The following is a 121,161-nucleotide window of genomic DNA, read 5'->3' on the forward strand; positions in this document are numbered from 1 at the left end:
TAAAGCAGAATGCGTCCTTGGGCATACTGTTCCTTTTGCTTCCATGAAGTTGGCCAGGCGTGTGTGTGTGTGTGTGTGTGTGTGTGTGTGTGTGTGTGTGTGTTAGCATCTGCACGTGCATGCTTTTGCCTGTTCTAGTGTACCTGTGCATGCACAGGTGTGCACACCAGGAGGTCAGAAGACAATTTCCAGGAGTCAGTTTGCTCCTCCCCCTGTGACTTCTGGGGGTCAAACCCAGATCACCAGACTTGGGCTGCAGGTCCTTTACTTGCTGAACCACCTTGTCAGCCCCAAATAAATTTATATAAAAGGAAACTTACATTGCATGATGGACTATATACTTTATCCAAATGACTGCAGAACCTAGAAAGGCTGTGGCTACTGGCTGCCTAACATACTTTGATTATTGGCTTTTTTATATAAATGGAAATATAGATGCCTGTGTAAGTATAGTATGGATTTTTAGAAATATTAGCTGTGATTGTCAACTTTGGAAAAAGACTCTCAGTTTTTTTGTGCAGAGTTGGCATGGAACAGAAGTTGACAGCCACATTGGCCTAGAACCATGGACATTGTTTTAGGACCTTGTTCCTGGTTTGTACAAGGGTAAGACATTGTCCTCGACAGACGGTGGTGGCACATGCCTTTAATCCCAGCATTTGGATGGGATGCCAGCTTGGTCTACAAAGGGAGTCCTCGGACAGCCAGAACTGTTACAGAGACCTGTCTTGAAAAACAAAACAAGTCAATGAGACATTGCCCTAAATATCTGAAGTCTTATTCATAAGGGTTTGACGACAGAAATTAATGAAGGACTCTATATGAGAGAAAACTCTTTCAGCCCTATCAAGAGGAAATGTTTGTTCAAGGTATAAATGACAATAAACATAGTCCAGGACATGGCTCAGTTGTAGAGTGCTTGCCCAGATCGCAGGAAGTGTGGGTCCCATCAGACAAACCGGGTGTGGTGGCCCACACCTGGAATCCCAGCACTCAGGAGGATCAGAAATTCAAGGTCCTCCTTAGCTCCAGCGCAAGGTTGAAGCCGGCCTGTCTCAACAACAAAAGATCCATGAAGACCAGGAGCAGCCAGATGTGGTGTCCCACGCCGACCCGAGCACTCAGACTGTGGGGTCAGAGTCAGGAGTTCTGGGTTGTTTCACCTTTCCTGCCACTGTGAGGAAATACTGGACAAAATCAGCTTTTAAGGGAGGAAGGGTTTGCTCCGGCTCCCAGGTCAAGCATGCGGTCCCCCAAGGCAGGGACTGCAGAGCAGAGGAGTCTGCCGCAGCTGGTCACATGGCATTCACGTCCAGGAAGCAGGCAGTAATGAACGAATCAGTGCATATTGCTGCTTAGGTCCCTTTTTTATTCAGTCCAGTCTCCCAGCTCAGGGCATGGTGCCACCCACAGTGAGCAGGTCTTCCCTGCTCAGTTAACCGATTAACCTAATCAAGACAGCTTTTCCCAGGCATGCCCAGAGGCCCACCTCCCAGGTGACTCTACGTGTCATCAAGTTGACAATTGAGATTTTTCACAAAGGCCATCCTCAGCAAATCTGAGGTCAGTTTGGGCTACCTGAGACCCTGCCTCCAAACAAGACAAAGCAAGGATTCCATACAAGTACAGCCAGACATTTTGTCTTCTTAAGATGCTGAGTTTGAAGTCTCTTCTTGGTCTAGCAGAAAGCTAGTGAGTGTTAGCTGACCGGGATCTACCAAACACTGGGGAGGCTTTGCCCCCACAGGCCTGCAGAGCCATGAGACGCTGCAGGCAGCGAGACAGCTCTGTTCTTGGGGAGTCAGCGGCTCCGTGTCAGCCTCATTGAGACCCCACGCAGGCATGCACCACACTGCTCACCCGTGGCATGAACCAGCACCACCCGGTCCTCCCTGCATACCGACCAACTCTGTAACCATCACTAGAACTACCTTAGTCACTGTTGCTGTGAAGAGACACCGTGCCCCAGGCAATTATAAAAGAAAGCATTGAATGGAGGCTTGCTTGCAGTTTCAGAGGGTGAGTCCATGCCTGTCAAGGCAGGGAGCAGGGCAACAACGGAGTGATAATTGAGAGCTTACATATTATCTTCAGGCAGCAGAGAGGAGGGGAGAAAGAGAGAGGGGACGGACACACACACACACACAGACAGGGCTCTGCATGTGCTTTTGAAATCTCAAAGCCAACCCCCAGTGACACACCTTCCCCAACAAGGTCACACCTCCTAATCCTTCCTAAACACTTTCATCAACTAAGAACCAAACATTCAATTATATGAGTCTTTGGGGGTTTTGTTTGTTTGTTTTTTTCAAGACAGGGTTTCTCCATGTAGCTCTAGCTGTCCTGAAACTCGCTCTGTAGATCAGGCTAGCTTCAAACTCACAGAGATCGACCTGCCTCCGTCACCAAGTGCTGGGATTAAAGGCATGCACCACCATTGCCTGGCTCTTTGGGGGGGGGGGCATCTTATTCAAACCACAAGAACATAATTTTGGAACAGCTTTGCTCCCTGTTGGAGTCACCCCTCCCTCAGTCCTCTGACCCTGCCATCCCTAAATGACAGATTTGCCAAGTCTTGCCATTTTGTATAAATGGAACCATATGCTGGTGGTGGTGGTGGTGGTGGTGGTGGTGGTGGTGGTGGTGGTGGTGGCACACACCTTTAATCCTACCATTCGGGAGGCAGAAGCAGGCAAATCTCTGTGAGTTTGAGGCCAGCCTGGTCTACAGAGTGAGTTCTAGAACAGCCAGGGTTGCACAGAGAAATCTTGTCTCAAGAAACAAACAATCAAAGAAACCCAACAAATAAATGGAACCCTATAACATTTGGACTTCTCTGACTGCCTTCCCTGACTTAGTGAGATGTTTGTCAGGTCCACTCTGGAGGTCACCTACTGAATACCCTGTCCCGGGCCTCTGTTGAACCCTTTCACATCACAGTCCCAGTTCAGGGGCCCTGGCAGGCGTGGGGTGGGGGGTCAGGGTTCGGTCAGGTAGCCTGAGATGCTAGTGAGGGGCACACCCAGCTGTCCTTGGCCTGGTCAGGAAGTGGCTTGAGTTGCTGTTACTTGATCCTCCTGCCTGAGTCAGAACTCATGGCTGTTCCCACTCTGGCAGTGAGTCACCGGATGGGCATCTCCTGTGCACCTGTGTGCCAGTCTGGGGTCAGGGGCTGGGGTGGAGGGACAGAGGGATGTACCACCAGGGGCCAGCAGGGGACTGTCCCACTCACCCTGTCTCCATTGGCACGCAGAGTCCCCTGAGCACTTGCTAAGGGCCACTGCTGTGCCGAGCAGGGGTGGCCCTGTTGAGTTCCTTTAAGCAGCCTGCAGGAGAGGTGATCTTTCCCCGTGTGATTGTAGAGACATAAAGCAAGGAGTAGTGGAACATGTCTGTGACCTCCACCGGCGGCTGGAGAACCAGAAGTTCAAGGCTAACCTTGGCTCTATGGAGTTAAGCCACAAAGGAAAAGAAAATCACAGTACAGGGGCTGGAGAGATGGCTCAGTGGTTAAGAACTGATTGCTCTTGCAGAGGACCTGGGTTCAATTCCCAGTACCCACATGACAGCTCACAACTGTCCGTAACTCCAAGATCCGATACCCTCACACAGACATACATGCAGGCAGAATACCAATGCATATAAAATAAAAATAAATAAAATTTAAAAAAAGAATTGATTGTTTAAAAAAAAAGAAAATCACAGTACAAACAGGAAAGAAGAGAGAAAGGAAGAAAAGGAGAGAAAGAAAGGAAGGAAGACAGGCGGTGGTACACAACTTTAATTCCAGCACTTGGGAGGCAGAGGCAGGTGATCTCTGAGTTCGAGGCCAGCCTGGTCTACAGAGCGAGTTCCAGGACAGCAAGGGCGACACAGAGAAATCTTGTCTTGAAAAACCAAAAATAAATAAATAAATAACATAAAAAAAAAATAAGTAGAAATAGAAATGAAGGGAGGGAAGGAGCAAGGAAGGAAGGAAGGAAGGAAGGAAGGAAAGGAAGGAAGGAACGAAGGAAGGAAGGAAGGAAGGAAGGAAGGAAGGAAGGAAGGAAGGAAGGAAGGAAGGAAGGAAGGAAGGAAGGAAAAGCAAGTAAAGAAGCAAGCCAGGCCCAGGAAACCGACAGGGTGTATTGAGGCCTTGGGGCAGGGAATGCTGGGTGGAGCTGGGCTTTGAAAAGGACTTGAGTGCGCTCTGGACCAAGCAGGAGGCAGAGGCTGTGGGGCGCACAGAATGGTCATGGGCCTTCAGTTGGGAGCTGTCCCCGCGGGTACAGCCTCAGCTGCGTCGTTGTGTGTGACAAGGGAGTTGGGGTTCCTGGGGATAGCGAGAGGGTCACTCAGCACCCTGTTTTGGAGCCTTGTTCCGTAGCTGAAACCTTTTAGTGGATGAGCGACAGAACTCAGCCTACTTTAGCACAAGGGTGATGTACTAATCCGCGTAGTCCAGCACTCAGGTGAATCTGCTGCTTTCAGGAGTGGCTGGCTCCAGGGATTTATGAGTCAAAGCCTGCTTTATCCCTTTCCTTTGGCCATGGCTTCTGTTCTTAGGTGGCCACATCCTGATGTGGCAGAGGTGGCTACCAGCACCCCCAGGTCTTGTTCCAGCTGAGAGCGCAGGAATAGGGTCTCATTCTAATGACTTCAGTTAAGTGGAAAGTGGAAGCGGGGTTATCACTTACCAACCTGGTTTGTCTATTGCCGCGCGCGCCAGTTATCTGAATCAGCGGGGTAGGAGGGAGGGAAGAACTGCTCTGACTGGGTAGGATTGAGCCTGGTGTGTGCCCTTGGATGTGCAGGAGGGGTCGGTTTTACTTGAACCACATGATCTGAGAGTGGAGAAAGTGTGCTTCCCAATAGGGACTCAGGACCAGAAGTGGAGGGGATGGTGGACGGATGGACGGGGTCCAGGCAGTGGTGTCTTCATGGACAGCAGAGGGGCTGCCACCCTTCCTGCCCTATCACACGGGTTCATACGATCCTGAGCAGACAGCTTCCTTTCTCTGAGTCTCCGTTTCCCCATCAGAACAGAGACAGTTCAGAGCTCTCCTAGCTCTGAACATGGTAAGACAAGTTTACCATGCAGTCCAGCAGTCCAGCAGTCCAGCATCCCAGTGTGTCAGATCTGAGCTGGGGGCTGGGAACATGTGGCTTTTAGGGGACCATGGGGATGAGCCTAGGGCCCGCACCTGGCCTCCAGTTCCTGCCCGTCCCACAGGGTACAGCCTGTGATGAGGAAGGAGGTTTCTGAGGAGGGCTTCGCACATCCCTAGCATTCTTTAGCTATAATCGCCTCCAAATGGCATGATCTCATCCCTGAGCAAGGAAGGCTGGGGGGTGGGGTGGGGGTTGGACGAGCTGGCTGCCAGCAGCTGACACAGTTTGTGACTAAACCACCTCCCCCTGGGAGGCAGGGAGAGACGTCCACGGTTTCAAAGACAATGTAAAAGTTTGGGGGGAAATGTTGACGTAAAGGATAGAGGAGGTGCCTCCTTTTCCAGCTTTAGGGAAGCCCAGGGTGTCTCCCCAGGAGGTCCAAACCAGGTATGTCCTGACCAGTGCTTACAGTGGACTCAACCCAATGCAGGCTATTAACACCCCCAAACGTTGAGGTGGAAGCCTGGCCAGCCCCTCCAGCGTCCCGTCCCTCCCGGATCCCTGGGCTCATTTAAATGCCCATACATGAATTTGGAAACCTAGGCTTGCGGGAAGCCTGTCACCGCGCCATCTGCTAAGCGTTTGTCACGGCCACGTTACATAAGAGGAAAGACATTTTTTCAAGAATGCTGCTGCATTTAGTAATTGGATCGCCGGAGAGGAGCCAGGCCCGGGCATTTGGCACCACGATTCAAAGATGCCACAGGCTTCTCTCTGGGGTGTGGCCTCCCCAGATTCCAGGCAGTCTTGGCAGACACCTGAGTGGAGCCTGGGGCTGGGAAGCAGGCCCAGAGGCTTCAATTTGTCTCCATTTTCTCACTCTCCTGTTCTTTCCTAGGTACATCCCTGGTTGCTCTCTCCAGCATTGGCAATAACCAACTGACCTTGCTCCACTAGTCCCGATTTCCATGACCCGGACCACCGGCCTAGATGCTTTCTAAATGAGCAAGGGAAAACCGGGCCCTGGTTTCTCCAGCTAACAGTGAGGGTCATCCAGCTCCTGGAACACAAGGTTCCTCAGAGCGCTGCCTGAGGGTGATGGGAGGGACTGGAGGCCTGGCTCCCAGGCCTGTGGTGAGGAAGTGACAAGGCTTAGCTGTTTTTTGTTTTGTTTTGTTTTGTTTTCGGTTTTTCCAGACAGGATTTCTCTGTGTAGCTTTGCTCCTTTCCTGGATCTCGCTCTGTAGCCAAGTCTGGCCTCGAACTCACAGAGATCCGCCTGCCTCGGCCTCCCGAGTGCTGGGATTAAAGGTGTGCGCCACCACCGCCCGGCGGCTAGCTGTTTTATAAAGCCTGTGGGTACCAGGCTTACCTTCATTTTCCTCTCCCTTCTACCAGAAGAGACTCCAGTAAGAGCAGAGCTGGCTGTGTGCACAGGCCCGCCCTGTGTTTGCAAAGGCCCCAGCTCAGGGGGTCGAATGTCTCCCCTGTTGGACTGCCACAGAGCAAAATGACCCTAGGATAACCATTTTAACTAACTGATCAAACTCGTATTTATTTATTTATCTATTTATTTATTTGTTTTTGTGTGTGTGTGTGCAAAGTCTTGCTCTGTAGCCCAGGCTGGCCTGGAACTCACTGTAGCCTAGGCTGGTAATCCTCTCATGGCAATTCACCTGCTGGGATCATCCCGGGCTGGGTCACTATTTTAAAATCTGTTCATGGAAAAGGTGTGGCTTGTTCTGAAAAATCTAAACACCTTGCTCTGGCCAGTTTGCATTTTCACACAGCCCACAAGGAGGGACCCAGCCCACCGCTGTCCCCATTCCGGGGGCTCTGGGCCAAGTTTCTCTGCCATCAAAGCATCTCAGCTGGTGGCTGGGGCCAAAGGATGAATTCAGCTTGGCCAGGCAGTCATGTGACTCCAGACAAAGGCCCTTCTTCCTTTAAAATATTCTAAAATTACATTAAAAAATTTTTTTGTGTGTGTGTGAGACAGAGATAGTCAGACAGACAGACAGATACATACACACACACACACACACACACACACACACACATACACAGACACAGGAGAGAGAGAGAGAGAGAGAGAGAGAGAGAGAGAGAGAGAGAGAGAGAGAGAACGTGCATGTGTCATGGTACAAGTATGGCCAGAGAGCACCATTCAGAAGTTGTTGTTTTCTTCTGCCATGTGAGTCCTGGCGCCCAAACTCAGACTGTGAGGGTTGGCAGCAAGCCCCTTTACCTCCTGAGCCATCTTGTCAGCCCTTTAATAAGGCTCTTCCTGTTTCTGTCTTCCAAGCTCTCTCTTAGGGTCATGAGGTCACACTGGAGTCTGCTCTTGCTCTGCTTGTTCCTAGACTGTCTCTTGGCACAGCAGGTCAGACCCCAAGGCTGAGGTGAGGACGGCCACGCCAGAGGCAGGAAGCTGTGCCTGCCACAGGTGGCGGTGAGGTGTCTCCTGCCTGTCTCTGCTCTCTAGCCCTCTGTCTGTAGTGGCGGGATTCACACTGAGCGTTAAACGCGTCCTTCTGAAGGAGATACCTTCTGTCTAGGCCAAGTCATGCTGCCCCAGGGCCTTTGCATCTTGGCCTTCTCATTCTGATCCAGCTTGAATTGCTGAGGGGGAGGCCTCCCAGGAAGAGCGGCCCCAGCCTGCGTACAGTCTTCTCAGATGCCGTCGTCTTATTTTAGAGGGCTGGTCTATCCTGGCCACTGCTGTGCCTGCAGAATCTAGACCATTGCCTGGCACATGCTGAAGGGGAGGGACGGAAGGACGGACGGAAGGAGGGAGGGAGCTTTTTAAACTCCTATGGCCATTCTGTGAAGCAGGGATAGATACCTGGAGAAGGGAAGATCACCAGCCAGGACGGGGACAGGAAGGGGGGAAGGAAGGGACCCAGACTTTCTGTTTCTACACCTCCCATGCCCCTGTACCCCCACAGGTAGCAGCAGAGAGGACGAGAGAGCTGCCAGCCCACAGGCCACCCAGAAAGGGTCAACTTCAGAGGGTCACAAAATGAGCTAGGCAGGCAGGCAGGGAGCGAGACTGTTTACAGGGGCTGCTGGCCATCGCCATGACAACCGGCCAGCCCACAGCTTCCTGCGTCACCAAGGACGCAGATTTGCGGCAAGACTGGGACGTGAGGACAGTAGCCAGGAGGGGTGCTGGCAGAAGGGAGGGGACCCCAAACACCCATTGTGATGCAAGATGTTCTCATTTTTCAGAGTGGCCCTAGAGCTAGAAGGGCCTGGTGTTGCCACACGGTGTGTGTGTTTATGTGTGGGGGGTGGGGGAGCAGGTCTGTGTGAAGCCAGGGTGCTTGGGTGTCAGATTGGCTGCTCCTGTGCTCTGACATCTTGAGCAGGTGACTTAACCTCTCTGTGCCTTAGTTCCAGTCCCCATAAGGCAGGTATGGCCAGTAATGGCACCCTAGGGCTCATGCTGGGGACACCATGGCACTGGAATGTAGCTTGCATTGTGTCTCCTGTGTTTATTTTATTTTCATTTTTGGAGACAGAATTTCACTAAGCAACTCAGGCTGGTCTCAAATTCTCAACCCTCTGCCCTCAGCCTCTGGAGTGCTGATGTTACAAGTGTGTATCACCATGTTTGACTCTGTTCTTCAGATCTTTGTCTAGGGGGTGGGCATGCATGTGTGTGTGTGCATGTGGAAGTCGGAGGTCGAATCAAGTGTGTGTGTGCATGTGCGTGCATGTGTTTTATAATTAGGTTCATCTATTTTATGTGTACGAATGATTTTTGCCTATATGTATGTGTGCACCACATGCCTAGTGCCCACAGAGGCCAGAAGAGGGCATCGTCCCCTGAAACTGGAGTTACAGATGGTTGTGAGCCACCATGTGGGTGCTGGGAATCAAACCCAGGTCCTCTGTGAGAGCAGCCAGTGCTCTTAACCACAGAGCTGTTTCTCCGGGCAGAGCCTCTCACTGGGCTCACTGATGGCATTCGAGCTCCCTTGGGATCCTCTTGTCTGCTTCCCTAGCATTGGCCTTACATATGGCTTTCTTATGTGGGTGCTGGGGATCCAAACCTGGGTCTTCATGCTTGTGCAGCAGGTATTTCCTAGCTGAGACATCTCCTCCAGCCTTGTTCTTTACTTCTGGAGATGGACTGGCATTTGGCTTCAGGCTGTCTTTCTGCTAGGGGGAGTGAGCGCTCTCCCCCTATTTTCTCTCATTCTTTTAACAATTATCCACTGAACACAGACTGACATGGTCCCAGAGGCTGGCATACAGTGGGTAGAGCAGACAGAAACCCCTGCCCAGGAAGGAGACGTGAAAAGTATTATAGCATGTCGAACAGCACTATGTACCAGTGAAGAAGAGGGGTGGGGGTGGGCTGGGGGACGGCTATGCTTGTGAGTGCTGATGGGCGCTGAGACTTTAGACAGTGGTAGGGATGCAAGTGTGTGAGCGAAGGCTTCACCGAGCAAGTGGACGTTGAGTCCAGTTTGCGGGGGAAGGAGGAAGTTACTGGTTATTTGGGGCAAGAGGTTCCCACCTCCTTCCAGGTGGAGGGAACAGGAAGTGTGAAGGGCTGGAGGCAGGAATGTGAGCTTGAATCTGTTTTTTTTTTTTTTTTTTTTTTTTTAAGCAGAGACTCTCTACGTAGTCCAAGGCTGTCCTGGAACTAGCTATGTAGACCAGGCTGGCCTTGAACTCACAGAGATCCAGCTGTCTCTGCCTCCCGAATGCTGGGATTAAAGGCAAACAGTACCATACCCGGTTTAAAGATTTATCTTTTTTTTTTTTTTTTCTCGAGACAGGGTTTCTCTTCGTAGTTTTGGTGCTTGTCCTGGATCTCGCTCTGTAGACCAGGCTGGCCTCAAACTCAGAGATCCACCTGGTTCTGCCTCCTGAGTGCTGGGATTAAAGGCGTGAGCCACCACTGCCCGGCTATCTTATTTTTAATTGTATGTATGTATGTGTGTGCCTGAGTGTGGGTTTTTGCATGAGTGCAGTGCTCACAAAGACCAGAAGAGGGCGTCAGGTCCCTGGGAACTGTAGTTACAGGTGACAGTGACTTATTCAATGTGGATCCTTTACAAAATCAGTATATACTGTTAACTGTTGAACCATCTCTCAGCTGTTCTCTTTGTCTGCCTGTATGATGTCATACGGCACATGGTGGCTGTTGACACATGGGTAGTAAAATACATATGTCTGTACTTGTAACTTAGGGGTGTCATGCAGTTTGCGATGCAAGGGGACTTCCTGGATCCAGACAACAGTGGCCTGAGTGCATCTGCGATCAGACACTCTTGTGACCCCCACACCTATGTGTATTCAGGATCATTTGGATGTCACTGATGTGCAAATGCACATGCACATATATGGATATCATTATTTAAACTGTTGGGCATGGAGGATGTTGTCTAATCATTTGAGTGACAGAGGCAGGGGGATTAGGAATTCAAGGTCATTATTAACTACCTATTGAGTCTGAAGCCAGCCTGGGCAACTTGAGATCCTGTCACAAATCAACAAATAAAGCACAAACAATAAGCCGGGCAGCGGTGGCACATGCCTTTGATCCCAGCACTCGGGAGGCAGAGGCAGGCAGATCTCTGTGAGTTTGAGGCCAGCCTAATCTACATAGTGAGATTCAGGACAGGCACCAAAACTACACAGAGAAACCGTGTCTCAAACAAACAAAAAATAAAAAAAAAAAAATTTAAAATAAATTTTATATTAATTAACCCGTTTATTGCAGGCGAGGCAAGTCTCAAAGGGTAGCGCTTCTCTGGTTTTTCAGTCCCTCAGGCCTCTGATGGCCGACGTCACTGTGACAGCAGAAGTGATATTGTAGGTCCAGGCCCCACCAGGCAGTTTTCATGCAGGAACCATAACGCCAGATTCCAACAGCCCGCCTCTTCATCTCGGTCTTGCTACAGAAGGAGCAAGGTTACTTGGCGTGCTGGCTGTTCTCAATTTTCTTCACCACTTTCCAGAGGAAGGCACCATAGTGGGCCCCATATTTCCCAATGATTCTCATCTTGGTGCATTTAGCCATGTCACCAGAACCTATGCCCAAACCCAGAGAGTAAAATGAATTTTTTAAAGATGGGGTCTTTAAAGTATCCATTTGCGCCGGGCGTGGTGGCGCACGCCTTTAATCCCAGCACTCGGGAGGCAGAGGCAGGCGGATCTCTGTGAGTTCGAGGCCAGCCTGGTCTACCAAGTGAGTTCCAGGAAAGGCGCAAAGCTACACAAAGAAACCCTGTCTCGAAAAAACAAAAAAAAAAAAAAAAAAAAAAAAAAAAGTATCCATTTGTGTGTGTGTGTGTGTGTGTGTGTGTGTGTGTGTGTGTGTGTGCTTGTGTGCTTGTATGAGTTTATGTGCTCCACATGTATGCAGGTGCCCTCTCAAGCCAGCGAGCATCAGATGCCCTGGAACTGGAGTTACAAGCAGGTCATTATTAACTACCTATTGAGTCTGAAGCCAGCCTGGGCAACTTGAGATCCTGTCACAAATCAATGTGAGCCACTTGATGTGGGTGCTGAGAATCAGACCCTGGTCCTCTAGAAGAGCAATCAGTGTTTCAAACTGCTGATCCATCTCTCCAGCTCCTAAAGATGGGTCTTATGTAGCCCAGGCTGGCCTTGAACTTACTATGTAACTGAGGATGACTCTGAACTTCTTCTTCTTCTTCTTCTTCTTTTTTTTTTTTTTTTTAAGATTTATTTATTATGAGGACACCAGATCTCATTACAGGTGGCTATGAGCCACCATGTGGTTGCTGGGAATTGAACTCAGAACCTCTGGAAGAGCAGTCAGTGCTCTTAACCACTGGGCCATCTCTCCTGCCCCTGACTCTGAAATTCTGATTTTTCTGTTTGCACCTTCCCAGTGCTGGGATTCCAGGCGTGCAGGGGATACAAGCCAGAGCTTCATGCACACCAAGCATCACTCTGTGGGTGTGGGTATCTTGTGCCCGGAGGTTTTTGTGCTGGTACTGATGATTCCGGAAGCAGCATTGACATCAGTGATCTGGATTCCCTGGGTCTTTGGTGCATTTGTTGTATGAATCGGAGGCAGACACATCACTCTTGTCACTCTGGCTGAGTCCTGGGAGGGAGGCCTGGCTGCTTCCAGTGACTTAGCTCATCAGCATGTGACCAGAATCCAAACACGTCTGAGCACTCTTTGTTCCTTTAAGACAAGATTTAGCCCAGCAGTGTTGGCACACGCATTTAATCCCAGCGCTCCGGAGGCAGAGGCAGGCAGACCCTTGTGAGTTCAAGGCCAGCCTGGTCTATAAAACTAGTTCCAGTATAGCCAGGGATACACAGAGAAATTATGTCTCAAAAAACAAAACAAAACAAAAAACAACAACAACAAAGCACACACACACACACACACACACACACACACACACACACACACACACAAGACAAGACTTCGAGAAAGGTGTTGCTCCTGTGTAGAATCATCACACTTGGAAGTAGAGGCAGGAGAATCAAGATTCAAATCCAGCTACATCATAAGTTTGAGGTCTGCCTGGGCCACATGGGACCTTGCCTCAAAACAAAAACCAGAAATAGAAACCCAAACCAAACCCAAACATCCCAGAGCTGGACAGAGCACTTGCCAACACATATGAAGCCCTGAGTTCCAGCTCAGAGCAATAACGTGACAAGGGTCCAGGTTGGCCGCAGCCAGGACTTTGTCTGCCTCTTATTTCGTGTTTTCCTTATAGCCATTCCAGGGGGAGAGAGCTGCTGTTTCTATCAATGGTGTGTGTGTGTGTGTGTGTGTGTGTGTGTGTGTGTGTGTGTGTGTGTGTCTATGGTCTTGCTGTGTGACCTCAGCAGGTTCTCCTCCAATACAAGCCTCAGTTTCCCCACCTATAAATGATGGACATGGTGCTGCCTGCCCACAGGGTGAAATGAAGTGATGGATAGAAGTAAGGTTCTCCCTCGGCACAGGCCTGGTAAGGGGTGATGAATGTGAGGTGTTATCATGGCTCTGCTCTTGAGGGGCGGAGGGGGTCTGGGGCTCCCAGCAGCCCTTGGCAGCACCTTCATCCATCTTCCGGCAGACGCCAGGCCCTGGCGCTCCTGTCCAGGCAGCACTTAAGGAGTCGTCCCCAAGTTTCTCTTTTAATTTTCATTATGTAAATTCCACATTTCCTGGAATAGGGATCTTGACGGCCCGCACTCATTCGGAATTGAGTCAGCAAAGGCCCTCATTTATATTAATGGGGCCTAGAGTCTGACTCCAGGGGAGCCCAGACAAGGATGGATGGTGGCAATTGCCCTCCGAGCCACCCAGGCAGTACTCTCATGCTGGCAGGGGAGCAACCAACCGCCTCTGGCTTGAGGCTGCGACTCAGGATGAGGGACTCCTCGCTTGGCCTAGATTCCAGCCATTGCTGCTTACTGTTTGGACAGGGCTATAGGCAGTTCACCTTGTCTAGAGGTGGCATGATGGGTTCCCTGGCCTCTCCTATCTTCTACCCTCAGCCTTTCCCTCATCCATCCCTCCAGCCATACTGGCTCCTCAGAGCATTCCTGGCCCAGGTCCTTTGCATATGCTGTGCTCTCTGCCCCAGAGACTGTTCTGCTCATCTAGGGACAACCGAGTCACATCTCACCTTCACCACCTCAAAGAAGCTTTGTCCCTCTAGGGCCACAATTTCCAGTTACAGTGTGTCCCACCATCCATTTCACTTTCTCCACTGTGCCGAGTGGCAATCTGTTCTCTTGTCTTCCTCCATGAGAATATAAACCCCAGGGGAGGACCATCCTTTGTCTCTCTTGGGCCTAGCTCAGAAAGCACATCTCACAAATATTCATGGAGGTTCATTCACTCAGTAGAGCCCTTCTGAGCATCTGTCCTAGGTGAGGCTCTGTGCTGGGCTCTTGGAACAAGACAAGATGGGTACCAGATCGGAGGGTGCAAGAGAGGAACCGGCAACTGACATCAACTGAGCGTGACAAGGGTTTTTATAAAAGACAACACATTTAACCCCGAAGTTAGGCCCTGAAGCCAGCTGTAACTTCTATCAGTTCATGAAGCACAGAGAAGTGAAGTCGTTTACCTGAGGTCACACAGCTAGAAAAGAAAGCATCCAGGATTGGAGTCCAAGTCATCTGGCTCCCGCCTCCTCAGGTTAATCAGCTTATGCAAGAGATGGAGGTTAGAATCTAGTGACTAGCCAGGCGGTGGTGGTGCACGCCTTTGGTCCCAGAACTCGGGAGGCAGGGCAGGCAGATCTTTGTGAGTTCGAGGTCAGCCTGGTCTACAGATTGAGTTCCAGGAAAGGCGCAAAGCTACACAGAGAAACCCTGTCTCGAAAAAACAAACAAACAAACAAACAAACAAAAAAAAGAATCTGATGACCTAAGAGCTGTGACTGGAGAGGCGTCAGAGGTAGCAGGAGGCCAGAGGAAGTCAGGCTTTGATGGAGAGAGAGATGAGAAAAGCCTTCCTGATAATGAAGCACCCTAGCTGTGTGTCCTAGATGGGTTTCCACGCTGCAATGAACACTATGAGCAAGAGCAGCTTGAGAGGGAAGGGCCTAGCTCACCTTGTAGATCACACTGCACTCCACCACCGAGGGAAGTCAGGCAGGAACCTGAGGCAGGAGGTGATGCAGAGGCCATGGAGGGGAGCCTGCCTTTTGCCATTCTGGGGTTTCTCCCCCAGCCTGTCCACAGCTGGACCTGGAATGAGAGAACGGCATGCAGGTGCACACACAGAGTGTCAGCATGCCTGCCAGGTCCTGCTTTCTCTGGTGTTTCATTGGGGGCTCTTAATCAGCTCCGGGCACCTCCAGGATCAGCAAGCTGACTCTGCACAAACAGCTCTCCAGATAGCTGACATGTGGCTGACAGCAGAACCCGGTCTCTAAACAGGCCCTGAGCTGAGGCCATGGACATGGGCACACCCATTCCTGGGCTGAGCAGGGAGGCTAGGCAGTCATGACATGGCCTTTATTAAGCAGATCTTTTTTTTTTTTTTTTTTTTAAGATTTATTTATTATGTATACAGTGTTCTGTTTGTATGTATGTCTGCAGACCAGAAGAGGGCACCAGATCTCATTACAGATGGTTGTGAGCCACCATGTGGTTGCTGGGAATTGAACTCGGGACCTCTGGAAGAGCAGTCAGTGCTCTTAACCTCTGAGCCATCTCTCCAGCCCTATTAAGCAGATCTTAAGTGTGTACTTGGGCAAATGCAGGAGGGGGCACAGGGCCAGATCCAGCCCAGTGGGGGACCAGAGATGCTTCTAGATGTCTGTGGCCTGATTAGGGCTGAGCTGGGTCCCTTGTCCCCACGCTGTCATTAGATTTTGTTTTGTTTTGTTTCTGAGACAGGGTTTCTTTGTGTAGCCGTGGCTGTCCTGGAACTCACTCTGTAGACCAGGTTGGCCTCAGAGACCCACCTGCCTCTGCCTCCTGAGTGCTGGGATTGAAGGTGTGTGTCACCATGCCAGGTTACATTTCTCAGATATTTTTGACCTTGAGTTGCAGGAAGAAGGATAGTTTCCACCACAATTGTGACACACACATGTGAATGCACATCAGTGAGGATTTCATTAGTCTTGCTCCCCAATTCCGAGTAATGTATGTTGACTTCGACTACTCTCCATTCCATTCTGCCTTATTCTTTATGTTATACTGTACTTCATTCTTAAAAAGGAGTAGTCAGGGACTGTGGTGGCTGACAGCGACAAGGACCTGATTTGGTTCCCAGACCCCACGTTCATCATAGGGTAGTCCATAAACATGTGTAAACATCAGCTCCAGGGGATTGAATTCATGTGCACATACCCAAATACAGATACACATGCAATTACAAAATAAAATAAATCCTTGGGGGAAAAAATTGAATGTGTTAGGAGGTGATGGCTGCTATACTGAGGAGGGCATGGTGGGTGTGTAGATCAAAGGGTTATTGACAAGTTGACACCCGAAAGAGGTGAGGCAGGGAGCCGCATGGCTAGCCTGGGAACATTTTCCATGCAGAAGGGACAGTCAGAGCAAAGACCCTGGGGTAGATATCTGCTCCACGTACCAGAAAACTGACAGAGGGCTAGTGTATTTGGTGGTGAGGGAGGGAGAAGACAGGAGACACAGAGGGCAGAGGTGTCCTCTGGGTGGGAACAGGGCGGCATCATTTGGCGAGTGAGGTGGGCATGTGTGAGAAGCAGGAAGGAGACTACGACAGAACAGTGCTCTCAGTGAGAGCAGGGGCAGAGGATGAGTGCCTGGCAGAACTTACCGAGGACTGGGCTTTGTGCGCCATGTGATTGAAAGCCTCAGGGAAGCTGTCTGAGGACACAGTGGCATGTCCAGACTGATAGCTTGACAGGACCCCCGTGGCCACTGTGTTGAGGAGAGCTCGGAAGAGATGAAGGGCAGAATGAGGAGCCTGGCTGGGGGCTGTGGCAGTCACCAAGTGGTGGGCAGTGGTGGCTGGGGAGCTGGTATTGGAGTGGAAAGGCAGATCCCAGCCAAAGGGCCCACTGGCCATTTACGTCAGCACAACTTGTTACAGGGGGAGGTGGGGGCAACTAGAAACTAGCCCTTGCCACAGACAGGACACCACAGGCAGCCTCACTGAAGGCCTCGTAAATCTCATCTGGGGTGAGGTCGTAGATGCACCCGAAGAGAAGTGAGGGGCAGGGCGGGCTGATCATAGGTAACTGCGAGCTGAAACACAGGAAGGCAAAATGAAACACCCCACGTTTGTGTGTGCACAAGCGTGTGTGTGTGTGTGTGTGTGTGTGTGTGTGTGTGTGTGTGTGTGTGTGAAGACCCTCCCCCAGAAGGACCAGAGCTGTAGAGAGGATTGCCTGCAGAAACGGAGGGCTGAGGTAGGAGGGAGATTTTTGACTTTGATGTTTGATCTTGTTCTAGAGGACCTCAACTGGGGGTCATTTTTGTCTTCATTCCCATTCTTCACCCTGCCCCCACCGAATCCTCAGGGAGAGCTGGAGATGTAACTGCAGGAGGGTGCTCCTAGCACCCAGGGCGGGGGTGCGGGTTGTTAAGCACCCCGCAGCCTTCAGGACTGCACCAGCTGAGAGGGAGGCTGAGGCTGCCATGCTCTGATCTACATGAAGGTTAGCCGAGTCTGATTTCTAAGATGGCCTCCATGCTGAGCGTTTGAAGCATCCGTTGTCCAAAGGCACCGGTGACAGGCTATAGTATACGGTGCTCACTTCCTCAACATCTTGACTTAGGAAATAAACCGCTAGCCAGGCTTATACACTTTTTCAAACCAAATGGAAAATGGCCTGGCCTGTGATATTCAGCCCAGGCTGGCCTTGGGCTTATTGTGTAGTGGAAAATGACCTTGAACTCCTGACCTTCCTGCCTCCCCCTCCTGAATGCTGGGAATACGGTGTATGCCATCATGCCTAGTCTATGTAATGCTGGGGATGGAATCTACACGCTAGGCAAGCGCTCCACCAATGGAACCACATCGCCAGCTAAGAGAAGAGGCTTCTGAACTCCACTTCCGGTCCCAGTGGAGTGGATGACTGCAGCTGATGTATTGTGACCTGAGTCACCCAGGTACAGCTGTTCCTGACTTTCAGTACCATAAAAACCACAGGAAAGTAGGTGCTTCAAGTTGCTAGGCACTGGGGTAATCTGGTTCACAGCAGTCGGAAACATGGATGTTCTCGACCTTGGTTCTCAGGGCAGAGAGCCCAACACTGGTGGCTATTTCTGGTCCATAGTTCCGGTCAGCCTTTAGCTGTGTCTGGCCTATGGTTGTGGTCAGCCTATGTCTCTCTGTGGCTGGCCTGTGACTGTGGCTAGCCTGTGGCTGTATGAGTCTGTGGCTGTGGTCAGCCTGTGTCTCGTTGTGGCTGTATGAGTCTGTGGCTGTAGTCAGCCTGTGGTTATCTGTGGCTGTGGCTAGCCTGTGGCCGTGGTCAGCCTGTGGCTCTCTGTGGCTGGCCTGTGACTGTGGCTAGCCTGTCTGTGTGAGTCTGTGGCTGTCTGTGGCTGGGGTTGGGCTGTGGCTGTAGTCAGCCTGTGGTTATCTGTGGCTGTGGCTAGCCTGTGTCTCTCTGTGGCTGGCCTGTGACTGGCCTGTGACTGTGGCTAGCCTGTGGCTGTATGAGTCTGTGGCTGGGGTTGGGCTGTGGCTGTAGTCAGCCTGTGGCTCTCCGTGGCTGGCCTGTGACCGTGGCTAGCCTGTGGCCGTGGTCAGCCTGTGGTGTCACTGGCCTGCACATATACCTCCATTGGCCAGTATGTGGAAAAAAAATTGGAATTCATCACCAACACTTAAAAGCTGGCAGAAATCTTGTAAAATATAAAGATTTCTGGTTCTTTTTCGTCATTATTATTTACAATTATCTATTTGTGTGTGAGAGAGAGGGAGGGAGGGAGAGAGGGAGAGAGGGGGGCATGCTACAGTATGCCTGTGGAGGTCAGAAGACAACTTGTGGACCTTCCACCCAACGCGTGGGTCCTAGTGGTCGAACTCCGGCCCCAAGTGCTTTTACTTGTTGAGCTATTTGCCAGCTCCAGATTTCCGGTTCTTGTAAGATGTGGCATTGCTATCCTAGGTCCCTAGGAGATAGGAACCAGCTGGAGATGAGAGAGTGGTGGGTGTGTCCTCCAGCTGGCCACGCCCACCACTTTTCTTATTCCTGGAATCCAGGTTGCTTTGCACATCTGTCAGCCTCTTGGCCCTGTGGGTCATAGGCTGCTACCTTCTTTGGCTTTTGTTTTGTTTTGGGCTGTGGGAGACTGAGTTGCTGGGAGCGCTGATGCTCTCAGGAGTGCTGGGTGACAGGCCTGTACCACTCTGCCTCATCTATGGTGAAACATTTTTATGGGAAAGGAATACCTAGGTTGAGTGGACATGATAGCCACATGGCCAGCTCTGGTTTTTGATTCATGGACACACTCCAAGGTGGCTTGCGTATTGGGGGTGATTTTCATGCACTCACTCTTCCATGGAAAGTGAAGCTACCAGCATGGACCTTTCAGGTCCTCAGACTCTCAGAATTCAACTTTTTTTTTTAAATGATTTTATTTAATTTTATGTGCATTGGTGTTTTTCTTTCATGTGTGTCTGTGTGAAGGTGTCAGATCCCCTGGAAATGGAGTTACAGACAGTTGTGAGCTGCCATGTGGATGCTGGGAATTGAACCTGGGTCCTCTGGGATAGCAGCTGGTTCTCTTAGCCATGTAGCCATCTCTCCAGCCTGAATTCAGCCTTTCTTACCCAAGCCTCCTCCCTCTCCCAGAAATAAGTCAAACACCACCAGGCTTGTTTTCTCTGGATCTTTTATTGAACGCTGCAGACTTCATTAAGGGACCATTTGCTTGGAAATTCTTAAACATGTGAACGTTTTTTACAAGACAGGACAGCAGCCGGAGGTCACACAAGGGTCACAAGTCCATCTCACCACATGCAGGAGACAACATTGGGGTTCGGTTGGTTTCCTTGTGTGTATACTTGTGTGCATGTGCTCACACATGCACACCAGTGTGCGCTGTCACATGTGCAGAAGGGACTAGGGCCTTCCACTGATGAAGGCTGAACAGGACCCATAAACACAACCCAAAGAAAAGCGGCTGAGGACCCTGGTGGATTATGGCTGACATGATTGGCTTGGCCCCCTTGGAGTGTGGGGCAATCAGAATGGCTTTGCTGGCAGGAGAACCTCACCTTATGCTGTGGGGTCCTGGGAGGGCCAGAGGGTTTGAGCTGATGGGACTGGCGTGCTTGTCATTGTAAGGGGGGGGCCTTTGGGGCTCAGCTAAAAGGAGAGACCATTGGTTCTTACAACCCAGGAAATGAGATCCAGTTACAGACACTGGCTCCCATGCTCCTGCCCTAGTCAAGTCCCAGACCCCCTCTACTTTGGACCCTTGGCTTGAACTACTGGATAGCTACTGTGGCCTCCCTGTGAACTGAAGTAGAACAAGCAGGAAGACAGCAGGTGCTGGCCAGTCTCAGGGCAGGAGGCTCTGAGTAGACCATGGCCCCTATCAGTTTGAGGCTACCAACATCAAATGTGGGCATTACTGTGACTCCAAACATGACCATAGAAGACATGGTATTCGTGGGGGCAGTTCAGAGAGAAAGGGACCCCCCCCCCAGCCAGTGAGACTCCAGCAATAAATACCCTCTTCACTACACACCCATCCACACATTCACTTTCCCCAATCACGGGCTGGGTGATCACTGTGTGCCAACAGCTTACTGGCAGGTGGCCGTGGGTTTTTGGTGCAGGAAAAGGGGGGCTCCCTGCCCTCTAGCTTAGACTAAGCCAAATGGGCCGAGAGAGAGAAAGAGGCCAGCTGCCCTGCAGTACCTGGAACCACATCTGGCTCTTGGATGCCCACTAGTCTCGGATGTCTCAAACCTTGGGGAAGCCCAGAAACTGGGATCTGTGCAGCTGAGCTAAACCCTTGGCACCTTTTATGTGCAGCCGTGCTTGTCCAGACTCAGCTTCACCTAGGGAGGCAGGAAATGCCTGAGCTCTGTGCGTGGCTTGGAGCACATCTGAGTGGAACAGAATTGGGGATCCCCCACATCTCCCCCAACTGCACTGTAACTGCAGCTGAGTGTCTTGGGCAACACTTGTGTGGGCTGAGATTTTGAAAAGTGGTTTCCGTTTAATTTAGTTTTAGAAGAAATGGTTCAACCAACCCTGGCCCTACTGGTCTACGCTGCCTTTCAAAACCACTGAGACCACCTGGACTTGGGCTCACTCAGAAGTTCCCATGCCACCTCCTCCACACCCACCATGCCCAGTGAGGGAGGGTGGAGGTGGACAGCAGGAGGCAGGCCCTTTGGGGATGGATGTGGGGAGCGGGCTCTCTTCTTAGAAACAGCCCGAGCTTTGTTTCTCGTAAAGCAGAATTACAGCTACCTTGGCCTTTTTGATTCTTCTGGATTTATTTCTTGGGCAGAGACCTTTGAAAATCTTGACTAGGTTCACTATTTTATTTAACAGGAAAAAAGAGCCCTTTTGGAATGGCGCCTTTTGGGATTGCCTGGGCAGTGGGTGGCTGGTGTGGGGCTGTCACTGCATCTCTCTGAGGGCACAGGGTCTGGGGAGGGCTGAAGCACCATGCAGCGGCCACCCACAGGGGGACTTGGTGAGCTGGCCCTTTGCTGGTCGGGGAAAGGGCAGCATGCATCTCATCTCCAAGTGGTCCTTGTTAGGCCACTGGGAATGGGTTGGGTCAGTGACTGGCAGGGTCAGAAAGGTCCCCGAGGAGCAGGCTTGTGAAGTTGCGTCCCCGGCTGCAGCCTCTTGCTTTGGTGCCTCCTGGGATGGCCCCATCCTATAACCTGAGTCCTACTAGCTGTGCTCCAAGTCCTTGTCTATGTGGCCTGAACCTGGGCCCAGAATGTTCAAGACACCCATGCAGATACCCACATGTGCACACAAGGCCATGGACAGAACACACACACACACACACACACACACACACACACAGAATTGCTTTGAGTTCCAGTCCAATTTTGTAGTAATGCCAGGGCCCATTTGTGCGTAATCCAGCCTCCCTGTGAATACCTGTAATACAGCAGGTAGTCTGGAGCTCCTTACCCACCATGCACTGCATTCCATGAGCAGATCACCTAACTGCTGAGAAAGGGCTTACTTGCTTTGAGCAGAATTGACCAACTCACATTAGGTGCCGACATCCTTGGGCCAGCTCCCTGCCCAATGCTCTCTTTTCGATTTCTTCAGGACCTTGGCTGAGAGGGAAAGACGTAGGGCTACTCGTGGAGAGAAGGCTCACCTGACTAACAGTCCCTTCCAAATTCAGTTCAAATTGCCATTTGGAAATTTTGAGAGGAATTCTAAGGCAAGGAGAGAAGGTCAGAGCGTACCCCTTCTTTCTTGGGAAGACAGCCAATGTTTACTTATCTGGGTAGGAAATCTGGGAAATATCAGGACAGCACTTTTAAATTTTATTCTTATGCAAAAGTTACACACACACACACACACACACACACACACAAACACACACACAATCTTGTCTGTTTTATTTGGCTCTGGAACAAACCAGATTACCAGGAATTTTAGGGCTGGGGAAACTGATAAGAATTACATTTCAAAATAATACATTCAGGGGCTGGAGATGTAGCTCAGGGGTCGAGCACTTGTCCGACACAGCCAAGGCCCTAGTTAGATTTCCCAACACCACAAAACAGAACAAAACCAAAGGGAAGAAAAGAAAATCCAACCACCAGGATAATGAATTTGTTTTTGGGTTAGCATCCTCTTGGGGTTCTTTCAGCGGGGGACATCATCACTGTCTGAGATGGAGATGGTCCTGGCTCCACCCACATATCTGATGCTGATGGAGCTCAGAGCCCAGAGCTGAGGCAGGCGGGTGACCCGTTGAGCATGGGAGGCAATCGGATTGGCTTTCTTTGCTGTTCCATGTAAGTGACTGATGGAGAACTCCTTTCACTCCATGTGGTGTCTGTCTATCACCTGCCCCTAGACTCAAAATTGCCTCCCAGATGAATGTTCAGGACTGACCAAGGACTAGAGGCTTGGAAAAGTGGAAGCTGGAAAAATACTGCTGCCCTTGCCCCCAATTTCACTCTGCGCAGCTGAGAAGGACCTGGGCAGGAAGATCGCAGCTTTGGACGGTCGCTCCTCAGCTTTTGGCTAAAAGGCTGTCTGGCCACTGGTTTTTGGTGAGACTGTGAGAAAGGGATCGGAGATGAAGCACATTCCTCTCAAGTTTGCCAGAGCCTGCACATGCTCTGGTCCCTGGATCCAGTTGGTGGCCCTGGGAAGCAGGATGCTGGACATGGGGACAGTCTGGCCAAGAGGAACTCAGGAGAGTTCCTGAGCTTAGCGATCAGAAACAAGTTTGCTTGCAGGAGGGTCTTGGTTCCAGTATTTTTAGGAACCAGAAAGCTCGGTCTTTTAAGATCCTGGGAGGGTAAGGCCTAAGCTCTGGGCAGCCCAGGTCCCAACTCCACCTCTGCTTCACCTGACTTGCTCATGCACACCTGGATTCTTAAGAGTGATAGCCAGACCTGATCACAGACATGATGAAGAAAGACACAGATTCCCCACCCCCCTCACTGTACCGCCCCCAGGGGCCAGGAACACAGTCTTCCAGGATGTCAAACCCCCGTCTTTCCTCACCTCCAGACAATCAGACTCCAACAGAAGAAAAAACAAAAAAACAAAAAAAAACCAGCCCAAGGGACAGTGGGAAGGAATGATGAAGAGCAGAAAAGACCAGCTATGCGAATGAGCAATGATAAAACCCCCAAGATATTACTGTTACAAAAGAAATTAGACTAAGTTGTCCTATTATAAATATACTAAAAATACATATATATATATTTATCTGAACAAAAAAATAGACTACTCTGAGATATGTAGATGTCCTAGGATATAGATGCTTCTAGAGCCAGAAGAAATGGCAACAGAAAATGCAGAGGTAACTCTTATTTCCAGGTGTGGCCAAGGGCTGGTTTGGACGGCTCTGGCCTGGTGACATGAAAGCATTTGAGTGTTGTCCTATAAACAATAATAGGTTAGAAATGCCTGGGGCTGGAGTGTTCTGTTGTCCTGCTGGAGACCTGGGGGCCCCTTCTTTCTTCTGCCAACTTCTCAGCTACACACACACAAAGTACATCTCTGAAGGAGCGTGTTCTAGAAGCTTTTCTGTGTGTCCTCTTTTGATTCAGTGGCCTGTGGTTACTTTACTTGAGACAAGTTGGCAGAGAAATAAGGAAAGGAGAGATATTTATATATCTATATCTATCTATCTATAAATATATAGAGAGACCTGGCTTTAGGGACCCTGTCTGTGATGAATTTTAAATACCCCCTTGTTCATGGACTAGACATTCCAGCCATGACCAGAGTCCGACAAATACATAATAATTACAAATATTGACAATACATTACAGTTGTGTAGAAGAGGATGTTGTTGCGTCTTGTTGCTGTTGTTTTTCTTCTCCTTAGAAACATGGATCTTCTCAGGAGAAGGGGCCAAGACGAGGCTGCAGCTATGGAACGTGGAGGAGGTGGACAAGAAGGCGAGACTCCGTTGGAAAAAGCTTGTACTCCTGGCAACCACTGGGGGTGAGCAGAGGGGATTAAGGATGGCTTCCTCAGGATTTGGGTATTTCCTCTCTCCTTGATGACCAATGGTCTCTCTTCTTTTTCTCTTTCTCCTCTAAATGTGATTAAGATGGAATCCCAGAGAGAAGTCTGCAGCCTCAGCCCTGCTGTTTTGGGGACATCCAATGATAAAAAGGTGAGAAGACACCTCTCCCATGGGTCAGGTCTTCCCAGTGTGAAGGACACACACAGCTGCCCTGTGCCTGGCTTTTCTGATGATGGGATGGATGCTGGAGCTCAAGTTCTGCTGGGTTCTTGACAGCCCTGTTGATTTCATAACTGGACCATAACCTTGGTGTTGTTGACGGTACCTCACTCCCTTTTGCTGTGGTTGGTTCAGGACCGGTGGAAATGGACCACCAAGTTCAGGCAGCCTCTTCCTCCACACCCTGGCTTCCCTCTTCACTACCGAGACCCTTCTGTCGGACACAGCTTCATCTTGGTGACTCTTCTCCACCTTTCCCAGAGCATGTAAACCCAGGTACCCAGGACGGGTGTGTGTGGAATGAAACTCAGCATTCCTTGTCAGCAGGTGGAGGGCTGGTAGGAGAATGTACAACGTTCTAGCTTGAGTCACACATGGAGGAAAAGCTGTATTTCCACAGTACACACACACACATACAAGTGTGGGGGGGGACACACAAAAACAACAGCAACAACAAAAACAACAAAACCAGCAAAACCCAAAATAAAGCGGAAAACTTTCACGCAAAGTTTACATTGAGTTTTGATGGTTGTTTCTGTAGGAACTCTGTCAGACTCTGTTTCTTCAGTTAGGAAGGGGGATTCTGAATTTGTCTTCCGTTTACTCTATAAAATGCTACTTTAAGGTCACACAAAACACAGGAGGAAGGGACAGCCAGGTCCTACGTGACGCAAGGCAGAGGGGCCTTTGGTTACAAGGAGAGTCGCACCGAGTGGTTCTTAGAAAAGAAAGAAATCAGTTCTACTCTGTCCACTGGCCATCGGCTTAACCGACAAATGAAATGCCTTGATTTGAAGAAGGGGACAGTAACTTCCTTCTGGCTATATATGGCTATGTTAAGACATGTCTACTTCCTGATATGTAAAATAGACTATATCATCAGTAGGAGTTTTTACAGATAGCTCTAAAAATATCTGAATCGGAAATCACAACTATTTACTTTTTATCAAAAAGCGTTGGTTTGTTTTCCCTGAAGTTTCACATTTGTGCTGCTGGGTAACATCTATGGTGATGAAGAAGAAACAAAGAGACACGAAAGATGGTCAGCAGAACGGTCCCACGGTCACACCGACAGGCCCCCAGCACCGGGCTGAGCTCATCAGGGGGCCCTGGAGTCCCCCCCTGCTTCCTGCCTCCAGGGCGCTGCTGTTCAGGGTGACCTTCACTGTCCCAGCTCCTCTACACCTGTTTTGAGAAAGCTCTGAGGCCGGTCAGTCAACTTCTCGGTTTTCTTGACTCACAGCAAATACCAAGGTGCACCCTCTGGAGGGAGGGGACCCTGGTCCCCAGAAGTGCTGAGAAGTCATGAACTATAGAAAACACTTTGCTTAAGGTTGGTGTATAACCCTTTAGCATTCTGCCTGTGATCGGTGGCCTGACCTCAGCCATGGAAACAGGAGGCAGACCGTTGTGATGAAGTGTGCTGATGGGTGGATCATGCCATTGAACTATTGGGCAGACCAGCCATAAATTATACCGAGGACAGGTGATCAATATCATGTCATTGCTCCATCAGGAAGACACATGCCTGTCACTGTTCTGAGGACAGGGAGGAGGACGCTACAGCATTTGGGACATTATCCACTAACACTATAGTAAGAAAACCACATTGCCCCATTGTACTACAGACAGGCTGACCAATAACACCATCTCTACTGATACACAAGCCGTTAACTATAGCATCGTGCGGACTGGTGTCACTGAGGAAGGCCAACAACACTGTGCCACTGGGTTACAAGCAGGCAGGACACCGCCAGGTCAACACGCTAGGACAGGAAGACCGACACCAGGAGGTACTTCGGAACCTCCAGGGACACACATGGGTACTTATTGCTTTTGGCTGTGCCGTCTGCCTAGATGGCTGCAGGAAAGAGCATCGGGCTTTCAGGACAGTGACACAGGACACACAATGGCTGGTTGACAAGAAAGAACAGTATGATTCCCGACCCCCAGTTGCCGCGCCCTTCTGAGATATGTATGTCTCTTGCACATGGGACTTTAAGAGAGCTCTGCCCTGAGGGCTAAGGACCCCTCCTGACCCACGACGGGTCTATGAAGGAGCCCCAGACTCTAATGTGGTGACAATGAGACCCACTGTGGCCAGAAATGGGCACAAGAAATACCCCAAGTGCAGGGCCACCATGCGGCCCACGGGAATTAGTGCTTGATTTAGAGTGTGAGATCTTGACACTGTCCCTGGTAGAGCCTAGATTAGAAAAACATAAAGTGCTTTTTATTAACTTATTATTATTTTTTAGCTTGAATACCACAGAAGAAAAAAAAGAAAAAAAAAGAACGTCTCTCATAGTAGATATGTTCCCATGTTCCCCACCACAACAAAAAGTAGTCAGAAGCCTGCACAGGGCAGTTCAGTGAGGGCTTTTTTTTTTTTTTTCCTTTTTTTCATGTAGAAAATGAAATTTATTATTTTTTTAATGCTGTTCTTCAGTCACACAGTCTCTTTGAATAATCTATCTTGTTTGCATATTTGACGCTCACGTATCTTTTGAGTTCAGGCTAGTGCTGTTTGGAACGCTCATTCCCGTGACAGCCCTAAAAGCGGCGGTCTGCTTTATCTCCTGGGCTGGGTCCCAGCCGTCTTGAACCCTTCCTTGATTGCCAGGAGGGCAGAAAGAATTGAGTCCAGATTGTCAGCTCACCCTTACAGCGTCCCGGGATAAAGCCCTGGGCACCACAGAATACTGAATCAGTCAAGCTGCTTGCTTCATTAAGGGTTATGCGCCGGGACCATGGCTGATGGAGCGGAGAATTCCTCAGGATCAAAGTGTCCCCCGTCCCCTGCCACAGAGGGCAGTGCTCTTGGAGGTGGCTAGGCAACACCCAGAACTACTTGGTCAACCCATTCTTTTACTGGCAGCCCCTTGTTCCAATGCCCTCCTCCAGCTGAAGCCACGAGAGACAGAGATGGCACATTCAGAGGCTGGGAGAGCCTCAAGAGGAGCGGGTGGCCCGGGCTAGGTCTTAGTGGCTGTGAGCTCCGCTTACGTCATCTCAGGAAGGTGCTGTTAGGAGGTATGGCCCCTGTGGCTTGGCTGGTTACATGTCCATAGGCCTGTCATGGCTCTCAGGGTCTCTCCTGTTGTTGGGGCTCTTCAGGGGCCTTGTGTCTCTGAGGTCATATAGAACTCAGCAGCAGCAAGCCAAGCATCCCTCCACTCCTCGATTTCTCCTGCAAATTCCCCTCTGTGGTGGGCAGCTCAGATGCTCTGATCCCGAGTGCTCCCATGCGCTCCTCCCCCGGGCAGCAGGTGCACATCGGGGGAGGTGTGGTTTTCCAGTCTGCACTTCTCTTGAGCTCCGGGGCCTTTCCCAGTCAACCCTTCTGAGGAGTAGACACAGTTTGGCCTTAAGAACTTGGGGGAGGTGGGCAAGGGGGAGCTTTCAAAATGGTTCTTCTCCGTTCTAGTTCCAATGCTGAACTTGGGGCTGGTGCTCCCATGGAGACTCTTGGGAGGACTGGAGTCCACGCTGTAGAGCGGCTGACCCTCATCATCTGTGTCCGTGTCTATGTACTGGTGGACGCCCGCCTCAAAGTTGAATGCTATTGCTGTGTGTTTCTCAGGGGAGCGAGGGGGTGTCCTGGCACTTGCTGTGGTATAGATAGACGACTCCGGGCTCAGCACAGGCTTGTCTAAAAGTGAGGCGCACTCCAGTCCTGCGACCGCAGCTGCTGCACCGCCTCTGTTCCTAAGGGGATCGTGGTACACCCCCAGAGAGGGCAGCAGCGGGCTGGGGTCACCCTCCATGAAGTTGACCTTGAGTGCCCGGAGCTTCATGGGGTTGTTGGTCTTCATGGAACTCCTGGGGCTCTCCACGAAGAAACCAGAGCAACTGGCTTCAGGAGTGGTGTGGGCCTCAACGAGTCTCCCACCACTGGCACCCAGAGCCCCCCGCCAGCCTACCTCTGGAGCTGTGCTGCCCCCAGCCTTGCTGGAGAGGGATGCCAGAGGACTGTGGGAGAATCGGGTGGCTTCAGGGAAGTCTGTGGCACAGCTGATGAAGCTGTCAATGCTGGACATGCTTCGCATGTCGATGACGCCTTCTGTGCGCGTGGGCAGAGGGGCCACGGGGCTGGGCATGCTTCCCATCTCCAGCTCTTCCGTCGGCTTGCTCTGTGGGGCCATCTCCTTGGTATTGAGGATGGGTTGGGACTGTGTCTTGGCCATCTTATTGTACATGTCTTCCAACTGCTGGACATTCAGATGCTGAGGACTGGAAGACGATCTGGCCTTCTCAGGGGACCCCTGCTCCTTGGTTTCAAAGGACTTGCTTGAGCTGGTCTCGGACAGTGCCCTCTTGGTCCATTTCCACTTGTTGGGAGACAGGTGGTTATCTTGCACTTTATCTTTCTTAGACATGTTCTCTCCATTCTTCTCCACCACGATGTCCATCATCTCGATGCTCCGGGCGAAGGCATCCTTCATGTTCATAGACACGATGCTGCCATTTCTCTTGGCTCTCTCCAGAGCCTCTCTCCGCTTGATGGCTTTCTCCTGCCGCTTCTGCTCCTTGTAGAACTCTGAGAAGTTGTTAACGATAATGGGAATGGGAAGAGCAATCACTAGGACCCCAGCGATGCAGCAGAGGCCCCCCACGATCTTCCCCAGGAGAGTCTTAGGGTAGATGTCTCCATACCCAACAGTTGTCATGGTGATGGTGGCCCACCAGAAAGAGGCAGGGATGCTTTTGAACTTGGTGTCATCCTCATCCTTCTCGGCAAAGAAGACCAAGCTGGAGAAAATCATGATGCCCATGGCGAGAAAGAGGATGAGCAAGCCCAGCTCGTTGTAGCTTCTGCGCAGTGTGAAACCCAGGGACTGCAGGCCGGTGGAATGGCGAGCCAGCTTCAGGATGCGAAGGATGCGCATGATTCGGAAGATCTGGACCACACGGCGGACGTTCTGGAACTGCAGCACACTCTTGTTGGATTCCGTGAGGAAGATGGTGACGTAGTAGGGCAGGATAGCCAGTAAGTCAATGGCGTTGAGAGGGCCCTTAAAAAACTTCCATTTCTTGGGCGAGGACAGGAAGCGCAGCAAGTACTCCATGGTGAACCACGCAATGCATACCGCTTCCACGTGCGCCAGCTGCGGGTTGTCCGTGCTCTGGCCAAACTCATCCAGGCTCTGCAGCTCAGGCAGTGTGTTGAGTGACAGGGCGATGGTAGAAAGGACGATGAACATGATGGAGATGATGGCCAGGATCTGCAGGGAGAGGAGAGGGCTCAGTCAGCACCCAGCAACTCCCTGTGAGCAGGGGAGCGGGCTCAGTCAGCACCCAGCAACTCCCTGTGAGGAGGGAGCGGGCTCAGTCAGCACCCAGCAACTCCCTGTGAGGAGGGAGCAGGCTCAGTCAGCACCCAGCAACTCCCTGTGAGGAGGGAGCAGGCTCAGTCAGCACCCAGCAACTCCCTGTGAGGAGAGGAGCGGGCTCAGTCAGCACCCAGAAAAGCATGACCTTCACACACGGTCATCGCAGCATTTGAGTGCATTTTCACATCTCGACAGTTTGAAAAGATAATTTCTGCAAACCCACTTATGACACAGATGTGAAAACTGAGGCTAGAAAATGAGAGCAATTTCAAGCTTGTCAGCAAGCCAACTTTCTCTACAAAAACCCAGAGAGTAAACATGTTGGCTGGTGCATTGTGTTGCAGCCATGCAACTTTGCAGTAGTAGCAGCCGGAGAAAATGAGAATGGAGGCATTGGCTGTCTCTCAATAAAGTGTTATCTACAAAAATGTCAGGGGCCCAAGAGTGACTGTGGACATAATTCTGGGGTGCAGTGCTGGTGCCCAGGGCTGAATGCTGAGCCAAGCACTTTTTATGGCTTATCTCATTTGTTTTGCAGACAGGGACTCACCTTGTTACCCAGGCTGGGGCCTTTCCCTTCCAACGTTCCTGTCTCTATCTCCCAAGTTCTGGGGTGACTGGTGATACCAACAAGCACAGCCCATATCTCGCTGCTATTTCAATCCTATTAAGTGTTATTCACTCCACTGAAGACAGATGTGGAGACACTCTTGTAAGCCCAGCACTTGTGAGGCTGAGGCAGGAGGGTCAGAAATTCAAGGCCAGCCTGGGCTTTATGGAACACCACCTCCCAGCCCCATATACCAAAGGAAGTGTCATTAATTAGCTCTGCTGAGCAGTGAAACTCAGCTCATGAGGGGCTGGAGAGATGGCTCAGTGGTTAAGAGCATTGACTGCTCTCCTAGAGGACCTGGGTTCAATCCCCAGTGCTCATTACTGTCTGTAACTCCTTTTTCAGGGAAACCTCTTTTGGGCTCTGTGAGCACTGCACACACATGTGGTGTAGACATACATGCAGACAGCACACCCAAACATATGAAATAAATGAATAAAATGACAAAAAAAATAGGATATGGCAGAGCCAGGATTTGGACCCGGATTCCTCTGATTCCTTAACATGAGATCTTAAGTGTGTTAAAAGTCACACAGAGGGGTGAGAGGGCGGCTCAGTGGTTTAGCATACTTGCTGTTTCTCCAGAGGACCCGAGTTTGCGTCCCAGAGTCCTAACCATCTGTAACTCTAGTTCCAGGGGATGTGATGTGCATGGCCTCTATAGCAATGCCCTCATGCGCACGCGCGTGCACACACATACACACACACACCCTTCTGATAGCAATGATGTCCTCCCCACACTCTTCTGATAGCAATGCCCTCATGTGCACACAGACAGACAGACAGACACACACACACCCTTCTGATAGCAATGATGTCCTCCCCATACCCTTCTGATAGCAATGCCCTCATGTGCACACAGACAGACAGACACACACACACACACACACACCCTTCTGATAGCAATGATGTCCTCATGTGCATATACCCACCTGCACACACACTCACCTACACATAACTAAAAATAACAAATATAAATGTCAGATGAAATGCTAAGGATCATTTGATAACAACAGAAAGCCCAGTGCGGGATCTTGCAGGTCACTTTTCCATGGGCACAGATGTCCTGGGTGTCTCTTAAGAACTGAAAGGGAATATGAACTTTTGGGCCTCTGCTTTACCGTCTAGTCCCCAGGGTCAAGAAGAGGGCTTGAGGGCTGGAGAAAGGACTCAGTGGGGAGAGGTCCCCAAGTCTGGTGACCTCAGTTTGACCCCTGGCACCCACATAAAGGCGGAAGGAGAGAACTGACTCCATGAAGTTGTCCTCTGACCTCCACACACACACATTGTGGCACTTGAGTGCTCTCTCTCTCTCTCTCTCTCTCTCTCTCTCTCTCTCTCTCACACACACACACACACACACACACACACACACACACACACACGATGACTACAGAAGAGGATTGGCCAAGAGAAGGGGCTGGATGGATATTTGTTGAGATTAATGAATCCATCTGCGAGTAGATATGATGAATGGCTTTGGGAGTCTTTCTATAAAGATATAAGCCCAGAGACTTTAGTTTCTGCTTAACACATTTCCCAGACTTCTCAGTGCTGAAACACTTCGCCTGTGTGTCATAATTCCTGCACCTCCCCGCTGGCCACCCGGCCTTCTGCCTGGGGCTGGGGTGCCTCACAGGCTTACGTTCTTGCCTGTGGCTGACTGGCTTTGAGGTGGACAGAAAATTCAGGCTCAGTCAACTCATCCTGGAGAGTCTGCTCAGGGATCCAGGAAGCAAATGGCTTGTGGGAGGGTGGGGACTAGATGGTCACATGGCAACTCCAAGCATCACAGGTGCCTCCCGAGTCAGAGGTCACGGTGGGGATTCAGTTGTCAGAGTGTTGGCCGCATGAGGGAGGCTGTGGGTTCCAGCCCCCGCAATGCACGAACCAGATGTGGTGGTGAACACCTGGAATCCCAGCACCCTGGAGGCTGGGGCAGGAGTTCAAGGTCATCCTTGGCCACATAGTGAATTCGAGGCCTGCCTGGGTTACATGAGACCCTCCTCTCTCTCTCTCTCTCTCTCTCTCTCTCTCTCTCTCTCTCTCTCTCTCTCTCTCTCTCTCTCTCTCTCACACACACACACACACACACACACACACACACACACACATCAATAAATAAAATAAAACCAACCTACCAACCAACCCCTCGCTCTCCCAAAGCAACAGCAAACAGAAAACAGGCCTGTGTGGCCCCCTCCTCTTCCCTGACATCATCTCTCTTTCCCTAGATACGAGGGCCACTCCCTCTTCAGAGCCCTGCATTGTACTGCTGAACCTCAGGGACACTGACATCTCATTCCGGTCGGGTGTGATGTGTGTCTGTGTGTACGTATGTGTGAGTTTATGCATGTATGTATATGTGTGTGTGAGTGTATATATGTGTGGGTGTATGTGTGTACACGTGTGGGAATATGTGTATGTGTGCACGCACACATATGTGCAGATGTGCCCATAGCTGCCCATAACCTGTAAATGCAGGGCAGCTTTCTCTGCGTCCCTGTTCCAGCCCAGGGAGTGGCATCAAACAGGACAAGTGTCTGCGCCGGGCAGAGGATCAGCACACACTGGCCCAGTGAGGAGCGAGAGCTCACACCCCCACCCTCTTCCCCGCTTGCTGCGCTGTGAACCTCAATGACAGGCCACAGACAGGGCGTCACCGTCTCCTGTGACTTGGCTTCTCTGCAGCTGTCAGCACTAAACATCAGGACTCCCAAACAAAGCCTGCTTCTGTCGGCCTGACACCAGGGTGTATTCCTGTTGCCTGCGCTTCTCTGGGAAAAACCCACACTCACCGTCTTCTTTCAGTCACACTCTACGAAGTGACATGCAAACCTGCCCATTGTGCCCGCCGGGATAAATACGTCAGCACTGTCCAAGAGCAGCTGTGCCCAGCTCTGCTGCCCTTGGCCTCGAGCGCTGGCCCTTTCCCTGCCTCAGCGTCCTCGTTTGTACAATGAGGCTATGTCCTAGGCGTCTCGCCCTAGCGGACACTTTAGCAATTTCTCAGAAGTATTTGGTTGCTACAGCCCACGAGAGGGGTGCAATTGACGTCAGGCAGACAGAAGCCAAGGCCAGCATCCCATAATGCACCAGGTAGCCCCTAGAAACAGATCATTATCCAGGCCCCCAAGTCAATAGTGCTGAGACTGTGAAACTCTGGGACAGGTCAGTTGTAGCCCTGGAGCAGGGACCTGTGTCATCATTAGCCCAGGCTGTGTCATCGTTAGCCCAGGCTGGGCACACAATGATCTTGAGGGTGGGCAGTACAGGCATGGCCTGAGGCTGAATCCTGCTGGTATGGGCTCCCATCTCTGCAACAGATGTTGGGGTCTGTCCCTTTAAGAGCTGGGAGATTCTGTTTTCTCCGAGGCTGGCAGGGGAAACCTGCTCCCATTTCCAGCCCCAGAGAACTCTGGGCAGTCCTGCATAGAGAATCTGTCTGTGACAGGAGTGACTTACAGACCTGGCTGTGGTGCACCCATAGTTTGTTGCTCCAAGGCTGAATCTCTGCACCAGAGACAAGGCATCCGAGCCCTAGTCCCAGATCTCAGGGAAGAGAGAGGGGCATTCACTCGTGTGTGTGTGTGTGTGTGTGTGTGTGTGTGTGTGTGTGTGTGTGTGTGTGTGTCTGCTGCTGTGGAGAGAGTAGGGAGCCCAAGGTACCACCTCCCTCTCTGTGTGCCTACACCGAACATCTGCACATGTGTGTCCAGGCAACCCAGGGCTCCCCTAATCTCACTGACAAGGCTTGTTTCTTCCAGACCACCAAAGCCCTTAGAGTCGGGGCCACCCTTCCTGCCTGGGGAACTTTTGAATGCTAGTTAAGTCAGACTCTGTGCCTGTTTCTCTGTTTCCTACCTCAGTAAGATGGCCATCACTGCAAGACTGAGGTGGAATCTACTGTAGGCCCTTAGATCAGTGTGTCACACACTTAGATCAGTGTGTCACACACTCGCTCTTAACCATTAGTGCTTTTATTTCTCTATAATCATTTACAGCTCTATATTTGTTTATAAGCTGGTTGGGGACTTGGGTTCGAGTCTCAGTGATTTTATTCTTCAGCTGTGTGGCCTTGGAAAGCTTCTTTCCCTCTCTGAGCCTCCAATTCTTTATCTGTTGAATGGGGTGGAAGTAACTGAGCACTTGCCCATGACAGTCACTAAATCCATCTGTCATTAGGTCATTATCCAGCTAATCTATTACCAACCCCTGCAAGCTTCATCCGGGCATTAGATCCAGAAGGCCAAGTGTGCAGGCCCTGGCATGGAGGGCCAGTCACCACACAAGGTCCTCCTGGCCCTGGGTCAGGCCTGGACAAGCCCCTGCTTTCCTGGGAGTGGGGCCTCACCAGGTCAGAGCCAGACTCCAGGCTCCAGATTTGGAGGGAGGGGCCAGCCTGGGGGACCTGTGCCCACATTCTCTCCCCATGAGGAGGTCCTGGGCCTCGGGGTGCCCTGGGTGTGCAAAGCGGGAGAGGGATGTAAAGGGGGCTCAGGGCTGCTTGGATCAGCTTTTCTTCACCTGCTCCAGCCTGGCCGCTGTTCCCACTGTTGCTGCCGCCAGCCTGCCCTTCCAGTATGGCAGATGAGTGTCCAAATAGCACAAGGCTCAACCCTTCTCTATGAAGAGACTCAGCAGAGAAAGGAGAGGCCGCATCCACAGTCACTCGGCCACCGTGGCCAGCAGAGACACAGGGCTCCCTGGCAAATTACTTAGGGCGTTTGGGGCTCACCAGTCGCTTCTCCTACGTGTGTGTGTGTGTGTGTGTGTGTGTGTGTGTGTGTGTGTGTGTGTATCTAATAACTGTTCCTAAGGACAATGTCCACAAATCCATGATTGGACAAGCCAAAGACAACTATCCAGCTATCAGAATAGCCCTGAGCAAGCTCCTTAGACCACACCCTCAAAAGGCTCAGGAAACACTGAGAAAGAGGCACGAGACGGCAGAGGGATGCTACAAAGCACCGTTCTTTAGGCTCAGTACAGTAATTGTAACCATGACCACACATCACCTGCTGGTACCTGCCCTAGGCCCACACAGGACCAGCGCTAACTAGTCAGAGAAGTGGAGGGGACTCGTGGGGCCCAACCTTGGCCTCCCTCCGAACTCCTGGTCACTGGTAGGCCCTGGGAGAGGGGGAAGTGTCTTCAGTTGTGAGCTGACTGCTGAGCCCAGCGGGCTCCAAGGGACACTCCAAGCCCACAGTCACACAGACAGCTCTGTTTAATCTCGGTGGGTCCCCAAACTAAATCAATAGACATGAACAGAGAGAGATGTGAGGGTGTGTGTGTGTGTGAGAGGGAGGTGGGAGAGGACAGTGGTCAGTATTTAAAGTGAGCAGACATGGAGATGTTAACAGGTAATAATTTAAAAAATTAAAAACAATCATTGAATTGTACATGAGAAGTGGATAAATTGTGATATGCAAAACACACTTTGATAAAATAAGACAGTCATTTTCTGTGGTGGCACACGCCTTTTAGTCCCAGCACTTGGGAGACAGAGGCAGGCAGATCTCTGTGAATTCGAGGCCAGCCTGATCTACCGAGTGAGTTCCAGCCATCACTGAACACTAAGTAATGTAGTATCGGTGAGAAAGGGAGGCCGAGGCAGACAAAGGCATAACTAAGTCAGTCAAGGAGCCAGAGCGGGATCTGCCTCCTTCACGATGTCCCCAGCTCCTTACTTGGTGCCTGCTAGAGTGGGTGCAGGAACTGAGCAGGGAGTGAACCCCCAGCCTCAGGGGAAGACATAGCCTCTCCAGGGTCACCCATCCTGCCTGCGGGTGTGGGATCTGGGATGTGGTCTCAGGTCGTGGGGCTCCCCAAGAAGTGCTCAAGGACACAGGAAGAAGCTCCTTTTATGGCCCTTCCGCTTCCCCGGCTTTAAGGGTGTGGAGGGGGATTACATCAGGGAGTTTTAATTGGAAGGGTCACTGGAGCAGATCCGATTAAAGGGATTGGGAGCAGCCCGAGGGGCTGTCCCCTCCCTGCCTGCTGCCAGGGCTGGGGAGAGGCTGGAGCAGCAGGAGATGCTGGTGGGCACATGGGCCTTGGCAAGAGAAGCCGTCAGAAGGAGACAGGGTGCAGAACACGGCCCAGGGCCACCCAGCCAGCCAGAAACCTAGGGCAAGGACATTCATTTTCCTTAGCTGTCCATGTTTTAAAATTGGGAAGTTATTTATTTTTTTGGTGTGTGTGTGTGTGTCCCCGTGTGTCCGTATGTGTGTCTCCCTGTGTGTGTGTGTGTGTGTGTGTGTGTGTGTGTGTGTGTGTCCCCGTCCGTCCGTCCATCTATCTGAGACAGGGTCTCACTGTGTAGCTTTGGCTAGCCTGGAACTCACTACATAGAACAGGCTGACCTTGAACTTGAGATCCTCCCGAGTGCTGGGATTACTGGCATGCACCACCACATCTAGTTAAAATTGGGAGATCTCACATGCAAATCCAGTGTATGGATTCCCTCAGCAAATCAGAGGCGCTCCACTGACCCGTACTTCCAGTGGTGGCCACTAGGTGGTGATAAGGAGCAGGTACCCCTTCCCAGGGGCAGGCTCCCAGTGCCTCAGGACCTTTACACCTCATTTTTAGGCCTCTGCAGCCCAGCCATGTGCTCTTGCGCTCCTGGGCCTACCTGGTGCCATCACAATGACAATAGCTATTAACAGACCTGACACTGTGTGTGTGTGTGTGTGTGTGTGTGTGTGTGTGTGTAGTGGGTTCCTACCATCTTGCCCCAGTTTTCCCCATATTCACATCTGGCTGATTCCTGTTTCCAAACATCTCCAGATTTGACCTCTTTTTGCCACCAGTACCACCACCGCCCTGCCCAACTGCTACCCACTCCCATTGGCACCACCGCACACAGACGCCTCTCCCGCCCCCACAGTCACTACAAAGACCATGCACTCCAGTGTCTTCTCCTTCCTGCATCCACTGCTGGGCAGGCACACACCATCTAATCTAAGATACAGACTGCATTTCCCAGCTTCCCTTGCAGCTAGATGAGGTCCTGTGATCGGGGTGGGGCAGCAAAAGGCACTTGGAATTGGTGCGGCGCCTTCTCCTTTCTCTCTTGCTGGCTGGGAGACAGATGGTATTCTGCGATAAGAATGAGGTTAGCCCCAGCACTAGGCTGCCTCTTACAGAGAATCTGTCAGCTCTTGGTCTGTGTGGTTTAAGCCACAGTGTTTGGGATCTCGCAGCCGCAGGAGCTTGGTCGGCAGACCTGGCCGCATCTGTCTTAAGCCCCCTCTGCTCACGCCTCTCAGGCCTTCCTAGGCCCGCCCTAGTCTCTGTGACCCCCCTGCCCCGGCCTTTGCCCACACTGCTGCTTGTGCTTGGGATATTCTCCCCTCCGTCCTGCTAGGTGGCTGCTTCTCCTCTGTGACTCGACGGGAGGTCATCTCCTCAGAGAAGCCACTCTGACTGTCCCCAGAGGCACAGGCTACCCTTCTCCCAGAAATGTCCACAGGGTATTTCAGCAGTGAGATTCCCCATAGGCACTTTCCAGGTTGTGGATATGGGCTGAGTCTCAAATGCGAGTCTTCAGGGCCCGTGGCAGAGCTCAGCAAAGCTGCAGAGAGCAAAGATGGACATGGTGGCACATGCGCTCATCCCAGCACGCGGTCTAACGGAGGAGGATTGCTAGTTTCGGCAGCCTGGACTACACAGCAAGACCCTGTCTCGGTGAATGAAGGAATGAATCAATGGCCTGGGTGCAGCTCAGTGGTTAGAGCCCTGAGCTAGCATGCACAAAGCCCTTAGTTCCACCACCAGCACTGCCTAAACCAGGTGTGGTGGGGTACTTTTGTCACCCCAGTACCTGGGAAGTGAAAAGGAAGGCAGATCAGAAGTTCAAAGTCAGCAGGGCAGTGGTGGCGCACACCTTTAATCCTAGCACTTGGGAGGCAGAGGCAGGCAGATCTCTTGAGTTCGAGGCCAGCCTGGTCTATAGAATGAGATCCAGGACAGCCAGGGCTACACAGAGAAACCCTGTCTTGGGGGGGAAAAAGTTCAGAGTCATCTTTGGCTACATAGGGAGTTTGTGGCCCGCCTAGGCTACACAAGACCCCTGCTTCACATACCTTAGTGGAGGAATTTCTGCCTAGCATACTGGAGTCCCCAGTTCAGTTCCCAGCACTGTAAAATAATCAAACAAAAAGTCTAGCATTGGGCCAGCAAGATGGCTCACTGAGGAGGGCGCTGGCTGCCAAGCCTGGCGATCTGGGTTCGATCCTGGTGCTCACATGCTGGAAGGCGAGAGTAGGCTACCACAAATTGTCCTCTGACCTCCACGTGCAGGATGTAGCCCCCCCCGCACACTCACGTGCCCCCTGTGGTGCACACACATAAAGCACACTGTGGTTTACACACATACATGTACACTGCGGCCCCCACACACGCACACTATGGCACCCATACATGCACACGTACGCTGTGGCATACACACATAATACACACTGTGGTATACATGCATGTACACTGTGGCACACACACATTCACAGGTACACACACACACACACACACACACACACACACACATACACACATAATGCACACTGGCCAGCATACATGCACATGAACACACATAATCAAATATAATTTAAAATCTGTAACATAGATGTACAGAAGACAGAGGCTCCTCTGCGAAGGTCAGGGGCTGGAGAGAGTCACCGCTCCCGTCTCCTCAGCAACCTTGTGAGAGGAAAGCAGAGGTCGGCTCTGGTCTGCATGGGTGGGGTGGGGAGGTGTTCCAAAGGTTCCTTTCTGAGAGGGAGAGTCAGGGACTCTGCCCTTCCGGCTGGGTGACTGCCAGTCGCCTAGACCTGCTGAGGACATGAGCAGCTGAGGGACTGTCAGTCAGCGTTGACAAACGGCTCGGGCTGACCCTGCTGTACAGAGCAGCACTGAGAATAAAGTTAAGGGGTATGTGGCTGGCTAGGCACAGAGGTGTCCACAGAGTCTAAAGAGCCTCAGGCTGGTGCCTTTGTCTCCTGGACTGGAGGGACAGGAGACAGCGCACGGTGACTCACAGCTGGAAGTGCGCCCCATGTGTCAGGAGAGATGCTGGAGTCGGGGACCGCGTGGCTAATGACTTAAGTCGCAGCAAGGGCTTCTGGAGGCCATTCTTCACGGCCATATTGGCTGGGGAGCAACAGCACTTTCTCATGACACTCCACACAAAAAAACGGGCAGGAGAGGTTTGCCTTCTAATTCCAACTGGGCATCCTCCGGCGAGGGTCTTCAGGTCCTCACGGTGCGCTGTCCACTGAGAGTCTAGTGGGCGCTTCTGGCACTGTTCCCTTCCTCAGTGACGCTCTCACCCCAGCGTACAGTTTCCACCTACACCACGGGAGGTGACGGGGGACAGGAGGGGGTGACAGTAGACTAAGTTGTCCAGGCTGGTCTTGAACTTACGATCCTTCTGCCTCAGCCTCCAGACTGGCTGGAAGACAGGCCCATGCTGGCCTGACCTCCGTCTCTCATGTGTTTAGAACAAGAAGGTGAAACAAATGGGAACCACTTTCAGCGTGGCTGAGGATGGAATCCAGGGCCTTGTGCGTAGAATCAATGGCGTCTGGAATGACCAGTGAGCCACGCCCAGCGGGAGGGAGGCAGTGGGCGCGTGGCTAAGGACCTGTACTTTGGGCTGAGATGTGGCTCAGGTGGTGGCACTTGCCTGGCGAGCACGATGACTGTTACCTCAAGCAGTGGTGTTTTTAACGACCCATTCTCTCGCTCATTTACTCACGTCCTCATGCATTCATCGGTGGCTCGCTTGCACGCTCACTCGCTCACTCACTGACGTGCCAGGTCTCTGGGTCCTCGAGACACAGCAATAACAGTGGCAGAAACCTGAGTGCCAGGGGAGCCGAGGCTTTGCAGAGAGAGGGGGGCGCGAAGACCAATGACAAAACAGATGGATGTGGTACGATAATTTCTCTGGAGAGTGAACAGGCTCGTGGGGAAGAGGTGGTTTGCTCCGGCTGGGGTGGCCCGGGGGCTCCCGGCAAAGGTGACTGCCCGGGCTCTGGCTGGACAAGAAGCTGGCCCGAGGGAAGCATTCCAGATGAAGGGACGGCGGATGCAAAGGCCCTGGGGTGGGAAGCTGCTGGGCAACTGTGTTTGAGGCGGGAGGGGAGGAGAGAGAAAGCGGTAAGGGGCAGACAGGGAGGGTCCCCTCTCCACCAAGTGCAGCGCAGGCTGGGATGACAAGCCGTGAAGGAGGCGGTCCTGGAAGCGCCTCCACTTTTGTCCTCTGGGAGGTGCTGGCAGTGTTCAGCTGTGCCCAGGAGACACTGGGCAGCAGAGTGGGGAGGGCGGGGCTTAGTCAGGAGCCCCGCGTGGAAAGGAGAAAAAGCTACGGAGAACGCTAGCCATACGACTCTGAACTTGGGCCTCTGTTTCGAACCCTGTCCCGGCCTCCTCTAGTCCCTGATTCACCAGGTCTCAGTGGTGAGCTCCCCGGGGGCCCAGGGACACTCCAGGAAAGCCACATGCTGCAGACAGCAAGTGCCCATGTCCTAATCTTTCACACCAACAGAGCCCCGACTTTCAACTGCCTCACACAGATTCTTGGCTTAAAGATTACATTTCCCAGCCTTCCTTGCTGTTAGATGGGTGAAGTGTTGTGTGGGCATTCAGAAATCTCTTTAAAGCAGAGAACACTGCCTCCTCTTTCTAGATCTTTCTTCATCCTGCTGCCAGGGATGATGATGTGATGGTTGGAACTACAGCAGCCATGTAGCGCCATCATGCTGAAAGCTGTACTCTCTAAGGAAAGGCTGAGCAGAAAGAGGGGATGAGCCGGGCCGTGACAACCTTCTGAAGCCACCACCCCACCCCTTGGCTGTTTACGTCCAGATGAGTCAGAGAATTGCACATTTCTCTCTAGATGTCTCTCAGAGGAATCGACACAATGATGGTTAGCTCAGCAACACCCCAGGAAAAGGAGGCTAGGCAGTGCTACTTGCGCACGGGACTGCCCACCTCTCTGATTGACGGACTGCCCACCTCTCCTCTGACTGACGGACTGCCCACCTCTCTGACTGACAGACTGCCCACCTCTCTGACTGACGGACTGCCCACCTCTCTGACTGACAGACTGCCCACCTCTCTGACCGGTGGTACCACTGAGGCACTAGGTACCCAGCTGCTCAGAGACCTCAGGCAAGACTTGGAGCCCACCGCTGTGAGCACGCACACCTCCAGTCCACAGGACCCAGCAGCGTGTGCAGATTTCACCTGTTCCTCCCGCCCTCCCCTGACCCCGAGGGCGGGCTTCACGTCTTCCTGTTGCAAAGGGGAAGCAATGGCGGCTCTGGCGCCTCCTTGTCTGCCTTCCCTGGCCTGGCACGAGAGGAAACGCCACCTCCTCCGGGAAGTTTAAAGAGAAATGAGGACTCTTCCTGTGGTCCTGGCAGCGGCGAGCTAGGTCTCGTCACTCCTTGGAGTCCCACGTGGCTTCCTGCTGCTCTCACATATAATCCACAGCCACAGAGGCCCATGAGGCCTCTCAGATCCCCCCGTCTTATCCACGGCGTCACCTCCTCTGTGACACCATCTCTTTGCCCCTCTATATGCCAAGCTCACACACACAGGTAACACCAAAGGAAATGGCAGGACTTAGGCTCACACGGCTTGCAGGGCCGCTCTGAGGAGGCGACTCGTGGGAAGGCAAAGGGGCCGGAGAGTTTCCAGGAAAAGATGGCAGCCAGTGCAAAGGTCCTGAGGCTGGGGAGAGATCGACGGGCAAGAGAAAAGAGCAAGGAGAGCGCTGGGGTGGAAGGTGAGCAAGGCCTTACACACTTGACGAGGTGATTCCGAGAACCTGGGAGCCACAGAGGCTTCTATGTCAAGCTAGTAGTCACACATGCGTGCGCACGCACAAACGCACGCAGGCAGGAAGGCAGGCGGCGCGCACACACTCATGCGCCTACGCACGCACGCACGCACGCACGCACGCACGCGTTTAAAGACAACCTGTAGGAAAGCTGGCCTGAAGCAGCGATGCCAGAGAGGAGGCCATGGCAGGTGTTTGGGAGGGAGATGGCTACTGAGAACTCAGAAGCCAAACTCAAGGCTGGAGCTGAGGCCTGGCAGGTCGCTGATGGGGCAGCTCTGTGGGGTGTGGGAGAGAAGAGCCAATCAGTTGCCCCCCAGGTTTTGTCCTGGGCTCCCGGGCAGAGTGGCAGCGTATCCTGGGACAGGTGTGATGAGCAGCTTGGGCTGAGGACACCCGCTGAGACCCTGCAGGCAACGAGGCTGTGGGGGCTTCTGAGCAAAAGTGAGGTTACCCCGCCTTTCGGCAAACATTTATGGGAAGGAGAGCTCACCTCTCTCTTTCTCCCAGACAGCTAAGCTCCCTGAGCACCACAGAGCCATGGTGAAGGACCGAGAGAGACACAGCATCACATCCAGTACACAGCAGGCGCCCAATAAATGCAGACAAAGAAGACAGAGCCATGCTCACAGCCCTGGGTTGAGGGTCTCGAGGCCACTCCGGGATAGGAAGAGTCTGGAGTCGGAGCATGGCCTGTCACACATGCTCTGGTCCCTCTGGGGCACAGTGTCTGTATTAATCTCACTAGACATCGGAAGTGTCAGGGAGCATTACCCAGACTGAGCAGACAGACGCCCTGCTGGCTTTAGCCTGACCTTGACTGGAGGACCCGCAGCACTGGGAGGGCCACCCACAGCCGAGACCTCTCTGTCCCTGCACCTCTGTCCCCAGGGTCCTCCTTGCTAGCTGTCAAACTGTGCACAGTTTCAGGGAATTCATCAGGTCATTCATTCATTCACTCATTCACCCCTTCAGCAAATAAGTATGGAACCCATACCATGTTCCAAGTACCATCCCACAGCCGGAGGACACACAGCGACCAGAACCTGACCGTGTGTTTGTGTGTGTGTGTGTGTGTGTGTGTGTGTGTGTGACATTTTGGGCAGAAGCAGACATTCCACACAGGAGTGACCACTCACACATCCCTTCAGGAGCTACTGAGGCAAGACGATGGGTAACAGGGAGGGGGTGACTGAGCTGTTCACTGTGTTGGTCAGGGGCTTCTCTGTGGAGCTGGTATGGACCGGATGCCCTCCTCAGACTTCACATGATGGAGGCATGTCTCTCAGTGTGGCAGTGTTGAGGGAGGGTATCTTTAAGGGGGCGTATCTGGTGGAGTCTTAGGTCTTGGGACTCTTGAATTAGCCCTAGTGAGAGCATTGTTTCTAAGGTTGGCCCTTGTCCCTCCCCAGTGTCCAGCCCCCCTTTCTCTCCCAGCCTCTGACCCCCAACTTGTAGGCCTCTGCAGGCCACTGATCTGTCCTCTTACTCAGACGCCAGCCACTGCGATGCCACCTGCCAGGAAGCCTTGCAGCCAAGAGGCCCTCACCAGAGCCGGAGCGGTGTTGTTCCGACTCCCAACCTGTGACACGGTGAGCTAAATAAAGCTCCTTGCTTCAGGGATTTCATTACAGTCGTGAAAAACAGCCTAATAGTGGAGCAGCTGTCTGAAGTGAGACCACAGGGCTGTCTGCAGCCGGGAGAGGAGCATCCAGCAAAGGGAGGGTTCTCAGAGTCACACCGCCCCACGGGCTGGCGCTCTGACTTCCATCCCGTAGACAGGAGAAATAATCATGTGCACTGAGCACCGGCTCACTGTGCCACGCTCTGTTCGGAGCGCTTTACACACAACAAACCACGTCACATCCCGGGAAGATGGCTGGGCAGCGCCAGGGGATCTCCCTGCCTCATCTTCCTTTCTTTCTAGCAATTTCTTACAGATCCTTCAAGCTCCGAGGCCCGCGTCAGCTGCTGTGAGTAAAATGGCCACCAGTTCCTCTGAGAGCACATCTGAACCAGCGGTGTGGCTCCCATTTCCTGTCCCCAGCCTCTCCTAAACCCTTCCGAGGATCCCAGTCTCATCTGCACACAGAAGGTCCCCTCTGGCCTCAGCAGGACTCTCTTCTAGTTTCGGTTGTGAGCCTCTAACGGCTGAGCCATCTCTCCAGCCCCATCAGGACTCTGCTATGAGCAACATCACTTCTCTTGCTGTTCCTCAGCTGTCTCTGGCCTCTGCCTGTGGAAGACACGGTGCTAGACAGTCCAGGCTACAGAGGATGCGCACGTCCGCCTTTAGGACGAAAATGCCGCCCAGCTCTGTGATAACCAGCAGCAAAGACTGGGTACCTACTGTGTGCTGGCATAACGGAAAGAAGGAAGAGAATGACGTCAAATTTCTGTGCACAAGCCTCCTTCTCAGTCTAGACTTTCTCTGTGGCTTCTGCAGCCTGAGGCTGGGAGTCAGCCAAGGGGAAGGACCGTGAAGGAGCTCACAGGGTCAGGGTGGAGCTGGGTCTGAGGCCACACGTCCAAGCTCTGGCTTTCTTGGGCAACAGAGTGAGGCAGGCCCCTGATTCTCTGTTCAGCTGGGCACTGGGCTTCCTGCAGCCCCCTTCCCGGGCACACGAGTCTTTCCTGGCTCTCATGGGGCTAGGGCTTGGGGCTGAGCGGCAGAGTGCTTGCCACACAGGGGTGAGACCCTGGTTTCTACTTCTAGCCTGACCTCTCCTGCCGGGGGGAGACTTCCTGAGTCTCAAGTCCTCTTGCCCTGGACAGGATAGACCCAGGCAGTTTCCTGTCATATTTCTTTCCAGAGGCCAAGGAGTGGGATTGTCCTAGCTCTCTTCTGCCAGAGGGCCTGACCTCTCTTCTCTGCCGGGACCAAGCGGGAAATCCACAAGGCTGGGCCAGGCTGGGTGTGAGACCCTAGGAAGCGTGGGCAGCCCTCAGCGGCTCCACAAGGGTGTGGAGGTGTCCACAGGGTGGCCTGATTTCCATGCTTCTTCATAGAAGCCAGCAAAGAAAGCTATTATAAATATAAATAATATAAACATATATAAGTACACACACACACACACACACACACACACACATTGTATGTGCACGAACACTTCAATAAATTAAATTATGTGAATGAAGCTAGGCTTAGTGGAGGACATCAATAACCCCAGCACTGAAGAAGCTGAGGCAGGAGGATTGTAAGTTGGAGGTCAGTTTGAGCAAATATAGTTCAGCCGAAGTTCACACATTTAGGCATGAAGTCTTTCTCCTCCTCTCATAACACCTTCCAGTCGCTAGCTGGGTGTCCCTCCCTCCCCTGAATTATGACAAGCAAGCTCAGCTCCCCTGGGAGCTCATTGTTTCTGAGCATACAACAACAACAGCAGCCTCCAGAAGCGGGGAGGGAGATGAGGGTGCCACAGGATGGCAGAAGATACTAAAATCACCCCTGTAGATAGATATGAGGAGGAAAACACAGGGCTCAGAGAGGTTAGTCAACTTGCCCAAGGTCACACAGCTAAGTGACAAACTGGCTTTGTGCCCAGGCTGTGTGACTCAAAAGACTATGATCTAGCCCAGTGATGGTGGGTGGCATTGGCCCTGGGAGGCATTTTGGAAACATGGGGAGGGCAGGTGTTTCTGGTTACCACGGTACTGATGTTGGGGGGGGGGTCACAGTGGTTTTAAGTGGGTACAAACAGGGAATAAGACCCATTCTGGGATATACAAGTAGCCCTGAGTCACAAAGTCACATCCTGGTCCTTATGCCAACAGTGCCCTAGATTTCTCCCTTTCCCATGGTGGTAGCCACAGCTGCGTGCTGGCTGAATCCCAGGGAGGTGGGCACCCCCAGCACCCAGTCTCCCAGATGGGGATGCTGCAGATCAAGGGAGGTGGGGCCGTGACAAGCTGGCAAGTGGCAGCTGGGCCGGAAGGAGAGGGAAAAGGTCAAGGGCACAGATTTGGGGGAATGCCCCAAACCTCAGTTCATGATGGAGCAAGGCCTGAGAAGCTGAAACGTTGGAAGTCAAAACTCCACTGATACAACCACCAAAGTTCCCAGCAGAGCCCAGCTGCTTCCCAACGTACTGGTGGTGATGCGGGCTGCCCTGCCAGAGCGTTCTCTTCTTTTTTCTCTCCTTCCTTCCTTCCTTCCTTCCTTCCTTCCTTCCTTCCTTCCTTCCTTCCTTCCTTCCTTCCTTCCTTCCTTCCTTCCTTCCTTGGGATTCAACAATCCAGACCTTCACACATGCCAGGCAGGCACTCTACCCCTCTACTCCATGCATCTCCAGTCCCTAAGACAGGCTTCTTTAATGGTCTCACTAAGTGACTCAGGCTGGCCTTGAACTGGTGATCCTCCTGTCTCCCACCTCCAAACAGCCGGGATCATGAGCCTCTGCCACTAGGACCGGCCCAGCTCAGAATCATTGACTGTCAAGCCACACCAGACATCAGTAGCCTGGAGGGGGAGAAAAATCAAGATTTAAAATTCTAAGTACGGTGTCCACTGAATGAGTCACCGTCACCCACCATCAACCACCACATAAATTCAAAATGTCTTAAGTCAAACCATTCCCAACCGGAGAATGCTCAAAAGATTTTAAAGGCGATTTCTTTGTTTTGGAGACAAGGTCTTCTCAGTATGTAGCTCAGGTTGTCTTAAACTTCCAAGTCTCCTGATCCAACCTCCCAAGCACTGGGATTTCAGGTGTGTTCGTAGTGCTTGGTGTAATATTGGAGAAAAAAAAAAGGTTGTTGGGACAGCATGCGTGAATGTTGGATTCAGTTTTCAGCGCCACATACATTGGGCGTGGCAGCCTGTGCCGGAAATCCTTGGGAGGTGGAGGTCAGAGGACCAGCCTTGGATACACTGCAAATTCTAGGCCAGCTTGGGCTACATGAGACCCTGTCTTCAAATAAGACTTAACACAAAATATAGGGGGAATGGATCAGTAGTACATGGCCCACCTAGCATGTGAGAGGCCTTGGGTTTGGTCTCCACACTGGCATTCATTACACACACACACACACACACACACACACACACACACACACACACACACACAATTAGAACAATCTATAATGAATAAAATGCCCTAATTAAAAAATAAGAGTCTGAGAAAAGTGGGGAACTGATCTTGTGCATAGGGCGAGTCCCTCCCTCTAAGTGTGAGTGACAGGCACTCTCTTCTGTACAGCCGCCCACCCTCCACCCCACCCCCCACCCCCGGTGAGATGTGGGGAGTCCAGTCCCCTTTCGGACCTTGGCTAAACACAGGCTGCTGCCAACGCTGGTCTGTGGGGCTGGAGGCAGACAGGGCTGTTGTCGGTGCGGGGCAGCCGGGCGGCTGGTGGGTGTGAATCTCCACGCCCCGAGCTTCAAATAAGTGCTACTGTTTCCACCATGCTGGCTCTGCCGCTTGCTTCCCAGAAGCCTCTTCTGAAAACTCCCTGGTAGAAAATGGCACAGGCAGCTATTTCTGCCCCAAGAGAGAGAAAATGAGTTCGTGGCCGGGTGCCAAGCCCCAGCCCTGCCCCTCACTGCTGTGTGGCATTGGGTAAACCAGGGCCCTCTCTGAGCCTGCTTTCATCTGTCAGTGGCAGGGAAGGTTAGAAACGATGCAAAGCCACATCGTCATCGGTTTAGTTCCACAAATAAACAGTACAAGGGGGGAGGGGGGAGAGATTCTCTCCCTCTGTGCCCTGTCAGGCCAAAAGGAGGGCTCGGCAGATCCTTAGGACCTGGAGTCACCGGTGGTTATGAGCTGCCATGTGGGTGCTGGGAACCGAACCCTCGTCCTCTGGAAGAGCAGCCAGAGCTCTCAGCCATGAAGCCATCTCTCTGGCCCCCAAAAGGAAGCTTTGTTATTCAGTTTTGAAAGCGAAATCCTGAGGACACCGGATCTAGAAATTGTCAAAAGTCAACAATTCTGTTTCTTTTTTTTTTTTTTCCTTCTTGAGACAGAGTCTTACCATTTAGCCCATGCTGGCCTTGAACTAATTATGTAGCCCAGGCTGGCCCTGAACTAATAATGTGACCCAGGCTGGCCTTGAACTAATTTTGTAGCCCAGGCTTTCCATCCTTTTGCATAAGCTGCCCAGGTGCTGGGCACACCCTGCTTCAAAGCCAGCAATGATGAGCCTCCTCTTCCATGTGGCCTCCCTCTCCTAGGCAGGAGAGCGAACAGTTCATGCAGGGGCAGAGGGTGGAAGGTGGAGGAAGGGAGGGAGGGGATTTTAGTGTCCTTTCCTTCTCAAGTGAGAGGAAATCTGTTCTCAGAATCTCGATGACACAGTGCTCCCCAGAAAAGTCCCTTGTCACCTACAACTTCTGCAGACCATTTCTAAGGGGTGTGGGCAGAGGTCCCCATCCTCCCAGCTGCCGTCACCACACACACCTGGGAGCGGCAGTGACTCCTAGCCGGCCAGTGCACACAGTGCTGCTGAGCCATCCACGGTGGGTTGAGTCAGGGCTGCTGACTTCCTGGAGTCTTCTCAGTGCTTTCAAGACCTCTTGACTCTCAGGACTGATGAACCCAGGAGGCTCAGGGATGGAGAGGGGACCTGACAATGGCTCTGTAAACAAACCATCAGTCAGCTACCAGCTGCTAACAGTCAAGTGAGCCACGCAGGGGCTGGTTAGGCCCAGGATTCCAGCTAAGTGTTCTGAAACTCTGTAAGGATGTTCCATGGGCAGGAGGGAGCAGAGGCTGGGGCCCCAGGTGATCTGGGAGACACCAGATGGACCTGATCCTCAGAGAAAGCCTCTCCCCTTGCATCGATGGTGACAGGCCCTCCAGGCAGTGACAACTTACGTTACACTTCTCCAGCCTTAGATTCTGAGGCTTTTCTTTTGTCTTTGTCTTTTTTTTTTTTTTTTTTTTTTGAGCCGAGGATTGAACCTAGGGCCTTCTAGCAAGCACTCTACCACTGAGCTAAATCCCCAACCATGTCTTTGTCTTTTTGAGACAGGGTCTCATGTAGCCCAGGCTGTCCTTGAACTCCCTCTGTAGCCGAAGATAGCCTTAAATTTCTGACCTTCTTGCCTCCCCAGTGCTGGGATTACAGGGGTGCTGGGTATGGGACCTAGGGCTTCATGCACACCAGGAAGGTGCTCTGCCCACTGAGCCATATCCCCAGCTCTGCTGTGGTTTTAATCTATGTTGGACTTCCCAGAAAATGCATTGATTGGAGAAAGAAGGGACCAGAGTTGCCTTTCCTTCAGTTCAGATCTCACCCACTGGCACCGTGGCACAGCCAACAACCTGTCTGTGTGTTTCTGTCTCTGTCACACTCTCTCTGTAGAGTGTGAGCACCTGGCAGCTCAGTGGCCTTTTCTGGTGTCATTGTTGTGAGGAGACATTTGCATATGCAAATGAACACACATGCACATCATCTCCTTGCAATTCCCTGTTTCATGAAGTTAGGGACTATATGGATTCTTTTTTTAAACGGTTACATGGGTAGAAAATAAGTTTTGTTTTTGTTTTTTTGAGACAGTCTCCTTATGCAACCCAGGCTGGCGTCAAATCCCCGATCCTCCTGCCTCTGCCTCCCATGTGCCAGGATTACAGGTATAGTAGATGGCAGGTATTACAGGTATAATAGATCTGTCATGTATAGATTCATTGTCTGATGACCACTGACAGGATGAGTTAACGTAGTCTCCACAGATGGAGGGACCTGGGGCTGGGTGTGGTGAGTCACAGGGCCTCTGTGCCCCTGATTCTCTGAGCTCCTATCCTTAGGCTCCAATCCCACCCATGGCTAGGTGTGAACACGTCTGAATTGTCAGTGTCTGCCTTTGCTCTTTGCTGTGTTCACCAGACCCCATAGGCTGCCCCTGCTTCAGGTCCAGACACCTTTCTTCCTGCCTGCAGCCCAGTGACTTCTAAAATCAGCACACTCATGTGCGCGCACGCACATGCACACACACACACACACACACAACACACACACACAGATGCTCTTTTCTGTCTCGCTCATGGTTGAGATTTTCACAGCATCATTTGACATAACATTCTGGAAAACACATTCAGCTAAAGCATGTTTTTCTGTGACAGAGATGTGTCACCTTCCCAGCATTGCAGTATGTACAATGACAGCCAATGTTTGTCACTCAGAGATGGAGAGAGAGAGAGAGAGAGAGAGGGAGAGAGAATTTAGTGTGGAAGGAAGTAGCACTCAAATTGCCTATGTTCCCTTGTTCATTTGTTCATTTTGTTCCCTCACACTGCTGGGTGGACAGCCATGGACAGCTGCCCACATTTCTTCCTCAGAGATATCAACAAATAAAGCAACATCAGTGAGAGGCAGCACCAAGGAAATCCAGTGCTGGAGGAGGGCAGCGAGCGGGGCAGAGCATGGCTCCTGTGATTCACCCACCCCTTTCATCAACATTTAGGGAGACAATGGCTTCCCGGAGTAAGACGGCTTCCTGCCTCCCTTGCAGCTAGAAACACCACATGGCTCTGTTCTGCCTGCAGGACAGGGGGAGTGAGTAGACGTGTGGACTCTGTTTGCTCCTACCACTGTGCCGTCCACTTTCCTCTCGTCCTCCCAGCAGGAGATTCTCTTTAAGACTTCTGTGTATTTTGTTTGGTTGTTTTTAGTCTTTGAGATGGGGCTCATATAGCCCAGGCTAGCCTCAAACTTGCTATAGAGTCAAGGATGACCTTGAACTTCTGATCCTCCTGCTTCTACCTCCCAAGTGCTGGGATTATAGGTGTGCATCCCTATGCTCAGTTTGGTGGGGTCCTGGGGACTGAACTCAGAGCTTCGTGTATGCTATGTAAGCGTTCTATCAACTGAGTCCCTCTTCAGTCCTCTTCTTATCTCTCTTTTCTTGATTGATCCATTTATCTGTCAATGCACTCACCCATCCATCCATCCATCCATCCACTCACCCACAGATCCCATCCATCTACCAGGCAAACATTTACAGAAAGCCTTTGCCAGGTTATGGGGATGCAGAAATTGAACAAATTCTACCTATGCCTCAAGGAGCTCCCAGTCTCTTATACAGAGAGAGAGGATTCAAGTAGCTTTATACAACAGCACAGGACACCTCGAGTCTGAAACTGTCACTTCTCTTATATGACCTCAAGGCGGTGACTTTATGTCCCTGAATTTTAATTTTCTTGTAATAAAACAAAGACAACAAAAGTCTAAAGTCAGGAAGAAAAAGCACTCTTGGGGAGCGTGGGGGCAGCCAACACTCACAGCCACTTCCGGCTATTCTAAGTGGACACTGGGAAGTTGCTCGGAGGCTCTGAGGCCTGGTACAGGAGCTGAGGAAGCTGGGTTTGTGTGAGAGGAAGTGAGGAAGGAGGCCTATGCTGAAGGCAGAGAGAGCATGGTTGAGTGCACACACGGACTCAGCTGTCACTGTGAGAGGCCAAAGCTGAGACATGGGGAAGCAAGGCTCCACTGCTCTTCCCCACCATCATCCGGAAGAGACCCGGGACCAGGTGCAGGCTCAGAGCGCCTGCCCAGAGTCTCCCGGACAGCCCCCAGCAGGAAGAACTGCAGCATGGGAGTTAATATCTGCGGCAGGTGCAGAGTCTTGGGAACTCTCTTGAGGCCAAATGGAGGCCCTGACTCCTGTCCCCCACACGCCACACTGGCTGCTCCATGGACCTCTGTTCTTTGATCTTCGAGGCATACTTCACAAACCCCTCCATTAAAGCGCCCATGTCCTGACTAATTTCCCATGACTGCTGCCCTGGCCCAAGCCACCCACATGTCCCACAGAGACTATTATGTCTCTCACTGGTGTCCCTGCACCCACTTCATCTCCACAGTCCACACTCTCCTCAGAACTAGCTTTGTAAAATAGACCCCCACCTGTTCAGAAGCCCCCTCGGTGCCTTCCACCCCCACTTTCCGGGAACAAAGCCCCTGGCTTCCTCATGGCCTTCAAGACCTTGGCACTGGGACCTCTGCCCACGCTCACACTGTTTCAACCACCTGGACTTCCCTGGCTCCCATGCCCCACCCAGGGCCTGTGCACCAGAATTCTCTTCCAGCAAGGCTCCGTCCCACCTCAGAAGTCCCTTTCCTTTCCAGCCTCAGGTTTCAGCTCAATGCCACCCCATAGAGGACCCCTCAGTGCCACCCCTATAGAGGACTCCTGGCTACCTCCCAGGGGCTGGGGATGTGACCCAGTGGGCAGAGCGCTGTCTGGCATGCAGGAAATCCTGGGTTTCATCTCCAGCACTGCATAAACACACACCAGTCATCCCAGCACTCAGGAGATGGAGACAGAAGCATCAGATGTCTAGGGTCAACCTTGGCTACATGGAGAATCCAAAGAGCCTGGACTATGAGACCCTGTCTCAATAATAAATAAATAAATAAATAAATAAATAAATAAATAAATAAATAAATAAATAAAGCAAGCCACTTAACTCTCATATATCCTGTGAGTCTCTAAGGGCATCGTATAAACCCACCAAGCAGCTCCAGCACACTGGTACAGAGCACACACTCACTGGGTGAGTGAACACACACCTTGCCTCGGTGGTAAAGATGAAACACCTGAGGCTTTACTTCGGGGGCGTTTTCAGGACATCTGAACGGAGTGGTTGCTAAGGATTCTCAGAGGGGCCACACCCATGGCACAGACGTGAAGCTGAGACCCAGAAGGGGGAGGAATGGGCGCAGTCATGGAGCCCAGGCAGCAGCCAAAGCCACGCCACAGGAGCCCCGCCATAGCAGTCCCCAGCTGGGACCTGTGCCACCCACTTCTCCCACAGACATTTGTCCTTCCTCAGACATGATACTACCCAGTCTTCCAACAGTCCCCCACCCAGGGCCCTGCTCGGTCTCAGCACCCCGTCCCCCACTGATATACTTCTAGAAGAGGGGGAAGGGAAAATCCTCCACCTTCCCTTCTGGGCTTCAGGAGTGTCCTGGCAAGAGCTGAGTCTCCTGCTGCCCCAGGATAGGGTGACCCAGTCCAGAGGTCCCTCTGTCCCAGCTTCCCCCAGGCCTCCCTGGTAGCTGGATGAGTCCCAAGGGGCAGGCTTTCTCTGAGACTGGCTCCATGTTTAAAATGGGATTGTTGGCGGCGGCGGCGGCGGCGGCGGCGGCGGCGGCTGCTGCTGCTGCTGCTGCTGCTGCTGCTGCTGCTGCTGCTGCGGCGCATGCCTTTAATCCCAGCACTCAGGCGATCTCTGTGAGTTTGAGGCCAGCCTGGTCTACAGCGCGAGATCCAGGACAGGCTCCAAAGCTACATAGAGAAACCCTGTCTCGAAAAAAACCAAAAACAACAAAAAGGGATTGCCCGATCCAACAGAGCCACACCTCCTAATAATGCTGCTCCCTATGGGATTATGGGGGCAGTCACGTTCAACTACCACAGGGGTGGAAGCCATGGCACCACCAGAAAACAGGAAATCTCTTCTTGCTGCTGCTATCTGCAGTCTTAAGCACCTACTGTATGCATTTTCCAAAGTGCTTTTGTGTTTTCTAGACCAGGGAGTAGGGTGTGAAATATGTTTTGTCCAGCAGCACAGGCTCTCACCAATGGCTGGGACCCACTGAATCAATTTATGTCCTTTATTGTTAGTTCATTCGATCTCTGCAAACCCTACCAGAGAAACTGTCCATCACACAGCAGAGGGCAAAGCGGGTGGAGGCCACAGGCTAGCCACCCTCAGGGGAGGCGGCGGCACCTGTGTATCTGCGTGTGGCGGAGGAGACATTCTTCTTGGGGCACAGTGACGGGACCTCTCCTTCATGGTGCCCCTCCGGCTGCTTCCTGTTCTAGGCCCCGACGACGACGACGCCTCTTTTGGTTTCTCTAAGCAAGATGTCAGGTTAGGGAAACAGATTCCAGCCTTTAATAAAAATAATGAGCTGCGTCAGAGCAAGGGCGCCGGCGCCCGCAGCAAAGGATGAATTATGGCTGGGCCTGGGGTGGCGGCAGACAGCAGGGTGGGCAGGGGTGACGGAGCTGTGGGAGGCGAGGCAGGGCCAGAGAGAAAAGGCAAAGCCAGACAGAGAAGAAGGACGGAGAGGAGGAGGAGAAGGGGGTGAAGGGAAAGATAGAAGAGGGGAGGAAGAAAGGAAAGGAGAAGAGAGAAAGGAGGAAGAGAGACGAAGGAAGAGGGGGAGGAGGGGAGATGGGAGAGCCAATGCTGTTTCCATCTGGCCTTGCTCCCGCCTCCTCTGACCTCCCTTCCAGAGAACCCTACCCATCTTCCTCCAACATCTGATCTTGCCACTCTCTCTCTCTGCCTTCAGGACAAACTCTCCTTCTTGTGACAGGGCCAGGCAGAACCTGACTCCTGCTAAGCCCTCTTCTTCCACACCCCCTCCATACCCCTTCCCCGGGCTGTGCCCAGCTGCTCCTGCTGAGCGAACCTCACCCCTGCCTGCCTGTAAGATCCAATTCAATACCTCTGCAGTAGAGGGCAGGACTGACTCTGACTAGGAAGACCCCGAGGCTGGGAGGGGAAGGTGGGGGACCAGACCATCTCAGGTGATTCCCTGGCCAATGCAGAAAAGCAAGATAAAGACACCAAGCCCTGAGCCTCTGGAGTCCTCAATGCTGGGAGGCACTGAGGACTGGCCCAGGGCTTCTAGAGAGATAGGGTGGGGCTGGGGGGGGTGGCAGAAGAGGAGACAATTGACAGCTGGCCATCTGAAGTGATCCTCCAGCATCCATGTAAAGACAGAGGGACAGAAAGAGGCAGCATTCTTGGGAGACAAGGACAGGGACAGGGCACGGGAGGATTCTGGACCCCCGTGAGTTCCCATTCTTCCTGGTTCAGGTTACCAGGGTAAGCTAGAGCCTGTGGGGCGGGGCTGGGGGCAGGAGGGTGCACCCCAGGTCTGCAGCAATGCACAGCCTCTTCCTCCTTGGGCAGGCACGGAAGAAAGACCTAGAAAATGTAGCGGGGAAGGCCTTCCTAGCAACAAAAAGTGAGGCAAGGGCCACAAATGCCTCTCGAAATACAACAGCTTATGCATCATGCAGGTGGCTTCTCCTGGCCCACCTGTCTCCAGCGGTCAGTCTCACCTCTTCCCCTAGACCCCCCCCCCTGGTCCTCCCCACCCCCTGCCCCACGGTAGCCTTGGTGACCTTGAGGCTGCTTTCCTACTGTACCAAGCTCACCGATACTCTGGGGACTTTGCATTGCAGTTTCCTTTACCGAAAATTATCCCCCTACATTCTGTGATGGCGTCAAGCAAGCCTCGGTCTCCAGAAAAGAGCTGGTGCATACGGAAGGGCACACCACACTCTCCAGCCAGACCAGAATCCACAAGGATCTTAAACAAGAGTTTCCCTGGTAGATTATATCTGGTCATTAAAGAGTTTGGAAATGGGCTCTCTGTTCATTACGGGGGGGGGGGGACGACTTAAAACTCACAACGGAATACTCCGAAGCTGTAAAAGAGAAGGGTCTCTTGCATGAACAGGGAACATGCTCTCAGCTGTGCAGCTAGCAAATGAAATCAGGTGAGGATTATACAAAGACAGGCCCTACTTTGGCAAAAACAGAAGAAAAATATGTATGTGTATGGGCTTGCTAACACACGAACGTACTGCTTCTGGAAGGGTTCATAAACTGGTGCCAGTGTCTGCCTCTAAGGAGGACCGGGTGCCTGGAGCCAGGGTGAAAGAGCATTTCCCTGTGTGCTCTTTAAACACTCTGACTTTCCAACAGGGAACTATATTCACCATTCAAAACCCAATGCTGTAGTATTTTTAGAATTTCGACCTTATCTCTAAATGGGCCGCGTTTGCGTATACAAACAGCAGCGGAATGATGGTGTGTAAAAAGGCTCCCATATCTGTCACCGAGTTACTCCCAGAGACCGGCATAGAGCACAGGAAGCAGAAACCTTCAGACACAGAATCCACACAGTCTGTCTTGTGGCCTCCTCTCTCGTGGCCGGACATTTGTGCAGACCGGCTCCACCTGGCATTTAAAGAGCACCAACCTGAGGGGTGTTTTCTTGTTTCTTTCTACGTTGATCAATATTCCAAAGCTACAGAAAATAGAAGTGTTCCAGGCACCTGTCCCGAGGGACCCTGCCCCTGCTTTCTTGAGGGAGGAGGAAGGCTTAGTTCTCAGGAGGCATGGCAACCACATGCCCACATTTAGCCTCCCCCGGGGGACAGTGATAAATTTGCCAAGGGCACAGGGCTGCGGGACCTACCCCTGGGAACGAAGTTCTAACTGAATGTGGGAGAAAAGGGCATGCTGGGGGCATCTGTGGTGCCTGCTGCCTCTTCTGGAAAAGGTGTCCACCCCTAGCACTCAGCCAGGGGCTCCATCTGGCCCCGAGTCCAGAGCCCAGGTATTTTACCCTCCATGTCAAAGTGAGAAATGTTGACCTGACCATGACCTTGAGCTGACCTGAGCCAAGGTGAAACTTTCCTGCTAGCCAGAATGATGGCAGAGACCTCAGAATGACATGTTGAAAATGAATGTCTTGCCCACTTGACAGCATCTTCTAGTTCCTCTGCTCCACAGCTCGGCTGCCTAAGTCTAAAGTTGACCCGCAACAGCCCCAACCCATCAGGGGAAGTGGTGGCGGCATGCTGGCTTCTTAATGTCCAGACATCCTGCTTGGGGAGGGGACTCACCTGGGGTCCCTGAGCTGAGGAATGGCTTCCACAGTGTTTCCGGAGAGCTCTCCAAGTCACCTTGGGAAAACTGTGGCCCGGGCACAAGCCTCTGGTTCAGGGCGTGGAAGCAGAAGCCAGACACTGGTTGCTGCAGCCCTGATGAGACTCAGGATATCCAGTACGTCACTAAGACCCCCTGGCCTGGTTTCTGGAAGCATCCACAACACAACCACCTCTTATTACTTTCGGATACACCTGAGTGTGACCACAGCCCTGTGCATCGCAGCTGCTTCCTCTCCACAGCTGGTTCCTGCTCCACAGCCATCAGGAGGAGCCCGTTAGAACCCACCACAGACCTGACACCCTTCTCGCTCAAAACGCTCCCCTATCTCCCACTGTCCTCAAGGCAAAAGCCAGAACCTTCACACGACTCCCAAACCCTGCGGCCCGGCTCCTCTCTACCTCTCGGTCAGATGCCCCTGCACGGCTCCCCTTGCTCCAGTCCCTCCTGCCATCCTGACCGCCTCTGCAGCCTCAGTGACTTTGTATTTGCTGGACTTTCCCCGACGACCTTGTTCACACCTCCTCTCCTCACTTTCAGTTCTCTGCTGAACCGTCATCGTCCCAGGACAGCTTTCCCAGAGTGCTGTCGTCCATTCCACTGTCCCTTTGCTCCCCAAATGTCACATCTACAGGCAGGTATTATATATTAAACTGGATCTTATTCTCTGTTTTCCAGTTTTCTCTCCATTTTAGGATGTACCTTCATGAGCCTGGGTCACCCTCCAAAGCCTCGTAATGATCCAGTGAAGCGACAGCCTGGTGAAGGTGTTGAAAGGTTTCTTGGAATAGCTGTAGAGACAGCTTGGATGGTAAATTCTCGCTGTGCAAGTGCAAGGACCTGAGTTCAAATCCCAGAACCTACTGAAAAGCCGGGCATGGAAGCTTGTGCCTGGAATCCCAGCACCAAGGAGGAGGAAACATATTTCCCCAGGGCTCCCTTGCCTAGCAGCTAAGCTAAAAACAGCTGAGACTAGACTCAGTGATAGACAGTCTCAAAAACTAAGAGGAGAGTGACTGGGGAAGTTATTAGACATTGGCCTCTGGCCTCCACACACATCTGCCCATGCATGTGCACATGCACACATACACACCCGTGTGCACAAACAGACTCTGGTGGCTCTGGGGTTTCTCTCTCTCTCTCTCCCTCTCCCCTCCATCCTCCCTCTCTAGGTGGACCCCATGTATCTGTTGTCCACGTGTCCAGGTGACTTCAGAGGTGACACTCTTTAGTTAGAGTACTTCATTGCTGGAGATAGAGTCCACCATTTCCTCAAGGCTGTCAATCAAAGTGGGAGCCCAGGCGACTCTAAGACTCTAAGGGAGACATAGAGTGAGTCCTGCTGGGACCCAGGGCTTTCAGGGAAGCAGGAGGAAGGCAGAGGCTATGTCTTTGCAAATCACAAGTGAGGCTTTCCCTGAAGCTGGATCCCCTTCCAGGAAAGTCTCAACACTTTATCACATGGAAAACAACCATCCACAGCGATCATGGAGATCAGCAGAGCGGCTGTGACGGGCCTGGTCCTGGGTGGAGGACACTGTGTGCCTTCTTACTGAAACCTCCACTATCCAAATACTGTCTCTGTTTGCCAGAAAAGAAAGCTTCAGGGAGGTGAAGTGACTTCCCGAACATCCCACAGAATCAAAGAGGGAAACATCAGTTTGGAAATAGCCTCACCCTCCGGATTTGGTCAAGCCAGAGCCCTGGGGCAGCCATGTGCACAGTGCCCTGCGGATTCATGTGGCAGACACAGCTGAGGTTGGTAAGGAGGTCTTAGACTCGACATGCTCAGCCTCTTGGGGGACACAGCAGGGACAATGACCAGCGGCCGAGGGCAGACAACCTTGGGCTGCATTCTCCTCTGCCCACCAGACAAGACGTACTTGGTTCTAGCCATCTTTAGCCACCATAGACTGCTGAGCCTTGTCCTGTTCCTGGACAGCCTTGTGGTCTGTCAGTTCTATACCGCGTGGTCCTTCCAAACCTGAACCCTTCCTTGACATGAACTTGTAGTCACAAGAGTCTCAGAATGTCACCCCCACTGTCTCCAAGGTGATGTTCTCTCTTCCCCTTGATTCTGGCTCAGAAACTGATGCTTACTCAGGTGGTGACTATGGGGCTCTGCTAACATGAACTGTCCAAGAATAGCACTGGAAAGATCCAGGATGGACCAGTGTGTAGTGGGTAGCCATTCCAGCTTGGATCTGGAAGTTCCAACCCCCATTGAGACTCTGGCAACTGTCACGCCTACGAGGCGGGGCCAGGGTAGTCGCTGGGAGACCTGAGAGCTGGATGGGCCAGCGCTCTCTCTGTGAGCTCTCTCTGTGCCGGGACGCTGAACGGTGGAGGTTGACTGAGCAGAGCTCCAGAGAACACCGCTGGACTGCGATATACCTTCCCCAGACCCCGCGACCTACCTATCACTTAATTTGTGAGTTACGCCATTAAATAAATATCCTTTTAACTACGTGGAGTGGCCAAAATAATTTCACCAATACCAGTGGTCTGCTGTGGGATGTCTTTCTGTATATTGTGAATATGTGTTGCTCTGACTGGTTGATAAATAAAGCTGTTTGGCCAATGGTGAGGCAGAATAAGGTTAGGCGGTACATTCTAACTGGAGAGACAGGGAGAAGAAAGGCAGAGGGAGAGACGCCATTCCACCTTCCAGGGAGCAGCATATAATGACACACAGGTAAAGCCACAAAACATGTGGCAACATGTAGATTAATAGAAATGGGCTGAGCTTAGTTATAAGAAGCTTGAGCCATAGGCCATGGCCATACAATTTGTAATTACTATAAGCCTCTGTGTGTTTGTTTGGGTCTGAGCAGCTGCAGACCGGGTGGGACACAGGAAAACTTCTGACTACAGTGGTCATCTGCCCAAGGGCAGGGAAGTGGGATAGAAGGCATTATGGACATGAGGTTCCTTCGGGAATGTTCTCAAGTTGGATTGCGGTGGTGTCTGCTCAGTTCTGTAAACCTACCAAAATTCATTGATGCGTAGACTCAAAATGTACAAACTGTATACATAAGAATTATAACTCAAGCTGGATGTGGTGGTGCACACCTGTAATCCCAGCTGCTTGGCCTGGACAACTGCAAGTTCAAAGCCCATCTGGGCTAGAATGAGTTCACGGTTTTAGTGAGACCCTGTCTCAAAATAAAAGGTAAAAAGAGAGATGGGGGTGTAGCCCAGGGGAAGAGCACTAACCTAGCACACACAAAGTCCTGAGTTCAACATCTAGTAGCCCTCCGAAAGAACCAACTAGAAAGGAGAAGGAGGCTGGGACTATGGATGCCTCGCTGGGACATGTTAGGCCGACAGGTATGTGCTAGCTGGAAAGGATTAGGCTATGACATACAAGAGGGGAGGAATAAGTTTGATGGTGATGGCTGGTGAAGTGTTGATGCTGCCCCCCAGCACCCCGAAAAAGTGGCTCATATCTAAGATGCATGTGCCTGCCCAGAGCCCTTGTCCCAAAAGTGATGGAGGACAGGTCTTGTGGATTTCCCAAAGTCTGTGTGTCTACTGACCCTCCTCTGGGATGTCTGGTTACCAAGCAGCCAGGGAAGACAGAGCCAGCATTTCCTCTGGAACCACAGGCAGGGCATCACTGCTCTTGCCAGCAGCCTGACAATGACGTCTAGCAGGGCAAAGGCTGGCCAAGCTTGCCAGAGACATCACGAGCGGGGTTTTCCTAAGCCTGGGGATCCACAGCTGTGTGTGCTGTGTCTGTGTGGACCACTTTCAATTAAATGTGAGGACAAAGAAAATCAATATGAAGAGCCCGTGCCTTCTGGACTGTGATCAGCCAAGTCTTTCATCTCTCACCCAGGAGGCTCCAGGCTCCCACCAGTCAGCTGAGGCCTGCTATAGGTCAACTCAGCAGCTGCGTGCAAGCCTTTGTCCATCAGTACACACCTCAGGCCTAACTTAAAGACGAGAGTTCATGCTTCTTATCCAAGATCACACAGCTATGCGGCTGGAGGAAACTCCCAGTTAGTTGGTAAAGTGTTTGCTATGGGAACACAAGGACCTGAGTTCAGATCCCCAGAACTCCTCTGAAAAGCTGAGGGTGGTGGCATACGTCTATAATCCCAGCACTGGGGAGGCAGAGACAGGAAGATCATTAGGGCTCTCTGATCAGCTCCAGGTTCAGCTAGAGACCCTGTATCAAAATATAAGGTGAAGGGCTTGGCAAGATGGATTATTGGATAAAGGGGCTTGCCAGGCCGGTGACTTGAGTTCAATCATCAGGACCCACATGGTAGGAAGAGAGTGGACTTCTGCAAGTTGGCCTTTGACCTCCACACTCATGCCATGGCATGTGTGCCCCCCCATAATAAATAAATAAATATGAAACAAAACATCTTTTAAAAAATGAAATGGAGAATGACTGAGGAAGACACTCAACATCCATGTCTGGTCTCCACACAAACATGCACATGTGAGCTTGTTCACCTGTTTTGCTTGAACACACACACACACACACACACACACACACACACACACACACGTGCGCGCGCATGCGATCACAAACATGATCACAGAAAACCAGTAGCAGATCTGGGGCCAAGCCCCAGGCAGGCTGGGAGAGGCAAGAACTCTAAGCAGGGATGGGAGCAGCTAAGAACAGCAGCATCTGAAGGCCTTAGTGGTACCCAGAAGGTCTCACCTCAGCCTCCCAACTCCTGCCCCCACCCCAGAGGACACCTGTCCCCACATCCGGCTGCTGGGTTTGAGCAGCCAATTTGGGATGACCGTGATATATTTAACGGTGAGTCACGCTCTCCCCCGGCAATCAGCAGTGGCTGGGGAGGATGCAGGAGCATCTCTGGGAATCCGTGCCCGAGGGTCGCCATGGCAACCCCACCCAAGTTGCTTGCCAGCAGCTGGGATGCCAGTACCTAACGAAGGCAGAAATAGTCTTGGAGGCTGAGAGCGGCCGAGGATAGGAGCCACCCGCTGCAGCACTCTGTGGGGGACAGGGGCTGGCTGGGGGTGGAGGGGCTGGGTGTCAGGAGTCTTGTGGACTCCCTGTCCAGTCCAGGGTCTTGACAGCAGCTTAGAGTCCCCGGCTTGCTGGGATGAACACAGTGCTGTGAGGGCTATTGAGTGAATGCCATTCCTTCTGCCTCTGGTACCCAGAGTGTTTGCACTCTTATCACCTCCTGACTCTGTGTCACAGAGACTCCTCTCCACATGTGGGCTCAAAACAAGTTTCATACAACCCCTAAAGACTGCAGCCACCAGCATGGTCACCTTCTAGAAGACTTCAGAACCTAGGAGGCATCAGGTACACCCACACACCCCATCACATATGAATGTTCCCATGAAAACAATTTGGATGGAGTCCATTCATCCATCTACCTATCCATCCATCCATCCATTCATCCATCCACCCATCCATTCACCCACCCACCCATCCATCCTCCATCCATCCACCTACCCATCCACCCATCCACCCACCCACCTATCCATCATCCATCCATCCATCCATCCACTCACCCACCCATCCATCCACCCACCCACCCATCCATCATCCATCCATCCACCCATCCACCCATCCATCATCCATCCATCCATCCATCCAATCCTTACAATTGTTCATTCTAAATTCAGATCAGTCCTGTCTGGAACAGGACTCTCCATAACTTTACCCTCATCTCCTTCCATGATCACTGCACTAAAACCCAACAGCCTAATTGCTGTTCCTGAGACAGACAGGTGCTGGCCTGTGTCAGGGCCTTTGCATGGTCTCATCTATCAGGAAAGCTCTCGCCTCAGATAACCACAACCTGACTCTCTTACCCTTTCATGTCCCCATTCCAATTCCACCCTCTAGAGAGATGCCACCAAGACCACTAAAGAAAGCAGTTACCTATCTAGCCTCAGGTATATATATATATCTCACAATACAGATGTGTGCCTTAGTTTCCCCATCTGTAGCATGGCAGCCTGGAATTTGAGTCTGTTCCCACAGGTATGCTTTTCTTCATCTAAACAGTGTTTCAAAAACCCTACACCAGCAATCCCTGACTGTTAACATAACTAAGACTCTTATGTTAACGTAATTAACATGACTAACATTCATAGCTGTTAACATTCACATATTTAGGAGATTACATTTTTAAATTCCTAGTGTCTCTACTTTAAATTCTGAAAGAATGAACTACGGGTAGACTTCCTGCCGGTGTGCCAAAGGCCCCATGTGGTCGTCCTCCTTCATTCACGGGGCCCATCCAGCCTCTAGGAGACTATTCGCAACCCTATTCTCAGGAGAGTGGGTGGAGGGCCCTGGCTGGAGATGACAGGGAATGTGGCGTGGTTCAGGGCTGAGGGGTGGGGGTACAACCATGTCCACTGACTGCACACAGCCTGTGGCTTCCAGTCCCAAGGACTACCTTTCAAACAGTGGCCATTGGAATGGTAGAGCATGCGGCAGGAGCCTGGCGAGCAGGACAGAGCTGGCTTTCTGGCCTCGGGGACAGTGCGTCACTTGGCTTGGCTCACCAAGGAGGAAGGAAGGGCTCTTTACTGAGGCAGGGAAGACTTTGGGCCAAGCTTGGAGTTCACGTTTCTGAACCTCAGGAGAGACAAGTGGCCCTGAACACAGGCTCCACCCAAGGGAGTATCTCCACCCTTCCCCAAGACCTCCACCCCGATGACGTCATCTCAGTGCAGCCCCATTGACAGGCACTGTACGGACGCCTGCTGTTTCCAGCAGCCCAGCATCTCTCCACCCTTTGTGGTTGGGGTCAACAGCTCCAGATGTGATGTGGACCACACCTGCCCAGTCAGAGCCTTCATGGGGTTGGTTCAGGGGTTTATGATGCCTCCAGGCCCATAATGACAGAGCCACTGGCACCCAGTGAGGCCACTCTGACAGCTGGACACTAGCCTGGGGCTGCAGGGAGCCATCACACAGGCCCTTGACAGTAAAGCCAATGCAGAGGAAACAAGGGCCAGAGGGCGGGGACATGGGGACACCACAAAGGAATTTGAAAGCCTGCATTTCAGCCAACCGTTCTCCTTGCCCCTCCGCCTCCCCTTCGATGAGTTAGAAGTGATTCTATAGAAATTCTATAGAAATTTCCAGGTGGCAGGTCGGGTGACAATGGTCGTGAGCACAATTGGTGGTCTGGGAGTGCTAGTGAGCAGCTGGAGTGGAAGGCGCTGGCCATGTCACATGACACCGGGACCCACAGGGGATGGAGTGGCTGCCTGGGTCACCTCAACTCTATCCAGGGGTGTTCCACACAACACTCTGGAGGAAGCGAGGGGACATAACCAGAATTGGAAGTGGAGTGAAGTCTGGCTCAGGGTTCTCTCAGGGCCACCTCCCCTCGGCTAGGGTGCACATAGTGATGGGGTGGTGTCTTCTACCAGGTCTCTCAGCTCCCAGAGCCCCACCCTAGCTGGTTCATAATAACAGCATTTGCAGTAGGGACGTCCCAGGTCCCCTGCCGCGGATCACTCAGCTACCCTCCCTGGGAGAAAACAGAAAACCGTGGGTTTCATGCACTATTTTGGGCTCTGCCCACGTCTTTGTTCTTTGTGAGTACACTCCCAGGGTGCCCTTGCTCAGCTGCGGCCCAACCCAGGTGTAGATCACCAGGTCTGGCTTCATTGTAGACTGGCTAGCAGATGTCAGATGGCTGCCATGAGCCCCACAGAGGTGAGGATGCTATTGGAAGGGGCCAGAACAGGTGGTGGTGACTGAGTAATCAGGTATCTTATCCTAGGTCACACGCCCACCCATCCCCACATCTGCCTGATCCATCTGCTCCGGAAGCACCACCCCACATCCGAGGATGCCACATGGAAGTGGGTGGCCTGCACTGTGTTTGACCCCTGTGCCCCTGCAATGAGCAGGCTGAGAGAAGGGAGGATTCTCCTGCATCTGCATGGGTCTAGCCCAGACCTACAGGTGGTACAGCTGAGGCAGGCAGAGAAAGCCAGTTTGCTCAGGATGACAGAGCACTGGCCACAGCTATGTCTGAAAAGACCAGAGCCTAAGCCAGACCTCAGACCTATTTCTTCATCAGCATTGGCTGCCTTGTCCTGGCAAATAAACATGGCTGTGTTGGATGCGTGAGACAAGTGAATAACATCTCTACTGCTGTTTGATTTTTGTCTCCTTGAAAACATAGACTTAGAGAAGGCTAGTTGCCTGCTTGAGATCACACTGCCTGGAGAAGGGAGAAGCAGGATTTGACGCTGTGCTGAAGGCTTGGGGCATTTCTTAGAACCTTCAGATAGAAGAGACCCTGAAATGCCTACCTGTGAGGCAGGAGTCTTGATTCACAAGGATTACTCAGAACTGAATCATACTGCCAAGTTCCAGGACTGAGGAGACCAAAGCCAGCAGATATACAAAATGTTATAGTTTCCATACAGCCCAGTGATCCACTGCTAAGTATACATGCAGGAGAATGGAGACACCAAGAGACACATCAGTGGATCAGCAGGTCCATCTACCCACCCATCTGTTCACTCACCTACCCATCCACTCACCTTTCCACCCACCCATCCATCAATCCATCCATCTATCCATCTATTCACCTACCCATCCATCTATCCTTATCCACTTCTCTATCTACCTACCCATCCAATCCATCTGTTCACCCACCCATTCATCTACCTATCATCCACCCATCCAAACATCCATTCAACCACCAATCTATCCACACACATCCATCCATCTACCCAACCACCCATTTGTCGACTCATCCATCACCCATCTATCTGCCATCCACCTACGCATCCATCCATCTACCTATTTACCATCATCCAATCGTATATTCATTTACTCTTCCATCCACCCATTCCATCCATTCACTCATACATTTCTCGTTTGATTCACATACTGAGCAACAATCGTTCCAGGAAGGCTGCTTTGCACCAGTGTTTATTGAAGAAACAATGGAGAAGGTCTTTGTCACCACAAACTCATGGTCTAGGAGGAAACCGGTCTTAGTACATACATATAGGTGTGTCTGTAAATTGAGACAGATACCACCAAAGAACATGAGGACCAAATATCCATTGTGAGTATGAGGAGGGCTCGGTGAGGAAGGTGCCATTTAAGATGGAAATGGAAATATGATTTAGGATATATCAGTCAGGAAAGATTTTGGCTTACAGATGAGAAATCAGTGAGCAAAAGGCTGGACTACAGGGGATCTCTCAGCCCACACATTAGAGTCCTGTCTCTGGGTGCTCTGCCCTGGCTCTGTTCCCAGCTGGCTTACCTCATGGACCCAGCATGGCTGCCACTGCCATCATGTGAAGATATGCCTTGTTTAAGGGATGGAAACAAGGCGTCTCTTCTCCTCCCTTCCCAAAGCCCCTCAGCAGCCCTGACTGTGGTATCACCAGGGTCACACACAGATCACTGCTGGTTGTCACACATCCTCTGGCAGTTCTCACTCAGGGTGGATTTTTTTTAACCCATCTGTGTGTGTGTGAGTGTGTGTGTGTGTGTGTGTGTGTGTGTGTGTGTGTGTGTACGCACGTGTAGTATGGGTGTGTATGCATGCAGACACCAGAGGACAACCTTGGGTGTCATTTTTCAGGTGCCAGGTGCCTCCATCTTGTTTGTTTTTTTGAGACAGGACCCCTCCTGTCAGTGAACTGGGGTTCACTGACTAGCCTGGCTGCCAGCAGACCCCGGGGATCCTCCTGCCTCTGCCTCCCCAGTGGTAGAATCACAGGGGTGCCCCACAACACACAGCTTTTCCCCTGGACTCTGGGGATCAAATTCAGATGCTTGTACTTGCAGGGCGAGCACCTCTCTGCTGTGGGATGGTCTGTATGTCAAATCTGTTGCTCTGATTGGTCAATAAATAAAACACTGATTGGCCAGTGGCCAGGCAGGAAGTAGGTGGGACAAGGAGAGAGGAGAATACTGGGAAGCAGAAGACTAAGGCAGAGACACTGCCAGCTGCCGCCATGACCAGCAGTATGTGAAGACGCTGGTAAGCCACCAGCCACGTGGCAAGGTATAGATTTATGGAAATGGATTAATTTAAGCTATAAGAACAGTTAGCAAGAAGCCTGCCACGGTCATACAGTTTGTATGCAATATAAGTCTCTGTGTTTACTTGGTTGGGTCTGAGCGGCTGTGGGACTGGCGGGTGACAAAGATTTGTCCTGACTGTGGGCCAGGCAGGAAAACTCTAGCTACAAATGGCGCCCAACATGGGGTGACAAAGATTTGTCCTGACTGTGGGCAAGGCAGGAAAACTCTAGCTACACCTCTCTGTCTGAAGCGCTTTGTTTTATCCTGGTTTGCCTTCGGACAGTGTCTCGCTCTGTAGCCCAGGCAGGCTGGAAATGCCACCCTCCAGCTTCAGCCCGGAGGTTAGGGCTCCAGGCATGTGCCACCACATCTGCTCCAATGGCAGATGCCCAGTGATCACTGGAGACCCTGGATGCAATGGGACAGGTTCCAGTTTCTGATCCCAAGTCTTTTTTTGGGGGGGGGCGGGGAATGAGGCTACTTCCTACCTCCCCTCCCCTCCCCAAACCATCTTCTCATTCATTTCCTCCAGGACCCCTGGGATGCAGTGGCAGCCATCCTCTGAATGACGTCTCCTGATTAGATTACAGAATGGTGACTGGACTGGGCAGCCCCAAGCGCCAACCCACAGCCACACTCTTTTTGGCCACACGGCTCTTATAGAACAATTCTTGTCTGGGTTCTTTGCCAGCAGCGGCATGCTCATAACCACACTGCCCATCTCTCTGAGGCAGTCAGAGGTTGGCAGCCCTGAGTCCGATTTTCTGTATGTCAGAAAATGACTGGAGCCAGACAGCAGCCAGAGGCAAGCACCTGGTCACCCCCGGCTACATCTCTCCTGTCCAGCTCTGCCGATGGAGGCCCCACAGCTGATGGGAAGGGCATGGGTGATGAGGCTACTCCAGGACCCCAGGCAGGGTACTCTCTTCTCCAGGGAGGAAGGAACTGCCTCCACTGCTGTGGCAACCAATGCTGTTTATGCAGCATCTTCTACCTGAAGCCCATTCTTCAGCCAGGCATTGACTGTTCCTGGCACCCCAAAGCCAGAGAGCATGAAGGAGGAGTGTGATATGTATTCTCCAATCTGTGCCCCCAAAACAGACACCCCACACATCTCCGTTTGTTCAGCAGACCCAGGGTTGGGGTGTTGGGGTGGCTGGCTTAGATTCCACCTTATATAAAAACACTAGAACATTTTTGACTAGAGATGGAGGAAGGCGTGGGTGTCTGAGATGGCGCTCTGTTTTTGGGGCACATACGCACTCTTGCCGCCTCCCTCCCCTCCTCTTCCCCAGACAGACCCTAGGGTACCCCAATAGCTGCACTTCTCTCTGCAGGTTTGGCACCTTGGACCCCCTCAGCTCAGGGGGTAGGGGATGCTTTTAGATTGCTGTCAGAAGTGAAAAAAGAGGAAAAGGCCAGTGTCACGCTTCCCTTTGAAGCTAAGAGGCAGGAGCAGAGGCAGCAGCCACCAGCAGCCTCATTGAGAAAGGAGACACAGGAAAAGAATGCCAATTAACACCCAGGTCCCCTCCGGAGTGCCAGCCATAAATATTAATGGCCTTAATCATCCAGCATTAGAACTAATGCCTTGTAAATTAAGGGCATTTTCTTGGGAGTAAATAGTCACATTAGTGGCAGAAAAAGGTGACAGCAGGTGACAGCATCCCTACCAATAGCACGCTGGGCGGAGCCTGCCTGGGATGGATGGCATGAACCACCAGGGCAGGCTAGGCACGGCCAGTGGATGGACAGTGGGGTGCAGGGCTGTTGTCGGAGCGGATGCTGAGGAGTCGGGAAAGGAAGTGGAGGTTACAGGAGAGGACAGGCCACGGCAGGGACAGGTTTGGGAGGCAGCAACGAAGAGCTCAGGCATTGGGCCTCAACCTGGGGGGCACTGCTTTGAGATGGAGTCTCATTTTGTAGCCAAGGCTAACCTCAAGCTTCTCTGTGGCCCAGGTTGGCCTGTGGCAATCCTCCTGCCTCAGCCTCCTATGAGCTGTGAACTCATATGTGTACCACCATGCCTGGCATCATTATCATTTTATCTTTTTTATGTGTGTTGTGTGTGTTCATGTGTGAGAAGGTGGTGTATGTGTGTTTGTCCTCGGTTTCCAACCTTGTTTGAGACAGGGCTTCTTGTTCATCGCCGTGTACCCCAGACTACTTGACCTTTGAATTTCTGGAGATTCTCCTGTCTCTGCCTCCAATTTCAGCACTGGGATGTTGGGATTACGGACACAGGCTACTGAGTCTGGCTTCGCAAGACAAGTGCTTTACCCACTAAGCCATCTGCCCATCCCTGTTTGTTTAAGACAAGGTCTCTCATGTAGCTCAGGATGGCCTCAGATCTCCATCCTCCTGCCTCAGCTTTCCCAGTGTTGGCATGCACCACCGTGCCCGGCTCCTCCCATTGTCTTGATGGGACCAGCCTCCCTTTCCTCCTGCCTCCTCCAAGGCCGACTTCGCCACACGGCGCGGCACCAAGCCTGGGACTCACAGGACTTCCGGGTTTTAACTACACATTTAGGCTGAAGAAAACGCTGTTATCTGTCACGTGCTTGATGCTGACACCTGAGCAGCCACAGGCAGCAGGGCTGATCATTTTTATGAAAGGAGTCAAGAGTGCGGAGCGCTCACACACTCACCTCCGGCCCTTCTGCCCGCCCCCCCTTCCATCTTTCCCTTCTCTCTTCGCCCACAGAACCCTAAGCAATTAGCTTCCCTACCACTCACAGCAAAGGCATTTCATTCTTTGCAACACGTGCTGACCAGGACACGGCAGTGAACACTGGCAAATAATCTCAGGGACCTTAAGCAGGGAGCGGCTGGGCTGCTCACACCCTCCCCTTCCAGGAGGCTCCTGGGTCCTGGGCCCCAGGCAGATGCTGGCCTTGAGTCCTTTCTAAATGGGCCACCTGGCCCAGGATCCTTTCATCTGGGCTCACCTGCACCTCCAAAGGATGACCCTCATGGTGGCGCTCCAGGAGAACTGACTGGATTCAACCAGACCAGTGTCTCCGAATTCCCTCTTAAAGACAGTGGCCATGGGACCTGCTGGTGGGGCCAACTGCTCCCTGTTAGCCAGGGTAGACTGCGCACGAGGAGGCGGGTCCTTGTTCGCAGAGACTCAAAAACAAAATGCAGTGCTTCCCCCCCCCCCCGAAAGTGAGCCCAGCGTCAGCTCAAGGTGAGGGTGAGCGCTCCCCTCCGCCTCCCCGTTCCTTCTCTCTCCCTCCTTCTAATTTCAGCCAGAAAGAATGGCCCTGCCTGCAGTTGATGCTGGGCAGGAGCCTCCCCCACCTTCAAAAAGCAGAGAAAAGATAAAACAAAATAACATGACAACGAGTTAACAGGCACTCGTGGGGTGCTACGTTATCGCTGGGTGTCCACTTTAACTCCAACAACTGTCTTCTGAGGTGAGTCCTCACATTATCTTCATGGGGAAGATGGGGAAACTGAGGCACGGGAGCAACATCATTTGCACCTGACCAACAATGAGGAAGTGGGCAGAGCTGGGACTCTGTGGGGCTTGAGTGGAGTCAGGACAGGAGGAGGTATCGGGGTGCCAAGTCACCTGGGTGGCTCCAGGTTCCAGGCAGGAGCTCCCAGATCAGCAAGAGCTGTGTCTCCCGGTCAGGACAGGGAGATCAGAACATAAAGGAGAACATGGATGCCACTCTTGAGACTCCAGGGGCTGGCCTCAGCTCTGGGCTCTGCCTCTGCCCGTGCCCACCACCCACCAGCACCTTGTTCCTAGAAGCCGCCCTGGGCATTCCCGCCCCAGGGCCTTTGAGCTGTGCCTTCACTTCTACTCACACAGGAAGTTTAAACTTCTCTCTTCCACTAATGTGCTGGGGCAGGGGCCCGTGTGTCATTGCATGTGTGGAGGTCAGAGGGCATCAAACTCAGATTGCCAGGCTTGTGGGGTCCTTACCTGCTGAGCCATCTTGTCACCCTGCCACTGATTCATTGTTATTATCTTCCTTTAAATTCAAAGAGTAAGCTATCTAGGGAGGGTGTGATGTGCCTTCCCGAGGGAGGCCTCGGACAACCCTGCCTACCAGTGTTCACCAAGTCCAAGAACCGACTGCCACCCAGGGAATAAAACACAGTACAGGTTCATACCGGCGGCTTCACTCCAAACCCCGCCTCCTTCTGAGACTTTGGGGTGTCTTAGGCTGTGGCCAGTGTCCACACTGCAGATGCAGCTCCGACAGGACCGGACTCTGCTCAGTCACTCTGAGTCTCAGACTCTGTGCAGCAGGTGAACACCGGGTCTCTACGAGGAGATGTCGCTGGCGGGTGCCTGGGGCCAGGGCAACTCTGACATTCCTTTCTGCCTACCGGCTGCCCCTGCAATGGCTGAAGGGCAATTGGAAGAGGGGCCTGGAGCAAACCTCTGCCAGGCTGGGAGGGAGGGCAGGTGTCAGGCTTCCAAAACCTGGGCCATAAAGCCGGCAGCAGCTGCAGGTCAACCACCAGGCTTGGCTGAGGGTGGTGTGGTGTAGAGACCACTGATGCTTTTCACACACATCCTGAGCAGAGAAGGCCTCCCATATGGCCAACCCAGGACTCCAACCAGCCTTAGAGGCCTCCGAAGACTTCCAAAGCTCTAGCCACACTGACCCTAAGTAGGCCTTCCAGTCAGCAGAGTTCACCCTTGCAGGGCAGAGTCATGATTAGCCATCAGGGGAATATGCAAATCAAAACCACAGTGAACAGTGCTGGGTATAGTGGCGCACACCTTTAATCCCAGCACTCGGGAGGCAGAGGCAGGCAGGTCTCTGTGAGTTCAAGGCCAGCCTGGTCTACAGAGTGAGTTCCAGGACAGCCAGAACTGCATAATGAAATCCCATCTCAAAACAAACAAACAAACAACAACAAAAGCCAACCACAGTGAAGAAGCTTCCAAAGGAGGGAAGCGACCAGCATTTCTACCCAGCTGTGACATCTATGAACCACAACAGTGACCAGCGTGGTACCAAACCCTAAGGCTGCAGTAGTGACACTCACACTTAGGTCGTAACCACCAGCTCTCTAACTGGACTAACGACCCTCTCAACAAGAGGGGACATTATGCCTGGTCCTGGAAACCTAGACAACTACCCAGGACTAGTGAAGTGGTGAATCTTGGAGGAAAACCTACAGTTAAAGTTTAGTAAACCAGCACAATCCCTAACTGTAGTCTAAGTATTTGTCCTGTACCCACGGGTAAGTATAGTCCTCACACCTCATCAAATAAACGTATCTTTGCAACAGACAGAGAACATTACAGGAAACCGCAACCAATCAAAACGAAGAGAACAAGGGACCGTATGGTCCCTGGTCTCCGTTGATACATCTACAACACAGCTCCTGCACCGAAGGCTGAGGGATCATAGCAAGTGAGGGGGTGGAAAGACTGTGAGAGCCAGAGGAACAGGAAGTTTGCTGGGAGATGGTGTCTCTTAGAAATGTCAGAGAAGATAGACCCGTAAGTCTCGTCAACATGGCTGCCTAAACATGACCGGAACAAGGATGACACCAACGGAAACGCCAACATAGAAGCCAGATAAACCCTTTCCTCCTCAAGTTGCCTTTGGTCAGTGTTTCACACAGCAACAGAGAAGCAAATGAGGCCAAGAGATGGCTGCTAAGGGGGTACAGGCCGGGAACAGGGGTGGGGGACTGCTTTAGAGGGTGAGCAGAGGCCCTGAGGACAAGGGAAGTCACTCTGAAGAGGTGACATTTGGAGAGCAACATTTGAATGGAAAGAGGGAGCTACAGACGCCCAGGAGAACGGGTGTGTGTGCACGTGTGTGTGCAAAGGCCCTGAGATGGCAGTGCTGGGCGGACCTGGAGGAAACATGAAGAACCAGAAGGAGCTGAGGCTGGGGAATAATGGGGCTAGAAGACCCTGGCAAGAAGAGTGGCTTTATTCTGAGTGAACCACAGGAGGGTCTTGGCTCTGACTTGGGTTTTCAGAGCCTTACTGTTGCTGGGAGGTGGACTGGGCGGATGGGAACCAGAGACCACTGGGAAGCCTCCTGAAGTAGACCAGGGGAGAGACACTGGAGCTCACAGCAGATGGGGTACCCGGGTCCAAGGTGCTCACAGCTGGGTCCTATGGAGCCTTTTGCACACCATCTCACCCAGACTCCCACACCCCTGGGGATGACAGGGATTTTTATCATCATTGAACTTGAACCAGATGTCAGCTGGGGTTCCCCCGGCAGCAGATGGTCTGTGAACCCCCCTCAACCCACAGGTCATTCCTGGATCCACAGGCCCTCCACGGAGCTTCAAAAACGCCCCCAGATTCACAGATTCATGATCCTCGCCACCTTTGTCTCTGGCGTCAAGTGTCTTGACCGCAGCTGGCTGGTGTCTCAGCCTCCATCCACCCACAGCGACATTCTGATGGCGTCTTCCTCCAGAAGGAGGTTACACAGGGGACCACTCGTGAAAGCATCATCAGGATTAAAAAGAGAACCCAGGCAGAAACATCCCAGCTCTTACCACAGCACAGCCATGCTTGGTGCCCTGGGATATGTGGGAGGCCACTCCCTTTCTGGGGAGCTTCATCGCCCACCCCCGTCCCACAGACATTCTCGTGTTATGAGCCATGGAGAAGCCATCTTCCCAACACCACTGGAGCTAGGGAGGAATTCTGCAGCTGGGAAGAGAACCTGCTCCCATTTCATCCACCCCCGGGGACTCGGAAAACCCTGGAAGATGTAAGATCCATCCCAGGTCATGAGATCCAGGTGTGGCCAGGAGCACTGTGTCCACATCTGGGCAAGAAGCCCCGCGCCATAGGCGTCTGCTGCATTTAGACACCAAGTCTGCGCACCACTTCTTTAGAGGCTGCATTTATATACAAATTGTGCTTTTGAAAAATTCTCTGGATGCTTTTTAAATGAAATTTATTTGTTGTTTATGTATGACTATTTGCCTGTATGTATGCACCATGTGTAAGCAGCACTCACGGAGGTCAGAAGAGGGCACTGGATCCCTTGGAACTGGAGTTATAGATGGTTGTGAGTCAACACATGAGTGCTGGGAACTGAACCCAGGTCCTCTGCAAGAGCAGCCAGTGCTCTTAACCATGGAGCCATCTCTCCAGCCTTAACTATGTTTTGAAAGGGAATACATGATAAGCTTGAAACAAATATAAAAAGGTACAGAGTTGGAAGGGATTTCCTTCCTCACCCCCACCCAGGAAGCTGCCACTGCTCCCCCTGCTCTGCAGAACTCTGAAGGAAGGGGGGCTATGAATGGCAAACTCTTTCTTACTGAATCCCACTTTTATTCGGACTGCAAAGTGCCCAGCCAGAAAACGTTCATGTTCCCAGACTCCGTGGCCGCTAGAGCAGTCATGTGACTCAGTCCTGTAGAAATCTTTCAGGAAGAGCATTCCTTCCCACCGTCCCCCAAAGTCAAAGTGCTTAGGGAAAAAGGCATCTATGTTTCCTTTTTGCCTTTACCTCTACCCCCCACCCCCTTTCTTTATGGAATGTGGTCTAGATGGCTGGAGGCCACATACTGAGAACAGAGAAGCAGGAAGGCCTGGAGCTAGGTTCCCTGACATGTGAAGCTGCCCATCTTCCTGAGAGATATACTGTGGCCAAGCATCCGTTTGCATTTTTCCACAGACACCGCATGCAGCACATCCCTCGTTCACCCTTCAGGATCTTTCGTCTTCACTTAATGAAAGATGCTGGAGGTTCTCACACATCAGCACACACAGCTCCCCCAGCTTGTATATGTGTGTGTGTGTGTGTGTGTGTGTGTGTGTGTGTGTGTGTGTGTACACGTGCGCGTGCATGTGTACTTGCAGTACAGCGGCATGTGCCTGTACATATGGAGGCGAGGTTAATGGCAGGTTATCTGTTATTCTCCACCTTATTCTTTAAGACAGAGTCTCTCTTTCTAAGCCTGGAGCTCAGATTTAGCTAGGCCAACTAGCCAGTGCATCCCAGGGATCTTCCTGGCTCCTCTTTCCCAGCTGGGGCCACAGTGGCTGGCTACCCCAAGTTTTAAAGACTGTGTCACAGGCCTGAGCTGATGTCTCATTGAGTCTTCAGCTGGTCCCTCCTGGGAAGTTGTTCCCAACCTCACACTATCTCAAATAGCATCACAAAGACTAGCCAGGCACATAATCTCCCATCTGCCCGAGAGCGAGTGTGGCCAGAAGAGCCGCTGTGTCCAAGGGCAGGTGCCCGTGTCATGTTCTAAGGCACTGTCCCTCCCCTGCAGAGACGCGTGGCCTGTTAGGATTGTACCCGCTCAGTGTGGGTGTCTCTACATAGCATCTCTGATTCCTTCAACAGCAGACCCAGAAGTACTCACTTTGCTGAGGCCCAGGAGCTTGGATGTGGACCACCCAAAGCCAACAAGGGGGGAGGGTGGCATGGGGCTTGACCTGGGGCTAAGGTGATGTCCAGGCTGGGCCTGCAAAGGCTCGGCTGCCCAGTAGGCTGGGAGCTGAGGCCCTCAGACTACAGACAGGTCTAGCCTGAGAGAAGCAGATAGGGTAGCCTCTGGGGGCCAGGTTTGTTCAGGGCAGGATGGGGGTCCTGCTGCATTGGGGGGGGTGTTCAGCTTTCCCTTCTGTCAAATGTAGGGCTTGGAGTCTTAATCTCTAACTTCCCTGAATGCTTAGTGTCTTCACAACCCACGTCCCAGGGTCTCCTGGGAACTGCTTTTTAGACCCCAAAATGGAAACAGTCTTTGGAGGGAAATTTCCTCCATTCCCATCAGAGCGAGTTGGGCGGCGTCTGGGGTTCTATTTCCATCTTCGTGCTGAGGTCATACTCCCTAGGGGAGGCTGCGCTGTGGGGGGGCAGTGGGGGGCAACCTTCGTCTGCTCTCTCCACTCCACAACACTGACTCCAAGCACGGCTCTGCAGCCGATCACAGTCCCAGCGATCCCTCACCTCACCCGTAAGAGCGACAGACAGCCTCTATTTCACAGACAACAAAATGGGCACAGAGAGGCGACAAGCCAGTGTTTGGTTCCAGGAAGTCTAGAACCAGGGTTCTGTACCCTTCACCCAACATCTCCACTTCTGTCACAAGGACATTTGGGGGGGGGCTGTTTGGCTGTAGGGTCATCGTAGGCAATGTGGGGCATTAGGTGACATCTGTGGCTTCTCCCCGGTGTTCTCAGGTATGACAACTGAAGACATCTCAGACCTTACTAAGAGTCCTCTGTAGTCAAAATCACCCCCCTGCTCCCCACGGAGAACCACTCTCTTAGCACAGCTCTGGGGGCAAGGATTGTGGGTCCATCTGGGCACCATGATCCTCTGGGGCTCCACTCCGAGGTGACATTAACCAAGGTCATGGCAGCAATGTCACAAGGGTCCCTCTGTGAAGTTGGCAATGGAGGTGCTTCAGCGAGGAGCACTGGTGGGTTGGCAAGGGCTCAGGTTGGCTGTGTGACCTTATGCCAACGTCTTAACCTCTCTGAGATGTGATCTCCTCAGCCAAACTGAGCAACAACTCTTAGAGAACTGAAATAGATGCTTATCAGAGGGGTCACATTCATGGACAGAAGAAAATCACACTGCCCCAGTGGAGTGTCTAGCAGTCAGTAAAAGCATGGCATCTGCTCAGCAGGCAAGATGTGGCTTTTGTTGAGGTTGGATCCCCGAGGTGGATTTACTAGTAAGTAGTTAAACCAAAGCACAGAATGTTATAATGACGACGTCCCATTAGCATTCGGAATGGCAGGGGGGGGGCGGGGGAGGGTGAACCTTCAACATCTTCTGACTTAGGACCTACTACGAGCCGGATGCTATTCTAAGCAGCCAGTGACAGATAAAACAAACAAGTCACCATTTCTGCAGGCTGACGGGACGGGACCATGAACAGGTCTGTGCAGATTTTCTATAAAGACGCACAAGGGGATGCTGGGCTGGGCACATCTCCACAGCTCACTGTTTAAGTGGTTTTTCAGGGGAAGAGGAGGTGAGGGAGGGCTTGTTCATCGGAAGTGTCAGACTCTAAAAGACTTGTAAGGCCTCAGAAGGAAGGGAGAGAGCATGGCTTGGCTCAGGGGGACAGCTGCTGGCATGGCTGCTACCTGTCCGTTAATTTTTTGAACACTTACCCTGTGCTGGGTGCTGGGGACACAGTGCTGAGCACAGGAGACAGCTGTGGAGTGGAGGAGATGTTGGGGAAACCGCCATCGTTGTTATGATGACCAAAATACACCGGAGAGGAGGCCTGCAGCTCTGGGGCCCGGCCAGCCGTCAGACCCTGGGCTCCACTCTCTCCCCATGTGCCTGTTTACAAGGTATGGTCTCGACAGCATGGTAACAGTTAACATTCATTGAACACTTACAATTAGCCAGCCACATTGCCAGTACTTTACACACATGAACTTTAATACCCTTCCTATGACTCTACAGAAATTATTAGCCTATCTCTTGCTGACAAGAAAATCGAAGTACAGAGAGTTTTATTAACTTATCCCAGGTCGCACAGCTAGCAAGTAGCAGATCCCCAATTCAAATCTAGGCCTTCTGCAAGAACACCCCCTCACTCCTGGCTTATCTTCCCGGTTCCTGGGCTCAGGGGGTGTCTGGCTTTGCTCTGGAGCCCAGGGGGTGGAGGAACAAGGTGAACAGAAGCTGGCTAAGTGCACATCGTTTTTCTGCCCACGGTCCTACAGGGAGGCATCATCAGACTTCTCTCTGAACTCAGAGGTCCCCATGGAACCTACCTCCTGCCCCAGAAAGGGCACAAGCCAAGCCCCTACCCTGCTCAGTGATTCCCAGGACCCTGACCCTGGTAACACAGTCACAAACTGAGCTTGATCTCAGACTGAGCCATGAGCCCTGTCAAGAATCAGCCCTATCACACTGAGTCCTGATCCTAGTTGCACGCAGGTCCCTAGCCTTGGTCACTGATGATCCATACAGGGGCAGCCAGATCTGATGACCCACTTATTTACAGCTCCCCAAACACCCTGGAGACAGACCCACAGTCTATCAGGCAGACGGATGGACGGACATGGGGACATGACTTACTTTTCCACATAAACACCAGGCAGACAGCCCCAGCCACCCACCTGGTTTGTCAGTTGGACCTCACTGCTACTCGGCTTGTGACAAAGCTGGTCATCGAGACCGACTGGACAGTGCCAATGGCCAGACACTGGAGGATGTGAGGAAACAGGGACACACGATCCCCTGTACCCCCAGAACACCTGGGGACATCTCAAAAACCATGGCAGCCCTTACACCCTCAGAGGGGCTTCCGAAATGAGGAGGAGGAAAAGGGGGAAGGGAGGGGAGGAGGAAGAGGAGGAAGAGGAGGAAGAGCAGTAGGCTGGGCTGCTCAGTCACCCTTCTCTAACTCTGCCCTCTATTAGCTGAGGAATGGTGACCACACATCTGACCCACCGCTGTGCCTCCCCCCAGGAGGCACCCTCTCATCTCGGATGCGTCCAGCCTCCTTCCACAGGCCACAGGAAAGCTGAGGGGCAGCTAGCTCTGTGGATACGGGTGCACGTGAATGTGTGTGCCCATGTGTACATGAACTTGGAGGTGGTGGGTAGAGTCCTTGCTCGGCCCTTCCTGTCCCCATCTCTTACAAGCCCGCTCTGCTGTTTCATGCTATGGGGGTTGGGAGCCCTCCCCCCTGCTGTAGGTGTGGGGGGACACAGCCCTTCCTCCATGCTGCATGGTGTGGGGGTGGAGAGCTCTCCATCCCTGCTACATGGGGTGGGGGTGGGGGGAGAGTCATCCTTCCCTGCTGTGTGCTGTGGGGGTGGGGAGCCCTCCCGCCACTTCCCGTTTTGGGAATCAGGCTAAGAACTATGCATGAGACAGAAATAATTCCTTTTTCGAGCCTGGCCAGGGCTGCAGAAGCTCAAACACTGGCTGGCACAACACCAGTGCCGGGGAAGGGCCCGAGAGGGGGTAGCGGGGTGCGACTGAGCCCTGGGGCCCCGACAGACAAAAGCCTGGACCGTGCAGTGCACCTCCTCATCCCAGGGCCAGGAAGATTCCAGACTCCTAGTGTGAGGCTGCCAACTAGAAAGGGCAGGAGGTGGGGAGAGGTTGGGGAGAGGCAGATTACAGAGAGAGAAATCTGCTCAAGGCAACATGAACAGACAATGCCTGACAGCCCAGAGGGGTCCTTGGGTCCCTCTGGAGAATGTACCCCACAACCTCTGCATGCCTCCAGAGCATTCAAGTAAGAAATGGGGTTGGGAAGCAGCCACCATGCAGGAGTTGCACACTCCATGCAGTTGTTCTGGTAAGTATGCAGAGCCAGCTCGCGGCCTCCTGGGCCAGTCACCCCAGCACTGGGCCACACGTTTGTACCTGCAGAATGGAATCCTCAACAGACGCCCCTTTGTGGGGTGGCCAGGGGACTAAACGGTTAGGCATCAGGTATGTCAAACATTCTAGTCTTTCCTTCCTTTGCAGTCATTAGTAACCCTCCCAGGTCCCCATTCTCTGGGTGACACCATGTGCCTCCTCTCTGAGCTTCAGCATCCAAAATGATTGTCCTGAACAGGAGCAGTCCTGAGAACATGCAGACACCCATGATGCTGACAGCTGTCACTCCCAGGCACTAGTCTCCTTCTTGGCCCTTCCCTATACTGCCAGGGTCCCTCAGGACTTGGAGGAATAAGCACCAGGCCTGCTCAGAGTTCGTGACCTCAGAGGCTGGCTAGGGATGCCGGGAGTGAGTCCTCTTTCCCTCCGGCTGACCCCGCGTGATGCAAGGACTGCAACCTTTGGGCCCCAAAGAAAATCTGACCAGCCAGAGCAGCACAGAACAGAGATACCTGGGGACCCCTTCCCACTTCAACCAACACTGCCCTCCCTGGGGTGGGGGTGGGGGTGGGGGTGACGCCTCTGCGGTCAACAGTGTTTTGTGGCTTCTCATTTCTAGAATGTAAATACACCCACACAACACTGCTCTGCATCAGCTTGAGTCCCCACCCTGACCTTCACAGAGAAACCATGGTTTTCCCTTTTTATGAATAAGGAGACTGAGGTTCAGCCACGTGAGAGGCTCTGTTTCAAAAGCATAGAGCCCCAAAGCACCCACACCAGGATTTGAACTTGGTGATGTCCTATGCTCGTCTAATGGTGTGACGTCACCCTCTCCATTTCTGGGCAAGTGGGTGGGAGAAAAGTAGTGAGAAACCCACCAAATCCCAGCAACTACCAGCCTGGAGATGGCTGATCTCAACAAGACTAGAGATACTCAGAGATGACGGAGTTGGGGAGAAGCCCAGGAGGACCCGGGGCTGGGCCACTGTGGGGTGGCTCTGGGTTTTTCTGGGGGCTCCCTTCTGGTGACACCCCCTCTCACACGTCTGGAGAATTATCTCTCTAGGCGCCCCTTCTCTGTGATGGGTCTTGAGGCTTAGGTGGAGGCCAGCTCCGCCTCCCTCTCCACGCTTGGCCAATCAGAACTCTACATTTAGAGAGCACCAACAGTGATTGGCTCAGCATGTGATCGGGAAGCCAGACTGACTTCCAGACTAGGGCAAAACTGGCCATGGCGGTCAGATGGAGTTCAGTAACCTACTTGATTCTCATGGGCTTCATTTTCTTCTGTCTCGGGTGGCCAGCTCTGCCAGGATCACTCAGATTTTAAATTTAGAGGTCCCAGTCAAGAGCCACCGTAGTCCCTGGTATTCGGAGCAGGGATGGTTGGTCGCCCGGCTTCAGTTTATGAGTATCAGGTCGGGTGCTGGCTTCTGTAATAGCAGGTTCCTTCTTAAATCAACACAATGTTTAAAAGTGAGTTGGGATCAGGGGATGGCTTAGTAGTTAAAATACCTGCCCTGTAAGCCTGAGGATCTGTGTCCACAGCAATGCTGGGTGGACATGGCGATAGGCCTGTAATCTCGGTCTCCGAAAGTGGAGGTCAGGACCGAGGTCTCCTGAGCAAGCTGGCTAGCAGGACTAGCCACATCCGTGAATAAAAGCCTCTGCCTCAGTGAATAAGGTGGATGAGAAATGAATATGACTCCACACATCAACATCAGGCCTCCACATGCAAATATAACACACACACACACACACACACACACAGGGAAAAGGGGTAAAAACAGAGCTAACAACTGCATCCTTGGTAAGGAGCCTTGGTAAGGCTCCTGAATCATGAAAGTTGCATTTGAGTTGGGGTGAGGTGGGGTGTAGCAACAGTGGGAGACACACACTCACACAATGGCCGGAAATCTATGCCCTGTACCTGGGTCACTGGCTGTTTTGAGCCTGGACATGACCTCTGTTTCTCAGCCTCCATATCCTCCTGGTCCACTGGCCAATCAAATAAAACAGAAGCAGGAGGAATCTGCTCACATCCCTAAGAGTTCCTCTTCAAAGTGTAACCTGGGGCTGCAAGTTGACTCAGCTGTTAAGGACGCTGCTCTTCCTGAGACCTGGGTTCAATTCCCAACACCCTCATGGTAGCTCACGACCATCTGTGACTCCACTCCCAGGGAATCCAATGCTCTCTTTTGGCATTCCTGGGCACCAGATCTGCACATGGTGTGCATGTGCACAGGTAGGCAAACACTTACACACATAAAATAATTGTAAAAAAAACGATCACCGTGTAACCAACCCCCTCTGGGGCAAACCCCAGGGCCAACAGCAGTGCTGATTTTCGATGGCTCCTGGGGGAAGGCTGTCATTTTCTCCCCCCAACCGCTGTGTGCGCGCCCAGTGGGGCCTTGTCTGCCCATTAGCTACCATTCAGTAGAGACACCCTTCAGAGAAGCTAATTGCCTGGTGCCCAGGCTCCTCAACCCTCCTGGCACAGGCAGCTGGCTGTCGATCCCTGCCATTATCTTCTGATTCCAGCATTTGAGTTGTCTGCAGAGACCAGAGGCCCTGCTTAGCCCTGCTGGTACCTTACTACCCAGCAGGGCCGCACGGAGCGCAGCTATTAACCCTCACCAGCCGAGGACTAGGTGCCAGCAGACATCTGCGCGGTGTCCGCGGCCACACACACTCCCATCTGCAAACCAGCCCAGGCCTCTGAGGGTGTGTGTGTAAACCATTCACATATCCACTTAGAGGCAGCCTCTGACACTCCAACAAGATTTGTGCACACCCGTGCACACTGGTCTGGCACTCAAGAGTGAGTCTTTAGTGGATGCACTCTCACTCTTTGAGTGAAGTTTGGTATATGCATAATAAAACGCACATGTTTATGGGCTCTTTGCAATGCCTGTGTGTGTGTGTGTGTGTGTGTGTGTGCGTGTGTGCAGGGGTTGATCTTTGCAGCTCCAGCACTAGGATTACAGTTGTGCTGCCACACTTGGCTCTTTACATGGGTTCTGGGCACTCGAGTCAGGTCCTTGTGCTTGCCAGCCAGCACCGTACTGACTGAGCATAGCCTCAGTCCTGGGAATGCTTCTAAACAGACAAACATGCCGGTGCCTTCCCGGCCCCTAGTGAGGGAGCAGAAGGTTTCCATCAAAGGAACCACTGTTCCAAGCTCTCATCAGGTTCATTTTGCCTCTCTGAACCTCATGTGCATGGAATCACGTGATGCATCCTTCTCAAGGATGACGAGGCGTGCTCAGGTGCAAACATGTGCACCCACATATTTGCACACACATGCTTGACATACCTGCACTACGAATCCCTTTGCTTTGTGTCTCGGGGAGCCTCACGAGGAGGCAGGGCCTGACCTAGGGGTTGTACAAGCCCTAATTTACTCTCTGTCCCTCACAGCTGTTAACAGTTCTGATGGACAAGGAATCTGAAGCACAGAGACGTCCAGCGACTTGTCCAAGGTCACACAGTTAGAAAATGGCATGGCTGGGATTCGAACCCAGGACAGCTCCATGTTCTCCTCATGGACAGACTATAGGGACTGTTGACAAGGTTTATGCCCTGGAACGTAGTAGGTGCTTAATAAATGTCAGAAGTTGCTACTTAGTACCTCATGGATGTCTCAGAATAGCCCATTTACATATGAAGAGGAAGCTCAGCAAGTGACTGTGGCCACTGAGTGGATTTGAACAGAAAGACAGGGTAAGAAGTGCTGGTGAGGGTGCCAGGAGATGGAAGCATGCTCATCCTGTCACTGGGAATGTAAACCAGTAAAGTCGCCATAGAGAACAGCTCTGAGGTCATCTCTTGACTAAAAAATAGAAGTACTATGTCGGGTGGTGGCGCACACCTTTAATCCCAGCACTTGGAGGCAGAGGCAGAAGGATCTCTGGGAGTTCGAGGCCAGCCTGGTCTACAGAGCGAGATCCAGGGCAGCCTGGGCTACACAGAAAAATCCTGTCTCAAAAATAAAAATAAAAAGGAGGAGGAGGAGGAAGAGGAGGATGATGGGGGGGGGCTGGTGAGATGGCTCAGGGGTTAATAGCACTGACTGCCCTTCCAGGTGCCCTGGGTTTGATTCCCAGCACCCACATGGTAGCTCACAACCAGCTGTAACTCCAGTTCCAGGGGATCTGACATACTCTTCTGGCCTCTCCAGGCACCAGACATACATAGTACACAGACATATATGCAGGCAAAACACCCATACACATAAAATAAAAATACTAAAATTTAAAAAGAATAGAAATACTGAACACTACAGCAATCCCACTTCTGCAAATGTTTCCAAAGGGAATGGACGCTGTTTGGCCAAGAAATGTCTGTTCCTGCATGCTTATTACAGCCCTATGCACAAGAGGTGAGCTATGAAATCAGCCAAGTGTCCACCAATGAATAAATGGATGAAAAATGTGGTGTATGTGCACAGTGGAAGATTAAGATTATTCAGCCACAAAAAAGGTGAAATCTTGCCATTTGTAACATGGAGGAACCAGGAAAACATACATCATACTAAGTGAAATAAGCCAGACACAGAAGGGCAAGTACTGAATAGTTCGCTCAGATGCAGAATCTGAAACAGTCATTCTCACTCACAGAAGTAGAGAACAGAAGAGGGAGACCCAGACTGTTGGGACTGGACGGCTGCTACCATGCTACAATTGGGAGGAATAAGCCTTGGAGTTCTTCTGTGCAGTGGGGCCAGCAGAGTTAATAACATAATGTGTCTTTCAAACTTGCCAGAAGGGAGGAGATGACAGAGCTAATCGCCAACTTGACAGAATCTAGAATCTCCTAGGATGTGGGCCTCTGGGCACGCCTTGGGGGTTATCTTGAGTGTGATAACTGAGCTGGTAGGATGTGCCCACTGTGGGTGGTGCCATTCCCTGGTTGGAATCCTGCTTTGTATAAGCAGAGAAAGGGAACTGGACAGCATGCGTTCAAAGCTCTGCTTCCTGGTTATGGATATGATGTAACCAGCCGCCTCAAGCTGCTGTGCCTCGACTTCCCTGCAGTGACCAACTGCAATCTTGAGCTGTAGGCCAGAATAAACTCTTTCTCCTTTAAGTTGATTTTGTCAGAGTGGTCTATCACAGCAACAGGAAGCAAACAGAGACGGAGGGTTTCGAATGTTCTCACTACAAGGAGTGTTTATAAATGTTTGAGGTAGTGTGTGTGCTGATCCGCCTGCTTGGATCAACATTCCGTACTCTACCCCGTGACTGTGTGTGAGCGTTACGTGAATAACATTTTAAAAATGAATTAAAATCTTGGCCTGAGGAGACGGCTCAGTTGCTAAAGTTTACCTTGCAAGCACCGGGACCCAAGTTTGATCCCCAGAATCCACATTTTAAAAAGCTGGCTTTTACAATGCAAGCATCCCCTATCATGGGCCATAGATAGCACCATTCAGCACACTTAACACTGTCTCCTGTTAACTGATGTTGCAGACGATGAGAGTAGCGAAGTAATGTATGGTAAATACGTATACACACATACATGTATGGGTGTGTTTGTATGTATTTAACAAGAAAACAAATATCACTGCTTCAGCTTTAAAAAAAAAAAAAAAAAAAAAAAAGCTGGCTTTTAAAAATCCCAGTGCTGAGGAGGTGGAGACAAGAGGACCCAGAGTTCACTGGCCAGCCAACATAGCCTGATTGGCGAGCTCCAGGCCAGGGAGAGATCCTGCCTCAAAGGAAGAGGAAGGCTGCTGAAGAATGACCTCCACATGCATGCACGTATGTGCATCTGCACACAGAAACACATATGCATATGTTCACATGGTTTAAAAAAAATAAACGTAAATCAAAAAGTTAGTGTCAAACTCCCAGGCCTTCTGATTCTAAAACCCGTCCTTTTCCCAACCTCCATTAGGGACTTTTATTCCATAAAACAGGGCTTTGCCTCCTTTATTGCTCCCAGAACCTAGGAGAGTGCCAGCCAAACCCATGGTGGTCAACGGATGTTTTCCCAATGATTGGGCACAGCAGGGACCTGGGGGGATCTCTCAGCCCCTCGACTTCCTGTCATAGCTGAAGGACCCAGAAAGGGGTGTGGCTTGTTGAGGGTCCCACCGTGTCTCTGAACCACTGACCTTTTGTCTCCCTTCCACTTACCTTCTCTGTCTCCCAGCCTGGGCGGGCAAGAAGGTTCAGGAACCCTGAGGGACTCTGAAAGCTGAGCTAATGTGGAGCTGGCACGAGGCCCCTCCCAGCTTCATTAAGTCGTCCAGGGTCGGCACGGAAGGCTGCCAAGCCAAACCTCAGGAACACCACCACTAAGGAAACAAGGCCCGACTGGCCAGAGCGCTTGCGGAGACGGGGGAGGCTGTGTTCCTGGCAGGCGAGGCGGAAGGGAGAGCAGGCCAGCCTTTAAAAGCCCTTTGCTAACAGGCGCTTGGCCTGCCGTTCCTCTGGCCATATCTACACCAACTCAGCAGAACGGGCCAGACCTCTCAGGCCAGTGGGGACAGTGAAGGCGGGGAGATGCTGGGGAGGGGACATGCTCCTCCCCCTTGATGTTGTACCAGGGGGCCCGAGGCAGAGCCAGCCAGGGACAGGGGTTCCGTTGTCCATGATTCACTGAAGAATCAGAGCAGGGTAGGGGCTCTGCTGGGGCCAGGCCTCAGCTGAAACCTGGTCTTGACCTTGACCTGACCCTATGGGAGCCCCGGGAACTCTGCAAGACAGGGCAGTCCACCTGGAAGCAGGAGGACCAAGCTTTCCTGTACCTGTCTCAGGGCTGCTGGGTGTGACAGGGGAGCCAGGACATGTGGTAACCCCTCAAGAGGCCAGGAGCAAGTGTGAGGGGACAGCTGGGATGTGGCATCCTCCAAGCAGCTAAGAGCAAGCATTCAGTGCTGTCGGCAGTCAGGTGTGACTGTGCCATCTGCCACGGGATGTCAGGGGAACCCTACGGCATTCCCGTCCCAGCTGCCCACCCTTTATACAAGTTCCTTAAAAGCAACAGGACTCAGGGCAACCTCAGAAGCAGCCACACCCAGCCCCCAGGACAGGCCACTAAACATAGCCTGAGACCTCGGAGGGCATCGTCCACACCCTCAGGTGGGCGGCACACTAATATACTAATGTCCATCTAATGTACACACCTCCAGAGTCAATGCGGCAAAGAGGGTTTCGGGATGGAGCTTTCAGGCTCAGAGCCCCTGCGCCTGCTCAGGATCAGCCAGGGAACAGACGGGGCAAAGGAAGCTACATGATAGAGAGAGACAAGAGAGCTGGGCTGGGACTAGGGGGACCCAGAGCACAGAAGAGCGAGAGGTGTGCTTGACAGCAGAGGAGAGACACAGATAAAGGACCTCTGGTACCCGAGGGCCTGGCCTGCAGCCTCCACCCCAGGTGACAAGGACTCACAGCCACAATGTCCTGATACAAGACCAAGCTATAGCCCCCACTTGGGCACAGCCCTCTACAGTGAGCACCCAGCCTGCAGCTCAACACTCTGAAGTGAGTGAACTGCGATCAAGATTCTCTGCCTGGGGACAGAGGCCTCAAGAACCATGCTAACAGCATCCATTAACAAACGTTAATCAAACGCTTACCGTGTGCCAGGTATGGATTCTCGGGACACCTCAGTAAACCTCCAAAAGTCCCTGTCCCACACCTCATAAAGTCAGGTGTGCTGAACGTGGGTCCGGGAGGAGACTACAGTTGCTCTAGTGAAGATATGCAGGCAGGGAAAGGGGTGAGGTGGACCCTGGTACATGAAAGCAGACCGTGAGGGAAGGAGTCGCAGTCTACAAACCAGGAAGGGAGGTAGCCAGTCAGGCCAATAATATCAAGAGCAGCCTGTGCCAAGGCCCTGGGGCAGATTCACAATGGAGGTAGGGGAGAGGTCAGAAGGGACATGGAGGATTGATCCTACAAGGGCCTTTTGGGCACTATAAACAAGTGGCTTTTACACCGAGCGATGAGGCTTTGTGTAACAGGCCCCATGGTATGACGTGAGTTCGCTCAGAACGGCTGCTGTGGGGAGAAGAGGGAAGCAGGGGTCCAGTGAGGAGCGGTCCAGGTGACAGGTGACAGTTAGTGGGTCTTGCAGGCTATCTACCCCAGCACATTCGGCTTCAGGAATAGATCATTCAGGTGGGAGTGGGAACCTCTGAGCTTACCCGCTACGGATGCTCAGCGGTGTTCTGGTCCTCTCTCTATTCATGAAATGCTGTATGCACATTCACCTCACCGCACACCAGAACTGTGTCCAGACGTCGGTAACCGACCGCGGGTCAAAGGTCAGCCAATGACCGCTGCTGGAGGAAATACAGCCGGATGCCAATTTTCCACAGAATGACCTCAGTGCTGAGTGTCATTGTATGCACTTGGAATCCCAGCACTTGGGAGGCTGAGGCAGGAGGATCTCCAGTTTCAGCCTGGGCTTAATAACAAGACTATGTCTCAAAATCCAAGCAACAGGCAAGATGTGAAAATAAAAACGTAATGGAGACAGCTCTCCTGGATTTAAATGGCTCCGTTTTAAGCGACTTTCTAACAGCCTGACTTTGCCTCTTGGGCCACAGACCGGAAGTGTTTACTGTGAGGTCCCTGAAGCAGCTGCTCGCAGCTCCTGGTCAGAGATGTTAACGGGGTGGTGAAAAGAGGTCAGACTGTGGACAGCTTGGGGAGCCGGGCCTGGCGTCAGCGCAGAGTCCAGCACAGCGTGAGCGGAAGGCACACGGCACGGCCCTCAGTTTTCAACCTCTGTATCTAAATCAGACGCTAAGATCGGGGAACCCCCCTCAGAGGTTGAAGGGGAGAGATAGGGGTTTCGCTTTGGACGTGTTATCGTTGAGGTTCCTCTTGTACAAAGGCAGGAAAAGCCCCGGCTTCAGAGTTAGCATGTTCATCGAACCCCAGCTCAGGCCTGGCTGGACTCCTTGCAGATCCTGGGCAAGGAGGAGGGTTCTCTGGGCCCCAGTGTCCACCCGAAAAGGCTGTTGCAGGAGGGCTGAAGTACATGTGGCTAGGTGTCTGCATTGGGGCTTTTACAAAGAGTGTAAGGCATTGAGAACGTGCTTAGTGAAAGACCCTAACCCTTCAGGCTTACACCCCCAAGCCTCAGGAAAAGAGAAACTTCAAGCACCAGGGAATGAGAAACTAAAAATCTAGTTCCAAGGGCAAGCTGACTCAGCCACTACTCAATCACCCCTGCCACAATGTAACAATGTAAAAAGATTTCTGTTAAGAGATGTGCTCCACTGTGACTGGGATAGTTGCAGGTGTTCCAGGAAGGACCACTGTGACCTTTGTGTAAACTCCACTCCCGCCCTGATACCCCCCTTGAGGTTTCAGGAAGAATGTACCTGTTGACGTAACTGTACCCACTCTGTGATCACTCTGTGACCAGACCATGATCATGTGAAACAAAATTGTATGGGAATTGTAATCTTATGGCTTTTGTGGGTTTTTCCTTTAAAAGCCCCCATGGGGCTGCAGTAAGATGTGGCTCTTGCTCTTAGGAGCAGAGTTTGCCCTTCTGTACAGAAGCTTCAATAAATTCCTCGTGCTGTTGCATCAACTGGACTGGAGTCTGGGTTCTTAGGGTGCCCACTTGAGACCCTAAACTTTGGGATCCAGCACTTAGGTGTCCTGAGATCTACATGGGGAATGTAGATCAGGAGACACTGACCTGTGGTCTGGGGAGAGACTCGGCCACCCTAGCTGTGTGGGGCTTGGGAACTGCCCTGCTGTAGGGATAGACGTTTAGTTAAGGGACATGTGGGTTTTCCCTGCTCAGCAGTTCTCAAAGACCCCAGAGTAAAGATAACCTGAAGGTCTCCTAGGTCAGCAATGTGTCCCTGGTTGTGATGTTAATCTTGGTTGTCAACTTAACATCTGGAATCAACTAAAACCCACGCAGCTGGGCGCGCCTGTGAGGGATTTTCTTGATTGGATCATTTGAGAGGGGAAGACCCATGAGAAATCTGGGCCACACTTCCTGGTGGCGGCCACATAAAAGGACTTGAAGGAGGAAGCTTTTGTCTTTGCCTGCTTGCCCTGGCTCTCACTGGCCAGTTCATCCATCCTGCTGCTGAGGCATCCATTCCTTCACCGGGTTAGGATCACCTACTCTGGATTCCACAGACTGAAGACCAGGGCTCTTCAGGAATCCTCTGGGACTCCAGCACCAGACTGAGAATGATGAGCCATGCAGCCTCATGGACTGAACAACGGAACAGCTACCGGATTCTTGGCCTTTCTGAATATGAATATGAATATGAATATGAATATACCGGCAACTATACTTTGGCATTCTTGCCAGAGACAGGAGCCTGGTGCCTTCTCTTTGGGATAAAGGGGCCATCTGTGTGTTAGCAAGGCATCCAAATCCCAGTTGCCTCCTTCTGGGGCTATTTCCTGCAGGGAGGCAGAAAGTCTGAGGAGAACTACCGAGGGTGGTCCCTCCCTGGGGACCAGCTGACCAATCTTTGTTTCTGGGCAGCTAACCTGGTCTGGCCCACATGGGAGACTCTTCGGAGAATCTCTGTTAAGGCCATTTAATCTGAAGCTCGGAGGTGAGACAGGAACCCAGCCACCGGTACAGAGGCTCCCAAGGTGACCTTACCAGGCAGCAAGGCCGATGAGGGTCAGGACTAGGGAGTCCATTGCAGGTGGTGTGTGTCCCATGCTGGCGCAAGGTGCGACAAACCCCTGGGGCTACAGGAAGGGATTGCCCTGGGTTGGTCAGGGTGTGTGTGTGTGTGTGTGTGTGTGTGTGTGTGTGTGTGTGTGAGAGAGAGAGAGAGAGAGAGAGAGAGAGAGAGAGAGAGAGAGAGAGAGAGAGAGAATCCTTCTAGTCCCTGGGGAGGGCTCTGCACCAGAGTCTTGAGAGAACCTCTGTCAGTCTCCCAGTCCCAGAAGGGTTCAGTTCCCAGGATGAAATTCAACTCCCATCTCCATCCTCCCCAACTGTCTGGACCCAACTCCTGTTACCTGAGCCAGCTGGTACCTGTTTGTCCACCCATCAGGGGCTCTAGCCACAACTCCACTGTGTGGCTTCTGGCAAGCTGCTTGTGAAGTCAATTCCCCAACCATCCACTTGCTTTCATTAAAATAAACAAGCTAGTAAAGAAACTGAAGCCAGTCCCACATCGGGCACCTCCAGATGTCACAGTGGCCTGAGACCCAGCCGATCCTCCGGCCCATGTCCACCCTTTGTCCCTAGCAGACTGTGTCTGCACAGTGTCCGAGAGGAGCCTGTCCTGGGCTTTTGCTGAGAAAGCCAGGAAACAAGACTCTCTGCTGGACAAAGTTTGGGCATCTTGGGGGAAACTGAGTAAAGCCTGCCAAGGTCCTCTATAGGGGACATGTTGACATGGAAGGATGAGACAGACAGACACAGAGAGGCCTCAAAGACCGGCCTGTGAGGAAAAAAAAAAAACACAAGAAACTCAGAGGACGAGTTGGGTATGCAACACAGAGGGTGTGGTGTGGTGTGGTGAGCTTAACGGTGGGCCTGGGGAGTGCCGGCCAGCGTTCCTACCAGCCCCTTCCAGCAGCGCCTGCCACTCTACGCTGATTCAGTAGCCCTCACTCCACCATGGATGAAGCGCTCTCAGTTGGCCCCACAGGGCATTCACAGTGACCACAGCAAACTGCAGACTGTTCCACTTCCCAACTGCCTCTGCTCGTCACACCTTCCCACACCGCGTAGCCACAAGCCTTTGGCACAGCCGGTAACCCCTGTCTGACATGGTGAGGTCCTCCAGGAGCCCCGAGAGGCCTCAGGCTTCTTCCCTGCACAGCGATGACACCAGACTCCAGGGACTGTGGTAGGTTGGGCAGGAGAGCCAGGCTTGCCCTGCTCAATGAGGGTAGGAAGAGCCTGCTGGCTAAGTGGAGGCTTGGGAACCTTCTGTGGTTTCCATTTCTTCAGGACCGCTGCCAGGAGGACATGATGGAGTCTCAGTGGCATGCAGAGGGGGAGCAGGCGCGCGCTGGGATGAGCAGAGAGCTGCAGTTCTTTTCTGCATGACCTTGAGCCTCGGGATTCCAACTCTGGACATGAGTTCCAACCCGGAACATCAGCTGTCTGGCCTTGCCTGCTAGTTTCTATCACACAGAACGATGCTCTGGCCTTACTCCCTAGGTCCAATTATGGATCTGAGGGTTCCGACCGAGGGTGACAGTGACCTTGAATTTGAATGGTGGTGTCCAACACAGGACACACAGCAGTGAGCCTGGGTGCCTGGATTCCAATTCAGAAAGCCAAACCCCAGACACCCTAATCTCCCAGGAGAATCACTGAACGCCCAGGTCCCTCTGCCTGAAACAGAGTTGGTGTTTCCCCATACGGATGCAATGCTGAATGATTGAAAGCCTCCTTCCAGGGGCTAGGATATGGATCAGTAGGTCAAATCTTGCCCAGAATACACAAAGCCCAGGGCTCCATCCCCAGCACCTCATCAGGTATGGTGATGCACACCTGTGATCTCAGCATTCGAGAAGTGGAGACCGGGGGATCAGAAGTTCAAGGTCAGCCAGGCTGCAATGGTGCACACCTTTAATGCCAGCACTCTGGAGGCAGAGTCAGGCAGATCTCTGTGAGTTTGAGGCCAACCTGGGCTACAGAGCAAGATCCAGGACAGGCACCAAAACTACACAGAGAAACCCTGTCTCTAAAAAAAAGAAAAAGAAAAAGAAATAAAAAGAAGTTCAAGGTCACCCGCTGCCACAGTTCAAGTGTGTCTGTGGAAACCCACCAAGTGCTCAGATGATGAGGAGGAGGAAGACAGAGGAAGCAATGGCTCACACTGCTGCATGCCATGCTGCCCTGCGCCTCATCTCCTTCCGGCCTCTTGACAGCCCCGAGGACTCCATCACACCCATGTTACAGATGAAGGGCCTGAGCTTGGATCCAGTTCAGCTGACAGTCTCAACATCCGTGGTTTGCCTGCTTTGGCCTCTGCTGTACCCTCCGTTTTCGGATCTGGTCAGAGGCAGGGTGAAGGTCTCAGAAGTCACTACTTAATGGGCTTAAGATTTACCCATTAATTGCCCTGACTGGTGTTGGTGTCTGCCAGGTAGAAGATTACTTCGTCTGGGAAGCCAAGGCTCACCTGCGTGGAAGTCATTCATTTCGTAAATCCTTGCCACCTTGGGCTGTGTTGATGCCAAGAATAAAAAGATGGAGCAGAAGGCTGAGACTGTGGCTGTGGTTGAAGCTGTGGCTGAGGCTGAGGCTGTGGCTGAGTCTGAGGCTGAGGCTGTGACTGTGGCTGAGGCTGTGGCTGTGGCTGAAGCTGTGGCTGAGGCTGTGGCTGAGTCTGAGGCTGTGGCTGAGGCTGTGACTGTGGCTGAGGCTGTGGCTGTGGCTGTGACTGAGGCTGAGGCTGAGGCTGTGGCTGTGGCTGTGGCTGTGGCTGAGGCTGTGTCTGTGGCTGAGGCTGTGGCTGAGCAGTATAGTGTCTGCCTGGAACACAGCAATAAGGAGCTAGGACCCTGGTTTAACAGTACAGCACTTGCCTAGGAACCCCAGAAAGGCTTGGAGGTGTAGTCAGCAGTAGAGCCCTGACCTAGAATCCACCAATGAGAAGCTACACCATAGCTCAGCGGTAGTGTATAGAATATTCTCCTAGAATCTCCTAGGGAGGGCCTGGGATCGTGGCTCAGAGGTAGGACACTTGCTTAGCATGTGCAAGGCCCTGGGTTCCAGCCTTGGCATCACCAGAAATAAAGGATGGTTAGCTTGGCATATGTCAGGCAGCTGTGCCACAGAGTGGTCAGAGGGAGCGTTCGGGGTGTGTCTATCAGCCTGTCTCAGGTGAGATGGCAAGGTTGGCATTTGAGTTGGGGACTCCTCAGACCCCTCCCTAACTGCTGAGGGCTTGAGCATGACAAGAGGCCAGGAAGAATCTGGCCCTGCAGCACTGAGGGCGAAGTTCTGTCTAGCACTCATGAGGCCAGACCACATAAACCAGTGCATCGCGGCCCATGCCTGTAATCCCAGCACTTGGGGGTGGGAGTGGGGATGAAGACAGGGGGATGAGGGCTTCAAGGTCATCCTTGGCTACAAAAGAGAGTTGGGGGCTAGCCTGGGCTATATGAGATCCTGTCTCAAAACATCCTCCACCTAAAATTATAAGTTGTAAAGTGCCTGTGGCCCTTGGACAAGTGTGCAATAGGCCCACGGTCTTCTCTATACTTTATAGCTTCTTTTTCATGTTGAACTTGGGACAGCTCATGTGACATGTCACTTTCTCTGCTGACCAGGGCCCAGCCCATCTCTCAAGAGCAGTGGCCAACCTCCATAGCTGGTACTCAGGTCTGCTGCAGTCCACACTTGTCCCTGCCAGCCACCTCTGGTGAAGGTGGGCTGGCAGGCAGCCATCTGGGACCCGCCCCTGCAGTCCTTCCTTCCAGCTGCTTCCTGTGGGTGCCATCCTCCTGGTAGGCTTCCCATCCCCAGACAAGGAGACTTAGGCCATTCTGCATGGTGGCACCGCTTTGAAGGCACCTGAGGGACGACCCAGTCATTCAGGGCCTGGTGTTTCCAAAGCTCCACTCTAGGACGGGGGAGATGGGTGTTAGTCAAGTGCTTGCTGTTCAAACATGAGTTCTCAAGTTCAATCCCCAGAGCCCACGTAAAAGCCAGGTGTGATGTGAGCCTCTGCATACGCCAAGTGTGACCACACCAACACATACAAAATAAAAAGAAACAAACCCCTCATCCTGAAACAAATTCAGGTGCCCAAGGCTCTGCCCTATGTTTAGAGTTCTTTTTATTTATTTATTTATTTTTTTATTTTGGTTTTGGTTTTTTGGAAACAGGGTTTCTCTGTGTAACAGCCCTGGCTGTCCTGGAACTCTCTCTGTAGACCAGGCTGGCCTTGAACTCACAGAGATCCACCTGCCTCTGCCTCTGGAGTGCTAGGATTAAAGGCGTGTGCCACTGTCAGGCATGTTTTGAGTTGTTCTTTGTCCTCACTTGACAACATTTTGAAGAAGGATTTCCCATTTTCATCTTGGCTGCACCTCATAAATGTGTAGCTGGCCTTACCAATGGGTACCTCAGGATTTAGGGGCTCTCAACCCCCACCTGCTATTCCCAGGGCTGTTCACTCATGTGGCTCACCAGAGTGTGACGCGCATTCCCCCGGCCCCAATGCCAACAAGAGCTCAAATGCTTAACACTTCCAGGGGTGGGACCTTCCATGAGACAAGCTTTCAGAGCCTTGTGGAGCTGAGAAGCTACTGTCCCCACTAAGGATGGAGGTGACTTGGGGCCTCTCCCTCCCACTCTTGCACGGTCACTGTGTGGTGGTAAAGCAGGCCACAAGGTCACTGGTGTTGCTAGGCAGGGCTGGGGACACCAGCATTGCTTCTGCACCCTGCTGGGCACAGAGTGGCACCAGGAGTGAGACACTTGACTGCCAACACTGGGGGCCGCCATGCCCATCTCCCAGCTGGGAAAACAGACTGAGAAAGGGTCAGATAACGTCACATGCCGCACACAGGGACTCAGAACACCCTCCAGCTCTTCCCAGCTTACACGGGTCCTCGTCTCTTGGTCAGAGTGTTTCCAGTTTCCTTTGGGGACACCCTTCTTTCTCATTCTCAGGCCATGTCAGCACCGGCCATTGATGACCCAGACACAGCTGAGTGATTGGCTCAGATATGAGCCAATGAAAATCAACTCTGAGTTTTTGCTGACATGGTGCACAGGACAGAAGCCTGGCATGCCAAAGGCATGGTGGTGCTTCCCTCTGAGAAGGCTAAGGTAAGAACAGAGCCTAGAGATGGAGGAAACCTGAGGACATCTGCAAGCTCTAGATTCCGACATACCCGAAGCCTCACCTAATTCAGAAATTTTTAGATACGGTTTTGCTTGCGATACTCTGAGATTCATTTCTGTCACCTGTAACCAAAAGGTCCCAACAGTTGCCTCCTCAGCACCCGGCACGATGCCCAGCATATGATAACACACACTAAACGGTTGTTGCACAAATAGGTGGCATCCGGGCACATGCACACCCACTTAACTTGAGGACTGGCAACTCTGGAGCTGAAGAGACTATCCCCAGGCTGGGGGTGGGGGACTAAGACAAATTGCCGCCACTACTTTAAAGATCCCCCAAGATGAAGAGGCACATTTACCGTGAGAACAAGTAAGAGATTTCATGCAGATGCAGGGTTTCAGTGTGCCGGTCAGCGGTGGGAGGTCCGCTACACTCCCCACTGCCTTGGACTGTCTTCTTGGGTGGCTGCCAATCAAGCTACCTCTGTGCACAAGTAGGTCTACATAGGATCTGAGGGGCAAGGCCAGCCTGGCCAAGTCAGGGCTGGGTCCTGACGGCTATTGCGAGTATGACTGTCTACTTTTAGAAGCTTTGTGAGTCACTGACACCTTACAGGTGTAAGTGATAGCATGGAGCTGGCGATCAACTTTGTCCTCGCAAAGCCTGCTCCTGCCTGCCAGGCCTCAGGGGCCAGTTACAGTGGAGGCCAATCCCACTGCCAAGTGAAAGAGAAGCAGTGGGGATGTAGGACAACTCAAGTGTCCAAAGATGGCCCGTCTGTAAGTGAAGGCAAAGGGCCACTTCTCTCTGCCTACCCCACAGCCCTCACTTCATGATATTCTAACAATCAAGACTGATGTGAAAGCTAGGCACATTGGAGCAAGCCTGTGACCACGCCTGTGATCACGCATGTGACCACGCCTGTGACCAGCCTGTGACCACGCCTGTGACCAGCCTGTGACCATGCCTGTGACCACGCCTGTGATCATGCCTGTGACCACGCCTGTGACCACGCCTGGCATGTGGCACTCGGGAGCTGGAGACCAGAAGACCAGGAGTTTAAAGTCATCTTCAGCTATATAGTGAGTTTTAGGCCAGCCTGGGCTACATGAGACTTTGCCTCCAAAAGCCAGAAAGGGGGCATGTGTTCCATCCCGAAATATTTTTATGTGTCCTGAACAGACACAGACGATAACAATGGTCACAATGGCATTGCTCACTGGTCGCTCCTCACTGACTGACGTCGCCTGTCCAGTGAGCATCCATCTGTTGACTGTCTCCCGATTCCTCTGTGGTTGCCATGACTCCATCAGTGTCTGTATTTGTCTCACTCTCCCTCCTTCTAGAAGGCCAGGGCTATGGGGTCAGCCTCTCTGTTTTTCCCTCTGCAGGGCCCCCAATACCCAGCACAGTGCTAGGCACACAGCAAGAGCTCAATAAATCCTGACTGAATGGGCATGACCAGGCCCCACAGCAACAGCCTGGGCTGTTTATGGCTTTGGTTCATCACAGTCAGCCCATCACTGCCCTTACAGTTTCCTCACAGGAGAGGGCTGCAGCTGCCTCCATTGTGCAGTGGGGGAAACTGAGGCACTCCACCCCAGGCTAACACCGAGCAGTGCCCAAGACTCCCACAGACAGACTGGATATCTGTGCCCACAGGGCAGTGGCTCCCTGGAGCTGCCTCACAGTCTCACAGACAGTCTGGATCCAGGATCCAGCCACCACTCAGTCAGGGTTTGGCCTCCACCCTCTTACAACTCACCATCACTTCCTGTGAGCAGGATTTACCTTTGTCTTGATGATGCTCACTCTCCACAGGGCACTCAGAACCCTGCGATGCACCCTGGGCATGCAGTCAGTTACACATCCCAAGACCGTCCCCAAACAGAAGCAAGGCTGAGGGAGAGGAGCTGGGGTGTGTGGGTGAGGCCGGGGGCGAGGAGCTGGGGTGTGTGACGCTCCAGACAGGCTCTTCAGTGAAAGGCAGCAGATGTGGCTGACGGTCACACATCTAGCCACGTGTCAGTAATGACAGTGATGGTCCTCCATACATCAACAATTCCCTTTTTTCCAATTAGTAGAAATTCTCAGCCAGCTCTGTGACAGCCCCTTCCTTCCTTCCTTCCTTCCTTCCTTCCTTCCTTCCTTCCTTCCTTCCTTCACTCATTCATCAAACAGGTCTTGATGTTTTATTCTGACAGCCACTGCTTTAAGCATTGAACAGGCAGCCTTAACCTAACCAGACAAAGTCCTGTCCTTTAAAACCACATCCAAGGGGTGCGATGAGGGAGGAATGCACAGTCAGGGGTGGGGTGTGTGTGTGTGTGTGTGTGTGTGTGTGTGTGTGTGTGTGTGTGTGAATGAAGCCAGCAGGAGACAGGCATAGACAGAACTGAGGAAGGCCTCTAATGCAGAGTGGCCCCAACCACAGACTGCCCGAACCATGGGCATCTGAGCAGACATCCGAACACAGTGTGTGTGTGTGTGTGGGGGGGTGAATCATGTGGCTGTCTCCAGGAGGACTGTCCCCAGAAAAATCAAGAGCTAGTGCAAAGGCCTGGGGTGGGAAAGTGCCTGGTTTGTGTGAAAGAGAGGTATGAGGAGAACTGAGAAGGGGGGGCTGGTAGGGAAGGAGGGTGCAGGGCATAGAGAGGGGAGCGGGGCCCTGTCAGATTTATTGTTGTTTTAAGACAGTCTCATGTAGCCCAGGTTGGCCTTGGACTCACTGAGTAGTGGAGGATGGCCTCAAACTTGTGATCCTTCTGCCCCAGCTCCGGAAGGCTGGGTTATCAGCAAGCACCACCAGGCTCAGTCTACGCAGGGCAGCGCGGCTGACAGAACTCAGGGCTTCCTGCATGCTAGGCCAGCTCTCTCCTGACAGCTACAGCCTCACTCTGCATGGGGGATTCTGAGCAAAGGAACCAGCTGGTGGGTGTGGAAGGCAAGGTAAGGTGTGGACTGGGGTGGGGGAAGCAGCAGGTGCGAGGGGCTCCGGGTAAGAGAGGAGGGGGCAGGACCAGCAGTGGGTGGTGAGCAGTGACCACACTCTGGACAAATGTCCAGAGGCCGCATGTTCCTACTGCCATGTCTTCCCCATCCTCATGGCCACATCCCCTTCAGCTGCCACCAAAGTAAAGCCCTCTTCCAGCAAGCTTCCATAGGTGTAAGAGGGAGATGCGCCTGGAAATGTCCATTATCCCACAGCAATGACTGGCTGCCCCGACCCAGAAGGCCATTAGACACTTCTAGAGCTTCTAGAATGTGGGGCCCCATGAGCATCAACACTCTCCTCCCAAGCCACCTACTGCACCTGCATGGCGCTTCCTGCCACTCAGAGTCACCCAGGGAAACAGACGGGGTGGGAAACAGCGTACCCACAGGAAAGAATGCCACTCACTCTCCACCTACACCACAGCAAAGGGCCACACGTGAGACCAGAGCCACAAGACCGAGAAGAGAGCCTGGGGCCGGACCACACCCAAGCACAGGGAACGGAAGCAAACATAAGGGTGGGCTGAGGAGGTGGCTCAGGTGACAGGATGCTTGCCTAGCATGCTCCAAGTCCCAGGTTTGATCCCAAGCCCAGCATTTGGAGCTGGAGGCAGGAGGATCAGAAGTTCAGGGTCATCCTGAGCTGCATGGAGAGGTCAGGGTCAACCTGGGATACAGAAGACCTTGCCCGAAAAGGAGACAAACTGGACCTCATCGAAGTTAAAAGGAGCTAGGCTGCAAACGTCAGCATCAGCCGAGAGAACACACCCACGGGACGGGGGAAGGCAGCTGCAAACGACACAGCTGATAAAAAATGGATGTCCTGAATATATAAAGGGCTTTAAAGGCTGGGAGATGGCTCGCTCCCCGGGTCCAGCGCTCCCTGTGCAAGCATTAGGACCCGAGTCCAATCACCAGAACGCACAGGACAAAGCAGGTGTGCTGGTGCTGGGGTGGCGCTCAGAGTCAGAGAATGGGGGATTCTTCCGGCTCTCTGGCTAGCCAGCCTAGCCGAAAAAGACAGGAGAAGTTCCTAGTGAGAGAGCCTGCCTCACAAAACAAGGCCGATGACTCCTGAGGAGCAACACTCAAGGCCGACCTCTGACCTCCAGACACACAGGTGCACCCCCCCCACACACACACACCAAAGGACTTTTACAGTCCAACCATGAGACTTTAAAATTGAACAAAGGGTGCTGGTGAGTCGGCTCAGAGGGTAAAGGCATGCGCTGCCAAGCCTGACGACCTGAGTCAGATCCCTGGAACTTACCTGGTGGAAGAGGAGCTCCTACTCAGGAAAGTTGTCCTCTGTCACCACATGAGGGCCATCACACACACACACACACACACACCACATACACACATAAATAAAGCTTATTAGATAAATAATAAAGTAATTTTATCTGAGCAAGGTGTCTCTCCAATGTTAGGGAGGTAGGTACAAGGCCACAGGGGAGGTAGGCTCATCTGAACGGCTACTGCACACAAACAAAGAGAGCTGGTACAGTGGTGCACACCTGGAATCCCAGCACTGGGGAGGCTGAGGCAGGAGGATGTCTAGTTTGAGACTAGTTTTTGTTGTTGTTTTTTTTTTTTTTTTTTAAGTGGGATCGTCATGGTGGAACACGTCTTTAATCCCAGCACTCAGGAGGCAGGGGCAGGCAGATCTCTGAGTTTGAGGCCAGCCTGGGCTACAGAATGAGTTCTAGTTCCAGGACAGCCAGGGAAATACAGAGATACCCTGTCTCGGAAAAAAAAAAAAAAAAAAAAAAAAAAAAAAAAAAAAGTGGGACGCTGGCACGGTGTAAGGAAGTTAGAACCCTTTCGATTTGTTGGTGGGAATGTCGAGGGAATGGTACAGCTGGTGCAGAAACAGCTTCTTAAAAACTTCACCATGAAGCTAGGGAGATGATGCCATGGAGAAAACGACACAGCAGTGGTGGAACCCTCGTGAAAACCGGGCATCAGGGTACATCTGTGATGCCAGTGATTGGGAAGCAGAGATGGGAGGTTCCCCAAGCTCCCAGGCTGGCCAGCCTGGGACAGAGAATAAGAGGACCATCACATGTGTGCTGTCACGTGTACACACCCAGACTCACATACACAAGTATGTCTGCGCGTGCGCGCGCGCACACACACACACACACACACACACACACACACACACACACACACACACACACGAGAAAGGGGAGCAGAGATGAACAATAATGGATTCACTTCTGGGTACAGATTGGAAAGAATTGGAAGTCAGATTCACAGCTGTTTGTACCCCACATTCCCAGCAGCCACGGGTTGAGGCACCCAAGTGTCCCTCAACAGATGAAGCCAGAAATGGAACATAGGATGTCCACATGAAGGAGCAGCATTCAGTCTTAAAACGGAAGACATTATGACATGCCACAGTGCAAACAAACCCTGAGGACATTATGCCACATAAAAGAATCCAGGCACCAGGGACAAGCGATGTGTGATTCCTGTATGGAGCTTCCTGTAAGACTCAAATTCAGAGACAGGAAGTCCAAGTGTTGTTGCCAGGGGTGGGGGTGGGAGCTGTCTGGTGGTGAGGGTGGCTCGGTTTCGGTGATGGAGGGACCAGGGCTGGGGGTGGGAGCTGTCTGGTGGGAACGGTGGCTCCATGCAGCGACCCTTCCTGAGGCTGACTGTACAACAACTAGAGTACACTAAGCTGCAGACTTAAAGATGGAGAAGATGGAAAATCTCACATTATGTGGATTTTACAAAATTTCAGCAAATTTTAAAAAGCACCCGGGCATGTTCCCATCAAGGGCCCTGGTCACCAGAGCTCCAGTGACCCCAGGATGCAGTCACTTCCCACTCCCAGTAAGGTGAGGTGCTTCTGGGGCACACACAGCCTGGGAGTCCAGAGGATAGGATTGAACCCAGGACACACCCTAGTCTGTAGGAGAGTCTCATATGACAACATTACATCTCATTCATGTCACCAATGGAAAAACATGAGAATTGGACATTCATCTGTGGATTCTGGCTCCTGCCCTTCTCCCAACTTGGAACTGGGGTGGCCTTCCTGTCACAAGCCCTACCTCAGTCTACCAGAGACACACAAAGCAAGAACACTCACCTAGGGAGCAGACAGGGACACCTCTGTGTAGATCATCTTATAGATAACAGTAAATGTCACTCTTGTGTCTCCAGGACCATCTGGTCCATCAAGCGCCCTTTGAGGACAGAGCCAGGACCACTCCCAAGCCAGGCAGGAGACACTGGGCATGTCTCTTATCTCCTAGCACTTCCCAGTAAGAAAAGTGGCTTCTGGGGGCGGGGCACCCTGGGACTCGTCGGTACTTCTGAAGGTTATTCCCACTGCTCAAGACAGACTCATCAGTCAGAGTCCTGGATGGACTCTGCCCAGCCTCCCATTCCTTGTGTGGCCCTGGGCCAGCCACTCCCCTCCCTGGACCTCAGTCTCCACACCTCTAAGAGTAGAACAGATCAACGTGGCTGTTGGGGTCCCCTTGGTGTGTGTTTGTGCGGGGCACATGTGTGCCGCAGTGTGTGGGCAGGTTCAGGGTGACCTCGGGTGTCATTGCACCTTGTCTAACATCAGGTCTCTGTTATTTACCACTACATACGCCAGGCTGGCTGCCCACCAGCCTCTTGTCCCCCCACCCCATCTTGCCTTTGAAACAGTGGGGTTACATTGTGCGGTCTGGGCCTGGCTTCACGTGGGTTCTAGTGATTTGAACTTGGGTCTTTATGCACCTCACCCGCCGAGGCATCTCCCCAGCCCCATTTAATGCCCTTTGCACTGGGTCGGCACTGACGGTGACTGTCACCATTGCTGCTCTTGTTTCTATTTTAATCCAAGAAACAACCGCAAAACTGAGTGGGCACAGCCAGCCTGGGGTCCGTGCTATTGAGACCACCCCAGCTAGGGGGTCTGTTGTAAGATGCCCTTCTAGCCCATAGGACACCCCAAGTGAGACTTCTATGGACCAATCTTTGGTTAGTTCTTCTAGAATTGAATCTTAAGTACATGTGGTGAGGGAAGTGACCTCCTGAAAAGTGGTTAGCAAGCAAACTCAGGCCTTGGCTCCATCCTGAAGAGGAGCTGAGAGCCGGCCTGGAACAAGGCGGCTGCAATACCCATCATTCTGCTCCTCCCACAGTCAATGGCCAGGGACAGCTGTTGCTGGGGTGCTGGGTCCCCAACTTTCCTGGGCTCCAGTGGCCAGAGAAAAAGCTTGCAGACTTGCAGCAAGCATGTGGTATTTGCTCAGAAATACGTTTTGAAAGGGGTTTATTTACTCCACAGATGGATCAAGAGAGACATTAAGACCCTAAACACTCCAGTCACTGTGTGCTCCTTATGTGGGTGACCACTGACTTCTGGGGGCAATTCAATGAGGAAGCCAAAGCTGTGGCTGTCACCTGAAGGAACCTAGCCCCAAATCACATAGTTAAGAGGGTGAGGAACAAGGCTGCCCAGCTGTGCAAAGAGGTTGCCATCCAGGCCACAGTGCTACTGAGTATGGTGTCAGGGTGTCACTGAGCTGGGTTTGGACCAAGTGCCCAAGCATGAGAATTCTCCCCAACTCCCATGCTCCTTTGGACAGCACTCTGCCTTCCTAAGGGTCCTTCTGCCAATTTCCAGCTCTGCCACTGCTCCCCTGGGGTGGAGACCAGAGATCCTGGATCACAGATGAGACAGCAAAGACCTGGGAATGGCCCCAATCTTGGTGTAACTAGGTTAGCCAAAGGAGCATTCCAGCCCCTGGGTTCCCCTTTCCCCGGCGAGGAGCCTGGATTCATCAAGTATGACTTCAGTGCTTTTCATACACGATCATATTTCACCCTCACACAGCCCCAAGGGCGGGTTTATAGCACTCTCATTTACAGAGTGGAACACAAGGCTAGGAAGGGTCCAGAGGCCACAGTCAGGAGAAGACAGGAATCACAATCAGTTCTGGAACAGAACCTCCAGCTGGGATTCTGGGTCTTGACGGGCAAGCGATCCCTGTAAGTCAAACAGGCCTCTGAGATGCCTGCCTGGCTCAGCTAGACAGCACAGAGCACAGGGGACCCTGAATGCCTAGTGGCTCCTCACACAAATCCCCCTAGTCAGGTGGGGAAAGCCGTGACCTCATCAAGCTACATCCAGCACCACAACAGGACATGTGTCTAGAAAGGGGGACATGTGGGAATGCCAGGAACGGGTGTGGGCCACTCGCCAAGTGCCGCCTCACGCCAGGAACTGGCTAGACTCTTTACTTGATCATGTCCTGGGCCTGCATGGTGGCCTCCTCCTAATTCCCGTTTCCTACGCGGGACTTGCAGGAGCAAAGGGATTCACCCGTATGCTTAGTCCTCAGAAACGATGAGAAAGAAACCCACATGCACTGCACCCCACAGTCAGTGGGGGCAAAAGTCTAGCCTCTGTCCCAGCTAATGGCCACTCCCCCTTTTGATATAATATAATAATAAAGCTTACCCTTCTGATGTTATGTGTGTATAGATGTGTAGGTGAATGTGGGGGGCATGGAGAGGACAGAAGACAGAGTGTCATTCCTCCGTCACTCACCACTTTGTTTTTTGAAAAAGGGTCTCTCACCAGGACCTGCGGCTGGCCAGTTAGGAGGGATCCTCCTGTCTCCATTTCTCTGGCACAGGAGCTACAATCACATGCCACCATGCCTGGCTTTTCTACACTGGTGCTGGGATTGAACTCCGGCCCTCATGCTGGCAAGCCAAGCATTTCACTGATTAATCCTGGCCTCCAAATTTTACCCTTATAATGTCATCTCCTTCTCCTTCTCCTCCTCCTTCTCCTCCTTCTTCTTCTTTTGTTTTGTTTTTCATGACAGAGTTTCTTTGTATAGCCCTGACTGTCCTGGATCTCGCTCTGTAGACCAGGCTGGCCTCAAACTCACAGAAATCTGTTTGGCTCTGCCTCCCGAGTACTGGGATTAATGCATGTGCCATCCATCGCTCCCAGCTTTACCCTTATAATTTCTAATCTCAAGCTTCATTCTCCCATCTGAAATCCCCCTAACTCATTAGAATATCCCCGAGGGTGAATGTGGCCACTGTGCCCACTGGGAAGACAAACTGACTCAGATGGTGTAACTGGTCCACCCAAGCTTGAGAAGAATCAGGTCGAAACCTTGATGTGGTTTGAATGAGAGTGGTCCCGATAGGCTCAAACTTGGTCCCCAGTTGGAGGAAATGTTTGGGAAGGATTAGGAGGTGTGGCCTTCTTGGAGGAGGTGTGTCATTGGGGGAGGGCTCAGAGGTTTCAAAAGCCCATGCCAAGCCCAGTCTGCCCTGTAGATCTCAGCTATTGCTCCAGGGCCGTGTCTGCCTGCTGCCATGCTCCCTGCCATGATGGTCACGGACTAACCCTCTGAAACTGTAAGCAAGCCCCAAATTAAATGCTTTTTTTTTTTTAAATTAGCCTTGGTGATGGCGTTTTGTCACAGCAACAGAACGGTAATTAAGACACTTGACGCCACCATTCCGACTCCTTAACACATGGTCCTTTTAGCCGAGGCTCGGGTGAAGGCACCTCACTCCATGGAGCCTGTTTCCTCCACTGATAGGGTCTTGTTTTCACTTACCAAACACGTGCCCTCGACCACCCGAAAACACCAGCCACTTGCTTTCCCAGATTCCCTCACTGCTGAAGCATGAGTCTGTGATCGATGGACAACACCATCAAAAACTTCTGCTAGGGAACTCCTGGAAGAGGTTGTCCTTACAGGAAAACAAAATGGAGCACATTTTGGAGCACAGGAGGAACAACCCCTCTTGGGGGGAGGGGTGGACATCATTACGTCTACATTTGAGGGCTGGAACCCGACAGTCGCCTGCTGTCACGAGGCGTCAAGCTTAAGTACCCAGTCATTTTCAGGGTCTAGAGAAGCAGAGAGATGGGGAGAATCTTGAATCCTGGGCTGGGGAGATGGCACAGTGGAGGACGGCATGCCGCCAAGCCTGATGACCTGAGTTCAATTCCCAGGACCCACATGGAAGGAGGGAACCAACTCTCCCAGGTGGTCCTCTGACCTCCACAACAGTGCTACTGCATTCACACACACAGACACTCATGAAATAAATAAATAATAAACAAATGTAACAAAATACATACAGCTCAGAACAGCACCACTTAGGGCCAGCAACATGGCTCAGCAGGCAAGGACCCTTCTCACCAAGCCTAATTCACATGGTGAAGGAAAGATCTGATTCCCCCAAGCTGACCTCCATACAGGCTCTCACACACATACAAAGCAACAAATGAATGTAATTAAACACACACACACACACACCCCTAGAATCCTGGCCAACCCAAACCTCTGCTGTCCTGGAATGTGAGGAGACGTGCCGTGAGACATCTTCCTCCTTGTTGAAGCTGCTCTGAGTTTCCTGCTTTATCACTTCACAACCCAAAGAAGCCCTAATGGGCTCCCCACTGCCCAGGAAGGCTGCAGAAGGAATTTCTGGATCACACCAGCTCCAGAGACCACTGATCTGTGCCCAGCGCAATAAACACTCTGGCAATTTGGAAGCTGTCTTGGAGCTTTAATCTAGCCTCACATATTAGCTCTCCTCACACCCCACTGAGAGAAGCCTGAGAGTGTTCCCAGAGAGCAGAGCCTGGGAGGAGGCCATGCCAGCGCCGCCCGCCTGACAGGGCTGACCCTACCTCCCAAGAGCCTAATGGGTTTTGCTCTTCTCTCCCCGATGGAGTGAGTATCCAGGGCCCCAGCGCGCTGGTTTGTCCCTCACTCGGCAGAACAGCCCATCAATTATTCACCACATCAGCTCAGGCTCCCCAGGATGCGATCGGAAGGAAAGTGATTGCTGCCCACCCTGCCCAGAGGAAGGACACAGCAACTCAGTACTGAGAAGAAGAGCACCCTCCCTGAGGGTGAGCACCTTAGCTGAGCACTAAGCTAAGCTACCACAGACACAATGTCACTGCAAAGGGGCCTTCAATCTTCCTTTTACAGATGGGAGGCAGGGAAGAGAGAGGTGGAAAAAAAATGGCTTCAGGCCAGAGAGTAGAGAGGGGTCGGCTGATCCTGCAACCCTGGCCAGTCCTTTCTCCAGAATATGTGAGAGGTGGTCATTTCTGTACCTCACAAGCACCTTGAAATGATTCCACATGTGGCCCTCAGCCTGTGTGTTCTCTGAGAACCCTTCCCCCAAGCCTCATCATGCTAACAGGCTTGGCTTTGGAGCTTGTCAGATGGGGGGGGGGGTGCAGGTGCGGATGATAGAGAGCAAAGATGCAGGAGCCACAGGAGGGCTGTGAGAAAGGAGTGGCTGACAGGACCCAGGACCCTGAGATAGTCAGTGCCTGATTGCTTGCTTGATATATCCATCCACCCATCCATCTACTCACCTATCCATTCACCAATCTATTCATCCACCAATCCATAAATTCATCCACCCATCCATCATTTACCCACTCACCCACCCATCCATCCACCATCTACTCATCTACCAATCCATTCATCCATCCATCTATCATCTACTCACCCACCCACCCACCCATCCATCCATCCACCATCTACCCATCTACCAATCCATCCATCCATCTACTTGTCCATCCATTATCCACTCATCTACCCATCCATCTGTCCACCAATCCACCCATCCATCACCCACCAATCTACCAATCTATCTACCTACCTAACCATCCATCCATCCATTCACCCAAACATCCATCTACACCCCACACACACCCCTCCATCCTACATATAGTTATTTGGAGCCCTCTAAACCAGGCACCATGATGTATGCTGGGAACACAGCAGTGCGTATGATACATCCTTGTGGGTGTAGAACAGAAGCATGTGGACCAAATATGATTTCAAACAGTTTAAAGCTCATGCAGGAAAGATACTGCATGAGGTAACAGGGTACCGGGAGATGACAGGAGTCAAGGGGGTCTCCAGGGGAAACAGTAGAGCAGGGTCTGTAGCTAATGGGGACAAGGAGAGAAGGAGCCCATGGAACGATCTGGGGAAGGCAATTGTCAGCAGCCAGAAAAGTATAAGTGAACAGGTTCTGGGGTAGGACAGATCACTGCTTGGGAACAGTAAGGAAGCCGGTGGAATTGGGACCACATGAGCCAGAAGAGAGCAGAAAAGATGAGCCCCAGGAGCCCCGAGGCCAGAGTTGAGACCTCAGATGCACGGTGGCATGTGGAGTTCATGCTGAATGTGATAGAAACCTCCGTGGGTTTCAAACATGAATAATGCAATCTGACTTGCACCTTGGGCTGCTGGGGAAGGGACTGTGGGAAGCAAAGTGAGAGAAGGCGCTTGGGAGGCATCTGTGGCCCCCAGTCACCACAGAAAGAACAGGGTGTTCCAAACTTCACTGAGGGGTACCTTTCTGGCTACTTCTAGATGTGGGGCTTTGTGACCTTAGGCAAATTGCTCCACTTCTCTGAGCCCTGCCTTTGTATTTGTCAGTGGCTGTCAACATTTCTATACTGACAGTCAGTGAGTATTCCCATTTCAGCTCTGGCTGCAGAAACTGCCAGAATGTGAGCTGACAGCCCAGCCCGGGATCACAGTGAGGTCAAGATGCTGTCCGGGTGAGCCGATTAAGTGGAGAAAGACGAGAGACTGCTCATTCCCACACGCTGCCTCCTGCAAGACGCCCGCCTATGCCCTGCAGCCAGATGCCAACTCAAACACGGTCCTTTGGCTGTTTCTTCGTGGGGAGGGCAAATCCCCACTTCCTGTCCCTGGATCTATCGTCTTAAGGACGGGGCAGGTGAGGAAGGAGGGGCCTGCCTGGGTCTCAATGGGCTCAACAGTGGGGGAACTTGTGTCAGGCCTAGAAATAGCAAAATAAGTCTGTTGATCCTAAGCCGGCTAAGGGTGAGTACCTTCCATCTTAGAGGGAGGCTTTCTGGACACGGAAACAGGGAAGGATTACGGTCAGAGTCTTCCAGGAGGAGGAGGACCAGGCCCAGGGGCCTCTATGTCCTCAGAGCCCAGAGGCGACAGAAAATGGTTATAGGCTCTTCCTATCACCCCACTAGACACCCTTTGCCGTGTCTACTGCAGTCTCTGGAGATGACCCCAGAGTCCCTTCAGAGAAGGGACCAGTGAGGGACCAGCTAAGCCACCAAGACTCCACACTGAGAGGTCAGGCTGGCCAAGAGCCAGTATTGCTACTCAACTATGGCCGGCTGAACAGGCCATCTCGGTCCTTCGCCTCTGCTCCTGCTTCCTGGGCTCCACTCTTAGAGACGTTCTTGTCTCTTTCCGAACTTGATCTCTCTGGATTCCCACACATCTCTTTTCTGGGCCCCTGCCCAACCTCCCATGCAGCCCTGAACACACTGCGATGTCCTTTACTCCTGGTACCCAACACGCAGGCCATGTGAGACAGCCTTCACCCTCCAGACACTCCCTGGTGCCAACCTGACTCGGAGGAATTGCACCTGCCCAGGCCCTTACCCCGAGCCCCTCCCGGCCCCCGAGGCTTCCACCTTTGCCCAGCAGCCCACCCTGTGTGGTCCCCAGCAGCCCACCCTGTGTGGTCTCCAGCAGCCCACCCTGTGTGGTCTCCAGCACCCACTCCTGCCCCTTTCTCTAGGCTTATCTTCTGCTTTGATTTGGAAATCCACATCCTCCTCCAATAGCCGACTGAAACTGCACCACACTGCAAGTACATAAACAAGGAGCCAACCAGCCCCTCACCCACAGTCCCTGAGCCTTTGGGCAGGCTGTCCTTGCCATTAGACTTCCCTATCTTTTGTCATCTCTTAAAATACCTGTGTGTGCCTCAGCCTTCACCACGCGTGCCTGTAGGCTGCGTTTATACCCTTCTTTAGTGGCCGAGTGGGGCTATGATACGGGGCTAGATACTCCAAATGCAGGGCTACCTACCCCGGCCTGGCCTCGGGGCCCGAAGGGCAAGACACTCGACTCTACCCAGCAAAACGCGCCTCTGCTCTCATGGCGGCTGTAGCATTTTAGAGTCTTATAAACCATTTCCCCCCAACCAAGTGGGGGTACACAGCACTGAATCATTGCGGGGGAGTATCTCGTGACACATGGGAAGGGTACAAGAGTGGTGGTCCTTGGAGAACTCACTCGGAGTCCCTGTCTTTCACTAGTACTCATCGTGAGGAGTCGGGAGCCGCCGCGTAGGCCTCCATGAGGGGAGCAGACCCCAGACTCACCTTGGCGGCCACCGACGAGTTGGGTTTCTCCAGCAGGTCCCAGAGTTTCTTCCTCTTCTCGGCGCAGCACGTGTTGTCGAACTCCTCGCCCTCCCGCTCCCGCAGAGTCTCGGCCTCGCGCTTCAGCTCCTCGTTCATCTGCTCCTTCTTCTGGTGGTAGCGGGCCTGACAGCAGGACTCCAGGTAGATCTCATCGATGCCCCAGTAGTCCAGCTCCTGGCTGAAGCTCAGCGCGCACATCTCCTCCATCATGTGCAGCCGGCCCGTGCGGTAGAAATTGAGAATGGAGGTAAAGGCGCCCGGGTGGCGGTCGAAGAAGTACTCGTTGTCCTCAAGGCTGTAGTCGTCGCACACCTGGAGCAGAGAGTCGTGCGTGTTGCAGTCCCGGAGCTTGCCCAGGCGCGTGCGGGGCAGGCGGTCCAGAGTGCGCCACAGCACCTCGTGCGCCAGGCCCCCGACGTTGAGGCGCACCCGGCGTGAGCACGCCTTGCTGCGCACGATCTCCATGGGCTCGGGCGGCAGCGAGCTGGTGGAGCGCGAGCCATGCTTCGTCATGCCCGCCGGCATCGCTGGTCCGGCCGCCCCCGCCCCCCCTGCCCCCCCAGGCCGCTGTCACTCGACGGCAAGGCCCGCTGCTGCGGGGGCGGGGGGCGGGGAGCGCTGCGGGCCGCTGCGGTGCAGGGGTGCTCGAGGGCGGGCGTCACGGCTGCCGTCTCACCTCCATCCCGACGGCTGCGAGGCAGAAAGCGAAAGCGGACGCGGGTCAGCGAACCGCGCTGCGAGGTTCCTCCCCCAGGGTCCCCACCGGCCTTGACCTTCCCGAGGCTTAAGCGGCTCAAGGGGGGGAGTGGCGGGGGGGAGGGGGGGGAGGACTGATGGCCGCTGTCCCTCCCGCCGGTGCTGAAGTCAGCCCCACCCCAGGACGGAGGGAGGGGTGGCCCTCCCGGCAGGAGAGGCCCCCAAGAGGCTCCCGGGAAGCCCCACCCCCGCCCTGGCGCAATCCGGCCGCCCGGGGCGCTGTCCGCCCCGTCGAGTGCTGAAACTCCCCGCTCTGCGGGTCTCGGGATGGAATGCCCAGCCTGGCCCCGCAATGGGGAGACCGACAGAGGCAGGGAGAACTTTCTTTTTTTCTCTTTTTAGTGAGTTCTCATCTCCTCCCACCCCAAGATGCTCAGGATTTGGGGTGGGAGCATAGCGATGGCATTGGGCTTGCTTTTTCTAAATCTTAAAAGATTTTGGATCGAGTGGGGATTGTGGAGGCTACCAGATGCCCACCTGTCGGAGGTCACCAGGCAACCCTGTCCTGGGACGACCCCACTCCTCACAACATCAGGACCTGAGGTCGCTCCCGAGACCAGGTGAGAGTCGAAGGAACCAAGCCAGCGGGGTCTGCACCTCCCTGTGCGCCCCCCCCCAACCCTAGCGCAGGAGGGGCGCGGAGTCCTCCGGATCAGCCTGCTCAATGCTCCCCTCCCGCCCCCTCCCCCTCCTTCCTCCTCCTCCCCCTCCTCCCGCTCCTCCTCCTCCTCCTCCTCGCTCCTCCCGGCGATGGCTTTTTATAACTCCGGGTTCTGCGCCTTTGCCCGGGCTCGGGAGGGAAGGGGTGGGGGAGGTGGGAGGCGGGGAAACCAGCGGAATCTTCTGGCCTTTCGGAGCGTGCCCTCCTCCCGCCACGCACCGGTGATTTCGGGGGGTTCCCGGGGCCCACAGCACGCCGGGCGCACGCCCCGCCCCCCCCCCGCCCCGGGGTGGACCCTCACCGCCCCCACCACACTCACCCCCAGGCCGGCCGCCTCCCGGGGCCGCGCCGCGCGCATCTCGCCGGCCGCCCGCGCCCCCGCCCGCGGCAGCGGCGGTCCCGGGGCCGGGCTGGGCCTACCCCGGCCGGCCGGGCGGGCGGGCGGGCGGCACCGGGGCTGCGGGGCGCGGGCGGGGCGCTCTGCGGGGCGCGGAGACTGCGCGGCCCGGGCGATCGGCGGCGCCTCCGCCTCCACCTCGGGCTCCGGCTCGGCTCGGCGGCGGCCGCGGCTGCCTGCGCGAGATCAACAAGTCGGGCTGAGCTTCGGCTCCGCGCTCGCTGCGATTCTGTCCCGCACTTCGGAGCGCGGCGAGTGGCACCGAGGCGGGACGGCGCCACCTGCGGGTCGGAAGCGCGCGCGGCTTAACCCCTCCGTGCCCGGCCGGGCCCTGGCCCAAGGCCGCGGGGCCCACCCGGGCGGGCTGTCTGCGTCCCGGCTACCACGAGGCTGAGCGCCTACTGCATGCAGGCTCTGCGCATAGATACAACCAGTCTCCGGGTCGCGGGGCTGCCGGGAGAGCGACTGTAAACAGAAGTAGGGGACTATGTCAGACAGGCTAGATGCTGGGAGGATGGGAGAGCTGGAGAAGGCAGGGGGCAATTTTAAATGGCCCTTGCTTGGATTCCATTGCAGATTCTAAAATCAAATTCTAGGTTCTAGAGGAAGGTGGACAGTATGTCTATCTACAAACAAACATGCGAAACGAGTGGGCAGGTGGGTGGTTGGGGCTGAGGAGAAGCATAAGGCCAGAGGAGGGGGCAGTGAGGACTCAGAGCTTATATGGCCTGATCAGTCACTCACCCATTCATGCCAGCTTGGACGGCTGCTTCTGTAGAGCTAAGTGTCAGGCTCAACCAAGGGATCCCCCGCCCCTGCCTCACTCTGTGCAGCGGGGCGGGCACCTTCTATCAGGCCATCTCCCAATGACTGTGGGGTGGGAAGGTTTGCATGCAGAAGGGCCAGGCTTCCCTCCAGCCGTTCACACCTGGGCCCTGCCTGCCTGGTCTTTGCCGTTTGTCCTCTCACACACACATCTGTTGTGTGGTATTAAGGTGGCAGGGATGCAGAAAGAGAGCCGTGCCCTGGAGAGAGAGAACTTAACGAGACTTAGTGCCCCAAGATACGGCCCTTCCCCTCTCCACTCTTGGCCTCCTTCCCAACTGCATCACACAGAACTGTTTGTAGATACCTATCCACTCTCATCAGTTCCATCATCATGACGCAGCCCAAGTTGCCACTGCCTTCTCTCCCTGTGACCTCTGCTCCCAGCTCCCCCATCCCTCTCCGCCTCCCACAGGTCACGATGATAGCCACGGCTGTCAGAATGGATGTTCCCTTTGCTGAACTGAATGTGGCTGCCACTGGAGGAAAGCCTTCCCAGGGTTTTTCCTTGCTCTGGCCTGATAGATCTGGTTCAGTCCCTCCCTCTTCTTCTCAGCTTGCCCACCATGGAAGCAAGACAAGCAACTACATGTATTTTTATTTGTTTTTTTAATGAGAAGGTTTCAGCCAATCATGAGTGCTAACAGGAAATCATGAGTTCAGTGATGGGGAGGGGTGGGCTATACTGAGAGCTTTATGGGGGGGGGGCTCAGGGAGGGCTTCTCAGAGGTGGAAGACAGACTCCACAGGTAAGAAGGGAGTCAGCTTTGGGGAGATAAGAGGAGTCCCATGCAGAGTGTGTCCAGGTTAGAGGTCAAGGCAAATGAGGAACAGCCAATCCCTGGCCACCACAAAATCGGCATAGAAAATACAAGACTTGCTTTCCTTCCCTATTATGCCGTGTGTGTGTGTGTGTGTGTGTGTGTGTGTGTGTGTGTGTGTGTGTGTGAACTTGCCACAAATTAAAATCACCTGAGCAGGGAGCCTCACTTGAGGAATTGTCTTAATTTTCTTAATTGATGTGAGAGGACCTATCCTAATATGGGCAGCAGGGATCGGTAGGAGCCCAGATTCGAGTGTGTGGATGAAGGAAGATTCCTCACCTTTGTTGGCTTGGCTTTGCCCTGCTGCAGAGCTGATTGATGCTGCTGCTGCTGCTGCTGCTGCTGCTGCTCATGATCATGATGATGATGATGACAATGACGACGACGACGACGACGACGACGACGATGATGATGATTTCTTCACTGGGATCAGAACCAGCGATTTCAGGCATCCATCATGAACTAAGGACCTTCAAGTCTCCAGGAACCTCCAGATTTTTGGTGCCAGCTTGGGACTGCTGAGACACCTCAAGGACCAAGAAACCACCAGATTCTCAGCCTCATGGTATTGGGACTATATTCAGAGTAAGCTGGTTAAATTCTTTTTTTTTTTTTTCCTTTTCTAGACAGGGTTTCTTTGTGTAGTTTTGGTGCTTGTCCTGGATCTTGCTCTGTAGACCAGGCTGGCCTCGAACTCACAGAGATCCACCTGCCTCTGCCTCCCTAGTGCTGGGATTAAAGGCATGCGCCACCACCGCCGGGCTAAATACGTTTTTTAACATATTTGATATATAAAATGTCTTCTATTTTAATATATAAGATGTGTGTCCTATTGATTCTGTTTCTCTAGAATAATACAGGATGCATGCGCACATGTGTTTGTGTGTGTGTGTGTGTGTGTGTCATGGAGACCAGAGGTCAGCCCTGGATATGTTCCTTAGGCGGCATCCATCTTTTTTATTTTATTTATTTGTTTAGAGATAGCTTCTCTCATTGGCTGGGAACTCACCAAATAGGCTAGGCTGGCTGACCAGTGAGCCCTGGGGCTCTGCCTGTCTCTGCTGCTTCAGCCTTGGGGTTTTAAACATATACTTCAATGCTGGTTTTTGTTTTTGTTTGATTCCACGGGTTCTGGAGATTGGACTCAGGCCCTGTACTTGTGAGGGAGGCACTTTACCAACAGCCGTTTCCCCAGCCTCCTTCATTTCTTCATTCCTTACCCTCCCACTCCCCCTGAGACTGCTCCCTCCCTCATGGGCAGCCCTGGTTTCCTGGTTAGTGGATTTTATGCTTTGTTTTTTTTTTTTTTTTCTGTGTGAGATCTTGAAAAAATGGTGTTTTGTGTCTATATCTCAACTCATACTTTTTGTTTTGCTTGTTTTTTATTTGTTTTGTTTTGCCTTCCCCCCACGCCCAGAAAATATTTGAATATGTAGCCCAGGCTGGATTTGAACTCGCCATGCTCTCTGTCTTGTCCTCTTGAGGGGTATGCGATTACAGGTTTACCTGCCGGCACCATTAGGCATGTTTCACCTTACCCATGTGCTCTGTGCTGTGACTCTAAGGTGGTTTCTTATCTTCAGGAGAGCTACTCACATCAATGTGGGTTCACCAGTCCTTCTTCACTGCCCAGTCCCTCAAAGTCACTTGTAGTCCTACTACTCACTGGACTCACCTGAGGGCGCCCTCTCATATCTGCTCACAGACCAGTGTGGTGATTTCTTTCCATGGTCTCTTGTAGCCCAGGTGGACCTTGAACTTGGTTACACAGCCAAGGATGAGTTTGGATTTCTGATCCTCCTGCCTTCGCCTCCTAAGTGCTGAGATTCCAGGCTTGCACCACCACACCTGATTTACACAGTGTAAGAGATGAGCCCAGTGCTCTCTCCACTGAGCCTTGTCCCCGGCCCTGACACGGTGACTTTGTAAACATGCTTCCTGAGGCTTTGGAACAGTGTGTCCCAGGGTGTGTACGCTCTTGACTAAGTGCACCCAGACTCCGCTGCCTCTGGTGGCATCTCCTCTAAAGTGCTGGGAGTCCTTCGGCCTCCATTAGCTTTTATCCAGAGAGTGGAGCGTTGAGTGTCTAGTGTGTGCCAGGAGACAGCTCAGGGCATTGAAATGTCCCTTTCATTGACTATTGATGAATCTCAGGTTTGCTTCATATGCATTGGAGTGTGTGTGTGTGTGTGTATTTGAGCTATTGTGATGGTGGCTGTTGTGGTAGTTGTTATTGTTATGGCTGTTATGGTGGTTATGGTGGTGACTGTTGTTATGGGTATAGTTATGGTTGTTGTAGTAGTGGGTGTTGTTACAGTGTGGTGGTGGTAGCTATTGTTATAACTGTAGTTGTAGTTGTTATGGTTGGGGGGATGTTGCTATGGTTGTTATGACTGTGGTTGTTGTTATGGTTGTTTGGTGGCTGTTGCTGTGGTTGTTATAGTTGTGGTTGTAGTGGTAGTGACTGTTGTGGTTGTGTTGGTGATAGCTGCTGTTTTAGTTTTGGTTGTGGTTGTTATGGTTGAGAGGTTGTTATGATTGTGGTTTTTTTTAATTGTGGTTGGTGGTTGCTATTATGGTTGTGGTTGTTATGCTTGATGATTGTTATTACTGTGAGTGTTGTTATAATTATGGTTGCTATTGTGGTTGGTACCATGGTTGCTATTTTGGTTGTGCCTGTTGTTATGACTGGTGGTTGTTGATGTGGTTGTTGTTATGGTTGTGCCTATTTATTATGGCCGGTGATTGTTGATGTGGTTGGTGTTATGGTTGTGCCTATTTATTATGGCTGGTGGTTGTTGCGGTGGTTGTTGTTATGGTTATGGTTGTTCAGTGGCTGTTGTACTGCTTGTCACTGTAGTTGCTGGATTTCAGGAATCCTTTACATGATCTAGATGCTAAATCCCTCCTGGACTTTGGATGTCTATTCTGTCACCTGCACATTAATTTTTTGCTTGTGGTATCTTTTGTTTCCAGAACATTATTTGAGGGGCCTGTGAGATGGCTCAGCAATGCTTGTCCCCAAACCTGGCAGCCATCCTCCTGCCTCAGACTCCTGATTAGATGGGGTGACAGGCCTGAGCCGCCAGTCCTGGTTGTGGGTGGTTTTCTGGCAGCCATCCTTGGGGTAAGCCACTTTCCCACACTGGTCTGAGGGGTTGCCTTTGTCCTCTGCAGCCCCTCAGGTCCACTGCCTGCCCGTCTGGTCTTTGTGTTCTCCTGCACATGTGACCCTCATCTGAGTAGCATGGGGTTCTACATGCTGAGGTCACGAGGCCTCTCTCTCTGCTCCTGTTTTAGGATGAGTATCTACCCTCCTCTTTCAGTGAGTTCTAAAGGGACAATCATGCAACCTGGATGTCATTTCGTATTCCCAAACAGCAGCCTGTCACCAGCTCCTACCCAGAGCTCCCATCTACCCAGGGAACCCTTGAAAACTGCAGTCTCCAGGAAGAAACCTGGCTTGAAAGCCCAGGAAAGCTCTTCTCCCCAAAAAGGATGCAGATGTTTCATTGTTTATCCCAGGGGACATGTGACAACATCCACACAGGGGTTTGGTTATCACAACTCTGGGGGAGGGGACATCTTCCTGGTGTCTAGTTGGTGAAGGCAAGGAGATGTCGCTAAACATCATGCCGTGCACAGAATGGTTCTTCACCTTGATAATAAATGTAGCTGCTGCCCTGCAAGTCAATAGTACCAAGCCTGAGAAACCCCACTTAAGCCTCATGGAAGGCAAAGGTGTTTCCCAACCTAAAACTGCTCTTCTCTCAGTCCACAGGACATCTCCTTTGTGACACACTGAAGACACAGGGCAGGAAAAACAGACATCACTCAATGCCTGTATAGTTAGTAAACATACAGGTCAGCCAGTCAGGGCATCCAGCTGTAGTAAGTACGGTGATGAAAAGCACCAGGAGGGAGCAAGGCACATGACTGATGGAGGCATCAGCAGTGTTGGAGGAGGTGGTCCAGGGAGGCTTCCTGACAAGGTAGTTACAGGGAAACTGAGGATCACAGAGCGACATCAACCTTGTGAATGCTGAGGAAAGAGGTACATCAGGGAAGTCCCCAGAGCCCAGGAATATTCGAGAATATCTAGATTCAGGGCCTTTTATTTCCAAGAAGGAAGGAGTCTGAGTTTCCTTGTGTTGGGAAGCCCTGGCAGTTAGTTTTCCACAGAGGCACTCAGCCCTGTTCTCAAGTGAGCCCTCCATCAAAGGGGAGCACCAGGGAGAGCTGAGCAACGCAAGGTAGTCTCAGGAGACTCAGAAGAAGGCTCTCGCAATTGTCCAGACCAAATGTAATGAGCCCTGGACCAAGTGATAGGCAATTCACCAGCCACAGGCCTCTGCAGAGATTCTTCTGCAAGTCCATGGCCATCGCCAAAGACCCCATGTGATTGGGTCACCCTGCCACACCTATAAGTTCTAGCTGCCAGCTTAGGGGAGAAGCATGCAGATCCCCTTGCACCTAAAAATGCAGGCAGAGGGCTGGCTCTGTCAGGCCCCATGCAGCCCTGTGGCTGTGTGTCTACATGTTCACTCAACAAGGAGTAGTGGAAAGTTCCTTCAGGTGGCAGTGTGGCCTCGTGGCAAAGAGAGAGGAAGCCTGGGCAGAATGGAGGTGCAGAATGGTGATCCAGCCTCTCTGAACTGTAACTTTCCCACCTCTAAAATGGGTAGCCATAGAGATAATGTCTGCTTTATTAGGTTATGAGGGGATTTTGTTGTTGTTGTTGTTGTTTGTTTTTTGTTTTTCGAGACAGGGTTTCTCTGTGTAGCTTTGGAGCCTTTCCTGGAACTTGCTCTGTAGACCAGGCTGGCCTCGAACTCACAGAGATCTGCCTGGCTCTGCCTCCTGAGTGCTGGGATTAAAAGCGTGCACCACCACCATCTGGCTATAAGGGGATTTTAAAAAATTCTCTTTTTTGTGTATATATTTGTGCGTATGTGGGTATGTATGTGGACAGAGATCAATATTGGGTGTCTATGAGAAATATTTTTTTAAAGATTTATTTATTTTATGTATACGACTGTTCTATCTGCATGTACTGCATGTATACTTGCAGGCCAGAAGAGGGCATCAGATCCCACTATAGATAGTTGTGAGCCACCATGTGGTTGCTGGGAATTTGAACTCAGGACCTCCGGAAGAGCAGCCAATGCTCTTAACCACTGAGCCATCCTTCCAGACCCTATGAGGAACTTTTTAAAGCCCTTTACCACCAATGGCTCTGTCTGGTCAACTGCAGGTCACTGAGGCAACTTGGGGTTGCTGAGGGAGGGGCTTCCATGTCCAGCTCGACCTAAGTAACCAGAACACTTAGCTGGTGGAGGAGAAGACAGCTCTGTCAGTAAAGTGCTCGTGCTCGAGCATGAGGACCCGAGTTCAGATCCCCAGGATGCACATGAAAGAACCAGTGATGTCAGGGCACACTTGTAATCCCAGCACTAGGGAAGCAGAGACAGGAGGGAGGGGGAGGGGGGACGGGGACACTCCTGCAGCTCACTGGCCATCTGGCCTAGCAGGATCAGTAAGCTCCAGGCTCAGTGAGAGACGCTGTTTGACCCTGTGTGGAGTGTGGCTGGAGAAGACACCTGGCATCAGTCTCTGACATCCACGTGCACATACGTGTGAACATGCACAAAACATACCACACACACAAACAGAAAACAGAATAAGTAAGTAACTGTTTTAAAAATGCCTAACTAATCCATGTAGAAGTTGGGGGAGCCTAGGAGAGGGTTGCTCCCACCATTTTGTTTTGCCTCCCTCACACAGAGGCTCTTTGTCCCCAGGCATGGTGCTTGATCTTCGCAAAAAGGCCACTGCTGTGCCAGGCATCTGCCTTCATGAAAACATTCAAAGTAAGGTGACCAGCATGGGGGGAAAGCCTCTTGTCCTCCACAGCTGAGTCCACCTGGAAATAAAGTTGTCACAGGGTAAGGTGGAGCTGAACAGGGTCTATCATCAGGGCTCCTGGATCCAGCCACTCCTGAAGCCAGCGTCCCTGGATTCCCAGCTGTGTGCGCTGTGAAATAACTCCTGACCTGCCCGCTGTCAGTCGGTCACCCATACCCAAAGGATCTTAACCAGTGACAGTCCTCTCCCCATAGACCAGACACTTTCTTAGCTTAGGGAGAAATTATAAGAAATTGGAAAGGGGGCTGGAGAGGTGGCTCAGTGGTTGCTCAGGCAGGGGACCCGAGTTCCATGCTCAGCACCCAAATCAGACAGCTTTACAAACTTCTGTTAACTCCAGCTCTAGCGATCTGACACCTCTGTCGTCCTTGAGGCACCTGCACTCATGTGTGTACACACACAGGCACACATACACACAGGCACACACACACACACACACAGAGAGAGAGAGAGAGAGAGAGAGAGAGAGAGAGAGAGAGGCGCACACACATAATTAAAAATAAAATAAATCTTTTTAAAAAAAATAAGAGAACCTGGGAGAAGCCTGGTATGATGATGGCTCACACCTGTATTCCTACCACTCAGGAGGCAGATGCAGGAACATCAAAATCACAGCCCACTGTAACCACAGTCCCAGGGGATCTGATGCCCTCTTCTGACCCTGTAGGCACTAGGCATGCATGGGGTACACAGACATACATGCAGGCAAATCACCCATACACATTTAATTAGTTAATTAAATTAAAAGTTCAAAGTCATCTTTGCTTAAGTAGTTAGTTCAAGGCCATCCTGGGCTATGTGAGATCATGTCTCAAACAAACCCAATAAGTAAACAGGAAGGAAGCAGTGGAGAGAAGGAGAGAAAATGAACTACAACTGAAATATTCTATAACAAAGGGACCCTGCATAGCCCTCTGATTTAAAGACAAGCCACAACATTTATGGAGGGGACAGCATCCCAGTGCAGCCAAGTTCTGACATCAGACTGTCTGATTCCAGGCCACTGCTCTCTCAAAACATGTCTGCTGAGGCGTCAGTCCGGCATCTTGATGGGAGGAGCCGAGATCCACCCATGCCACTCCCTCCGACGGTGCCGGCAAGAGGCTCCTCTGTTCAAAGTCTGGCCTTCTCTGAATTCCATGATACCACCCATCATTTATGTCCCACTGGGCAGCCTGCTCAGGTTTCTTGGAGTTTCTGGGTAGAGTGAGGCTACTTAATACCATACTCCCCTCCCCCGTTCTAGCTGGTTTTGTGTGTCAACTTGACACAAGCTAGAGTCATCAGAGAGGAAGGAGCCTCAGAGGGAATGCCTCCATGAGACCCACCTGTAAGGCATTTTCTCAATTAGTGATCAGTGCGGGAGGGCCCAGTCCGTGGTGGGTGGTGTCATCCCTGGTCCTGGGTTCTATAAGAAAGCAGGCTGAGCAAGCCACGTGGAGCAAGCCAGTAAGCAGCTCCCCTCCATGGTTTCTGCGTCAGCTCCTGCCTCCAGATTCCTGCTCTGTTTGAGCTCCTGTCCTGACTTCCTTCAGTGAAGAACAGCAATATGGAAGTGTAAGTCAAATAAACCCTTTCCTCCTCAACTTGCTTTTTGGTCGTGGTGTTCCTTCTCAGCAACAGAACACTAACTAAGACACCCCCCAAACACACGCACAGGCACACACACAGGTGCACACACTTTTGTTCACGAATTCCATGGTAAAGAAAAGCAGCTTGAGAGTGGACACAGGGGCCCTCAGAGACTCAGGGGACATGGATGCGTCAGTCCATAACAGAGTGCATGTTACATGGGGCCCCTGCTGCCCCAGGGATCAACTGTCAACTGGACTTGTCCTCTCTCGGGCTCCACTTGGTCATGCTCCGTAATCAACCCTGGTGACTGTAACAGGCTCCACCTGGCAGGATCCTGGGAGTGTGAATGAGGTAATACATCCCACTTGATGCTGAGAAGTACTCACTGAAACAACCACAGTAATAAGGGCAGGACCGGTTGACCGTGTACTATACATTAGACACTGGGGTGGGGGGAAGGCGTGTCTGTGTGTATTGCCCATTGAAGATTTTTATCTCCCCCTTGCACCAGGCACTGAGGACAACAATATAAACAAGACCATTAAACTGTTGGATGACCCTGGGTGGCCCAGTGTCCGAGTCTAGTCCCTCTACACAGCCCAGGCTGGCCTCACACTTGCCATCCTCCTGCCTCAGCTGTGTGTGTAGCTGGGATCCTGGCCCTGCACCATGAGACTTGGCTCCAATGCCTGCTTTTTTCTTTCTGAGTCCACTTGTCTTTATCAAGCCCTGGGTTTCCTGGCTCAAGTTCCTGCAAATGAACAAAACGCGTTTTCTGACCAACCTGAAGCTCACTCATTCCTCCATGTCGTCTTTAGTCTATCGCCCGTCCGCTGGCCTGGTCATCCCCTCATCCATGTTGTCAGTTACTGAGCCCCACCAGCCATCTCTCCACCGCACACTTGCCCACTCACTCCTGTCTCTCCATCAGTCCCATCTCCCACACTGCCCATCTTCCCACGTCCACCCAACCTCTCGTCCATTTGTCTTCCTACCACTTACCTTTAAACA

The 121,161-nt window shown here is 52.4% G+C and overlaps 1 protein-coding gene and 1 pseudogene across 1 annotated transcript; both read right to left on the bottom strand.

The window, feature by feature from the left end:
* Nucleotides 1–10,826: 10,826 nt before the first annotated feature.
* On the bottom strand, nucleotides 10,827–11,178 carry LOC114692712 (annotated as a pseudogene).
* An 8,188-nt stretch (nucleotides 11,179–19,366) lies between these two features.
* Nucleotides 19,367–110,974, bottom strand: Kcnb1 (potassium voltage-gated channel subfamily B member 1). Its single transcript, XM_028868563.2, has 3 exons — nucleotides 110,924–110,974; nucleotides 109,146–109,877; nucleotides 19,367–29,648 (listed from the first exon to the last, which is right to left on the bottom strand). Exons 2-3 carry the CDS (start codon nucleotides 109,710–109,712, stop codon nucleotides 27,642–27,644), a joined length of 2,574 nt encoding a protein of 857 aa, XP_028724396.1. The 5' UTR covers nucleotides 109,713–109,877; nucleotides 110,924–110,974; the 3' UTR covers nucleotides 19,367–27,641.
* Between the last annotated feature and the right edge of the window lie 10,187 nt (nucleotides 110,975–121,161).

The sequence above is a fragment of the Peromyscus leucopus genome, chromosome 4 (genome assembly GCF_004664715.2).
Source record: "Peromyscus leucopus breed LL Stock chromosome 4, UCI_PerLeu_2.1, whole genome shotgun sequence".
In the NCBI taxonomy this organism is placed as follows: domain Eukaryota; kingdom Metazoa; phylum Chordata; class Mammalia; order Rodentia; family Cricetidae; genus Peromyscus; species Peromyscus leucopus.

Coding starts and splice junctions, on each gene's coding strand:
- Kcnb1 (XM_028868563.2), bottom strand. CDS start 109,712: ATGCCGGCGGGCATGACGAAGCATGGCTCGCGCTCCACCAGCTCGCTG. Junction 29,649..109,145: donor ACTCGTCGGTGGCCGCCAAG/GTGAGTCTGGGG, acceptor CTCTCCCTGCAG/ATCCTGGCCATCATCTCCAT.